General features: G+C 45.3%; 5 protein-coding genes and 1 pseudogene across 7 annotated transcripts; 3 read left to right on the top strand and 3 right to left on the bottom strand.

The window, feature by feature from the left end:
• Window positions 1-12,940: 12,940 nt before the first annotated feature.
• Window positions 12,941-16,558, bottom strand: LOC133912398 (uncharacterized). Its single transcript, XM_062355103.1, has 3 exons — window positions 16,384-16,558; window positions 14,229-15,075; window positions 12,941-13,286 (listed from the first exon to the last, which is right to left on the bottom strand). Exon 2 carries the CDS (start codon window positions 15,060-15,062, stop codon window positions 14,262-14,264), a length of 801 nt encoding a protein of 266 aa, XP_062211087.1. The 5' UTR covers window positions 15,063-15,075; window positions 16,384-16,558; the 3' UTR covers window positions 12,941-13,286; window positions 14,229-14,261.
• Window positions 16,559-28,629: 12,071 nt separating this feature from the next.
• On the top strand, window positions 28,630-33,633 carry LOC133912395 (uncharacterized). Its single transcript, XM_062355097.1, has 5 exons — window positions 28,630-28,810; window positions 29,268-29,619; window positions 30,252-32,190; window positions 32,463-32,669; window positions 32,956-33,633. The coding sequence occupies exons 2-5, from the start codon at window positions 29,288-29,290 to the stop codon at window positions 33,286-33,288; spliced, it is 2,811 nt and encodes a 936-aa protein (XP_062211081.1). The 5' UTR covers window positions 28,630-28,810; window positions 29,268-29,287; the 3' UTR covers window positions 33,289-33,633.
• Window positions 33,634-33,835: 202 nt separating this feature from the next.
• Window positions 33,836-36,635, bottom strand: LOC133912396 (tRNA-specific adenosine deaminase TAD2-like). Of its 3 annotated transcripts, none has more exons than XM_062355101.1 (8): window positions 36,435-36,635; window positions 36,314-36,351; window positions 36,017-36,083; window positions 35,753-35,912; window positions 35,561-35,660; window positions 35,210-35,313; window positions 34,168-34,297; window positions 33,836-34,068 (listed from the first exon to the last, which is right to left on the bottom strand). In XM_062355101.1, the coding sequence occupies exons 1-7, from the start codon at window positions 36,633-36,635 to the stop codon at window positions 34,257-34,259; spliced, it is 711 nt and encodes a 236-aa protein (XP_062211085.1). In that variant the 3' UTR covers window positions 33,836-34,068; window positions 34,168-34,256. The 3 variants fall into 3 exon arrangements, with proteins under 3 accessions (XP_062211085.1, XP_062211084.1, XP_062211082.1); XM_062355100.1 differs by having other exon boundaries at window positions 34,200-34,297; XM_062355098.1 differs by lacking the exon at window positions 34,168-34,297.
• A 147-nt stretch (window positions 36,636-36,782) lies between these two features.
• LOC133912397 (octanoyltransferase LIP2, mitochondrial-like) lies at window positions 36,783-37,654 on the top strand. The gene has a single exon (XM_062355102.1). The coding sequence runs from the start codon at window positions 36,783-36,785 to the stop codon at window positions 37,512-37,514; it is 732 nt and encodes a 243-aa protein (XP_062211086.1). The 3' UTR covers window positions 37,515-37,654.
• Window positions 37,655-41,186: 3,532 nt separating this feature from the next.
• On the bottom strand, window positions 41,187-43,992 carry LOC133910531 (ankyrin repeat-containing protein NPR4-like; annotated as a pseudogene).
• A 56,193-nt stretch (window positions 43,993-100,185) lies between these two features.
• LOC133912394 (WRKY DNA-binding transcription factor 70-like) lies at window positions 100,186-101,726 on the top strand. The gene is made up of 3 exons (XM_062355096.1): window positions 100,186-100,726; window positions 100,826-100,930; window positions 101,177-101,726. The coding sequence occupies exons 1-3, from the start codon at window positions 100,683-100,685 to the stop codon at window positions 101,655-101,657; spliced, it is 630 nt and encodes a 209-aa protein (XP_062211080.1). The 5' UTR covers window positions 100,186-100,682; the 3' UTR covers window positions 101,658-101,726.
• Window positions 101,727-119,744: the final 18,018 nt, after the last annotated feature.

Here is a 119,744-nt window from a genome sequence, read left to right as displayed (position 1 = left end):
AAATACGTGATCAATTACCACTGCGCTTCATACTGGTTACATTATGAGAGTTCATTTCCAATTTCCAGTGAATAAACATGGTTTCAATTTCAAAAAACATAAGAATAAGTACAGAAAACCCAAAGGAAACTTTACAGATCCATTGAGTGCTAAGTAATGGATAGAGTTTGACTAGTAATGACAAGGTAGCAAACAGAGGCGGATCCATCCACCCCACGGGTGGGTGGGGAGGGGGCTCACCTAGTCACCTAGGAGTCCTTTAAACCTTTCTTTAATTTTTTAGCATGAAAGGGAAAGAAAAAAGTGAAGAAGGAGGAAAAAGAAAAACAATACCCTGTGTCTACCACATCTGTCGAAGTGTTGGTCCTTGATTGTAAATTCTCAATATCCCTTATCAATTCCAATGTAAATAAGTACTATTCTCCCATCATTTAACACTAACAAGGTACGAGTTGTACTTGTATATTCACTGAGTTGAGCTTGTGTGTTGTGCTGCTTGACCCATAAGCCCCTTTCAAAGTCCACAAAAACCATAGGTGCATACTGGAAGAAAGAAAGCGATGGACCACAACTAGGTAGTCATTGAGAGCTCATCCGTGCCAAAATGTGGGTGATGTCCAGGATCGGCCACGAGGCTACTTAGGGTCCTCGAAGACTCGGCCTCCACTCTTCTCTCTCAAGGTCGAAGGAAACTATGCGACCCAACGAAGCATCTTGCCTCAGAACAAAATCAACTGAGAAGAAGAATATAGCCTCATTGATGACCACATTTTCCCAGCTGCCATCAAGGGTGAAGATCTCGCATAGCTGCCCTGTGTGGTCGAGCAAACGAAGCACCTTGTACTCCCCCGTTGAGGTAACCTGCCCGAATGCAGCCACAACATTGTAATGGGAGATGTCCCGCTCGTGCCCCGCATGTTCCTTTGCAATGCTTCAGGAAAGATGTAGGGTTCGGTAATGTATTAAAAGAGAGTGAATTAGGATACTTAGAACTATTTCAGTTTAAAAAAATACAAGATAAACTTATATCAATTTCTATCTAAATGTGCTCTAGGTTTATCTAGTATGTCTACTCTACCAATCAAAGCGCTTGCAACCTATCTAAGAAGGTAAATTGCAAGTAATGCGGAAACATAAATAAGGTAGAGAGAGCAAACTCAGCATAAGGATTTTTTTTTTCCTGTGGTATCGATGCCATGAATGCCACCCCTAGTCCATGTTGGAGCTCCACGCAAGATATGCTCCCGGTAAACACCCGATCACGACTTTTGAGCTACCAAGTCACAAAGACAATACCTCTACCCAAATGAGCCACCAAGCCACCAAGGTAAGATCTCACCACTAGCCTCTCTTCCAGTTCCTCGCCGTCATGATCACTTCGAAGCTTAAGCCACAAAGGCAAGGGTTTCTGCGTCCCTGCACAATCGCTTTGCCGCCGCTCCATACCAAGTCAGAGGGTCAACAAGCTTGCTGGTGAGTCACCAAGACTCTTATGTACCGACGTACCAAGAGATACACTGTTGGATCACTCCTTAATCTACTCTTTAGGCAATAATCACCTAAAAACTCACTTTCTAGGCCTATAAGCACTAATCACTTACTAATCTTATGCTTAATCATCTTGGATGATCACTTTAAGCACATTGGTAGCTTGGATGTCTTCTCAGATGTACATGAACTTCTCAGGACTCCAACACCCTAAAATGACTGAGTGGAGAGGTATTTATAACCTCAAACTCGCGCACTAGCTGTTAACCCAACGGCTCTGAGAAGTTGTTAACACCGGATGATCCGATGAGAACAATAGTACTAACATCGGATCATACGGTGAGTACACTCTCACAAACTAGCCGTTGGAACCCCACTCAAACCTCTATAAACACCGGATACTCCGGTGTATACTCCATCCTCATCACCGGACTTTCCAGTGAGTATACCTTAGCCATCCGAGCCAACATCTTCTCTGTGTAAATTGCTCCAGTGTATTATCTGGTGCTTATCACATCATCACCGGACTATACGGTGAGGTTACTGCATTCTCCCCTTTTTCAACAATGCTCTGGTGATTTCCTTCGGTATGTTCAAATCAATCACCGGACTATCCGGTGAGGCAAATACCCGTAGCACCAGAACATCCGGTGTAGTCATTTTTCCTGGGACTTTTTCCAATTCAACCAAACTTTGTCCTGGCTTCGGTAGCTTCTTCATGTATTGCATCCATGAAACCTACTAATATATATTCTTGACAAACATGTTATTCCCAATGATTATGTTGTTATTAATCACCAAAAAATCATAATCATGGCCTAATAGGGCCATTTTTGCTACAATCTCTCCTTTTTAGTGATTGATGACAACACAACCAAAGCAAGTGACAAATAACAAATGATTCTAAATATAAAGATCATAAATAAACACAAAGTCTTACCGCATTGCTTGGATGCATGTTCTTACCACTTAATTCCCCTTTGTTGTGGCTCCCCATTTCTCCATTACCACTATCTCCTTTGATTTGACCTAAGCAAGAGCTTCTCCCCCTTTCTTAACCTTCATGTACCTTGCACTTGCTACAATCTCCTCACATTGTTCATCTTGCATTTCTTGCTTTGGTCATCTAACTTCTCCCCCTTTGTCAAGAATCCCAAAAAGGATTATATGCATATGTTGAACTTAAAGGGAAAAACATTAGAGCACATAGGAGAGAGCTTCACAAATCATGATCCAATTAAAAATAATATCAATTGTAATGATACAAAATTTAATGCAATTGTAGGGATCTCACTATAAAAGAATGATATCAATTAAAAAGGATGAAAGCATATGGATCATAATTTATGAAAATCACATAATATAGTCTAACTCCCCCTATATGTGTGCATACATATGATGAGAAAGAAACATATGCACAACTAGACAATATGTCAAGATAGGAAGTTTAAGCTATATTATGCATAGAGGTAGCTTAAATGAACAAAGATTTGACAATGATACCAATTGAAGCGTTTGAGCATTGCATACCTCCGAGGAAATGTTGATTGCTGCATGAGACTAAAAAAAATGCAACTTGAAACACATGTTAGTTTCAAAATCACAACCTATAGGATATACTCCCCCTAAATATGTACATACAAATGTTGAATACTTGTGAGACATATGTACTTATTATTGATAACAATAGGGACTTATCCTATATATTGGTTCCTGACACATAAAAGATATCAATTATAAAACTAATGCCATAAAAGAAACCTACCACTAATAAACCATGTAGGTTGCTCATAGATAAGAGAGAAATACAAGCAACCTACCATATGAGACTTATACTAGACATTGCAATAAATTGAAATGAGCATATTCAATCCTAGCTGAGGTAAAAAGAGCTACGACAAATGAACGGATTTTGCATCTAACTTCATTATCTATTTTACCTTTGGATGGGAATTTGGGTATGTGATGATCATAATCTTTATTAATACGCCCATCTGAAAAGACAATGATGTTGCCTAGAGGGGGTGAATAGGCGTTGAGATGTATGCATTTCTCTTCCTCTTCGGGTGATATGAGTTTATCATTAGGAGGAGAAATACTCACATCTACAACTCGCACTATTTGAGGACCCATAGCCCTAAAGATATTAAGCATGCGAGTACTCCAATCACAATAATTAGAACCATCTAAAAGGAGTGGCTCTACGTGCACTAATCCACTAGTTGACATCTTTACTCTCTAGGCGGTAAAGTCCGAAAAGAGAGACTTGGCTCTGATACCAATTGAAATGACAGTGATGTCACCTATAGGGGGGTGAATAGGCGTTTTACAAAAATTCGTCCCTTTTTTTCATTGGCCTAAACTTGCAGCAGAATATAAATTAACGGATTTTTCACAAGTGAAAAAACTAAATATGCTAGGCTCAACTAATGCACAATCATCCTAAATAAGTGTGAAAGTTTATAATCGTAGGGTGACAAGAATTACTCAAATCTAGCGAAAGATGTGCAATAAGACTCAAATTGAAAAAGGCTGAAAATGCTGTTCATTCGCCTGAAATTACTGTTCATTTTGATACTCCGGTGAAGACCGGAGTCTCCGGGTTGTACAGGTCCGGAAACTCCGGTGAAGTTCAGATTCTCCGGTTTCTGTATAGAACAGAGTCCGAAACTGAATAAAAATGATGGGTAGAGAGTTCTAGCTCAAACCAAGTGATGTCGTGTGTTCTCGGAGATGATTCCAAGTAGATCCACGGAGAACCTACACTCAAATACACACAAACAAGTAGATTGAGTAATATGCACAAAGATTTGAGCAAGAACTTAAAAGCAAGGAAACAAGGGAGGAGATACAAAGATTTGTTTCCCGAAGTTCGGATTCACCACCGTGAATCCTACGTCTCTGTTGAGGAAGCTCCAACGAGCCGGGTCTCTTTCAACCGCTTTCCTCTCCAAGCTCGGTCATACTTGAGCTTGGCTTCCACTAACTTGATCTCTTCCCTTCCGGAGGCGAGATCGACCTTCACAAACTTTCCTACGGCTCACCACAAGCATGGGAGCTCACCGGCGACACCTAGCCGGCTAGGAGGCTTCACCTCCAAGAGTAACAAACGCTTCGAGAACTTCTTATCGAAAACTCAAGTGCTTAAGATTGAATTTTAGCTCACATGCACTCAATCTTCCAATCTCACAACCCAACTCTCTTTGCTTCTCAAATCACACACTAGATTGGAGTGGGAAGGAGTTCTTTTGGCTCTAGAGGATGTTCTTTTCGTGCCCTTGCAGCAGCCCCAAAGGATGGGGTGAGTGAGGTATAAATAGTCCACTTCAAACAACTAGCCGTTACTGTTCTGACACACCTACCCCGGAGTATCCGGTGAACACCATAGTCTCCGGCCTAAAATCCAAAACGGCGTCAGAACAGTCACAGAACTGTGTCAGAACTAGCCGTTAGGCTCTTTTCTGGACTTTACCAGAGTATCCGGCCTACACCGGAGTCTTCGGTCTGCACTTAACACAGAAAACAGCCCCAGAGACTTCCTAGAGTCTCCGGCCACTCCAGGTACCAGAGTATCCGGACTTCACCGGAGTCTCCGAGAACAGCACAGTTAACCTCTGAAAAACGGTGATAACTTTTGATCCCGGAGTTCGATTTTGACGATTTTGGACTCTATGAAAAGCTTATTCAGAGGGCTACACATCACAACTGAATTCATGACATAAAACACATAGGATAAAACTAGGAACACTTTAAAACCTATTTTAGACACTTCCACACTTTCCGCTTCGGACTCTTAACAAGAAAATCTCACTTTGGGTTTGGTTGGGAACTCTTGAGTACTGAGATGCGACAATTAGCTCACGTTGTATCCCTCTTAATAGTGCGACATACCTAGACTCAATTTAAAAATAAAACATATTTGAACCAATTTGAGCCTTTTGAATACTTTCAAGTACCGCTTCTTACTTTCAAACCTTTGAGGGTTGCCAACTTCCATAAAATCTTCACTCCATCTATTCTTGATTTCTCATGTGATTGATGCGAATCACTCATAGCTTCTCATGGCCTTGCACGGTCCATTGGCGCAAAGCTTCACTCGCTCTTCACCATCGCCTTGGTCCTTCGGCGCCAAGCTATTTGCTTGCCCTTCACCACCGGATGGTCCATCGCAGCCGAGTCTTGCTTGCCCTTCACCGTCTTGCCATAGAAAACCATTTTGTATTCGACATCTTCAGAGAATTCACCTTTTCAAATATGGAGTCCACTTTTGTTCTTCACTCTTGGCATATGTGATTTCAATTCAACTTATGCATTCTTATAGATCCTAACCTCAACTCACTCTCAAGCACAAAGCACATGGTTTAGTCCATAAAACTCTATTAATAAGTCATACCTTTAGTTACTTGATCTCCACAAGTAACTTAGCCTTCGAGCTTATTGCTAATCTTATTGAGCTTCTTCTGCTTCCCAACCATGTGTGCAACCACCTTACCATTTTCCTTCTTTTTGAGCTTGTAGTGATTGCTCTTTATCTTGTTCTTGTAGTTAGGTTTAGTGTAAAGTTTGAAGGTCTTGTTGGAGAGGTTTGCCATCTTCTTCTTCTCCTTGGTCTCATTCTTCACTTGTTTCCATAGGAATGACTTGTGGCCTCCTTGATGGCATTTAAAGCATATCACGGTTGACAAGCTCTTCACCATAAAAGTACGGTTATCTTGAGGAGGTTGGACATGTCCTTCGCACTTCAATCTCGCCAAGTCCTCCTTGAGCTTCTCTACTTCTTTCTTGAGCTCATCATTTTCTTGTGCAATGAGGTTGTTAGATGATTCTATAACAACATTCTGAATACAAATCTCATTGCAAAGGGATGAGCTAGATAAAGCAATTAAATCATTACAAGAAGTGGAAGCATCTACTTTAGGATTGAAATTAAATAGAGAGGTAGATTGCTTCAAAGGGACTTTAGTATGAGATTCAATGCACTCAAATTTAACCTTAAGCTCTTCATACTCCTTGTTTTTTAAATTGAATTTGCACAATAATTATTCATTATTAGAAATAAATGTAGTATGAATGTCATTAAGTGCATTGAATTTTTTAAGTTCTTTTGATTATTTCTTAAGATCCTTTTGTTGCTCATTGATCAAATGAAGGAGTTCATCATAGGAGGGAGAACCCTCATCGAATTCATCATCATTTACATCACTATCCATACCTTTGACCATAAGACACTTGTGAGATGGGTTGCGAGACGACTTGTGTGATGATGACTTTGAGGAAGAGTTTTTCTTGAAGGAGTGGATGGTGATGCTCTTATCACTTGGGCTTGAATTTTCATCATCACTCACCCATATTCCTATACTTGCGAATACTTTGGCTTTTCTCCTTGTCTCCCTCATGTTCTTGATCTTCTTCTTCTCATTTTTGATATGATCAATTATTTTGACCAAGTCCTTTATGGAGATTGGGTGATCAATCTTGATATTGATCTTCTTTATATTCTTCTCCACTTGTAAGATGAGCTTGGCGACTTCGAGATTCATCTCTTCATCGCTTGAGGTGCTTTGCTCATCTTCTTCATAGCTCTCTTCATTTTCATCTTCATCATCTTCACTTGAGCTTGACTCTTGCTTTTGTCTTCTCATCCTTGCCTTTAAGTGTTGACATTGAGCTTGCTTGCTTGTGAGAGCAAGATTCTTGGTGTCGGATGAAGAAAAAGCTTCTACCCACATGTTCATTGTCATCTCATGGCGGTGATCTTGCCGAGTACTTGACTTGGAGTCACCTTCTTGTGTCATTGTTGTTGTAGATGATGGAGACTATTAACTTATACTTCGGAAGAAGAGTTTGAAATATTCTTCTCACCACTTGATCATCTTCAATTGGTGTCAAACCTAACCAATTGATCTTATTAACAAGAATGTTCAAACGAGAATATATATCATTAGTACTTTCATGAGCTAGTTGCATGATGCTATTGAGCTTAGTAACAAGCACATGATATTTCTCATTGCGCACATCCTTTGCGCCTTCATGTATTTCAATGAGACTATCATGTGCATTGGTGAGAGAATAAACATGATTAAATGCATCAACACATATAGATGATAAAAGGGTACTCTTTGCCAATACATCTAATTGTCTCTCCTTATTGGTGACGTGAGGTTTTATCCCTTCCTCGGTGACTCTTCAAACATCTAAGTCTCGAGCTTGCAAATAACAAGTTATTAGAATTTTTTAACGCGGAAAATTTGTGCCATAAAAAAGTAGATCATTATGGAAATTCATCCCAACCCCGGACATCATAATCTAGGATTTTAAGCCTATCAAGAGCACAAGGCTCTGATACTAATTATAGGGATCGGTGACATCCTAAGAGGGGGGTGAATTAGGACACTTAGAACTATTTCGGCTAAAAAAATACAAGATAAATCTATATCAATTTATATCTAAATATGCTCTAGGTTTATCTAGTGTGTCTACTTTACCAATCAAAGTACTTGCAACCTATCTAAAAAGGTAAATTGCAAGTAAATACAGAAATTTAAATAAGGTAGAGAGAGCAAACTCAGTACAAATATTTTTTCTGTGGTATCGATGGTATGAATGCCACCCCTAGTCCACGTTGGAGCTCCACAAATGATATGCTCCTGGTCAGCACCCGATCACGGCCTTTGAGCCACCAAGTCACAAAGACAAGATCTCCACCCTGATGAGCTACCAAGCATCAAAGCAAGATCTCACCACTAGCCTCTCTTCCGGTTCCTCGCCGCGGTGATCACTTCAGAGCTTGAGCCACAAAGACAAGGGTCTCTGCGCCCCTGCACAATCGCCTTGCCACCGCTCCATGCCAAGTCGGAGGGTCAACAAGCTTGACGGTGAGTCACTAAGACTCCAAGGTGTGGGCGTACCAAGAGGTACACTGTTGGATCACTCCTTAATCCACTCTCTAGGCAGCAATCACCTAGCAACTCACTCTCTAGGCCTATAAGCACTAATCACTCACTAATCTTATGCTTAATCGCCTTGGATGATTACTTTAACCACTTTGGTAGCTTGGATGTCTTCTCAGGTGTACATGAACTTCTCAGGACTCCAGCACCCTCAAATGACTGAGTGGAGAGGTATTTATAGCCTCAAACTTGCGCACTAGCTGTTAACCCAACGGCTCTGAAAAGTTGTTAACACCGGATGATCCGGTGAGAACAATAGTACTAACACCGGATCATCCGGTGAGTACACTCTCACAAACTAGCCGTTGGAACCCCACTCAAGCCTTTGTGAACACCGAATACTCCGGTGTATACTCCATCTTCATCACCGGACTTTCTAGTGAGTATACCTTAGTCATTCGAGCTAACATCTTCTCTGTGTAAATTGCTCCGGTGTATTCTCTGGTGCTTATCACATCATCACCGGACTATCTGGTAAGGTCACTGCATTCTCCCATTTTCAACAATGCTCTGGTGATTTCTCTGATGTGTTCAAATCAATCACCGGACTATCCGGTGAGGCTTTCATGCCTCTATACCCCTTTGACAGAGATGCTCTGGTGAGTGCAAATACCCAGAGCACCGGACCATCCGGTGTAGTCATTTTTTCTGGGACTTATTCTAATTCAACCAAACTTTTTCCTAACTTCAGTGGCTTCTTCATGTATTGTGTCCATGAGACCTACTAACATATATTCTTGACAAACATGTTAGTCCCAATAATTATGTTGTTATTAATCAACAAAATCACAATTATGTCCTAATAGGGCCGTTTTTGCTACAAAAGGCAAATACAACTCTCGTGGCTAGGTTGAGCTATCGAATCCTGTTGGTCCCTTTCGAGGTGCAGATGAAGTCAAGGTGTATGGATGTCACCCACTCATCCCCAGTAACGCGAACACACTTAGCAACATGCTCGGAGAGGTCCATGATGTGGCAAATGATGCGGTTGTTCCGATCAGCCGTGTCCTAGCCGGTGACGATGAGTCGGAGGGGCCTAGGATGGCTGGCCGCATGGGCGGCGATCAAGTGCGGTTCGAAGATGAGGCAGTGCAACAGCTAGCAAACAGTGCGAAGGCGGCAGAGGTCCTCAGCCGAGAGGTGCAACATGATCTCGTATAGCGTGTCCAGGGTGCAGGGGTAGGACGATGCCTTCTGATCTCGGCTTGGATGTCATGACCAGCTACTAAAGATTGACGGGTGAGATACACTAATACCGCTTTGGCTCGGATCTATAGTGGAGGTCATTCTTCTCTATTTTACCACTCAGACTGCTACTTAGTGTTGGATTACTAAAGTTTTACCGTTGTAATGTCGTTTAGCTTCTGGTAATTCACTGCAACTCGTCTGGAGGTGACTTAACCAACTCGAGCGGTGGGGAAAAGGAATCTTGCTATTATAACAGACATATTCCAACTGGCATCTAACGAATATGGTGATGAACTCGTTCTATGGGGTTCTTAGCTAAAATCTTCCCCAAATTTTCTCTTGTTCTTGGTTGAATTCGATTAGATTGTGATAATTGGTATGAGAGCTCTACGCTCCTTGGATCATCTATTGTGGAAACCGGGTTGTTTAGCTTGGTTGCGCAGCTTGTTTGCATGTAAAATCCTGGTCGAGAGCTCGATTTCTGATCAATGGTGATGGTGGCGAGTTGGATTCAGGCGAGGGTTGCACAACACATCTGTGTGTGAAATCTCGGAGCCGATCTCCAACTCCGGTGGTGGTAGACACTTCAGACCAGATCTACATGGGGAGGGGTTTACCTGAACTGATCAGCTTTGAGAGAGACGATATGACCCGTAACACCAAGGCAGCATGGTTGCGGCGGCGATGGAAACATCCGTTACAGGTATCACTAGCCCTGATGAACTTGATGGATCTAGCCAAGGCTTCGTAGAGACCTTGCAAGACGAGATGCTTGATCTGAAGGCGCGAGTGGGAGGGGTCGAGGTTAATCTGTCACTTGTGTGGGAACAACTCAACACCATGTAGTCCTCAATGCTGGAATTGGCCAGATCTATCAAGGGGTGCGATGATCAGGTAAAGAGCTCTAACCCTAATGCAATCACTATCAAATTGCAAAAGATAAATCATTCATACAAACTTTAATTTTTATCCATATAAATATCCTCTCATAAATAATCTATTTTGTCATGGTATACAAAGCATTAGCAAGGCTATCACGGAAGACATTCATATATCCCTCTTCATCTCCTAATTCACTATTGCCACCATTCCCTTAAGAGGGTATTGGCATGTAGTTTTCATCTTGATCACACATGTCAAAATCTTCATCACTCATAGCACTATCTCGAATGAAGTTATGAAGAGACATACATGCATGTATTATTCTTGTTTGCTTTAGCATAAGATAACTTGGTAAGTCCAATAAAATTCTCCACTTCATCTTCAAAACACCAAATGAGCGCTCAATCATATTGTGAAGAGAAGAATGCAAATAGTTGAATACCTCCTTCTTGCCACTAGGATGTGTGCCTTGTCTAAACTCCGATAAATGGTGCTTTGTCCCTTTGTATGGAGCTAGAAAACCCTTAGAACAATAAGCAAGATTAGCAGGCTCTAAACATGCAACAGAACAGTAGAACCAAACCAAACATGCTCCACAAGAATTTCAGAACATGTGCTGAATCAAAGATGAAAAACAAATATATATTTGTAATTGTTCCAACATCTAATTACACATCTGTAATTTTTTTCATTGTTACTGCAATTTAACTCAAATTTGTAACTGTTCAAAGATCATGTTTTGTTCAATCATGAACAAATCATCAACTAACAAAGCATCATGTATTGTTCAATCAATGAGAATTATTATTCTCTATTATCTAAGCAAATGCGATGTATTATGGTTCAGGAATCAACTATCACAATATGAATTGTGTCCATAATAGAGCAAACCACTTGCAGTATCAAACAATTGCACTTTGCTAGTACATCACTCAAATGGAATCAATCGGCACATCACTCGAATCACAGGAGCAATCCGCATCACTATATCTTCACTCAAACGGAAGCAATCGAATCATAGAATCAAACCTTAATGCACTTGAAGCTATAGGAGGGGGGGCAGTACCACCGGCCACGACGCCTGGGAGGGAACCACCTTCCACCGGCCACGACGCCTGGGAGGGAACCACCTTCCACCGGCGATCGGGAAGGCGTGTCGTGCCAAGGACGACAGGCCGCATGGCCACACTGTAGCCAATCAACAAGGTCGTCACGCCGTGTACCTCAACCAAGCCGTAGTCGGGAAAGGAGGCAATCGTTGCGCCAACAGAAGTGTCGACGTTGTTGCTGAGGAAGGTGGACGACGCCGCTCCCCAAAGCGACGCCGTCGGTCTACCAAGGATCGCTGCTATGCCACCAAATCGCGCCGCCCCGCGAGAGGATCTAGGAGAGGGAGACACGCCCTGCATCTCAACCTCATCGTAGCCGAGGAAGGAGGTGGGCGAGGGAGAGGCACTGACGAGGGCATCCTTGTAGGCGAGGGTGTTGTCTAGCGGGGGAATCTCGCCAGCGTCGTCATCCATCGCGGTGGCGCTAGGGTTTCGTGCAGAGAGCAGAGAGCATCACTCAAGCTTTGAGGGGTGGAGGCAGGGTTCAGGTGCAGGGGTGGGTAGGTTGAGGGTAATTCAATGGCAATGGCGGGTAATAACACCCGAACCCCAATGGGTATTTTGGTCTTTTCACGAATCAAAAGCTACAGTAAGCTCCCCGAACCGGATTGTATGATTTTAACAATCTGGAGGATTAGATTTTGGAAGCTGGAGTTAAAAGCTAGTTGCTTGTTTCCACTTTAAATTATAGAAGTTATTTTTCACAATCTAAAGTAGAAATAAGCAGGTCCTGAGATTAGTGGACTTCCCATCTTCAGTCGACTGAGCACGAGACATTCCTTCAATATTACTGCATGACGAGTTAGCACTTAGCAATGCCGATGCAAGAACCAAACTTCAATGTCTGCCTGATTCTTTTTTTTTAGGACAATTCTGTCTGGTTCAAGATTGCTCGCACTTTACATCACGCAGAAAAGGAAGCTCAGGCTCAGACTATAGTGTCCCCTCATGGAAAGGTGTAATGCAAGTAAAATCAGAAGTCGTGTTCAAAGGCAGTCAGGGCCCAAGAAATTTGAATGATACTCCTTCCAATAAAAAACACTTATCGTTTTGAACATCACACAGTCTTTAATGCGTAAATTTGACTATTATTTTCAACTAAAATGTATTTATAAAATCCAATAAGTTTACAATATTATAAAAGTATTTTTCAATACAAACTACACATATAATTTTCATGTTACGAAACTAAATATTTCAAAAGTCATTGATAGTCAAAGTTTTAAAAGTTTAACCGTACATTGTCTAAAATATCATGTATTTATGATCGGATGACGTACTACATAACTACAATGCCAATACTACATCATTACCCCAGCCAAAAAAATTGTAAGCAAGGTCTAGGTGGAAACTAGAACATACAATCCCAGGAACCATTTGTGAGGAGTCAGATTCTTCCATCTCACTTCTTGATGCCTTTATTACAGAAGTGTCTGTCAACAACAAGCATCCTAGATCCACAAGGGGAATTAACAGTCTAGCTACAACTACGCGCAAGCATTCGCGTCGCATAAAAAATCTGACAAAAGAAACAGATCAGAGAGTCTGATACAAGGCTGCTCTTCAATTCGGGGTTCCCGACTAGAACACCAAGTTTGACAATTGTAGCTTATGCAAAGATACAGTCTGTGAAGGCTGCTCTTCTATATTACCTTGCATATTCTTTCACCTACAAAGTATAATGAGAAAAATAGAATTGAGTTAGAAAACAAGGAGAATAACATAATACAAATTAGCTGGTGAAGAATACAAGCAAATGAATTACCAGATGTTGGACTGCTATTTATAGTGACAACTGACAAAAGATGTCAACTAAACAAGGCCATTTACAGTGTACATAAAAAAGTGGAGGGTAGCAGATCTGAAGATAGTGGTGCTGGACATTCAAGTGCAGGAGATTTACTGAATGCAAAAGACAGTTATCTAGAAAATGGAAACATATAGTTTTGCTTAGATTGAATTATGTCTCAGATATACAGTTCAGGCTTCAGCTCAGTGAATAGCTCAGACCAATTTTCATTCCTTTAAAACTATCATGTGGTTAAGAGTTCCCAGCTCGTATTCTTATTTCACAAAGGAGCTATACAAAATTGTCAACCTATATTCTGTTACTACTACTAAGTATAAACTAGCATTTATGACTATTGCTCTACGTGCACTCACCTGGAACTGGAACAAAACTTGATACTAGTTTTATCTTCCTAGACACATCACTAGACGTAAACACTAAGTCCAGGATTTGGATGCAAACCGCTAAGGTGCTAACTAAATTTCATTCTTTCAAAAGCTAAGAAAACAACAGAAAGCATGACCTGGAATAAAAAGGCTGGACAAGGCATTTTCCAGCCTATCATGCTATAATACTATCAGTTTTGAGGATCACAGATTCACAGGAAAGCAACAAATTTTCCTGCTCTTAATAACACAAAACGAGTTGATATGAAGATGCACCATTATATCGCAAAGTTCACTCAGAAATTCTGGATGTGGAAAATGTGATAAATTATTAAGAAAATCTGATTGTCACGGGTTCCTTTGTTATGAATGAAAACAACAGTTAACCGAAATACACTGGCAATGAATGAAGACAAATTGCCTAAATTCTCCTCACCTCATGTGGAGACACTTTCGTCCCTTGAATTTCTCAGCGAAGTTTCTCCTTCACAGAGTACTTCTTGGCAGCATCCCGCACCTTCTCAATATATCCTTCAATTGGTGGTGTGAGTGTTGCCATGTACCGATTTGCAGGGAAAGGTGTCATGTCAGGTACCATAGCAGCAGCTTGCAGCTTCTCAGGGAGTGCAGCAATTGCCTCCTTTTTGAGCCTCAGAAGCATTGACTCTGCTGTTTGCCGTGCACGGTGCCGCCTCATTAGCACACGACTGTACTCTTTGGCAAGTTGCCGACCATCCTCAACTGTGAGCTCATATTTGGGGATTGCCTCCTCATCAACTAGCCCAAGACTGATATAGTCTAGGCCCGGTGGACCCATCAGCACACGACCCCCATCATCTCCACCAGTACCTTTGGACTTGACTTTAGCTTTAGCCTTGGCCATATCAAGCTCACGTTGCCTCTCCTTCGAGATGAGTCCAAGCTCCTCACGTTTGGCCTCACGAAGACGCTCCTTGGGGGACAAGTGCCGCAGGGGAGTAGGGGCATTGAGACAAGACTCTGAAATCTGAGTGATGCGCTCAATGGCCTCACGACGACCACGGCCACTGCCACCACCCCCGCCAGTGGAAGGTGTACCTTTCTTTGCTATGGAGGAACGCTTCAAAGGCTGGCCTGATTTGAGCTTAGCCTTGCCCTTGGCTGTGCCACTCACTGTTGCACGCTGTTGAAGCTGGTGATGCTGGCTGGTCACACCGGATGTCAATGCGGAGCTTACAGTTAGTGTCTTGAAGAGACGCCGAAACACAATATTTGGTGCACTTGAAGCCATTCAAACACCTCGTCTGCAAGAATCAAAAATATGTAACTAGGTCGATTTTTGTGCATATCCTAGTGAAATATAGAATTTTCATGCAGGCAGTTAATTGAAAAGATCATGTAGGATCCAATAAAACGATTAAGCGGCAATGAATGAATGTTGAATATAAAATAAGATGTTCTTGAACCACATCAAAGGAGCATGTAATAGAAAAACTAAGTACTGATTATATAGAATAGAAAACATGTGAATAAATCCACACAGGAAATATCAAGCAGAATCTCTGGCTATAAATTCAAAAGTCTAGCTAACAATGACAAAATGTAATCTACATATATGAATATATGACAAGGCAGAATATCAAGAATCATAAATCCAAATATCCAATTTACATTGTTCATAGTTATATTACAAGTTCAATAGCAGCCGGATGAGGCATCAGTGTGCGGCTGCGGCTGGAAGAGGCAACGTGCTGCTGCTGCACTGCTGGAGAAGGGTGGTGGAAGCAGCGTAGTGCGAGTAGAGGGCTGTGGCAGGGGGCCAAGCCAGATCACCAGAGTAGGTTTGCAGTGAAGGTTCAGAAGGTGCAGGAGGATGCGGGGCAAGGTGCAGGTGTGCGGCTCTACATCCGGAGGCATTTGTGCTGCACACGAGGGCAGGAGTCTGTTGGAGGCGGCTATGTAGTGGTAGGATGGCGTCGGTGGTTGCAGTGTGGGAACCAAGATTCCACCGTGCCCCGGGCAAAATCCTAATTGTCTAAAACTTACGACAAATGCTACCCAAGTCAAGACATAACAAAAGTACAGCACAAATACATAATCGATATGAAACTTAAGCCACATGCTTGCCATACAACAACATAGGACGAACACAGGGGAAAGGTATCACAAAAGAGAAATACAGAGTAAGTATAGAATTAACAAAAAGCTAGTTCATCCTCCCTATCATGTGCTAAACAGCAGTAGGACAAAAGCTTTTGTACCAGTTATGCATTTCCGTTGTAAAATAAGGCAAGAGATAAATCACAGGTTCAAATAAGCACCTCTCGGAAGCTCAACCATCAATTGCACACCGAAAAGTTTAAGGAAAAGATCCCATTTGCAATGTACAGGCTCAGAACCTAGCGCCGAGGATGGAGATCTCATCCAACACTGAAACGCCGCCGCCACGCAAATATCCCAAAACTAGCATCCTCTACCAATTAAAATCTACGACATCACTTCACCGGACCCAGCAACAAGAACCATCCTACAGTCACCCACGGGCGTTTACGAGATGAAATGAAACCGCGAGATAGAGAGGAGATCGAAGGGGGTGATCAGCGTGCCGTTACCTGTAACGGAGAGGAATACGGCCACCGGAGCGGAAGGAGAGATTCCCGAATGGGCGGGCGGCGTCGGCGCGCGTGAGGGCGGGGCCGGCGGCGAGTTCGTGAGCCGGAGTGGCGCGGCGGCCGTGAGTGGAGTGCCTCCGTGCGCGACCGAGTCAACAGAGCTAGGTTTTCCGCTTCGCTTCACCTGTTTTGGGGCTACTGGGCTACACAGTGGGCTGGCAATACTCGGCTTGCGCAGTTGCGCCCTTAGCCGGCCCACTGTCCAGCTGATTCCAGGGACAAATTTTAGGTTTTGCCTCATTTTAGGTGGGCCGGTATGCTGCCTTGCACTAGGCTCCTCTACGCTTCGCAGCGAACTCCGTGGCCTGTGCCGCCTTCACGTGTAGCTGCGTCAGCCTTGGTACAGATCTGGAGGGGTTTAGGGTTTGGAGAGAGGATAGGGAAGCTTACCTTGGTGAAGCGTGGGGGAAATGTGCGGAGGTAAGGTGGGCGGAGATCGAGAGGGGCAGAAGGAGGACGGTGGGTGAGATGAGGGAAAACGGTGAGTGGATCGAGACCTCAATGGTAGTATGTTAGTTTTGGTGTTAGAGATTAGAGATGTGTTTATTAAGTATTGTAAATTAGAGACTACGAGTAAGGAGCAGCTTAGGCTTCTTTTCAATGACAAATGCTGGAAATGTGTTTTTCTATTAATAGTTTACTAAATTTACTGAAGTTAGAGTTTGCTCAGCTATACATTCATATTCCGTTTCATTTGAGTATTTAATTTGATTTTCATGTGAGAACGTATAGACCTTATGTACCAACAAATATTGCAAACATCCATTTAACTTAACTGCATTTACATTAGTCAAAAACCATAGCTGCACACACATTTTTCCCAGTCTCTAGTGGGCATGTCCCGTACCATTTTCACATGCAACACAAAGCAGCAAAGATTATGTGCACATGAAGGTGACCATCACCTTACCGAGACAAATGAGCTCAACGACTGACGCTCGATAGAGACAAGGCTAGGTAGCTTGTTCCTGGTGATCTCTCGCCATGTCATGCTTGCTCTAGAGGTGCAAGAACCACCGCCAATTCATCTCGAGTCCTTTCTCCATTCTTGGCATCCTTGGTAATGCACTGATATGATTCTATACCCCCCTCAACGGTTCATATGTGTTAAAATTGTTAATGAGCTCCTACTACCGGGCATGAAAGTAAGTGAGTTGGATCTATGCTTGCTTATAGTTATGGATGTGTAGATTGAAGAGAGGGTATGTGATTAACAATTTGGTCCATAGGACTTATAGGAGGTACTTCAATTTGGTGCATTTACTTAGAAAACCTTTATGGTGCCCTCAAATGATTGTGAGCCGTTCATTTTCTTCGATCCAATGGTTAAGATGTATTCTATATTTGTGAAAGCTCTCACCAGTAGTATATTAGTATTTGTGACTAGTATTAGCAGTTTGAGGATGTTATTGATAGAAAAAATAATAGCGTGTAAGTATAATAGGAACTCTTGATAATTCTGTATGTTACATTGTCGAAGAGTGTATCATGGCAGTCAACACGGATTCTGGCTAAGCCAAATAAAGATATAGATGTCATGGGGAGAAGCACCAAGAACATTATGTACATTAATGTATTGAAATGGTGTTCCTCGGTTTCATGATCGGTATCTTGCTTCTAATCTCACTATAATTGATTCGTTTGTGAAGTGCAAATGTAACAATTGATTATTCTGTAGGAACGCTTCTAGTTTCTTCGTTATCGAATGTGAGAGCACATAGAATAGAGAAATGCTAGAACCAACAATTCATAGAGTTAGTCGTCTCTAACGCAAAATGATGCACAATTCGCACGGATCCTTGTTATTGACATGAAATGCACATGCAGGATGGTAAAGGCAGTTGTCGGTGTATCAGGAACCAGGGGTGCCTGAATCCCGAGGCTAGGCCAGCCATCCGCCACATGGCGCCATCCCGCGAGGTCTCTCTTATGGGATGAGGAAAGGCTAAGTCCCGGGAGAAGGTGCTCGGGGCCACGGTCGGTGGCCCCCGAGTACCCCAGTGCCCCGATGATCCACGGAATCCGAGTACCGGAAAGAAAGTGCTCGGGGAGGTGCCCGGTCACCCCCGAGCACCTTAGTCCCCCGACGATCAGAAGAGCTAAGTTCCGGGAGAGAGTGCTCGGGGCTGCGTGCGGCAGCTCCTAAGCACTCGGTTCCCCGAAGGTCCATATAAGAGTGCTCGGGAGAGAGTGCTCGGGGCTACACGTGGTAGCCCCTGAGCACTCGGTTCCCCGAGGGTTCGTGCAAGAGTGCTCGGGAGAGAGTGCTCAGGGAGATGAACAGTATCTCCGAGCACCCGGCACCGCGAGGACAAGGATGGGCATTCTCGGGAGAGAGTGCTCGGGGATGTGAACAGTACCCCCGAGCACTCGGTACCCCGACGACCCAGAAAGGCCCCCGAGGGGCCTGCCGATGGGGTGTCAGCCAGCCAGAGGTCTGAGGTCGCATTTAATGAGCGTGCGTGGCCTGACACCTCCAACTGCTCCCGCCGCGCTTAGCGTCAGTTCCTGCCACATTTTGGCAGAGAGGCGTGGGGTCCTTAATTGCACAGGTCCCGTCCCGCGCCATCCGGCTTGTCTCGGGATAACGTCGTAAGAACCAAGGCGTTCCGTCCGCCGCGCTGCTGTGGCAGGAGAACAAGACAGGGCGAGCACGCCGGGTTGCTCTGCGGCTTCCCGGTGGGCCCTCTCCACGGCGCCCGTTGCCAGGGCATTTATGGTGACGGGCGACCGGGCGTGCGACGCATTTTCCACCCCCGGTCACTTCACCCAGAAGAAATGATGACGCCCTTTCCATTTATGGCGTCTCGGAACTCGAGCCCCCTCCTTTCCGTTCGGGGCATGTCGTGGCCGGCGAGTATTTAAAATAGCTGGTAACATAGAAGAGAGACAACATCAACAAAGACGAACGAGACCAAGAACAACAGAACAACACCAACAACAAGGAAGAACACAGCACAAGAGAGACACTGTGAGCAAAGTTGAGCACAGTTCCAGCCGAAGAACAAGGAGCCTCAAGCTCTTAGTTAGGCCAACATCCTTGTAACCAGCAACATCCTTGAGGGACTTCCTCAGGACAGTTATAGCATCCATACAGGAGTAGGGTATTACGCCCCCGTGCGGCCCGAACCTGTCTAAATTTCGGTGCATTTACTTCTTCTTGCACTAGGTCGACACCCCCACCACCAGCCGTTGCATTCATTCCCATTTATTTCTCCAACGAACTTATTCAGGATCATCCCCCGGCCGAATCTCTAAAAAGGGGTCTCTCGGGATCCCTGCGATAGGAGTTAATCCTCCAACAGCAGTCAACTAAGAAAATAATTTTTGGTAGATCTACTGAAGTATAACAGGAACGAATGTGAAGACAACATCCCCTCCCGTATACGGAAAATCATCAAGAAGCAACAGGTTTATGTTAAGTCAAAATTCTATTTGACGATTTTGGATGTGGAAAAGGCAACCATCTTGGCTGACTCAATGGAGATATTGTGCCGGTAGGTGTTCAATACATGTTTATATGGTCATGTTCGGGATAAGGAACAAAATCGCATGTTTATATGGTCATGTTCAGGATAAGGAACAAAATCGCATCATCGGGGAGCAAAATTCGACTATAAAATAATGCATTGGCATCAAATAACCATATATTTGCACGTGACTATCTATTTAACCATATATTATTTATTGTATCATTTATTTTTATTCTTGATGCCCTAAAATCATATCAAAAATTGTAGATATACAAAAATTGTGCATGTGTGTCGCATGTGCATAGTTACTATTTAGAAACCATAATTGTACAATTACTTGTGTGTGTCACACGTACACCCCAATAAGTGTCCACAGAATAACTTGACTACTTATATCTGAATCCAAGGACTGAGATTGCGTTGTCCCTCCACCCTCTCCTCACTTGATTTCGAATTCATTGATTTTCTTCCTAAAATTTGCTCCCTAAATTGCGCCCTCTGTCAAACTATGGCCCCACTTTAATTGGAATTGAGATCCCCTGACTTCAGTGGTTGAAGTCACAGGATGACTTCAGGGACCAATCCACTGTGCTGAGAGTCCTTTCACCTGGCTTTAGGGGTCCAGTGAAGCCCACCTTGGAGATGGCTCCTGGTCCGGCAGTAGCAGGCCCCTTCTCGCCAACAATCGAATCAACAGCTTGATGATGCCCTGGATGTTATCGTGTATCATCCTGTAATTGTTGTGCTTCTTCATCTAGGAAACACGAGTGTTCACGTAATATTTTTTTTTCTTTCATGTCAACGTCTCTGAACGATTCCATATGAAATAGCACCAAGAATATTGTGTATAGAGATGTATTGTAGTGGTGAGACATATTGGAGTTATACAAGATGTATTTTTCTTTGTAGTAGTTACAGGCTTGCAGCATGATTAAATTAAACTAGCCTTTATTATGTTTGCAGTGTTTCGTCAAAAATCTATGGAGGATGGCTTAAGCATTATCATATTCAATTACTTGATTTATATTAACTCAGAACATAAAAGATGCCTGCATAATTTAGAAATCGTAGTCATATAATTGCTCGTGTGTGTAACCTCTCTGTAAGGGCAATATACTCAATTAGTATCTAATGCACAACTACACAGCTATGTCTTCACCAATTATTCTTGGTTAGGGTTTTTTTTTGCAAATTCAATTTTTATTTGCTTTAAGTCTAAAATGGAAAGCTTACCACCTTACCTACGAAAGTATTATTAGGACGGCGATACACTTCATGAAAAGGCATAAGATGCTTCGGATAGAGCGAAAATTGAATAGGCATGATATACGGCTCAACCCTAGTGCGGTCGTTGTCACACCCAGTTTTAATAGCCAAAACCAGATACGGCTTATGTGTGCCTAGGATGTTCAACACACATAAGGACATCACAAGTGAAGTAACAAAAGCAACACTTTTATTAAATAATGTTAAACTCTTACAGCAATTGATATATATTATCTTCTATGAAGATATCTGCAGCGAAACAGAAGCACTGGTGCCCAACAACACTGTAGATGCTCTGAGTATGGCACTTTGCAAACTAACTGCCTTAGATGGTGCAGGTGTCTCCGGGCCTATCACATGGGTAAAATTCCCTACTGCCGGATGCAAATAATTCAGATAAATATATGGTCAGGTCAGTACAAAACAAATATAAAGTTACTTATGTCTCATATTTAACAAGAGGAAAATGCACATCTGATCTTGCCAATCTGATTTTTACCTGTTTCTTTTCTCGGTTGTTAAAATGACAAGATGCCACAAAATTCAATGCATATTTAGCTAGTCTTCTGAACCATTTATCGTTTTTAGGCCTTAAGAGTATGAAGCACTCAGAAAATTAAGTGAAAAACTATGAATCAATAAGAAAATTAAGTTATTGCTATCATTCAGATGTACTTTATGGAGGTATCTGATCTAGTGTGCTTCATGGCAAAAGTATTGTTTTCCAATATCGGAACCACTAGTATGTATTATGCCCAGTTTCAGCTTTCTTCATTTGTTACTTGTTCAAAATCTGCACAATTATACTAACGATGATGATTCTACGACTACTCCTCATGTTTGATTAACTACTTGAACTATACAACCTACTCAAAGTTGGCTAATAAAATGTCAGATTGCTTTTAGTTTTCTTCCTATCCTCTTGTACGTATTTCTACAAGTGTTGGAATAATGCATTCAATATCACTACTCCATCTAAATGCATCAATTGTCACTTGATTTACCTGCACAAATAGCAACACAACAACAACCCTCCTTGGCTGATGGCCGTGACGCTCTACCGACGAAATATGCCAACGGCCACCATCATCTGGTGATAGAGCCAGGTTGGACGGTGGCACAGGTTCACAATGGGTCCTGCTTCTGCACCACAGCGTGTTGCCGAGGGAGGCCTCGCTTCCACGCTACGGTGATGTGCGCATGTTCATAGCTGAGTACCTAGCGACGCCACCTCCTGACTTTGCGCCGGTGCGGATTGCCGACGGAGGCATCAAACGTGGGTGACGAAGACAGGATCCACATCGAAGGTGGGTGATAAAGAAGGGATTGGCATCAGCATGGGTTGCAGGGACACCAAGGCAGCATCAGCATAGGCTACGAGGTGGCGGCTGCTGATATGGATGCCAATGTTGCGTAAGTCGTGATCCACACAAAGTGTTATACATGCCACCTCGTGAAGGCAACCAATGTGGCGCCGGAATGGCTTGTGTGTCGGCTACGCCTGCCGGCCAGATGTGCACATCGATGGTGCGTTGACAGGTTAGATCCAAACAACCATGCTGGGGAGGGCCGTTGCATACGCAACCACCATAACAACCACTTTGTTTGCTCGTTGCGCTGCCGCCCTAGGTGCAGATGGCGTCAAGCAAACTTCAAGGCTGGTGATTCGGTTGTCGGCGGTAATTTGGGGGTCCGACGACGATGATTTGGGGAAATCAGATGCGGCTTCATGGGGGTGGATGGTGTGCATCAAGCATCTGTGACTTCGTTAGGGTCCTTGCATGCATCGGGTTGTCGAACCCTAGCCGCCAGCATGGAGGGAGGTGACATGTTGGCCCCATGGGGAGGGAGTGCACGACATCGATAGGGTGACTCGGTTGCCGACAGCAGCTGAAGCCCGATTGGAACAAAAGGCTCATTTTGTTAGATTAGAACAAAGACACACCTGCCCCTTGGTGGCAGAACCCATAAATTTTAAGATAAATTGGGTAATTATAAACCTAACCTCCCCAATCAACGGTGTGATTTCATCCATACTACTGTTCTCTTCCTAGTAGTATAATGCACTGCAATGGTTCTCTTTACTTACTCTTAGAATTTTTGCAATCTGTATGGAGAAACCTGAAAGTTGTATCGCTCCTTTTAAGTAGATCCAAGCATTTTTGTGATCCTCAACTATTGTGTTGGTTACTTAGCAAAATAATCACTCTTAGTTCGAGTCTTGATTGTCAGATGGTATTGTAACACTAAAATATTGAAGTGGATTTTTTTTATTAATTTGGTTGTTATATTATTTGGTACCTTCGGGGCAACATGTGAAAAATGAATCGGATACACTGCAATAATAACACGTAGAAAAATCCAGTGGCTTGAATGGGACAAAGAGCAGCAGTCGATGCTCCGTCCTTTTTCCCTTGTCTTCTATCTCATCGGTGTCGTCACTGGGCTTGTTGAAACCATCAACTGCTAGGAGATCAAGGTGAGTATCAGTAAAATAAATCCCTCTTCTTTCTTGTTTGGGCTCGAACTTGAGCGTCATCACCGCCGCGATGCAGCCCCTTCTCTTGTCACCAATCTCCACACTACCCATCCTAGTCCACCATTCCACATCGCCTCCACCCACCACATCCTTCGCGCTGGTGTGCCTACCCATAACCCATCGACACACTTTGGCGAGAAATTGGAGAAGGTGGTCCAGATTGGGTGTTTCGGGCTCGTCATGAATCGAGGTTGGGGGAGCAACAAAATGGAACCAGGAGAGTGTGTTGGTCATGGTGGTGTGCTCAGATCGAGCAATGAAGCTTCGAGGAGTGGTGGCGACTGTTGTGGGAGCTCGAGAAGAAAGGGGGAGTGGCTGCGGAGGGAGCAAGGGTGGGCGCGTGGTCGGGAGCGTGCCATATGACTAGAATGTCTACGTGTACAATAACTCATGTCACGTGTTATCTGTCATGTGGGTCCCACTACCACGTCAGCACCACGTAGGATGGAATCACCATCAAAACTAGTTAAGGAGGTAAATTACACTGGTTTGAATAGTTGGAATAGGATGGATATTTGGTTTTGCAGTTCGAGGGGGGTGGACAGATTTGAGCAATAATTGAGAGAGGCAATATGATTTTTTTTCCTTTTAGGTTTAGCACAAAATCTAGCATCCATTTGCCACATTTTAGGTGGGCTGGTATGCTGCCTTGAGGTAGGCTCCCCCGTGCTTCGCAGTGAACTCTACGGCCTGTGTTGCCTTCACGCACAGTTGTGCCAGCCTCACTGCGGATCTGGAGAGGTTTAGGATTTAGGATGGAGGATGGGGAAGCTTACCTTGGTGAAGCACCGGTGAGAGGTGCGGAGGCGAGGTGGGTGGAGATCGAGAGGGGGGGAGGAAGGAGGATGTCGGGTGAGATGGGGAGGGGAAAATGGTAGGTGGGTCGAGGCCTCGAGGGTAGTACCGTCAGTTTTGGGGTTGGAGATTAGGATGTGTTTCTCAAGTATTGCAGGTTAGAGACTAGAGGTAAAGAGCAGCTTATGCTCCTTTTCAATGGCAAATGCTGGATATTTTTTTATTAACAGTCTACTAAATTTACTGATGTTAGAGTTTACTCAGCTATACGTTCATATTCCGTTTCATTTGAGTATTTAATTTGATTTTCATGTACGTGAGAATGTATAGAGTATAGACCTTATGTACCACGAAATCTCGCAAAGATCCATTTAACTTAATTGCATTTACATTAGTCAAAAACCCTAGCTGCACACACATTTTTTTAGTCTTCTAGTGGGCATGTCCCGTACCATTTTTGCATGCGACACAAATCAGCAGCGATTTTGTGCACATGAAGGTGATGATCACCTCACTGAGACAAATGAGCTCAACGGTTGATGGGATAGAGACAAGGCTAAATAGCTTGTTCCTGGTGATCTCTCGCCATTCCATGCTTGCTCTAGAGGTGCAAGCACTACCGTCAATTCATCTCGGATCCTTTCTCCATTCTTGGCATCCTTGGTAATGCACTGATATGATGCTATACCCCCTCAAAGCTTCATGTGTGTTAAAATTGTTAATGAGCTCCTACTACCGGGCATGAAAGTAAGTGAGTTGGATCCATGCTTGCATATAGTTATGGATATGTAAATTGAAGAGATGGTCTGTGATTAACAATTTGGGCCATAGGACTTATAGGAGGTACGAACGGGTTCAAGTAACTTGAATTTGGTGCATTTACTTACTCTTGGAATTTTTGCAATCTGTATGGAGAAATCTGAAAGTTGTATCACTCCTTTCAAGTAGATCCAAGCATTGTTGTGATCCTCAACTATTATGTTAGTTACTTAGCAAGACAATATCTCTTAATTCGAGTCTTGATTGTCAGACAGTATTGTAACACTAAAATATTGAAGCGGAAAATACTTATTAATTTGATTGTTATATTATTTGGTAACTTCGGGGCAACATGTGAAAAATGAATTAGATACACTGAAATAATAATGCGTAGAAAAATTAAAGGATTAGTAGAAAATGTATAGTTTCATAGTTAAGTAATACATAGATTAGTAAACAACTCTTAACTAACGGATCAAAGTGTAAAACACCAACCACAAACATCCCCTTAATTGCATCCTTGTGTTCTCATGCAATAGATAATGGTACCGTGGGTTCGTTCACTGAGATACACTAGATTCTTGACATTTAAAACCTCGTTCATGTGCTTTTCACATATAAACAAGCTGATGATATGCCAAAGCAAACAATTTTTTTTTCTCTTGCCCGTTCAGGTTCACACCTCTTTATCTATCATTTGATGTCATGCCAGCTTTTCTGTACTAGTCCTAATTGCCCCCCAAACGGGGCATTAACTTATCAAACATGAATTAAGTGAATAAATTACTGCGTACCAGATAGCAGAACCATGACTCAGAGGAAGAGCAGCAGCAATGCAGGTGCTGCACAGTTGAACGGTTGGTGTGTTGCATAGTTGTTGTGAGCATTGGTTAACCATCAGTCAATAATAAATGGCAGCTTGATTGCTTGTCAATTGTAATGGTGCCTTCTCTTCTAGAACCGCCAAGCAACTTAGAGCCCGAAACGGATGACCCAAAATCTCAAGTCAAGGTATACTCATAATTTCAAGTTAAGGTATACCCAAAATTACCACCTCCTCTCCAGAGCTTGTCCAGATTTAGATCGGCTCCCTCCTTTCCTGTCCCCGGCAACGTCGCCGATGGTGAGAGGGAGAGGAGATGCCCCACTAGTACTATAGCATAGTAGATATATAGTATATCTAGCGAATCCAGCGGCTTGAATGGGACGAATAGCAGGAGTCGATGCTTCATCTTTTCTCCCTTGTCTTCTGTCTCGTCGGTGCCATTGCTGGGCTTGCCGATACCATCGACTGTTGGGAGATCGAGTGCGTATCAATAAAATAAATCCCTCTTCTTCCTTGTTCGGGCTCAGACTTGAGCGTCGTCGCCATCGCTATGCAACCCCTTCTCTTGTCACCAATCTCCACACCACCCATCCTAGTGCACCATTCCAAGTCGTCACCACCCACCACATCCTTCACGTCGGTGCACCTACCCACAACCCATCAACACACTTTGGGAGATCCCCATATCCAAGCCACCAAACTTTGGCCTGTGGCACATTTGCTTTAGTGGAGGGCATGTCTCCTCGAGGCGGCCTTCGATGGTGTTCTCGATGTCATTGCCATGCGCTCCACGGAACTGAGACTAGCAGCACCAGTGCTTTATCTTCGATGTCACATAGACGGCTACAACCTTCTTTGTCAATGACGACTACTTCAACATTTGGATGCAGGCTCAACGCCACCCCCTGATGAAGTTGATGTAACCTAACTTTTGTGCCCCAATACTCTTCATATCAATTCAACATCACCGTCGGTGGGTATCAACAGAGGTGTGTCACTCCTCATGCAAACCTCTACTAGTGCAATGACCAACCTCACCGGCGTTTCAGTCGACCGCCAAATGGTCTCCAAGCTATCAATGCCATCAACAAACACATACAAAGCATGCATCTGAGTCTTCATACATGTGTCCACTATTGGAATAATGCGAGAAATTTTAAGTCCAGATTTTATTATGAGAAAAACTACATAGGATAAGCTAGATGCACACACTAGAACCAACATGTCTATAATGTATGTCAGATCAAAAAGCATATTTCCTATGAGTAAAAGTTGTGCACACAACTTACTCGTTGGGTTGATGAAGACAAGTTTTCGTGAGGAAGATTTGGTCGATGTCGTGGAAGCAGCTCCTCAGACGTAGTCGAAGCTATCGACATCGAAGAAGTAGTCGTAGTAGCGATGTGTACCAACACGTAGACATAGTCGACGGAGATCACAATGAGCGGTAGCGTGAAAGCGCTGCCCAAAAACCTAATTGTCGCCTCGTGCAAGACTCGTGCGGCACTGGTTTTGGAGATCCTGCTCTCCCTTCTCCTCGATGCACGCCGATCGAAAAGGATGACAAGGCTAGACAGCAGAACAGAACAATGCAACACGAGTGAGAAGAAGACTTGAGAAATGAGGAGACCAAGAACAAGAAGACCAACCAGGACGTCTCCTGGTTCTTAAATATAAATAGCCATAAAAGGCAGCAGTAATAGGCCATCAAAGAATGGTAATTGATGTGTTTATGGCAGGTTGAAAATGATAGTTTTAATATAATTAAAATGTCATTAACCCAAATAATAATTTCCATATTACTGCATGATTCAAACATCTGTTTAATCACATTCAAAAGGATAAAAAAGAAAAAAATAAAATGAAAAGATAATTGCCATATTGGCTACCATTTCAAATGCCTGATTCAAACTTGGTTATGAAATGAATCATTAGAAATTAGCATATCCAAGATATGCTCTTGTCACTTTGAATTGAAAATGACGAGATTTTGTAAAACTATGTGCATATGTTCACTCCGGAACACACTTTCATGGAAAACACTTTCCAGCTTCCATAGGACCCTATATAAAAAAAGTATATGTTTTTTTTCATGACAGTACACCAGTTCATTGAGTGCAAACCTTCGATAGCACCCTTTCAAAACATAAATAGAGTATTTGTGTTGATACAACTATCCTTAAAATATTGTGAAGCAAAACGCCGACTATAATCTCATGCACTAGTTTTAATCCGAATCCTGATGCACATTGGAGGAATGATTTACTGCTTTTTTACCTTTAGCCTTTTCCGTTCTTCTATCTCTTTCAGAATTTCCTCGTTTTTCTGGTATCCTGTGTATATATTTTTTGAATATTTTTGTATACGTACTCCTGTGTATATTGCATTAGAGAAATTAAAAACATTTTCTCTAGAAAATACTGAAAATGCCAATGCTACGGGGATTTGGGCCTAACTATGTCGGCCCAGTATAGAGCCTAAATGAGGCCCGGTACAGCCCGGCACCAAAACTCAAAGCATCTTCTTCGGCAGCGACCGCCCGCGCCCTCGCCGCCGAATCCGCCTCCAGCCTCCTTCCGCCCACCTTCGCCGCCGTCCTATCCTCCTCATCCTTACCTCCCACCTGCCCTCTACAGCTCTACTGATACTAGATCGAAGTGGAACGGAGTTCGAGCCGGAGTTGGGAATTGGGATTCATTTGTTTTATCGGTAAGGAGCCCTAACTTTCTTGGATCGATTGTTCTGGGGGGGGGGGGTTGTACTGGAAGATTATTTAACTGCTCTGAGCAATGAAATGCAATTCTTTCCTTCTCTCCAAGAGTCTCGATTGGTTAGTACTGGATTTCTTTGCTGCGCAGTGGAATAGTAATCTCATTCGTTCATCCACCGGTCTGGTCGGGTTCGTTGAGGCTCTAGTTCTTCTTCATCGCGCGCGAGATCGATCTAAGTTAACGCCATATGACTTGGGATCCAAGGTGCGGGCGCAGGTTATTTTCAAAATTTTAGGGGTTACCGCACGCCAAGTCAGGTCCGCCTCCAGACTCCAGTAGCCAATTCAAACAGCTGCGGATCCAAGATTTGGCCGAATCTTTTTTTTTTTATCAAATTTGTGCTGCGTTCGGTATATGTTTTTTTTCCTGAACCTGAGATTTTCTCCATGCAACAGAGTGTTAAACATTTTGGAAGATGAGAAGATTCTTCCCATTCCGCTCATTCACAAGCAATGCCGGGAACAGCAAAGCAGCACCGGCAAATGATGCCAGAAATGAGAACAGAGTGGATGAAGGTGGCAGCAGCGGTGCTTCCCGATCTCCTGGTGCACGGTCATTCAGATCAAGAAGCCGGCACGGTGAATCAAGTTGTGAGGAACCATCCCAGCAGCAGCTCAGGAGGTCCTTTTCATTCACATCGTCCGCCATTGATCGTTCCTTGGATGAACGGATGATGAGTTTCTCACACGATATTCCGTGTTCTATGTCCAATGATTCTGATGCGCCTGGTCATGTCGGCCAAGTCGAGTAAGTAAATAGATTACATCTTTACCTATTCCTAGCAGTCCAGATGGTTAGAACTTCATTATTATGGTATTGAATACTAGTATTAAACATCACTTTGCCACTCCTTCTCTGGCAGCAAAAAAAAGGGAGAGAAAACACCATCAACTATTTTTGTAGAGTTACATTTACGTGTGGTGAAGGATGCTATTTTAAACGGTAATGAAGCATTCGATGAATCCAAAGCGGCAAAACCAAGCAGACATTTGGTTGCAACTGATCTTTAATATATATATGCTAAATTTGGCGACATGTCATGAGTTGTATTGTAGCAAAACTATCGATTTCTAGTGCATGTTCAGCTTGTACATCTACAATGATTGCTAACGTGAGCTACTAACAGACCCTTCACGAGAATTTATACACTTTTCAGTTCACAATTAGCTCTCTACATCTTGTTTTCTTTCCTTCGTTGCAGATGTAATCTGCAGCAACATTCAGTTTGTGCTTGTAATTTAATTCCTGTGTACCAGAACGTTGTTGTTAGAAAATCTCCTTGTGGACTCCCTGCTATGATGATAGTGTGTGAATCTTAAATGCATGATATCTTTTTTAGCATGTCTAAAATTATTGCTAACAAAGGTTATTATATGCAGGTGCTACACATGGTCACCAGAAAGACACCCCAATGGAAGAGAATACACATTAAAGGTCCCAAAATCACATGGATTCCAGGAAACGGATTCACCTCGTTCAAGATGCTACTCATGCTCAACAGGACACTCTCCTGTTAGTTCTCATGTAGCTTTAAAATGTAGGCCCTCTAGGTTGACCAATTTATTGAGCAAGAATGAGGTCCTAGATCTGTACATTGATGGTGAGCAAGAAGTTGCCAGATTAAATGAGAAACATAAGCAGAAACTCCCCATCAGATCTACAGCTCCTTATTTGGGACGGGGACGGCCACCGCGGCCACATTCTACAGCGCCATCTTCACCAAAATCCTGCAAAGAGATCACTGAGAACTCCTCTAACATTGACTTTGATGATGTCTGGCACTCCCAACTTGCTCAAGAGGGGACAAAGGTCACCTGCAAAGTTGTATCTATATGTCATGAAGGTGGCAATGATGCAAGACTAATTGAAGGGTCTTCTGAGAATCTTTCACATTTTGAAGAGTGCAAATCACAAAGCATGACTACAGTGGAAGATATCTATGAGGACTTGCAAGATGTACGACCTCCACGCTTCTACAGAACTTCAATGGATCCTATTTCTGGTGCTACCTCAAGATACTCTGCCGCTGACGTTTGTCATCATGGTGTTGGTGATAACAACTTGGAACAAGACACTGATGAAAAATTGCTTCAAAGAGCTAAAGAAGTGGATGCATGCCTTATGGTTCCTCCAGCAGAAAACAGTGAGCTTAATGCACTCAGGAATAAGAGGTCGAGCTCAACTGAAATGCTGCAACTGATTCAGGTTCTAATTGAAGATAGAAAGCAATTGGCATCTGAATTGTCTTCACAGATTAAGGCACGTCTTACAGAAAGGTTTGCAGCCAAACAACAATATAAGCTATCCAAGGTAGAATTAGACACCAGAACTAGAAAACTGGAGAAGGAGAAGACTGAAGTACAAAGTACCTTGGAAAGGGAGCTGGATAGAAGGTCAAATGGTTGGTCGGTCAAGCTGGAGAGATTTCAATCTGAAGAACAAAGACTAAGGGAAAGAGTAAGAGAGCTTGCAGAGCAGAATGTGTCATTTCAGAGAGAAATTACTTTGTTTGAATCATGCAAAGTTGATGCTTCTAATAGGATTGCAAGTCTAGAACTACAAAACAAGAAGCTGAACGATGAGTTACAAAATGTAAAAAACGATCACCATATTCTTCACAACTCCTCAGTAGAGTTGCATGATAATTTGACTAAAGCTGGAAAGGAAAGGGACCAAATCCGAGAATGCTTAAAAGGCAAGGAGGAAGACAATAAGGCGTTACACAAGGTGATCGCAAGATTACAAAGGGTATCTAATGAACATGAAAAAACAATAAGTGGCCTGAGACAAGGGTTCAGTGATGAATTAGAGATGAGAGTTGCTGGAAGTAGTGATAACATAAACACGATGCAAATGGAACTTATCAGGCTTACCGGAGTTGAGCAAAAGCTGAGAAGAGAAATTCAATCCTGTACCCTTGAGGTGGAGTCTATTAGGCAAGAGAACATAGCAATTTTCAATCGCCTACAATGGAGTGAGGACAGATCGAGTTATTCCTCAATTCGTCTTGACCTGGAGCTTCAAGCTAGAGTGGACAATTTGCAGACACAAGGTTTATCATTACTTGATGATACTAGTCAGCTTTGTGCCAAATTGTTGGAATTGATCAAATCGAAGAGGAGTGAGAATAGCGGCAGTGTTGATGCATTAGCAGCAATTGAATACACTATTAAGTACCAGAGCATGAAAGAAGGAATTGAGAATGTAAAACAAAGTCTTCGTACAATCAAATCTGTGTTGACTGAGAAGCAAAATGAAGAAGAAGAAATTGGAAAGGGTGCTGGAGGTAGTCTTTTGAGACAAGAAAAGTTATATAGGGTATGACATTACTAAAACTTACATTGTAAATATGTCCTATCATGGAAGTTGTTTATTAGAACCTGAAAGACATTTTCTTAAAATACATGTAGTACAATATACTAGCGTGGAGCTAAGTTGCTGCCATGACAGACATTTTCTTAAAATACATATAGTACAATATACTAGCATGGATCTAAGTTGCTGCCACAAAATCATAGCCTAGGCAACTGGAGTTAGTGTCAGAAGCTAAATCAAACCATGTTTTCATTTTTTTTTTCTTTTTGATGCAGGATGACTTCGAAATTAAGCTGAGGGAAGAAGCTATAATCAGTAGATTACTCAAGGAGGAGGTATTGTCTAAGGAATTAGACATTGAAAAATTGCAGTCAGATCTAGCAGCTTCACTTAGGATCCAAGATGTTATGCAAAATGAGATCCAGAGAGTTCAAGATGAACTACGTTGCCTCACACACAAGTCCAAGCATTTGGAAGTTCAGGTGACCTAAAAACCCTGTTTCCTGATAAAGAATTTTTCCAGTATTTCTCCATTGTCAAAGTAGTTTTAAGTTGTGTCACTGTGTGCACTTTATGGCATTTTGGCTAGGACTAGAACTTATCTCATCTCAGAAATTTGTAAGCTTTGTTGTTTGCATCTTCTTGTATTACCTTCTTAAGGTGAACGGTCAAATGTTGCTAGCTAATTTTTCAACATTGGTTCTGCTAATATCATAAGCTTGTGTATGTATCCAGTTTTATCTTTGGTGTCAACTTTGCGCATTGCAGGTTTCGAAGAAAGACGAGATAATTAACCAGATCCAACAGGATTATCAAGAATCAGCTAAGGAGTTGTCTGCTCTTCGGTGCACACTTAAAACAGTAAGGGATGAAAAGGATGTCCTGTGGCAGGAATCGAAGCAACTGAGAAGAACTGTCAGAGCCTTGCAAAATGATGTTGTTTCGTTAAAGCAGAAGATCAAATCGCTTGATGAAGATATACAGCTTAAGGAGAGCGAGATACTGCTACGGGAGGGTGAAATTTCAATATTGCGGGATAGTATTGACAAGCCATTCAACATCGTCAGCAGCCCTCGGTCATTGAAGCAATTTGACATGTAAATTTGCATAGAAGAAATTCAAGAACTTAGCTTCTGAAAGTCTTTTTTTTTTTTCCTTTAGTACAAAGATAATAGTTTCCATCAGTCTTCATACAGAGTTCACGTGCTTGTGAATAATAGGCGGGCCGTTGACTTGCTTCTAGCTTTCCTGATCATCCAATGTGATATATTCCGTACAACTTCTACACACATTTGGATTCGGGGAGTATTGCCATATTGCTGATCTTACTATCCTTCTATTCTTGTAAAAGAGGGCTCAAATGGTTTTCCTGTGCAGCTAAGGAGCATTAGCAGCTTCACTAAGACAAATTCAGTATATGTTATTGCTTTGCTTGGCTTTATTTAACCATTGTTTCCCTGCAAATTGGACTGAATTCTTGCAAACCAACCGCTAAACTCATTACAATTTTATTTCCCAATGGCTACCCAGAGGATACATTGTGTTTCGATGCTTCTCCCTCTCAATAGATGTTGCACAAATCTTGAAGCATTTGAAGGGTTAAGTAGCTGCAACCGACCCTTAACTTGCCCATTCAATACGTGCAAAATCCTCAAAGTGTGCAGTATAAAAGTACCTCTCAAAACCATTTCGTACAGAGAAAAACATTTCATATATAGACAGAGTTCCAATGTATCTTGTACATGATCGTAACCAAATGTTGCTTTTAGGATTACAAACGATGAGAAACGTTGCTGCAATTGAACGAGGCTGAATTTCAGGGAGACCAACAAGCTCTTTTGCCACGAAAGAACTTGTTGAATTGCCAAACTCGACGGGTATCTGCAAAGAATAATAGCGACCCAATGAAAAAAAAGTGGCAGCCCCCTAGAACTACATAAGACACTGTTCAATAACAGCAATGCTAATCATGTGACAAACCTTAAACTAAGAATTCAGTCCAGTTTCTATACCTTCATTCTTGATATCTTCCTCACCACGCTTGTGGTTCAACTAAATAAACAAACCGGTCACTGTTGAGCTATTCGGACTGGTCTGTGGGGCTTTGGAGCTGAAATGTGTAAGAGAGCATTTCAATCATGTTTGGAAAAAAAGCTTCTTTATCCACTTTTGTTTATGACGAGTACTGTATACGGATACTACTAGAAATTCGGTAGAAATCCAAGCATGATACATATACTTGACACGTGTCATGATAATTCGGTAGGTTAACCAAACCGCCATAAATTAGGTTACCTTCTAGAAATAATATCTTTATATATGGAAGATATGTATTACTGAATAAGGAAGATTTACCCTAAATATCACGGGAAGGACAAGTCGTAGTTGGTTGTCCTCAGGACTTTAGGTAGGACACAACTCCTCCTCTCCTTGACTATATAAACCAGGGTGGGGGCACAACCAAAACAACTCAATTCAACCCAAGTGAAGCTTACGCAACTCGGGAGAAGACAGGTTAACACAAGCCAAGGCTCGAAGGTCTTGCTGAATAGCTTAGGGTTTAGATCTAGACACCATAGATTGTGATCCTCTTCTTGGGTTAATACAAGAATCAAGGCAACTTACAGGACGTAGAGTTATTATCCTCCGAGAGACCCGAACTTGTCTACATCACGCATCTCTCTCTTTTTGATCTAACAGTTGATAGTGCCAGCCAGGTGATCCCTACCCCATACAAATATCGCATTATCGTTTTTACTAATCCTTGACAATTTATTAATGCAATAACATGAATAGATGGTTCTCAATTCGCAGTACTATGTGGTCATGTGCTTAAGAAAATAAACATCATATTGAGCGTGTAATAGTGCCAGCAAAAATCATGATCCTGACTAAATACTAAGCAAAATCAATATAGCACAGTGTCACTAACACATTTTAAAATAGAACCTGCACGGGAATTCTATACAGAAGCAATAATTCTAGAAATCATGGAATAATATCTGCATGCAAGAACACATACCGTTTGGATTTCCTTGCTCATAGAAACACCTAAAAAGAGCTACTGCCTCTTCTGCCATGATCCCTCCAGTGCATTTGAATCCTTTAGGTTTAGGGGTTTGGTTCCTAGCAAAACAAACACACAAGAATATTTTCACCATACAATTTGTGAGTGCCATAAAACTATGTACAACAAACATTAAAATAGAAACGTTAAACAAGTTCAACTTTGCTAAAATCATGAAACTGCATGCAGCATATTGGAATACTGGCACGAATGAGCAAGCATTTTAAGTACAAAATTAACATGTTATCATGTTCCAATGAATATATCATTTTTCCAACATGTTGCTGCTTGTTTCCTTTCGCTTACCCTGACAAATCATCTGATGAAGAACCCTTGTGCAACGACATGATCGATCCACATCCTCCAAATTTATCATTGGCACAACCATAGTACACTTCTCTTATTCCTACTCAGAGAAAATGAAACACATTAAAATCGGAAATTCATATACCGTAAAACAGTTTAACAGCAGAAATAGACAATCAAAACATTCCGTACCAAGTATCGACAACGCTGTTGCACACATTATACAGGGCTCACATGTGACATAAAGGTCGCATATCGCAAATTTTTCTGCAACCTGTGGCTGATCAAGACCCATGCCTTGCCACTCCCGAAGCAGGACATCGATTGCTTCCATCTCAGCATGCCTGGTAGCCTTAAATTTGAAAACCACAAGGTAATGGCATATATTAGCCAAAATAACACAGAAACATCTTAGAGCAGACATCAAATCTCCAGCAAAGATGATAAAGAGCACACATTCCGGGTGGCATTCGTCTTGTTGCTACCAGACGAAATAGCCTTTCCATCCTCCACAATCACACATCTACCAACAGAGGGGAATAATAAGGACACAAAGCAATGCAATTAGCACACTAGGAATTAAGAATAGACTGTGGACGTGCACGAAGCACGTCCATGAGTCGAGACGGCGGGGGCTCGAGGCCCCGTCCCGCGTCCCGCACCTTGGTCTCCTGAAGACCGTGCAGTTTGGGGAGGCACAGTAAAAAAAAAAAGAATCGACTTCTATCGGGTTGAAGTGAAATTGGACCGTACCCTACAGGGACCTCAAGGTTGTCCAGCGCGAACTTCGCCTACACAAACCAGCCAAAATTAAGCACCAGAGGTAGAAAAATAAGTGTTGCGCTTGTAAGGCGAGCCGGATTATCAGCCATACCTGCTCGAGCGCAAGCTCCATAAACGCCGTCGCCTCCATCCTGCGGGCCGGGAAGGAGTCCACGAAAGTAGGAGACCAGAGTCCGGCGTAGGAGAGGAGGGTTGCGGCGGCGCCGGCGAGCACGGGGCAAACAGGCGAGCAGCGAGCGAACGGTGTCACGGCGAGTAACGACTCGTGTCGGGGCCGGCTAGGTTTTCCCATAGTTTTCGCAGTCCTTTCAGCCCGTGGGCTGTGGGCTGTGGGCTGTGGATTGTCTCTTTAGACTCAGGTCAGCCCATCTACTTCGTCTCCCTCCTCGCCCCTATCCGCACAACTTCTCACCGTCTCCTCCCACCGACCGAGAGGGAGATGAGCGGTGGCGCGAGGAGGGTCCTGGAGGCGTGGAGGCTCGGGGTGGTCAGGTACGGAGACGCGCTCCAGCTCCAGGAGCGACTGGTCGCGGACCGCAAGGCCGGCCGCGTCGGCGACCTCGTGTTGTCGCTGCAACACCCGCCGACGTACACCCTCGGCAAGCGGAGCGAGAAGGCCGAGCGCAATCTACTGGCGCCGGAGCACGAGCTGCGCACCCTCGGAGCCGAGCTCCACCGCACGGAAAGGGGCGGCGACGTCACCTTCCACGGGCCGCGGCAGGCCGTGCTGTATCCGATCCTCTCGCTCCGCGCCCTCGGGCTCGGCGCGCGGAGGTACGTCGAGGGGCTTGAGTCCACGATGATCGAGGTGGCTGCGCTCCACGGCGTCTCCGCGCGGCCGGGGGATCCGGGGGAGACCGGCGTGTGGGTCGGGGACCGGAAGATCGGCGCTATCGGGGTCAGGATCTCGTCCGGGTTCACGTGGCACGGGCTCGCCTTCAACATCGACCCCGATCTGGGGTACTTCGAGCACATCGTGCCCTGCGGCATCGCAGGCAAGGAGGTCACCTCGCTGCAGAGGGAGGTGGGGGACTGGGTGGAGCTCCCGGCCGACGAGGTAATCCATGACCAGCTCGTGCGGTGCTTGGCGAGGGCATTGGGGTTCACCGACGTTGAATTCAAGGATGATTCCGGAGACATGATTCGTTCGGCTGCAATTGTACAATCCTGATTCGTGGTTCAATCTGTACACTTGGCGTTCTTCAGAATGTCCTCTCATCAAATTTTGGAAGTACGATCTGGAATTTACCCGGCTCTCGTTTAAATCCAAATTTTTACTACCTCCGCTTGTTTTTACATGTCACCACTTTTTACTATAGCAAATTTGATCGTTTTTTCTTAAAAAGATATATATATATATATATTTGAAAATATATAATACTAATAAAGTTTGTTTCATGATGAATCTAATAATATAATTTTTTTAAATATTTATAAATCTTTTAAAAAAGATAATCAAATTTACTATAGTAAAAAATGGTGACAAGTCCTTCCGTTTACTTTTACTTGTCATTATTTTGCCTATAGCAAATTTGTAAAAACAGAGTGACAAGTAAAAGTAAACAGAGGGAGTACCAAAATATTCTTTTTGTTACATAAGACCATTATCAACATTAACAATACTCCCCATAGATTTGAACAGCATTGTTCAGCACAATCTATCCTTTCAATCCAATAACCCAACAAACTATGATGATGGAAAATTAGGAATTTCTAGGATAGATCTAAATTTAGGATTTTCTATACTTCATAACAAACAAAAATAGCAATGCATGTTTAAAAATAAAATCATTTAAAAACTAGGTACAATATGTTCAAGGATAACTTGCCTTCCTGCTGCTCAGTTGCTTTCCCAGAGTCTTAGTCTTGAAGTCTCACGAACTCTTTCAAAAATTGGTGTCTACTCACGAGATAAACAAATACGAATAAACACAAAAATTCAAATAAAATCCAAAATTAACAAATTCAATATAATTGGATATATTGTGATTTTATATGAATTATGGCCAAACAACAACTCAGTTAAAATAGAGGAGAACGGGTTTCTGAATATTAAATAAGGATAAAAGGAAAAGGGAATGCTAGTTTATAAGGTAAGCATACTGACTAGGAATAAAAGGAATTGCGAACATGGCTTATGCTGACTATAGGATTGCGTTATGCTGACTATGTTTAAATCAAAGGGGTATCTTCCAATCTAATCTGGACCATTGGTTTTGGATTAGATGGCTGAGAACCCTTGGTTGGTGTATGGTTATTGGTGCCGGCGCGGGACACAGAGGCACACAGCTGGAGCTTGGCCAGGATCGCGGTACGGTGCTTGGAACGAAATGGCGAGCGACAGAAAAGAGACTGAAGGGCACTACAAACTCACCGACGGTGTGTGCGTGTGTGAAGAAGGGGTTTACGGGCTTGACGATGACAAGAAGCAACAGAGGTGGTCAGAACTCAGCGGAGAGGTGCTTCTGGTGGAGGTTTGGCGATGGGAACCTGTGGGGAAGATCCCTCATGAGTTCACGAAGCCGAAAAGCTAGCTGGGGACAACGGAGAGGGCTCAACGATGGAGTAAGAGCATGGCGGCGCTCTTCATCAAAGATAGAGATGAGGGCTGCTCCCGAGAGGTGTTTAGCTAAAGATGGAGTGGAGGAGATTGGGCCGGGTGGGGTGTAGAGCTAGGGGTCTAGGGGTTGTCTTTTATTGGAGGGAGGAGGCATGGGCAAAGGGTTTGAAACTTCACGACGGCGGCAGTGATATGATCAAATCCGCTTCAGCCTTGTCATTTAAACAGAAACGACATGGAGATAGACTCCAATAACACATGGAGGGAGTTGGAGAGGTCCCAATGAACTCGTTGGTGCATTTAGATTTGGCAAAAAACCTCCGCAAAGGCATTAGGGTTTGGAAGCCAACGACTAAGGCTGAGATGCAGCGGAGGGGATCGATGAAGGTTGAAGATGACATGTGGGGTGAGGTTGTCGATGATAAAGAGCGGGTAGGAGGCGGGCGCACATGAGAGGCTAGCCGGGCTTGGCCCAAGCGAGAGGAGAAGGAGTGAAGCGAATTATATATATATATATATATATGAAGCATGTTTGGTACTCCCAGTTGTATGCACTCCTATATACGTATATCATAATATAGGGAATATCTCATGTGATAAATAGTATGTATATGGAGTATGTGAGTATATAAGATCATTCAAATAGTATGTATACTTTTTTAGTGGTTTGCACATATTTTTTTGAGTATATTACATTTTATGTACAAATATAAAGGTATTATCAAAATGTATTAAAATTGATGAACTTCTTTTCAATTTTTTCATGTAGTTTACATTGGAGTATCTTAGAATGAGTATATAAATATACTCATAGTGATAAAAGAGTATATTTAGATCATTTATGTGGTATATCATAATAGGAAGTATGTACTCTCTTCCTATATATATATATATATATATATATATATATATATATATATATATATATATATATAAAATTCGGGCCGCGGAGGAGGTGGGCTCAACCCAATGCTGAAAAGGTAGGAGATGGAGGTACTCAAACCAGTCATAGGTGGAACAGGAGAGGAGAGAGGCTTGGGAAAGAGAGAAATGAGAGAGGGAGAAATGGGCTGGGTCGACGAAAAATATGGGTTTCAGCCTCAATAGTTTTCTCGGGTTTTCTTTGTTTTAGAATTTCAGAAAAAAGAGGAAAGCAATAAAAATCAAATAAATGACAAAACGCCTAACTAAATCTAAGAAAAATCCTAGCATGCACTAGAGATTATTGTGATTATTATAAACTTATATTTAGTTTATGAAAATCATTTGATATTTCATAATTAATCATAGGTCATAGTTAATTGTTGTAAAAAGTTTTTTAAAATTTAAGAAATTATTTTTTTAATATTAACTATTGACATTTCAAAATATGAAATTATGGAATGTTACATGGGGTGAGCAATAGATTGGGAAGAATGTAGAGGAGAATTGGGGAAGAGGGGAGCCGAGGCCGCAGCGTTCTGTTCAGTTGTTCATCGATGGCCTGACCACTGCTGTAGGTGTTTGCCTCTTCCACCGAGTGGGCTTGGAGCTAGACCATCGACCCAGCCTGGAAGCCCAACCCCTTGGGCCCATGTCTGTGACACCATATATACTGAAGTGTGCAGAGCAAAAGCCTAATATAACTCCGTACATGAAGATTATATATTCATGTGACTAGCGACAATGGAGTATATTCATGAGCATAACGCAATGCAAGCAAATGAAAGAAATTAAAACCCACGCCATCTGGAATATTTGGGTTCGCACCAGCTTCTAGCAAGCATTTTATGATGTCAGTGAAGCCGTAATTCGCTGCCATCGTCACAAAAGTCACACGACGAGATCACATCAGCAGCAGCCTGGACAATGAAGTATTGGGTTAGTTCGATTAGTGTTTCAGACATAATCCATAAAAAATACATGCTCCGCTTATATGTCAGCGAAAACAGAGGCATCGAACCTTGATGAAGAGCTTCACACATTCCAATGATTTGGCCCATACGGACATAATCGACGGGGTATTGTCAGCGCTAAAAACCTTACTAATTGGGCTGTGCAAAGAAGAAATTAATCCGTCCACTTGGGTCTAGTTAGCAATAACATAGCAAAGCAGTTTCTGCATTGGGAACGACGTGAGGCACACCACCAAATTGATCCACCATGACCAGCGGATGGCCAACGCACCAAAGGCGGTCAGTCCGCAGCCAAGAATACCAGCACCGAAACTTTTGCAAAACATTATTTTCAGCTTTACAAACTTTCGAACCAAGATTTCAATGGTTTATCCCCGATACATGAAAGTCCAAGCCTTCATCTTTCAGTTTATTCAATTGAAAGATAAAACACCGATACAATTGTGGCTGCTTATAGGAGTACGCAGCTAGACAATGGAACACAACAAGAAAATAACAATGCTCGGTGAGATACAGTAACTGGTACTGAAAAGTAACGTAAACAGCGCAAACTGAATGAGCAAGAGCTTTCTGAAATCTGAGAGGTACATTTCCATCTGAGCGTCCATCTTTTTGCTGTCTGTACCCTCTTATATATCTTATTCCGGACCTGTTCCCTTCGAAACCTGACCGTTGGCCTCATTACGAAAGAAAGATATCGTTAATACATCGAAGATTGGTCCAATAATATTGGGTATCCGGGAAAGACGGAAAGCTAGAAGCCATGCCCTGAAACCCAACCTTTTGAGCAGCATTACTTCCCCTATGGCTACCATGAAGATAAACCAATAAATATCGAGCAGCAGGAAAGGAACTGCGATAGCGCATGAAATATAGGCAGTTAAGGGAGCAACCGGCGCCAGCATCACATACAGTCCGAAAAGAAATGTGGCTGCTAAAAACTTGGATGCACCATAGAGGAAGGCAATGGAGCTCAAGAAGGCACCCATGCGTGTGCGGATGTCCACCGTGGACACCCCAGCGAACATGACATTCAGAGTAGCTAGACCAGAACAAACCAACGCCAATGTGTTGGAGATGATGAAGGCATTGAAAAATGTTTGTCCACCGAGTACAGCTGTGCCCGCCGGGTATTTTTTCTGTGTCCCTGGGTCAGTGTGGTCATCAGCTCGGAAGCCACCGGGTATGGTGAAAGCTGCTGCAAATGCCACCGTTACAATCAGTACTGATCCAATGCCAATAACCTGTGTGGAATCTGATATCTTCTTGGCTTCTTCTTTCGGATCCAGTCTTTTGATGTGTTGCCCGACGAATGTATCCCACCTGTATGTACCAGTTTTAGCGCCAGCATCTTTTAGCAAGAGATATATCCTATATTTTGGGTCCTGAAAGAACAAATCAATTAGCTGCATGGTTAGTTGTTCGCGAGTACACTATTTTAAGTCACTAACGGAACACGTATTTAATATCTCAATGAAACAATTAGGTTTGGTACGCACCAGTGAGTAAACAATCCCTTGGGGTTTGTTGGTCCATGCAATATCCCGTGGAGTTTTCCCCTCGTTGTTCAATAAATCCAGTTGAACGTGCGGGTTCTGAATTAGATTATAGAAACTCCACTGGTTCCCAACCTTAGCAGCAAGATGTAGTGCAGTGTTCCCGTCATCGTCCTGCATGTTCAAGATTGGTGAAAACCTTTGTTGCCAACATGCGTATCCTACCACAAAAGAGCGCTCCATCTCGACAGCAATATGAAGGAAGGTCTTGCCCTTGCCATCCCGCAGTTTGTCACAACTGGGGCACATTTTGAGCAAGATGCTGACTACAGAAAACAACATTCTCATAGCGGCGGCGTGTATTGGGAACGACCCATTTTTGTCTCTCTGAAATGCTGACGAATTGTCAGTTTCCAGCAGCAGTTTAACCACTTTCCTTTTCTCCCTTCCCCAGGACACGGCAATGTGGAGAGGCGTACTTCCAGTGGACTGGTCCCTTTGTTTGGTAAGGTCCTTCTTCCATTTCAGTATTTTTTGTGTCATCTCTGCCAATGCAATTGTTATTTTTACTTAGAAGATATCTATAAGGAAAACTACTTGAAGGTAGCAAACTTGCATGCATAAAAGGATTATTTATGAACACGAAAAGGAAGTTAATTAGATCTTATTATCGGACAAACCGCATGGATCCAATGCAGCTAGCTCTAGCAGTCGCAGGTAGGAAACACATAATTTTTACATATCCATTCAACATCGAACAAAAAGACATATTGGACATGCATCAGTATTCAAGACCGAATATATTAGAAAATATAAATATTAATTGCAACAAACTTATTAATGAGAATATGCTAGCCGAAGATACAGTGAGATATCCTCTACATTGAAATGAAGTCAATAATATAATAGTACTTCGCACCTTTGCCTCTGAGAACTGCCACATGCAAAACGTTTTGCCCATCTGGTCCAGAGTAGGACAAGTGCTTGCCATTTCGATGCAGATCTTCCGCAATGCCGTTATGTCCTAACATGACAGCTAGGTACAATGGCGACGTGCCGTCGGATGCCGGAAAACTAGCCAATTCCGCATCTGCAGACAGTAGCACCTTGACCATCTCCTTGACCATTTTCTTGTCGGCCAAACGGAGGGCCTCATGCAGGACCGTCTCGCCTCGCTTGTTCTGCGTCCTCAGCATCTCTTCCACCCTTGCCTGGCCACCATCCTCGGCTCTTGCCAGAACGATGAGGTGACAGACCATCTTAATCATCCCAGCTCTGGCGGCGCAATGCAAGGGCGTGTCGCCCCTTGCCGTTGCTTCTGTCAATTAGGAGGTGATTGGCGTTGTCATAGATCACATCCGCGCTCTTCAAGAACGCGTCGCTGTCTCCACTGGAGGCAACCACATGGAGGATTGACTCCTCCTCAAAGCCAGAGGCTTCAGTGGAGTGTGCAGGCTTGTCGATGCCGCCAGTGGTGATGTTGGGTCCTTCAAAATCGACAACGACTTCAGGTGCGGTGATGTTAGGTCCTTCAAAATCGATAACGACTTCACGTGCGGTGGCATCTTCGCTTGCCAGAAGATGTTTCAGTTTGTTCCAGTCGCCTTCCAAAGCAGCCATCAGCAGCCGCATTGGCGGTGCCGGACTTGCCTCCTTGAACGACTGGGAAGCAGGTTGGGTTTCCTTTCCCGACTCCATTGGCTGGCAGGCACCGGATATGTATGTATTGATTCTATTCTATTATCGATCGATTGGTTTCATGGCACCAGTTGTCCGGGGGACGTGTGTATTTATAAAGATACAGTGAGCGAGCTGCAGGCAATCGCGAAGTTTAAAGTTCACGTGCACTTACTGTCACAAACACACGCACCGACAGTTTTAAATAGTTACTACATCCGTTCTTTTTTTCCGAGCATCGGTACTAGAAATAAAATCGAAATATGTCATATTTCATTTAGGATGAGTGATTGATAAAATTATTATTTTTTTACGATTTATCGGATTGTATGAGCGTGCCTGTGAACTGCAATGATGATCAAAACTAATTAAAGTTACAAAAGAAATAGAGTCGGTGTGTCTGTTTTTGAATCTAAGGAAATTATATACGCTGGATGGTCCGATGCCTGAAATTTTGAACACGTCGAATGATCCAGCGCTCAGACGGAATACATGTAAGAACATTTCAACAAAGAAGCAAAAATTGAAGTACATATCGGATGGTCCGGTATTAGACATCAGTGAACGTCGGAGCTTTTCTTGCAGAGAGGATGCAAATCAGCTCTAGTGGACTTACATGTGCCGGATGGTCCGGTAATGGAAGATATATATGCCAGAGAGAACATCAGATCTGTTGTTGTAGAGAGGATGCAAATGCTGGTTCGGAGAGGAAGTACACATCGGATGGTCTGGCGCTCAAGGGATGAACGTCGGATGCTTCGCCGAACCAATTCTTGCAGAGAGATTGCAAAATGAGTGGTTCAGTGGAATTGCACATGCCGGATGGTCCGGCGATTGAGGATGAACACGCCGGATGCTTCACTGGACTATTACTTGCAGAGATGATTCTAGACAGAGGGGTCTACTGAGTTGTGCACGTTGGATGGTTTGGCGCTCAGAAGGAGTGTACGCCAGATCAACCGGCGTTCATGATTTTTCTTATATGTGTTTTGAACTGGGGATTTCGATTTGGACTAATTGCGGGTGGAGTTATATGTTGTTGGAGATGCATGTTTGATTGTCTCGTGATGTGTAGGTGATAGATGCAACTTGACGATCGACGGTAGGATGATCGGGGCCAAGCGGGGTGCTTGGGGCTGGACGATTGATGAGGTTGAGCGGATTCAAGGGTGGTTCTAGATATGCACATAGAGATCAAACAAAGCATGAGAAGATGTATGAAGATGATGTGTTGATAAAGTCAAGCGAAGGAGGTGACGGTGCAAGTGACAAGGTAGCACAAAGGATCGGAAGCTGGAGAGACTTATCGGCGGTTAAGATCGCAAGACGGAGTACATGTGTTAAAATTGGGATGCTTGCATAAGGTGTATCCAAGTGGCAGCGAGTCACGCTTTAAGAAGCGTGCGAGACGGTTTCGCTGTTTGGCCATAAAATCGTGGAATGATGAAGTGCATATGACATCATCGTGAAGCTTGCGTCGAGACGAAGCCAAGTCGTGAAGGCCCCACGATCGTTCGATGGACGGAGCAAAAAAATAGACCAAATGCTCCAGTGGTAGGTAGGAGACAATTAAAAGTAAAGGGTACTTTAGGAATAAGGAAACTTAAGGATCAAACTACCTTCCTATGCCTATAAATAGAGGGGTAGGACTATATGGGTGACTTGAGCCAACCATTTGAGATTGAGAGCTAAGGTTTTAGAGGAGAGAGATGGCAGTTTAGCCTATGTATTAGGTATGAGCTTTCTGTGAAGAAACTATCTTATAATCTGCTAAAAAGAGGACTGTCCTTTGTAAGAAATGAAGAGATTGTTTCTGCCAATGCTTGTGTTCAGCTTCTTCTAGTCTTCCTCTATTGGCTCTGTTGCTCTGATGCGAGTTTTTTCTTTTTGGATAAGATTTTCGTTTTGATTTCTGGGCTGAAAATTTTCCACCGTGAGAAATTGTTCTTCTTGTTACTAGAGGCATAAAATTCGCATACCAAATTATACAAGTGGGTACTGAATTTTCTTGTCTCTAGATCATTAACTTGGAGAATTTCTTTTGGTGATCTTCCTTAGTTCTTATAGTTGCAATCTTTTTTAATCAATGACTCATGGATCGAGTTTCAATGGAACATAGAGTTCATTTACACCCATGAAAGCCATGATTTTCTTTGTGTTTTGATTGCAACTTGTTTCTCTCTGTTTTGCTTTCACTTGAGTTTTAAGGTGCGTTGGGTGAGCTAAATAGGAGAAGGCCATCCAATTCGAAAGAATTTGGTGATGTACATAGTTACCCCCCTCTAGTCATCATTCTTAGTCCAACAAGTAGTATCAGAGCAGATTTTGATTACCAGTTGATATTAACCAGTTTTGTGATCCGTTGGCGATAATGGAGAGACATGAGAAGATCTTTCTCTCTTTAAAGGTTGAGACTTTTCGTACTGGAAGGTGCACATGGAGGCTTATCTTTTGAGCCAAGTAAGTACAATATAGGAGATTGTGGACTCCAACTATGAGACACCTGTTGCTTGTGCTACTCAGGTTCAAATCGAACAATATGAATCCAACAACAAGGCTAGAAATATATTGTTCACAAGCCTAAGTCGTAATGAGTTTGATAGAGTACAACACATCCGTACTGCTCGAGAGATTTGTATTACCCTTAGTGTATTTCATGAGGACACTAACCAAGTCAAGTCTCTACACCAAAGCACTTACAATCAAGAATATAAGATGGTTGTGCAAGGCCCCAAAGAGTCTTTAAATGCTATGTTTGCTAGATTTGATAGAATTGTTAGCAACCTTATCTCCACTAGTGTTTTGCCTTACTCTGACCATGAGAGAGCAATCAAGCTTCTCTATATTCTCTATCGTAGCATATGAGAAGTGAAGATATCGAGCATTAAGGAGTCATCCAATGATGACACATTGACTTGTGATGAACCCTTCAGCAAACTCAAATCCATCGAGATAGCCAATGCGACAAGATAACCCTTCATCTTCTAAGCTTGAGTTTCTTAGTTCTAAGGCAAAATATGAGGATTGTGATAGTTGCCTTATGGTCATGAGCAAGCTTGCTGAGCTTCAGACTTTGCATGCTCAATTCGTCAGTCAGTTTGAGAGTGCTGAGGAGAAGCTCCTTCAAGAGGAGTCTAGACTTACTCTCTTGGGCACTTGTAAGAATTGCCCTTTGCTTGCAAAGGATATTGAGATGAAAGACATGTGTATCAAGGAGCTAGAGTCTAGATTGGAAAGTGCTGAATGTTCTAAGAATGTGAAGCCAAACTGTTCTACTTGCATCATTCTTAAGTACAAGCTTAGTTGGGTTAGAGGGCAAGTTGAGAAGCTCGTGGTTGACAATGAGTACCCCATTTCTCTTGTGGAGAAGTGCTCAGGAGGCAAAGGAAAAATTGATTTGATCTTGGTCAAGACTAAGATGTGTGCCGATAAGGCTGGGTTGGCTTTGGATTTAAGCTTTGAGAGAGTTGCTTACTCCAGTTCCGGCAAAACTGTTTTCACTACACCCACTACCCTAGAATATATGAAAGCCAAGATCAATACTGCACAACCCACGATAGAAAAGAAGAAACTCACATCACAACCCGCAAAGAAGAAATCCATACCACAACTCAAGAGAGCTCCACAGCCAAAGATAAAAACTCATGTGAGAGAACCTAGAGTGACCGACAGTCTAGCTCTTGAGAGACACTACCATTGCACCTACTTCCAAAGAGAGGGTTACCTAGTTAGGTTTTACTTTCACCATAGGCGGGATGAGCGGTGTGAGTGAGAGTTGAGTATTTAGGACATGTACCACCCCTCTTTTGGTGTACATAAGCCTTTCTCTCCTACTCATGAGGCTTCGATGCTCTTTAGTTTCCTCGTAGGGTTATTGCCTGACGTGGACTTTATCATAATTCATATGTTTTTGGTTTACATATAAGAGGTTTTGAATCATAGAATTTTGGTGGACCGCATTATTCTCATCGTTGTACTCGCCCTCAGCGTGCTAGTATTGATTTGTATGCACCTATTTTTACTGCTTCATGGTGGATGACCTAGTACTGGATTCCAAGAGGTTTCTATCTAACCTCAGTACTGAGCCATCCACCTATTATTTCTCTTATATATAGGTGGCAGGTGGAGGTCTAGAGAACAAGTGGCTCATCGACTCCGGTTGTTCACACCATATGACTGGAGATGCATCATGGTTCTCCAGGCTCACCTCGACAAAGCGACACGAGTACATCACTCTCAGGGATGATAGGAAAGATAGAGTGAAGGCCAAATGTATGGTAAAGATGAATGAGAGTTTCACACTCAATGATATGCCTTTAGTGGAGCATCTATGATACAATTTGCTTTCTATATCTTAGTTGTTGGATGAGTACTTAGATGTGCATTTTAAATGCGATACTTCTTGAGTTCTTGATTACTCAAGTGCTTTGATTTGTCGGATTTCTCGAGTTGGGAGAGTTTTTAGAGTCAATTTTTTTGATTCTCATGGTTCTTCTCGGTGTTTAATTGCTCAACCTTCTTCCGAGCTTTGGATGCGGCGTAGGAGGCTAGGGCACATGAGCTTTGATTTGCTTTCTCGTTTGAGTGCCCTAGGCTTGATCCGAGGATTGCCCAAATTTGAGAAGAACCTTGTTTGCGCTCATTGTCAGCATGGCAAGATAGTTGTCGCCTCTCAGCCACCAGTTAATCTGGTGATGACTGAACGACTGGGAGAACTTCTCCATATGGACACTATTGGTCCATCCTGAGTTCGTTCAGCGGGTGGGAAGTGATATGTACTTATCATTATTAATTATTATTCTTGCTAGTCTTGGGTTGTAACATCCTGAGTTCAAGCATGTTTATTTAGTTGCAAATTTAGCTCCAAATTAAAACTTTTTAGGGTTTGTTAAGCTAACTAAGGTTAAGAAGATAAGTATGTGGATGTATATATATACACATTCATGTACATTAGATGTGCTAGGTTGAATAAGTGTTCCAAATAGCACTAGAGTCGATTTCAAAGTTATCTCTGCATTAGGTTGGTTCATATGCTTTGGTTTGAGATTCTTATGGTTCTTTGTGTGGTGGTTTGAAATTGAATATCTCTCAATTTCAAAACCTACTATTAGATTGTGTTCAGCTTAAATCCAATTCAAATTCAAATTCTTGGATTCAAATCATCTTCCAAAAAGTCTCGAGATCCAAAGATCAGATATTCTAAATGGTGTTGATATAAATTCAAAATAAAATCCAAATTCAAATACCTCAATTTGAATTTGAACTTTATTCTTATCCTAATTATTCTTTTTCCACTTCTCGGGCCGAATTCATCTCTCTTTTCTCTTTTGGCCCAGCTAGCTCAGCCCAGCTCCATCTCTTTTTTTCCTCCCGCACGCAGCCCAGCTAGGTGGCCCGCCTAGTCGTCCCCTTTCTTCCTCCCGCGCACATCGCGCCCGACCCGCAGCAACGCCGAGTGGCCCAGCTCGCTCGCTCGCCCCGCGCACCACCCAACCGTCCGTGAACCACGCGTCATCAATCCACGCGTCGTGCCTTTCTCCTTTCTCTTCCCTCCAGCGCACACTCATCACCAGCCACCGTCTCCCCTCTCTGGGAAATATCCCGCCGCGCCCGACCGGCCTCCGCTTCTCCGCCTCTCTCTTCTCTCTCACACGCACCCTCTCTCCTTCCATGCCCTACACGCGCGACTTCCGCAACCCCCACCCATGCTTGGTTGGCGCAGGCAGCCCATGCCCTGGAGGAAAAGGTGGGCGTCGGCTGCCACCTCACCGCCGATGTCCTCGTGACGCCAGCCCACGCGCACCGCCTCTCTCCGCCTCTCCCTTCCCTCTATAAATAGCATGCCCGATCTCTCTCTCGTCCCTTCCCCGTTTCGCCATCCACGCCACTGCCGTCGTCGCCATTACCGCTGCCGCGACCTCACCGTCATCAATCCGCTGACCACATGCTGCCGAGGAGCTTCAGGACCTTGCCACCAACCTTGTGCCGCCGTCCAATCGCCGGAAGCCCGACGGGAGCCCACCCGAGCCAGTAGTCGAGCGGCGCCGCCACCGCCCCTTCGACAAATCGCCGGCCACCGCCCCGCCCGTCACCATTCCTGTGCTCGGTAAGCCTCCCAGTTCCCTCTTGCGTCTGCGTAGGTAGCGTGTAGGTGTCCTCGGGGCTCCCTCGTAGCTTATCGCCGTGCGCCACCATTTTTTGAATTCCACCGCCATAGTTGTGCTCACTACCGGCGTATTTCTTCCCTATGCTGTGGCCCGGCCATTGTGCCGTGATGATAAGAGGCGCTAGGCCTCTCTTCTGTGTAGGTTGGCCCCTCCTCGTGTAAGGGAGGTGCTGCCCAGTTCTGGTCACGCCGTTGCTTCTCTTCGGCCGCCGTCTGGTAGCGCTTTCGCCGCCGGCCGCCATCGACGAGCGCCCAACCGAGTCCGCAGTATCATGTAGTAGATCGGCGTGCATTCGTCTTCGTGGAACCCCGGCTGAAATGCTTCTCCGACGAGCCTACCAGTGCGCACCACCATCGATTTCTCATCGTCGGCCGATTCTTCCCTCCCCTCCACCGCTCGCCCAGCACCAGCGCGCACGCACTTGAATTGGCCTCGGGCCGTGGCTCGGCCTGGCCGATTGGGTATGATTCGCTCCTCCGCTTGAAATGGTTGGAGGCTGAGAATATCGTGTGGGTAAAGTTGTACAATCTCTGCAAAGTATAAATCTATTCGAATAGCTGTGTCCATGGTCATGGACATGCGAAGGCAGAACCTTTTTTACTAGACTTCGGGAGCGTGTGTCTTGATGAGTGAGTGTGTGGACTAGATGTCCGTGTGATGATGTTCCTGGCTCGATCTGCTAGAAGCTGTGTGGTACTAGAGGTACACCATATGTGATTAAAAGGGACTGCGGAGTGAGGTGTAGCCCCTTCGAGGACCGACAACTCGTCACTGGTTTTTGAACTACTTAAAATGTTTTGAAGTCGATCATAGCTCATACAATTGGATATCTGCATAAACTGCTTTATGCTTAAATCTAAACCGTAAAGCTTATCCTTGAATGAACCCTTTATGCATTTATCAACACCTTGAAGTAGTATAGGGCTTGCTGAGTAGTTTTCGTACTCACTCTTGCTGTCATTCAGATGAAGAACCCAATGCCGACTTCGCCGGAGGTGAAGCCGGGGATGAAGAATAGTCTCTAAAGTCGCATTCGCACCCTCGCTGCTTGTGGCTTGGGCTTTTGCTTCCGTTGTGTGTTTTGATGGCCGCTAGGCCAGGCTTGTAATATTCGGTATGGATTGTAAGCCTTTTGTACCCATAATGTTACTATTTACATACGAAGTTTGACTGTGATACTACAACTGTTATACTGTGCGTATCAGCTACGTAATCCAAAGACTGATACAGGAGGCACATGAGATCCCGGTAATGGGGGTCTTACATGGGTCTACTTTCCTGTGAGAAAGAACGAAGTGTTCTCAACACTTTCGGAGCTTAGTTTTGAGACTGTTCAAGGAGCTCCCTGGTGCATTAAAAGCAGTTCGCAATCATAATAGCACAAAGTTCAAGAATATCTCTTTGATGCTTTTTGTCTTGAACATGACATTGAGCTTCAATTTTTTGCCCCACGCGTTCCTTAGCAGAATGGCATGGTTGAGAGAAAGAATCGGACTTTGGTGGAGATGGCTACGACGATGCTCGATGAGCATAGGACTCCTAGAAAATTTTGGGCTAGGGCTATTAGCACTGCTTGCAACATCTCCAATCAGATTTTCTTGCGCTCAATCTTGAATGTGACTTCTTATGAGTTGCGCTTTGGGAGGAAGCCGAAGGTTTCTCATTTGAGAGTTTTTAGATGTCGTTGCTTCATCCTAAAGTGTGGCAATCTTGACAAGTTTGAGTTGCGCTCTTTTGATGAGATTTTCTTAAGCTATTCTCTACATGGTCATTTTTATAGAGTTTACAATCTTGAGACTAACACCATCATGAAATCCTGTGATGTGACTTTTGATGAATTAACCCCTTCTGTTAGCCGTATTCTTGAGTGTGTAGGTGATCAGGAGATGAGCGAAAACATTTTTGTAGATGCCGACCCTCCACCTCTCGGTGGTGATAAGGATGATCCACTACTTCTTACTTCACATGCACCCGAGCTGGTTCCTACTTCTTTGATACCAGTAGAGGGTCCTACAACCTCTACTTTCACTTCAGCTGCTTTTGAGCCTAGACCAGTAGCGGTTGAGGGGGAGATCGTCTCACAGCGTGAGGCCCCTCAACACATTTAGCGGAGATATGCCTCATAGCTGATGATCATCGACATTGGTGAGAGGATAACGAGGTCCAAATCTGTTCAATACACTTATTTCACTGATTCTGTATTTTTTGCTTCCTTTGAGCCCTATGATGTTGGACACGCTCTTTATGATTCAAATTGGGTCAATGCTATGCATGAAGAACTAGAAAACTTTGAGAGAAATCAAGTTTATATCGTTATAGAACCACCTCCTAATATCCATACCATAGGCACCAAATGAGTTTTTAAAAACAAACAGGAGGATGATGGATTAGTGGTTAGAAATAAGGCTAGACTTGTAGCTCAGGGTTTCACTCAAATAGATGGGATAGATTTTGGAGAGACATTTTCACCGGTAGTTAGACTAGAAACCATTAGGATTCTCCTTGCATTCGCGGCATCCCGAGGTTTCAAGTTATACCAAATGGATGTCAAAAGTGTTTTTCTTAATGGTTTCATAGAGAAAGAGGTCTTTGTTAAGCAACCCTCTGGTTTTTAGCATCCTAAATACCCTCATAGAGCTTTAGAAGGCTTTGTATGGGCTTCAGCAGGCACCTATGGCTTAGTATGGTAGGCTTAAGTCCTTCTTGCTAGAGCTTGGGTATGAGATGAGGTCGGTGGATAAAACTTTATTTACCTTTAGGCATGGTAATGATTTCCTACTTGTTCATATATACGTGAATGATATTATTTTTTTGGCTCTTCTCATACACTTGTGGTCAAGTTTGTAGAAACTATGAGCAGGAAATTCGAGATATCGATGTCGAGCGAGCTCAACTTCTTCCTTATACTTCAAATCAAGCAATACAAGTAAGGTACATTCATTCACCAGACGAAGTACACCAAAGACTTGCTGAAGAAGTTCGACATGTGCGACATGAAGCTCCTGGCGACACCAATGGCTACCTCGACCGTGCTTGATCTGGATGAAGATGGCGAGGAGGTGGATTAGCGGGAGTATATGAGCATGATTAGTTCCCTCTTATACTTGATGGCAATAAGACCCGACATCCACTTTTTCATATGCTTGTGTGCTCGCTTCCAAGCATCACCAAGGACATCTCATCGCCAAGCGGTGAAGCGCATACCGAGGTATCTCAAACACACCCTTGAGTATGGTCTTTGGTTTTCTGCTTCCTCTTTGCTCACTCTTCGAGGTTTTTCGGATGCCGATTTTGCTAGTTGTAGAATTGACATGAAGAGTATCTTTGTTACTTGTTATTTCTTATGTTCCTCTCTTGTGTGTTGGTTCTCTCGCAAACAGTTTAGTGTTATGTAGTCAACTGTTGAAGCTAAATATGTTGCGGTCGCTAGCTGTTGTTCTCATATTTTGTGGATAGTTACTAATTTGAGAGATTTTGGGTTAGATTTTAAGAGTGTGTCACTTTTATGTGACAACACCAGTGCCATAAGCTTAGCCAATAACTCAGACCAACACGTTAGAACCAAATACATAGATGTGAGATTCCACTTCTTGAGAGATCAAATGAAAAGGTAGACATTGACTTGAAATACATTGATACCCAACACCAGTTTGCCGATATCTTCACCAAGTCTCTTGATGCAACAAGATTTGCTTATTTGAGGGGAGAGCTTGAAGTGTGCCATCCCTATGGCATTCTATGAGGGGGAGCTATCTTTGTACATACTCTATCTTACTTTGTTACATTTGCATTGCATCTCATCTTGTACGATAATTAAGATAGTTGAGCTTTGACTTGTATGTCTTGAAAATTTCTTTTGCAAGCCTTGAATTTGGACTAAGTTGAGTAGTTGTGCGGAAAAAACTCTTAATCTTAGGCTCCTCTTGATGTTTTGACATAAAACAATTCAAGCAAGCTAGCTTTCCTAAAGACAAAATTTGGTAATTTTATGAATCATGTAGACTATGAAATGTTCAATTTTTTATCACTATGTTCGTAATTGCTTTGGCTTAGTTAATGCTTGTGTTAAGGCTAGTTTGATAAATATCTTGCTCTAAGCTTCTTGGTTCAAGATAGTGGATTGGAGAACATTGTACTATATTTTCTGTCTTTGTCTAATGTTTAGCACATGATAGAACTTTAGGGGAACATGTGTTCCTTGTATCGCAAAGATACTACTTGACTTGATCTCATCAAAACTTGATAAATTGTGCAAATTGAATAATCTTGAACAACCAAGTTTCTTGTGCTAAAAATGTGATCCAATATGGTTGTCTTAAAGCCCTGAGGTATTTATCGTACCTAGTCGCGTGGTACTTCACTTAGATAAGAGGCAACTTGAGGATAAAAAGAATCACAAAGAAATGTGCCCAAATAACTAATTTTTTTTTTAATCACTTGATCTAACTAAGTCTTTGATTCATATATGAGCATTTGCAAAGCCTATTATCGTGAAGCTTGTTTGCCTAGTTTGAGATTGAAGTTGGCTAGCTCTTAATGCTTGTATTGCCTCGACACAAGTGGATGCTTATGTGGTGGTCACTTTTAATATGATTTGACTATACGAACTTAAATGTGCCAATAATTCTTCAGGATTAGCTTATACAGATTTGTTCTCTTATGTCACTGCCTCTTTTTGAGTCTTTGTACGGTTACAGGTTCCACATTCTTCTCTCCATAGCCCTTTGATGCTTTTAGCTTTTGCAAATGCTTTGTGGTATATTTATGAAAGCTTATTAGGATTGCATATTCATGCATTTCATGGAGTTTTTGTCCTTGATGTTTGCATTGCAAAATGGGAGAAAATATGCATTAAGCCACAAAGAAGAATCTTGCATGATGGAAGGCGGAGAAAATATGTGAAAAATGTGCATTCATCAAGGGGAATTTTCTGCATTTTTGGCTTGTTTTTACTTCTCTTTGGGCTTTTGCAATCTTCTTATGCCAAGTGACATTTTCTGCTCCTTCTCGAGTATTTGGTCACTTGGATGAGCTTCTCTCGTTGAATTTCTTTAAAGAAAAATGTTTGTGCTTTAAGTGTTGTCAATGCACTCATCAAAGGGGTATTGAGAAAATAAGTTGAAATATGTCTTGATTTATTTATGATGAGTTATTGACAAGGTTGTGTTTTGGTTTGATGATTTGTCAGATTGTATGAGCATGCCTATGTACAGCAATGATGATCATGACTAACCAAAGTTACAAAAGAAATAGAGTTAGTGTGTCTATCTCTGAGTCCAGGGAAATTGTATAAGCCGAATGGTCTGACGCCAGGGATTTTGAATGCACCGAATGGTCTGGTGTTCAGACGGAATACACGTCAGAGTGTTTCATTGAAAAACAAAAAATTGAAGTACACGCCGGATGGTTCGGCGTCGGGCATCAATGAATGCCGAAGCTTTTCTTGCAGAGAGGGTGCAAATCAGTTCTGGTGGACTTACATGTGCCAGATGGTCCGGCGATGGAAGTTGTATATGTTGGAGCGAACGCCGGATATTTTGTTACAGAGAGGATGCAAATGTTGGTCTAGAGAGGAAGTACACGTCGGATGATTCGGCACTCAAGGGATGAACGTCGGATGCTTCGTCGGGCCAATTTTTGGAGAGAGGTTGCAAAATGTGTGGTTCTGTGGAATTGCACACGGATGGTCTGGTGATTGAGGACGAACACGTCAGATGCTTTGCCGGACTATTTCTTGCAGAGAGGATTCCACAAAGAGGGGTCTGCTGAGTTGCACACGCCAGGTGGTCCGGCGCTCAGAAGGAGTGCACGCCGAATCATCTAGCATTCACAATTGTTCTGAGATATATTTTAAACTAAGTATTTCAATTTGGACTAACTGCAGGTGGAGTTATATATTGTTGGAGATGCATGTTTGCTTGTCTCATGATGTGTAGGTGATGGATGCAACTTGGCGATCGATGGTAGGATGATCGGAGCCAAGTAGGGTGCTTGGGGCCAGACGATCGAGGAGGCCGGGTGTGAGGAACTCTCAAAATAGTATTCGAGCTAATCATTAAGACAATCATTTTCTATAATCACACCCACAATGATTAACCAGAATATCATTCTGGTAGTCCCGATATGTGTTTACTTCAAGGATCGAAACACACGTCTTTACAACAAGCACATCATCACAAGACATGATAAAGAGTGAGTAATTAAATTGAGTTACAAGTCTTTAAATAGATTAAACTTTACATCAAAATACATAACTCGAACAATTCCTAGAGTAGCTATGCAACGAAATAAGTTACATGACGATAAAATATGGGTAGCGTCATTTGCCCTAAGACACCACCCCAACATAATAACACACGACTAGAATGTCACTACTCATACCCGTTGCCAACATCAGCGGACGTAAAGTAGCCAAAAACTAAATCTTCCTCACCTAAAAAGAAAACAAAGCACATGGGTATGAAAGTACTCGAAAGACTTAATCCATAATGGTAATTTATAAATAGCCCGACTTTAAGGAGAATGCATATGTGTAATTAGCAAGGACTCAGCCACAAAGATTAAGTAACTTCGTATGCAAAAGCGATTTGGCTCAAGTGTAAGCATCTACACCTAACCAACACACCATTGTATCCTGAGATCATCAACATAACAAGCTGTAACTTGTACCATATCAACTCCTTATCAACACCACCAACCACTTCCCAACATACCATCACAACATCCCGATATCGAAGACTCTACAATTGATGTAAATGGACAGAAGTATGCACATAACCGAGAGCATGGTAATTAAAATTTTTTTTACACCCTACAGGGGGTACGTCTTTACCCACACGACATGAAGACCATTCAGCTTGTATCACCCACTAAAGTGCACACAAAGGGGTACCCGTATCAACCTTTTCCAATTGAACCCCGACTGTTTGAACATGAACCTATAGATGCGGAGGTCCAGTAAGGCTACTCCCGGAGCACCCTAGTTACGCCTAAAGGTGTTGAGGTAGCTAGAACTACTCCCCGAGCAAACTAGATACATCTATAAGCCTATTATGCCCACAACACCTTTACAACGTTACCTCTACAAGCCTATTATGCCCACGACACCATAGGCTAACAAGCCAAAAGGTCACATCTATAAAATATATTTGACTTATCTTACCATTATATCGACATATGGTAAGTACGAAAAGTGCTAAAGCCAACTACAATAATGGACGGTGCTTAATCGATTCAAACAGGCCTATAGCATCCGAGACTCCCTTCTCGAGCTATCCCTATTGCACGCCCGAACCTCGCCTCATCCTTACTAATTTACACATCTCCCATCATCATTGTCTTTGTGAATAAAATAAGCCCTAAGCTCGCGAACGATGGTAGAACCACCGCTCAAATTTCTACCGATGACCTAAGCCTTGCTAAGCATAACATATTCGTTTTAAATTAGACTATTAAGTGCTATTCCCTGGGGTTACAATGGATCAAAGGATAACAATACTAAGGAAGGATAATACAACAATTAGGATCTACTCCTAAAAACCTGACATCGACTAACTATCATGCATGACATACATATAGCATACTTTATCAAATTAAAGACAACATATGATCCAAAGTAATAGGTGCAACATGCTTAGAAGCTTGCCTTGCTCAAGTTCTTCACACATAATATCACAATTAGGTTCCACCTCAATAATACCCTCATCGCTCTTCAGTTCGTCGATAGCTAAAAGAAAGAACGGTGCTTACAATTAATGTGATGAAATGCTATGATACATGCACTAAATGCCATAACAATTGAATAGGATATGAGGTGTAGAGTAAAGAATATGATGCAATAATAATTATATGAATTAAAGTATGAAAGCTCATGGTATAAAAGATTTATTTAAGGTATGTTAAAAAATGATCATAATTAAGCTAGCTATCGAGATTAAATGAGCTTCACAATTGACACAGAACTTTCATACCAAAGTATATTTTCCTAGTTAGCACTGAAAATAATATGAATTTTTCAAGTGGTTTCATAATTTTAGGACATTGTATTAATTAACTGTGATTTAATTAAGCCAAAAATATATTTAAATAATTAATTAATTATCAAAAATTATTTTTGGAGTTACAACATTTTTAACATGTAATTCATACTCATATAAATCTAACACAACTAGTCTCATGATTTTTGGATTTTGTATGAATTAACTATAAAATTTACAAGCTATCAACAAAGTTAACGAAAAAGAAAAACGTCTGATAAACAGTAGAATCTAGAGGGCCTGTGTTGAACTCCGAACCTTCGAGTGAACCTCTGGATAGGGGTCCTCTGTTAAAAATTACTTGGATTAACCCGAAACCTCCGGGTTGTAACCCACAACTTTTGGGTTGTAGCAGAACACGAGTTTTTCGATAATTCTTCGGCCAATTCAACTTGCATGTCTCTCTAAATTGATGATAAACATATTTGGAACTAATACAAGGACTCTAGACCTCAATTACCCACTCTACAAGCATGAATCACTAGCTCTATCGCATCCAAACTCATCATATTTGCTCCATTTCAACACGAACAAACGATGCTTCACAACCACATGATCGCAGCTCAAAAACCTACCCAAAACCGAACTAAAAAATGCACATTATCCCCATGGGTACCTAGGAGACTTACCCAAGGTCCTTGCTAAGGTTTGAGACCATCGATTGAGGAAAGAATTCGGAGGAAAAATCCCGAAGAAGAGGAACTAAGCTGCTAAAATTTTTAGAGGAGGGAGGTGACAAAATTGGTTGCAAATCTTTCAAAACTTTATGCATGCAAGAACGAATTGGATGGATAGAGAGCTAAGGAGGTGAGGAATGTGATGGTATAACATGCATACCTCAATTTCTTGTGATTGAAGGGGAGATTTGAGCGAGAATGAGAGTTTGAGGGAGAGGGAGAGCAACATCTCTTGCTGCCCCTTGCTGTTCAGTTGGGAGTGAGAGAGTGAGAGAGAGTGAGCGGGGAGACAGGGGTGGGGCTGCTGCCTTGTAGCCGAGTAAGAGAGAGGATGAGGTGTGGGGCCGATCAAGGTGGGTCCCACTCGCAAGAGAGAGAACTATTTCATTATGTAGAAATTCTATTTCTTCTCTCCCCTTTCTAATACCCTAAAAGAGAAATTCTAACATCGGGTATTTTAAAATATGCATAGCAAATATCAAACACTAATTGAAATGACAAACAATCAACAAAGCATAACAATTAAAGATGATGCTAATGATGCATAAATGACATAATTATGCTTCATGACATGATTAAGGAAATAGGATGTGACACCAGGCGGAGTCAAGGGTGATCCTAGCTGTGCACATGGAGATCAAGCAAATCATGAGAAGATAGATGAAGATGACATATTAACAAAGTCAAGGGAAGAGAATACCAGTGCAAGTGAGATCGTAAGATGGAGTACACGTGTCGACATCGGGATGCTTGCATAAGGTGTATGCAAGTGGCAACGAGTGATGCTTTGATAAGCGTGCAAGGCATTCACGGTTTGGCCTCAAAACCGTGGAAGGATGAAGTGCACGTGATATCATCATGAAGTTTGCATCGAGGCAAAACTAAATTGTGAAGGCGCCACAGTCATTTGGTAAATGGAGCAAAAAATAGATCAAAATGTCTCAATGGTAGATAGCAAACCATTGGAAGTGAGAGGTATTTTAGGAACAAGGAAACTTGAGGACCAAACTACCTCTCTAGACCTATAAATAGAGGGGTAGAGCTGTGTGGTGGCTTGAGCTAGCCATTTGAGATTGAGAGCTAAGGTTTTAGAAGAGAGGAAGAGGGTAACTTAACCTATGTACTAGGTGAGAGCTTTCTATGAAGAAACTATCTTGTAATCTGTCGAAAAGATGGTTGTCCTTCACAAGAAATAAAGAGATTGTTTCTTCCATTGCTTGTGTTCATCTACTTTCTACTTCTATTGGCTCCGTTACTCCGTTGTGAGTTTTTTCTTTTTGGATGAGATTTTCGTTTTGGTTTTTAGGCTGAAATTTTTCTAACGTGAGAAGTTGTTCTTCTAGTTACTGAAGGCATAAAATTCGCATACCGAGGTATATAAGTGGATCTTGAATTCTCTTACCTCTAGATCATCAACTTGGATAACTTCTTCCGATGATCTTTAGTTCTTAAAGTTGCAATCTATTTTAGCAATGACTCATAGATCGAGTTTTAATGGAACCTAGAATTCACTTACAACCATGAGAGACATGATTTCTTTTGTGCTTTGATTGCAACTTGTTTCTTTTCGTTTTGCTTCCGTTTGAGTTTTGAGGTGTGTTAGGTGATCTAAATATGAGAAGATCATCCAATTCAAAAGAATTTGGTGAGACACCTATTCACCTCCTCTAGTCATTATTTTCTGTCCAACAAGATCTCAGTACACATGTTTTAATATTTCTTTTATAATCAGTCCTTAATAAAATTTGCTAAATATATAATCATGTGAAAGTATTGTTCATAGCAAATGAACATATATCATATGCATAATACAGATAATTTTGTGTGTAGTAGTAGTTAAAGTTTTTAAAATTTAGGTGCATGTATTTTAAATATCGAATTTAGAATGGAAGTAGTACATACATTGGGGGAAAAGGCATTTACTACGCAAATCCCCCGTGGCTGGTTGTCTTGGAGGGAGGTAGCTAGTGCTTCACCTAGGTTACTGAAAAGCCAGCATCTACAGTGCATGGTAGCTTCCAATGAGTCACGGATAATAGTTATTTTTCAGCCCATTTGTTTTCTGTTGTACTTTATTTTTTATACTCTGTGTAATTCATTATTTACTCCGTAGATTTACATAGAACCAGAAAAGGCTATTACATCTACACATCCCTACCCTGCTGCCTCATCCTAAAAAGCATCTGTCCCTCTGCCAGCCCCCTCCTAGTACTGCATGTTTCCATAAGCATGTGTATATATCATTGCAGCTTCACATCTTTTGTTGTTCCGATTCTTTTTTTGCGATTGTTTCCTTCATGGGACGAGCCATTTTTTTCGTTTTGAAAGAGTACTGACAGGTACCTAAAGTAATATACTCCTAGTTTTGTTTCTCTGTTCTGCTTTTCTTAAATCTGGTCGAATCTCCTTTACGTTCAATTGAAGTTTAAACTTTCAGGAGTAACATGAGTTGATACGAACCGCTGTAAAGAAAGCATCAGTGAGAAGAAAAAATAAAGGAAAGTTAATAGGCTTAACATCCTCCATCTTTTGTCTTTAGGAACAAAGCCTGGTGCGCAGAGAGCGAGAGAGACAGAGAGATCTTATGTCAGTCCTTTATGTAAGAGTGTTCTTTGCAAATGACAATAAGCACAAAAATTCCTTGCGAACACAATAATCAGGTCATCTCTTAACCTTCAGGTATATACAAAGACGACTTAAAAGATGATCCCACAAGATCTTATAGTTATATCACAATTAATCTCTATGGTTATACAGCAAGTTGTCTTTTAGGTTTTTCTATATGGTCCCTCAAGATCTTATAGTTATATCACTACTAATCTCTCTTCGAACCACAAATATCTAACAGATGATCTCTTAGCGTGCAACAACCAAATGTTCTCTCTCCTCTAATAGTGTTTTTTTTGGGTGATGTGACTTTTATATGAGACAGTATAGATGATACCGTTGTACATGTGCCCTAGGGTCTTTTTTTAATCATTCTGTGGAAAAGAAAGCATATGCTAAGGTATTTCTTGAATTCTTTTGTGAACTGGAACGCCGAACGCACCTGCTAACGTCTTTCTTTAATTATTTTGCAAAGAGGATGGCACACTGTAACGTTACTTCTGTGAAGAGGAAGGCACGTGCTAAGGTCTTCCTTTAATGATTTTGTGCACACGAAGGCACCTGCTGAGATCGTTCTTTAACGAGTTCGCGATGATTGTCGGGAATCAAATGAACTCATGATTTTGTGAAGATGAAGGAACTTTGTAACGTCATTCTTAAATTATTTTGTGAGAACGCCAAGGTAACCTAGTGGACGGGTTGCAGTGCTGGATGAATATCTCAAGTCTCACTATAACGAGAAATTTTACGGTATCAGATGGGAGTGGGAGTAGAAATCAGATCTGACCCTCGGTTCTGCATGTGTCTTACAAGCTTTTCAGACTACTCCACACGACGTAGCAGCAGACAAAAACTCACAAAAAAAAATTGAACATTGAATTATTTTGAACTCGTATGAAATTTCACTGGATTTTTCTTTTTTATTATTTCCCAAATTATTTATTTTGAGCTTCAATAACAGTTTTTGTAAGTTCAAATTACTTCATTAGGATCTACACAAGAAATATATAATTAATAATTTAGAATATAACTAGAAGCCGCCCCTTGGTAAGTACAACACGATTTTGTTCTGCTAGTCCAAGATCTATTTGTACATAGAAATAATCTCCAGATAAGCAAGCAAATACCCCGGAAGATACAACTTAAGTTGATTACGCTTTTCTAAAAAAAGTTGATTACGCTCGGGAGTCTGAGTAGGACACGAGCCCTCTTTGTCTGAATATATAGACTAGGGTAGGGGATACACCAAGACGAACCAAGTTAGACTCATGACAAGCTGATAGAGGTTGTTCTCAGCCTTCAAGCCTAGGAGAAGAACTCATAAGTTCGAAGAACTCGCCGAATAATTTAGGATTTAGATTAGACACTTTATATTGTAATTCTCTTCTCAAGTTAATACAAGGCTTAAAGTAAAACACATGACGTAAACCTATTATCCTCAAGTAGATCTGAATCTATCTACATTGTGTGTCTTTTATTCCGATCTACAGATGATAGTTGCTGGCTAGGTGATCTCTACCCCATAGAGCTATTGCATTATAGTTTTCCTAATCCTTAACAGCTGGCGTTGACCGTGGGGGTCGACAAGGCATTTTTGTCGACTACGCATGTCATGTCTTCAAAGGCTGGGTTTTTAGATGATGGGCTCTGTGATAATTTTGACCCCAATATCTATGTACAACCTGACAAGATGAATACAGGTCTGCAAGATCAGATATCACCTTCTTGCGATCGAGTTCCTCAACTCATGAACCATTTTCTTTTTACCTAGGTCTATAGCTTGTAGATTTTCATGTACAGCTTCCGGTGAAGGAAGTTTGCACTACTAAAAAACTGCTTATTTGAATCAACAAGTTCTAGAGGGAGAGACTCGTATTGATGCTATGAATTTCTATGACAAGGAAGAATACTCTAACACCTCAAGGGAATACAACACCAACATGGTTGACATAGTTGGTCCACAACATCATCCAAAAGCCATAGAAAACAATAATGATGAAATTGCACCTAGGACAAAGGCCCTCGCCATGAAATAGGTTGATCTGATGCAGACGCCAAGGAAGTTGAAGCAACCAAAAATGTGGAACTCGTCCAATCAAAGGTTGATGATGGAGTGATTGTCGGAGGCCCTCCTATGACCGCTATATCTACAATGGAACATAGAAACTGTACAAACCTAACAAAAAGGATGTTGTTGGTCCATCTACCCGAAGATTATTCAACTTAGGGGATCCCCATGAGCAAAGATCCGAATTCTTGTCACCTACCACTCAATGGCTACAGGGGGTAAAGATTCTACTAATCGTGTCTCCCGCTGACTTGGTAATGACTCCACAAGTCGAACGATGGCTCGATAATGTTAATACTTATGTTGGTGATGCATAGAAGCAACTTGATGCTATCCAAGCTACCAGAGCTCCTTCTCAGGTGTACAGCTCCAATGAATCAGCTCAAGATCACCGATGAGACAAAGGACATAGTCATGACCTGCATCGCCAAATCGTCTGATTGTGTTTATGGCAATGGAAGGTTGGTTATTCCCATGTTACAGGTCAGCAGGCACCATTGCAAACTGATTTTTTTTATTTTTTTGCTACCGTTAAGAGATGGCTTCGCTTATTTGCCACTGTAACCAACAGCCATTGACTCATATGGTCACACATTTTATTAAGTGATATTATAATCAAATGATCAATCTTTTTAGTGGTAAAACATCAATTTATTCGCAAGCATACGGCAGCCAGCCACAGCTTCATGGAATTAGGCACAATTCTTGGAGATAGAATAGGGGGTTAACGATCAGCCAGCCACATATGCTTCGACTATTGTTTTGGAATTTGGATAGTTGTATCTGAATAACGGATTCATCTGTAGAGATAGAGTGGAGTTAGCAATTGTTGACGCTGTGATCTTCTTCAACTTCTGAACATGTAAACTTTGTTTTTCACTTGATATCTTATCCAATCTCAACATAAGTTCGTAATGGGGGCTGTTTGAAAGAAAATAAACCTTGGCTGCGTTGGAATGTTTGAAAGAACTACTTCAGGGATGTACTAATTCATTCATATGTACATTTGCAGCTGTGAAATTTCTAACTCACTCGAGAACAGCTTTGGATTCGATGGGCCTTCCATGTGATCATGTTCCAATTAGTTGCGCATTTCTTTAATCTAATGCTACATATCAGTCTTTTGGGTTACCCTAAGCCTGGACTAACCAATACTTTATGACCATTGACCGGCCAAAATGCAACTCTAGGTATCCGCAGCACTCGGCGTGTTTTCTTCACAGACTAATTTCGATCGTATCTGTAACACCCTAGATCCAAATCGGTTTAGGTCCACTCACACACCAGGTGAACTCTACACTCCTACTAATCCGCTTATGTTTTGTCCTCACTTCGTGTAAATTGGTTAATCTGAGGTTAGTAGTATTGAAACACCACTACTACAAAAACATGTCAACAGTGTCGGTTCCAAAACTTCATCAGTACCGATTTTGGAATCGGCACTCCATAAGTGGCACTGATAGTGGAGACTATCAGTGTCGGTTTTGGAACCGGCACTGATGAGGTTTTCCAAAAACAAAAAAGGGAAAAGGCCAGGCAAATGAGTCGGCTCGATGCATTGAGCCAAGCTCGCTGCTGGCCCCACACGACAGAGCTCATCGTCGCCGAGGACGCTGTTACCACGGATCCTTGCTCCATCCTGCACAAAACATAGGGCACGAAGGCCACCGCCGCAGAAACCGACCATCTTCACCAGCGCCACAAACACTCGGTGGTCCAGCTGCTACTTCCCGCTCGACCAAACGGCGGCAAGCACCTCCCCCAACTGCTCCCGCTTCGTGTCCCACTCCTCCTCGCACTCGCCCATGTTGATGAACGTGAATAGGTAGTTGCACGAGGCAATCTTGTCGATGAGGCTATCGACCTCAGGCTCCGGTGATGGCGGAGGCAGCTTGGCCGTGCTGGGCAGCGAGCCATCCGGCTTCTTGAGCTCGAACAGGAATCGCAACATGGTCAACCTCCTCTTGGCCGATGGCACCCTCGGTGCCACCTCCGCCGCAGCAGCCCCCATAGCCTCCTCCTCCCTACGCGCCCCTTGTTATTCTCTCTCCCCACAAATCATTGTAAAGAGGTCATGACAGAACACCTCAGCGCTGAAGTCCTTATCATCAGTGTCATCTCCCCCATCCGGCCCGTCGTTTGCTGCCTTCACGCTAGATCCTGCCACCTCTGCGCCAGATCCTGCCGCCCCCGCGGCGGATCTGCGAGGAGGCTGACGAGGAGGGCAAGGAGGGTGGTGAGGGGGAGGAGAGGAGGGGTCGAGGGGGAGGAGATAGGGAGGTCGATGAGCTCGAGGCTGAGAGCGTGAGAGAGAGAGGGGGGAGATGAGTGAGTGAGAGAGAGAGGGGTGCGCGTGAGGATAAGATTGAGAGAGAGAGACAGCTGGACGTCGGGACAAGCCAAAACTATATTTCATCAAAAATTCAGTTTCGGAGATACTATCAGTGCCGGTTTTTTATACTAACCTACACTGATACTCCCTTCGTTTCACAATGTTTGTCCATGGCCTCGGGAGTATCTGTCTCAAATTGTTTGTCCATTACAGTAACCAATGATGTTTTATGGTCCATTTTCCTATTATGCCCTTGAGTGCATGCATGCATTTACTCCAACACTGGTGAGTTACTTGCTCTCATCCTTGCTTTAATTAGGGGTAGCATGGTCATCTCACTATATTTTTTCACTCGATTTTAGTATTCCTTGGTTTGTACGTAATGGTGGGCGTGGACAAACACTGCGAAACGGAGGGAGTATTACTTATCAGTGCCGGTTTTTATCTGAATGGATGAGTGGATGTCTGATTTTGGTATGAACTGACAGTGATACCCTATCAGTGTCGGTTTTGACCGAACTAACACTGATGAGCCGACACTTACGACTAGTTCTGTAGTAGTGCACCTAGACTCTATATGTTGATCAATATCAAACTATCCAAGCAAGGTGGGACTAAGGGTATGTTTGGTTTCCTTACCCACTAGTTTTGCTTGATAAGGTTATGCAAGGCAAACCTTACTAGGGAAGGAGAATCAATTTGACTCTCTCTCAAAAACAAGAAAATTCTTACCCACCTTACCCAAATTCAAAGCAAGTAAAGAAACCAAATATATTTGGTTGTCCTCTAACCTTGTTAGACAAGGCTAGGCAAGTGTGGGTAAAGAAACTAAACATACCCTAAACTTCCACACCCTCATGCATGGGCTACACTTGGACATAATTCTTTCTGGGATAGGATGTCACATATACCCCTCCCCTCACAAAGACCTTGATGTCCTCGTCGGCCCAACATACCCACACATAAGCAAATGACCAGGAATGATCCCTCTTAGAACACGTTCATGCGTCCAGTGCCAGCACATGTGCCATATCATGTGCTCCGTAGGACCCACATGCCTCACATATTTGCAACTGTATAACTGCGAGGGTCGGCTTTGATACCATGTGTAACACCATAGGGTCCAAATTGACTTAGTTGACTCTACACCTATCAACCCGCTTACGCTTAGGTTAATTCGAGGTTAGTGATATTGGTACAACTAAGCTTGTATATTAGTCAAACTCAAGCTAGCCAAGCAATATGCAACTAAACTTTCAGTCCTCCTGCATGGGCTACACCTAAGCCTATTTTTTTTCTTGGGCCGCCATCAAAGTCCGATCTCCAGTAGAGGAATCTCTTCCCCATCCCTGGAACAGGTGGACAATCTATCATAGTCGGCTCACCCATGAACCGAGGATTGTAGTCCAGATCCGGTCCATGAGCCATGGACTTAGTCCAGTATAGACCGTGAGCCATTTCTAAGAACCTAGACCATGAACAGGCCCAGTGATCAGCCTATAGGAAAATCAGGAAAAACTTGAGTAAATTCCAGAAAATGATGAACCTAGTTTTAAATCCTATAAAATTCATGTCTTTTTATCCGTAGATCTGATTTAGGCTATTACTACACAGTTAGTTTTTCTAAAATTGTTATCTACATGTTTGAATCATGTTTAGGATAATTTGAAGTTATTTTAGTTCATGAATTCGAATTCAAACTCTTTTCACAGTAACTGCTTATACGCTCGCAATCTTCGTATTTGATGTTGACTTGAAGACGAGCATGAGGACTTGGGTTATTAGGAAGATTTCGAGAAGATGAAGACAATCAAGGCATGCCCTATTGGTGTATAGAATAAGGAGGTCTCCTACTAGAGGAGTCTGTACAAGAAAGTATCAGCTAGTGAAAGATATTTTTTTAAAGAGTATGGCCCTATCGCACGACCAGGCAAGGCTCTCGTGACCATTCTCTGGTCATGGAGGTAAGCCCTACGACCAGCCTCACTAGTCGCATGGTAGATATTTTATTTTAACCTATCAAGTCATATTAAATGCTATCTACTCAAGTGTTTTTCTTCATCAGGCACCCCCTCTAGCGAACGAAGTTCTGGCTAGTACAGATGGGTAGTGCCCCGTCCCATAGCATTAACTGTTATGGGATGGCGTTACAGACAGGCGTGGCACCGCACGGCAGATGGGACGGCGTCGCAGGCCTGAACCTAGATAACCCTGATGTTCTTGAGCTCATACCTACACACATTGAATACGTCGATCACGCACCCATCGTTCGGTATTACCCTGGAGGAATTATCAGGGATTAACTCTTGATAGTTGGCACGCTAGGTAGGAGGGCGTATTTTCACATTTTGATAAGTGTTGATAACTTGATTGGACTACCCATGGCCGGATCCACGACAATCGCTGAGTCCCACTTCGAGGACTCCGGTCCCGTGAGGTGTTCATCATGGGGTATGACCCAAATGAGCACGGTGTGCTCCTAGCATGGGACACCAAATTGGAGTCTGAGGGCTCCAAAACTCAACGTGAAGTTTGCATGGCTGATCATGCAGCAGGGGGCAGTGGAATCCCTCGTGCTCCGAGTACTGTCGATGAGCTCTAGGCCATACGCCCAAAGGGAAATCGGCTCGACACCGAACAAGAAGGAACCCCGATACAACCCCAGCTACTACAGCGTTGTCCAGAGGAACTCCCGCATAGTGCACAGTCTGTGGCGACGTCGTCACCTAGTCCGTCACACCATGTGTGCGCTGGGGGCTCCCCTCCTGGCGATATGTCGCCGCTTCGCGCTCGGCAGCTTAACTACGAGGCCATGACACTCGTTAGAATCTGCAGACCATACGAATGCTTCTTAGCCACCTGCCGGTAGCAGTACCGGAGGGTTCGTCTGTAGCAGTACCGGAGGATAGCCCCTGGCTGTGTGACCTCGCCCTCCTGGTTGAGACCACACGATGTCAAATCGTGGCGGTGAATGCCACGTCTATCGCAAGGGCTGGTGAATGTCTCAATCACCAAGACTCGCAGTAGGCCCCGCTGCAGGAAAGATCTTGTGCTCCCTCCACGGTAGGAAATGCTTGGAGACCCTATCACGTTGGGACTGCCAACCCATTGACCTGTGCGACTTGATCGAGGGTTAGAGGGCTGACCGAGAGTACGGAGATAACGCTCGGTGTGAGTTGGAAAAGGGCAAGCAACCCTACCACTTACCTTCCCCTAGCAGAGAGACATTGGATTCCACTAACCCGTCACCCGGACCATGAGACCATCGTCTCTATCCCCGAGCACGTACCACCGCCTTGACTAGCTCAGCCCGATCCTGGCATATGAACCTTGCCTGTGGGTCGGTTCACTCCTGGGAAGACTTGTGCAACCAGTTTGTTGCCAACTTCCAAGGGACCTATGCCCGGCCAAGTGTTGAGGATGACCTGTATCAGGTCAGGTAGCGATAGGGCGAATCGATGCGAGACTTCATCTGGTGTTACACCGAACATCGAAATACCATTCCAAGGATAAAGGGTGAGTCAGTGGTCATAGCCTTCCGAAGGGGGGTCAGAGACTAGAAGATGGTCAAAAGGCTAGCCACCAAAGAAGTCTGAAGCATTACCGAGCTCTTTGAGCTCGCTGACAATTGCGTGTAGGCCGCTGAGGCCCAAGAGCGTTAAATCGATGTAAAGTCATGGCCACCCTCCGACCAGCCCACCTCTTCCAAGGGGGTCAACTGGAAGGAGAAAAAGAAGAACAAACACAAGGCAGGACCGCCCAACGTCATGGCGGTCGAGCAGACCGGCCAACCACATCGGTGGTTCAAGAAAAAGGAGGGAAAAAAGGGCCGAGTCTACTGCCTGATACACCATACTGACGCCCATGACCTGACCAAATGCAAGGTCGTATGGGGCATCATCGACAAGGAGCTTAAAAAGCGTAGGCCCAGGCGCAGCGATGATAGTGAGGACGGGGCCAACCTCGACCAGTCGGCGCTAGGTTTCTAGCAGGCCGATCACATGGTCCACCATATCTTCAGGGGTGCCATAACGTATTCCTCGAACAGGGAGTACAAGTCGGTGGTTCATGAGGTGTGGGCGACCACTCCAGGCCCAAGCCTGCACCTGAAGGGGTCAGAGGTACCCTTCACTTTCGACCAGGCCAACCACCCGCGCAGGTCAAACACCTTGCTCGCTACCCCATCGTGGTCGAACCAACGGCGCAGAACATTCTCTGGGTTGCGTACTGGTTGGTGGAGGGAGCTCCACCAACCTCCTCTTCTCCGACACGCTAGACGCCCTGCAAATTACAAGGAGCACATTGAAACCCTCTCCTCCCTTCTTCAGAATCACCCCGGCTCCTTAGTAAAACAATTGGGGCAAATCAAGATGCCCATCATCTTTGGCTCACCGAAGAACTTCAGGACCAAAAATGCCCTATTCGGTGTGGCACTTTAGGACTGCTTACAATGTGATCCTAGGGTGGCTAGTGATAGCCCGGTTCATGGCTATTGCACACTACGCTTACCAAGTCATTAAGATTCCTGGTTCGACGGAAGCCATCACTATCATCGGCAATGTAAAGGTGGCCCTGCACTGTGACTAAAGGAATCTCAACATGGTTGAGCTAACTCTCGGGTCGCAGCCCAAGAACGCCAGGCCTAATGGTTGCTCGGTGAAGGTATACATCGTCGCCAATCCAAACAATCGGCTCAAGGCCGTTTGCCTCGATGACTCTGACCCTTCTAGGATGGTCCAGATTGGGGCTGGCCTAGACCCTAAATAGGAATTCGGGCTCATCACTTTCCTCTAGGCAAAGATGGATGTCTTTTCCTGGAATCCATCTGATCAAGCACAAATTGTCGGTACGACCTGACACGCGACTAGTAAAACAAAAGGTGCGTCAGTTTGTACCCGACCAAAAAGAAGCACTTCATGAGGAGATCAACAAGCTTCTGGAAGCAAGCTTCATCTGAGATGTGCAGTATCTAGACTGGCTGGCTAACCCAGTCATGGTCTGAAAACATAATGGTAAGTGAAGGATGTGCGTCGATTTTACCGACCTCAACAAGGTGTGCCCAAAGGATCTCTTCCCTCTACCCCGGATCGACAAACTTGTTGATTCAACTACCAGTAATGATCTTCTAAGCTTCTTAGATGTCTGTTTAGGATACCACTAGATTAGCATGTACAGACAAGATGAGGAGAAGATTGCTTTTGTAACACCCTTCGGGGTCTTTTGATATGTAAAAATATCTTTTGGTTTAAAAAATGTTAATGCCACTTACCAGCGTTGTATTCAGCTCATTCTTCAACCACAGCTCGGTAGAAACGTCGAGATGTGGTTGTCAAGAGTAGGACCACGGATGACCAGGTCTTGGACCTCTAAGAAACGTTCAAGAACCTTCAGAAGTACTACATCAAGCTAAACCCGGAGAAGTGCACATTTAGAGTCCCATCGGGAAAATTGCTCGGGTTCCTCATATCGAGTCGAGGAATAGAGGCAAACACCGACAAGATCAAAGCCATCGACCAGATGAGATCCCCGACCAGATTAAAGGAAATCTAGAAACTAACAGTATGTATGGTGGCTTTGAGCAAGTTCATCTCGAGGCTAGGGCAGAAGGGGATGCTGCTCTTCAAGCTCCTTAAGAAAAGCGACCACTTCTTGTGGACGCCTGAAGCAGAAACGGCCTTCCATGATCTCAAAAGGTACCTCTCGTCCCCTCCTATACTAACCACTCTTCAATCAGATGAGGAGCTCTTGCTCTATGTTGCAACCACCCTACAGGTCGCGAGTGCAGCCCTGGTCGTCGAATGAGAAGGTCTTCATTGACTAGTGTATTTTGTTAGTGAAATCCTACACGACGCAAAAGCTCGGTATCCAAAGGCTCAGAAGCTACTATACATCATGCTGATGGCCTCTTACAAGTTCAGACATTACTTCAAGGTGCATAAACTCAAAGTAATATCCTCGCTCCTGATTAGAGAAATTCTCTATAATAGGGATGCAGCAAGAAGAATAACAAAGTGGGAAGTAGAGCTCAGGGAGTTCGGTATTCAGTTCGTCCCCCGAACAGCTATCAAATCCCAAGCGCCAATCTATTTTGTGGCTGAGTGGTCATCCTTTGAGCCCGAGCAGGAACAACGACCAAAGGTAAATAGCACTGGACCATGCACTTTGATGGGTCATTTACACTGAAGGGAGTGGGGGCCGGTGTGGTTCTGACCTCACCGATCGGCAACATCATCAGGTATCTAGTTCAATTATATTTTTCAGCCACTAACAATTTACAGAATATGAGGGCCTCTTGTCTAGAATGTGAGTTGCTTCCACGCTTGGGATAAAACATGTTAGCGATAGGGGACTCGCTACTAGTCGTGAACCAAGTGCAAAAGGAATTTCAGTGCTCTGATCCGATAATGACAGCATACCTCTCTGAAGTGAGAAAGCTGGAGCGATGCTTTATCGGCTTTGAGATTAGACATGTCCCTCGCAAGGATAACTTCCTAGCCGATGAGCTGGCCCGTCTAGCTTCTTCTCACGAAACTGTCCCGGTCAGAGTCTTTGAAGAAAGACTCTCATAACCATCCACCGTGGTCTCGAGGCAAGGTGAAGGAGATGCTCCACTTGGAAACATAGCACCAGAGGCAACACCATTTGAGGCAATGCCTCCTTTAGCGCTATCAACCTCTGGTGGCCATCATGTGATCACCCTGCTTGATTTGGCTATGACCTGGATGGATCGGATCTTAGACTACCTTCAGAATCGAGCAATCCCTAACAATGATACATAAGCAGAAAAGGTCACACGGTGAGCCCACAGATCCTCCCTGGTAAAGGGAAGCCTTTACTGCAAAGGGAGCAACACTCTTTTACTGAAATGCATCACTAAGGAAGAGGGGAGCACAGTGCTCTCTGATATCCACAGAGGAAAATGTGATTAGCCACGCTTCGTATAGTACTCTGGTCAGAAAAGCGTTTCCTGTAAAGATTTTATTGGCCTACGGCCCTCCAGGATGCTTGCGAGCTGGTGAAACTATGTGAGTCATGTTAGTACCATGGTTGACATACCAATCTACCAACCTAAACACTGCAAACCATATCACTCTCTTGGCCTTTTGCTGTCTAGGGTCTTGATATTGTGGAACCGTTCCCTAAAGCCCCTAGCGGTTTTGAACTCCTATTCATGGCGGTTAATAAATTCACTAAGTGGATCAAAGCCGAGCCCGTCACGAAGATCACTGCCGCAGCAGCGATCAAATTCATACGTGGGTTGGTAGTGCAATTCGACAGTTCGAACCGCATAATTACAGATAATGGGTCTCAATTCGCCAATAGCGCTTTTCGAGACTACTGCGAAGAGATCGGGACCAAAGTATGTTTCGTGTCGGTGGCACACCCCCAGAGTAACGGACAGGTTGAAAGGGCAAATAGGGTGATACTGCAAGGGGTCAAAAGTCGAGTCTTTTTATCTGCTTCAGAGCTATTCAAGATGTTAGGTGGACGAACTCCCCATAGTACTCTGGTCGCTACGAAGGACCCCCAGAAGAGCCACTGCCGAGACTCTGTTCTTTCTAGTCTATGGTGCTGAAGCAGTGCTCCCCTGCGAGATCACCCTTTAGTCTCCTCGAGTGTCCAACTACTAGGATGGTGAGCAGGTGGCTCGATAGGAGGATGACATAAACATGATCGAAGAGTTTCACGATCATGCTCTAATTCGAGCAGCCCGATACCAACAGAGCCTTAGGCGCTACCATGACCGCTGGGTGTGGGAGCGGACCCTGGTCGTAAGCGAACTAGTCCTAAGAAAAGTTCATATTAATGCAGGTCAGAATAAGCTCTCCCCCCAAGTGAGAGGGGCCCTACACAGTGGTCAAGGTTACCCGTCCTAATGCAGTCAAGCTAGCTATGAAGGACGGACGTGAAATGCACAATTCCTAGAACATCGACCAGTTGCGCAAGTTCTATGTATAAGGCTACTAAAGCATGAGTACGCATTTTTTATTTTTGCAGGATCTTCCAGGACGAGCGTCGAATAGGCTTGTAAGTTTTTCCAATTCAATATCCAGACTCTTTGTTTTGCAGGATTTCCCCTGATCGGAAGCTTTCCTTCCGACCAGGCGGTCTAGGGCTAGAGCAGTTTAGATATAGTCCTTCTTCCCTACTATCCAGTATTGCTAGTTTCATTGCCTGTTAATTTTTATGGTGAGTATCAAACCGTTGAGAAGGATTCAAGTTGCCACTCGCACAGTTTCAAGGATACGGGCGACCGGGGGTAGCGATCTCGAAGCCACAAGTCCAAACTCGTGTCGAGCGCTGGTCGCCACCAAGGGGCTTGTCATGCCAAGGGTTTTCCTATGCGCCATGAACCTAACTAGCGAGCGGTACAGAAGCCTTGGTTCCCCTAATCATAACAGGCACTCAGAACCTACTAGTCACTTAAACACATGGAAAGTTTACGTAAAAGCAGGTCCTTGCATTACAAAATAACTACTTGGGTATTGCACGGGGGCTATTTCTAACATTTTCATTTAGTATCCCTAGTATCCAAATATGCCCCTCAGCGGGTCAAATTGAACAATCCAAAGGAGGGAGGGAGCTGCATACAGAAATGAGTCTGCGAGCGCTGAGCTCCTCCGTGGTGCTCTGAATCTTGCCAAAGCCACCAGTAACTACCGAAGCTAGGTCCAATTTAGGGATATGGTCACGGACGCAGACAAGGGCAAGACAAGCGTTGGTGACTCCAACCTCGAAAAGGTGGCCGCCAACAGTTCCGTGAAGCCTCCGCTCAAGATCGTCGATCTCCTCGGAGGCTGCTAAAAACAAGTCGACATGATCAGTCATAGTGTCTCTAGGAGATGGGCGAGCCTGAATGCCGGCATACCGTAGCAATGAGTCGAAGGGTGTAAAAGCCCAGCTAAGGCGGTCAAAGAAGTATTCTCGTTGCTGGTCACTTTCTCTAGTCATTCGCTCCATGTCTCTCTGCGTTGTGAGCAGCTCCTTCAGATAAGCTGACTAAGCAAACAGGTCGCAAACCTCACAGAGGTCAGCTGGTTGAGCCTCGCTTAGTAGACCTAGGACTACACATGACTAAGTGGTGATAGTATCAACACACCTCGAAAGTCACTCTATAGGATCTCTCGCTCGACCATGAACCCATGCTCGCACTCGACCACCGCTTCTCGACTGCACTGGTCGCCAAAGTGGTGAGCAAACATGGTTAGGGGCTCAGCACAAGCAAGTTGCCCGGACGTCTCTGACCACACTCTATCTACATGCGTTGTTTGGGACTCATAGTGGGCAGGTGGTTCAATCAATTCAGGGATCCTACGGCCACAACAGCGACACAGACTCATGAGAGAAGTTGAAAGCCTCATTAATACAAGATACAAGCCCAAATTAATATTCGAGGTTTACTCCTCTTCATCGGCTTTCTCGATGGTCTCCACCTAAAAGATGGACCCCACGTAATCCGCTGGCCCTTGGCACTGCTCTTTCAGCCTCTCTGCTCCTATAGGACCTGCTATCATGATCTCCTCCCAGACGGTCTCGAGGTTGAAGTTGGGGTCACGGTTACGGTAGCACTTGAGAACGTATGCCATCGCGGCCTTCTCCTCATTCGCCATGTCCTCCGACAACCTCTCCACCAGAATGCCTTGGAGCTGGCAAAACCTCTCCATCAGGACACGGATAGAAAAGGCCTAGCCCTCAGCAGTCCTTTCATCCTTCGGGTCGGGAGCGTCAAGCCCAACACTCCTCAGGGGCTTTCGAATATCCTTAAAGGCTTCCTCAAGAATACTATGGGTCCTTCGTTCCTTCTCCTTAAGCTCAACATGTTCAGCAGTGAGCACGTCTTTTTCCCATTGGAGCTTGGTGTTTCCGTTTTAAAGTAGGAGTCACGCTTTCTTCTCATCGTCCACCCGCTTCTCTAGCTCGATGCATCGGCCGTCAGCCGCCTTCTTCTCGGCAATCAGCTTGCGAATGGAAGCGGGAAAGCGATCGACCATGGAGAGCAGGTCGGAGGCCAAAACGGGCTCCGCGACCAGCTCTGCGAGCCTAGAAGCCACAACCAATGCTCCCGGTGTCGAAGCTGCACCTGGCTGAGGGCCAAGAATAAATGCTACAACACTGGTAGATTTGGCATGATCAGGGCTGAAGCCAGGGTTAAGGACATGCAGGAACCATGGGTATCCTAACCGAAGAACTTACAGCGTTAGCAGAGGAGTGAGCACAAGTCTCTTCCTCATAAAGCCGTTGGGCGGGGAAGCCAAGGCCGCCGATGAGCCGCTAGGGATCAGTGTCTCACTAACGCGTTTAGATGTTCCCACGGAACCTAGGTCTTCCACTGGTCTTTTCCCCCTATGCGCAAACACTTGGTCGATGGAAGCCCAATCGCCCCCAGTCCGGTCAAAGCGAGGCTGTTCTGGTCAAGGCTGCTTAGAGCTAGGCCAGTCAGGGTAATGTTAGTCAACCCTCTGCAGATCGGTGCTGCTCCTAGAACAACTGCCCATAGTCAACACCGGCTCCGAGCAATCTGGTTGCCTCTGTGGCCAACTGAGTCGGCTTCACGACCAGGTTGACAGTTGGCTGGAGCAGCGAAGAGGACATGCGGGCAGCTAGATCAACTTCTCGGGCGATCGTCATGACCTCATCTATGATTAGGCGTAAGAAATTGACCTCGGGAAGACCCTGCGGTGATGCAAACTGTGAAACTCTGACCCTAAAGAAGGCTTGGAGGTGGAAATTTTGGGAAAAGGCCCAACATACCAATCTAACTCGAGCCCTCTCTGATGAAGGAAGAGGTCACACAACGGTGGATTGTCTCACGTAGGGCAATTCTTCCTCGGGGCAGCTGCCATTAGGATTTTGACCCGCGAATCAACAGCCTCATCAAGGAGATCTAAATAAAAGAAATACCTAAGATACTTCACTATTAGCAACAAGAGCCATGAAAATGGTTGTGGCGTTATGTGAGGAGCTCTCCTAGGTGTCATCCTCACTCATGGAGTATACGTAGGTCAAGTGTGCTCTCCTCCGCAAGGGGCACAGCCGGAGCTTGATGAAGTCACAGACGACGTCTATCCTGACAGCTCGGCATCCGTGAGCTGCTTGACACGAGAAGCAAGGCTCAGTAGCTCATCAGCTCTGGAGTTGTCGTAGGGGTGCTCCACCAATTCTCGGTGACTTGTGTCGACTTGGCTGGTAAGCACTTGTTGTCTAAAGAATCTTCTGTATGGAGGTAGAACCATACCTTTAGCCTGACCACGATGTCTTGAGGCCCATCTTGAGGTAGGAGCTCGCGATGCTATCACAGATTCAAAACCCACAGCTCCCGATGGCTGGCCCGATCTGTAACCTAGCCATGTAGAAGAATCTGAAAAGATTGAGGCACGACTCGACCCCTATTAGGGTTGAGGTGGAGGTGAAAGATTTCATAGAAGGTGACAACGGTGGTGAAGAATTCAGAGAAGGACGGCTCGAGGCCGGCTAGGAAGAAGGAGGCGAATATAACGATCTCCCCCTGACGGGGAGCAGCGCATCTTCCCCAGGGTGGTAACCCGAAGACAGGCGATGGGGGAACAGATGGTTCTCACGAATCTGCATCATCTTTTCCACAGTGCACTTGGACTTGGGAAAGTCAGGTTCTTTACCGGAGCGCGGCACCATCGGAATGTGGCAAAGGCTGTGGCGAGAGCATGGGTGATGTGCGGAGAAGAGGGGCTCTAGGCACAAGGGCTAGGGGGCTTGAAGAATGACAAAAGGATCTATAGAGAGCCATCGACGCCCCCATTTATAGGACGGTTGCGGTATCTCAGCTGCCTTATGGCCCGACCAGTTCAAAATTCGAAAAGGTAGGCATGAGAAGTAGAAACTCCCTTGGGTCCAGCGGCCATCATTATTTCTCTCTCCCACGATCTCTCTCTCTGCTTTTAACCTCCCCTCGGGATGCGGTTTCCTGGGACCACCACGAGGGAAGACTATATCGATGACCACTTCTAGGGTAAACTCTTGTTCACCTGGGGCCTAAGTGGTATGACCAGGTCCGACCACGGCCACGTGGCGAACTGCACAACCGACCACATCCTTGGGGGATCTTAGAGGCTACTATCAGTACATAGAATAAGGGAGTCCCCTTCTAGGGGGAGTCGGCACAAGGGAGTGTTAGTTGACAGTAGATGTTTTTTTAAAGACCTTGGCCCTATCACGCGACCAGGAAAGGCTCTCATGACCAGCCCCTAGTCACGAAGGTAAGCCATGTGACTAGCCTCACTGGTCGAAGGGTAGATGTTTCATCTTAATCTATCAAGTTGCATTAAATATTATATGCTCAAGTATTTTCCTTCCCTAGGCACCCCCTCCAGCGAACGAAGTCCTAGCCGACGTAGATGGGCAATGCCCCGTCCCATAGCATTAACTACTATAGGATGGCGTTACAGATAGGTGTGGCGCCGCATGACATATGGGACGACGTCACAGGCAGGCATGCGATGTGGGGCGACGGGAATGGTAAGCCAGTCGATTAGTGTAGGGTCTGCACGCCTACCCTAGATAGGGGTAGTTGGTTTCATCAGGGTTAGACCAGTCACATTATTGGTATGGTTTATTTGTATGTACACCACTCCCGCTATATAAATAGGGGAGGACCGGGCTTGTAAGAAATGGAGACATCGGTAAACAATTTTATACTGTCCATAAAAGAATACATAGGACGTAGGGTTGTTATCCCACGAGAGGCCTGAACCTGGATAACTCTAGTATTCTTGAGTTCATACCTACACACACCGAACATGTCGATCACGCACCCATCGTCCGGTATACCCCGAAGTTATTATCAGGGATTAACTCTCGACACCTATTTTTCCCTTGACCATATTTGTCCTATGTTTTCTGTAGTTGCTTAGTACTGTTTTAGCACATGCTTTTACTTTGTTTAATTGAGTTATTAAACCTTTGCTTGCATAACCTATTTGAGTGGTGTATACCTTGTTAACCAGTTGATCCTAGTGTCATGCATAGGATTACCCTTCTTGCTCAAAGAAATACTTAGTCATGCTTCCATACTTTGATATTTGTACTTATTTACCACTAGTTAGTTATTCATACCATGCTTTGAGTTGGATTACATATTTGTGTGTGATTTGAGAATAGGGGGGTGTTGGATTTTCTAGCAGGGGTTGAGTAGTGACTTTTGAGTATCATACTGGGGAACAATTTGGGAGTTCCCGTGTGGTGAATGTGGTGGATACAGTTGAGGGATTGGGTCCCTGAATTGTACTTGAGGGTAAATGTGTAGAGTTGGATGAAGTGTTTGCTTGCTTCAGAGTCATATCTCAACTAGAAGTCTCTCTCGATAGTGAACACTAAAGGACATGAAGATTAGAAGATGATGGGTTACGTTTGCACTCAAGTTTGCCTGCCGAGTTATGTGTCAACATTAGATGTCTTATGTTGTTTCTTTATCCCTGAGTATTTGGCTGGTTGGCCTATGTACTTGGCTTTAAGCCTCTTTGATGTAATAATCAATTATTGTACTCGTTTTGTATGGAAATGAAACTAGCTAGGAACTATGTGGTGTACATTGTTAGCCTATTCCTAGGACTAACATTTATGTACATGACTTTGATTTTTTATAACAAAATTTGAGTCATTACAAGATCAGACATCAAGAGCAGCTACTTGAGAAGTGAAAGTACAAAGAACAAGTATTATAGCACATCACGCAGATAAAGTGCACCCTGAAAATTAAGGAAGATGCTAATTTACAATCCCCTAAAAAACGACATGGATTACAGTCAACGAATCTCATCCGTCTGATAGCAATATGATGACCTTTGTTCTTTCTTCAACCTCCCTATCTCCAACGAACTTCTGACGCCATTGAACCTCGCTTCCCATACCTCACTCTCTTCCTCCCATCTCCGGCGGCACTTTTGCCACCAGTTCCATGACCGACACCCAGCAATGAACCCGCTACCTCGCCTTCCTGCCAACCGCTTGTTGCCACCGTTGGGCTGATCTGCCTGCATTAGCATCCATAAATGCTTGGGGCACCTCCCGAACCAAAAACCCTCTATTTGAACCCTAAGAGATGGTGACCAAAGACAAGGAATAAAGCTGGTGAGACAACAACTGTACTTTTTCAGTTGATTGATCAATAGGGAAAGCAACAATTTAAAGTGCTTAAATTGAACTAGTGTTTATGAAAAATCAAGATGATGATAACTTTATTGTTATAGCTCAATTGTCGCTTTAGCATGCCCATGAAATGGGCACATGAAGCGACAAAAGCCTTTTTATTGATTGACTAGCAACATCACATGGATGTGTTAAGACAACAGAATGTCTCTTCCATAGTTGACTTAAAATGGCTTAAATCATAGTCAATGACCTCATCCATTGGATTGTCATATGATGACGGCAATGTTTCTTCTCCATGGTGTAGTGCTCTCTCTCTCTCTCTCTCTCTCTCTCTCTCTCTCTCTCTCTCTCTCTCTCTCTCTCTCTCTCTCTCTCTCTCGACGACGACAGATAAGACTCCAAGTGCCTTCTGTAGGGTCAAGGAGACCGACTAGAGAGGAGTGAATAGTTAGTTCTAAAAATTATATCGAGACTTAACCAATAAAGATGCGAAATTGAAAACAATCAATTACAACACGACTAAAGGAGAGACTTGTTCATTTGTTAAGAGAGGAAGAGATTAGATGGTACCAAAGATCTAAGACAATACAATTGCTTCAAGGAGATGATAACACAAAGTATTTTCAGCTTGTAGCGAATGGTAAAAATAGAAAAGCACGCATTTTCCAGCTAGAACATGGGGAGCAAATCATCCAGGGAGAGGAAACATTAAAAGAATATATCACCCAGTATTACAAAGGTCTATTTGGACCTCCAGAGGAAGGGGAGTTTTCTTTAGATGAAACTCAGAAGGATGATATTCCGCAAGTGTCGGAGGTAGATAACGAGATGTTAGTTGCACCATTCACTGAAATTGAGGTAAAAGAGGCAATTTTCCAAATAAAACACAACAAAGCACCAGGTCCAGACGGGTTCCCGGCTGAGTTCTATCAAGTCTTTTGGAACATCATAAAAGATGACCTTATGGCTTTGTTTAAGGAGTTTCACAAAGGAACATTGCCACTTTACAGGTTAAACTTTGGTGTTATCACTCTGCTTCCTAAACAAAAAGAGGCCATAAATATTAAGCAATTCCGTCCTATATGCTTACTCAATGTTAGCTTCAAGATCTTTACTAAAGTTGGGCTAAACAGAATAATAGGAGTTGCGGAAGAGGTGATAAGGCCAACACAAACGGCATTCATGCCAGGAAGAAACATTATGGAAGGAGTGGTTATTCTGCATGAAACATTACACGAGATGCATAGGAAGAATCTAAGTGGAGTAGTACTCAAATTAGACTTTGAAAAGGCATATGATAAGGTAAAATGGTCTTTTCTTCAACAAGCTTTACGTATGAAAGGGTTCTCAACAAAGTGGTGCAATTGGATAGAACAGTTTGTTTCACGGGGTAGTGTTGGAATTAAGGTCAATGATGATGTGGGAAGATTCTTCCAAACTAAGAAAGGGCTCAGGCAAGGAGACCCACTTTCACCGATCCTTTTCAATTTAGTTGTTGATATGTTAGCCATACTTATAGCACGAGCCAAGGAAGATGGCCAGGTTGAAGGTGTCGTTCCGCATTTGGTAGATGGTGGTCTCTCTATATTACAATATGCAGATGATACTATTCTATTTATGGATCAAAATATCGAAAAGGCTATGAATATGAAGTTGGTGCTTTGTGCATTTGAGCAACTATCTGGTCTTAAGATTAATTTCCATAAAAGTGAGTTATTCTGCTACGGAGAGGCGAAGGAATGCGAAGAACAATTTGCTCAAATTTTTGGATGTGGGATTGGAGAGTTCCCTTTCAGGTATTTGGGAATACCAATGAGTCATAGGAAATTAAGTAATAAAGACTGGAATAAAGTAGAGGAACATTTTGAAAAGAAATTAAACAGCTGGAAAGGAAAACACTTGTCATACGGTGGCCGACTAATCTTAATCAATTCCGTTTTGAGTAGTCTGTCGATGTTTATGTTTTCATTCTTTGAGGTCCCAAGAGGAATCTTAAAAAAATTGGATTATTACCGATCCAGATTCTTCTGGCAGGGTGATGGATATAGGACAAAATACAGACTCGCAAAATGGAATATGCTATGTAGACCTAAAGAACAAGGGGGTTTAGGCATACAAGACCTTGATGTTCAAAATAAATGTCTACTGAGCAAATGGTTATTCAAACTCATTAATGAAGATGGGGTATGGCAACGGCTTTTGAGAAACAAGTATTTAGGTACCAAGACAATTGCTCAGGTAGAAAAGAAGCCAGGCGATTCACATTTCTGGTCAGGTCTAATGAAAATCAAAACACTTTTTCTTTCCTTTGGGAATTTTGAAGTACAAAGTGGATCACAGATTAGATTCTGGGAAGATAAATGGCTCGGCTCAACTACACTAAGTGAGCAATTCCCGGTATTATATAACATAGTTCACAGAAAACATGCCATGGTTTCGGAAGTGTTAAACTCAGATCCTCTAAATATCTCTTTTAGACGAGCTCTAGTGGGAAACAATTTGACAGCCTGGCATAGTCTAGTCGCAAAAATAGCATATGTTCATCTTAATGAAAACTCTGACATTTTCAAGTGGTCATTAAAGGAGAATGGGCAATTCTCAGTCCATTCGATGTATATGGCTGTTATAAATGAAAACATCTTAGATGACAACCGATATGTGTGGAAATTGAAAATCCCTCTAAAAGTAAAGATTTTTTTGTGGTTTCTACAGAAAGGAGTTGTCCTTACCAAAGATAACCTAATTAAAAGAAACTGGCATGGTAATGAAAAATGCTGCTTTTGCAACAAGAATGAAACGATTCAACATTTATTCTTTGATTGCAATCTAGCCAAGTTTTTATGGAGAACTTTAGTGGTCGCTTTTGGTTTACATCCTCCTCGTAGCATTCCAAATATGTTTGGAACGTGGCTTAGGGGAATAGGAGCAAAATTGAAAAGACAAATTCTGGTGGGGGCTAGTGCCATTTGTTGGGCTATTTGGCTGAGCCGGAATGATGTGATTTTTGATTAAAAAAAAAACAAATTCACTCCTCTATGCAGGTTATCTTCAGGGCAGCATATTGGACAAGATTCTGGACTCTGTTGCAGCATGAGGAAGACAGGACAACAATGCGTATGGCTTGTCGTGTGTTGGAGACATCTATAATGGAGATCTTCGCCACGCATGGATGGAGATTTAATAATAGAATATGTCATTGATGATGAATGCTTGTCGTTTTTTTTAAACTTCTTTTGTAAGAGGGTGTGTTTTGGTTTTAATTGTAGGTCGCATACATCGTAAGGTGTAGAGACCGGAATACTTTCATTTGCTTGATGAAATAGAACTTCCTCTTTTAAAAAAACAACACGACTAAACCCCCAAAATTCTATGTCTCAACTATGTGCACCAATACCCTTAGTCTATGTCAAAGGTTTGCAATTCTATGGTCACAAAATAAACAAAATAATTATAGGAATGTAAATAGCAAGAATATAAATTGTGCGTATGAACTTGAGCTATAGAGATACTACACAAGTAAACAAATAACTTGAGCTCTATGAATATGGAATTTCAAGAAGGTAATTTGCACAAAGTAAATGAATTCAAGTAGACAAACCATAAAGGAGGTACCAAATTTTTTACCATGGTCTCGAAGTGTTGATGATCTCCCTTAATCCACGTCAAGGTAAGCTCAAGCCTCAAACCGCTTCGCTATCAATCCTTACAAACTCACCTAGAGATTGGCTCTTCACCGAAAACGCTTGATCTTTAAGCCAGCTAATCAAGTGAGCTTTCCATACCTCAATTACAATAGAGTTGACAATTTACCACTCCAATGAAGCATGCACAAAGCATCTCACAAGCACATCGGGTCGTCTCATAAGCTTCTTGAGAAGATCACCGGATCGATCACAATGCCACCACACAGTCTAGGTGTTGGCAAACACCAAGAGTAACAGGTCAAGACACACTTAACTCTCACCATATGCCTAAAGCTCAATCTCTAATACAAATACACTTGAATCTTGCCTCTCAACCCTCTCTATGTGCAATACATGCACAAATGTATGGGGAGGACTTGCTCTAGCTCAAGAATGCTCAATGGAGTGCCTTATAACTTTCTAAGCCACGTGATATGAGGTATATAAAGTCCAAGACTTCAAAAGTAGCCATTGCATCCAAACACCCAGAGAAACTCTGTATCATTGGTCAGACCAACACTCAACCCAACGGCTATAAAAACTAGTTGTTACAGCCTTTTCGAACCTCCAATGAGTTATGGTGATGGTCAAACCGCCAAGCACCAAAGAAACAAAATCTTCTCTAGATGTCCAATGGTCATACTGCCCATACCACTATGATTAGACAACAGTGGTCAGACCGCTAATTTTCACGATCGGACCGTCACTATCAAGACAGCATGACATACACTCCAAAAAATGGTGATAATTTTTTAATATAGTGTCCAAATTTTGTGATCTTGGACTCTATGAAAGCTTTTTCAGATGACTACACATCCTAATTATTTGCTTGATCTCAAAAATATTTTATCAAGCAAATAACCACAGTCAAAAGATCCACCACAAGGAAGATGCATGAACCTCAACCATTTACAAAATAAATTTGCAAACTAATGGTTTCATGTAACCAAGGGCTTAAGCATTCATTATGATAACTTGCAAAACACATTTGCAAACTTAGTGACATGCCACAAGGAGTATGAACATGGACTAAAACTATTTGCAAAATAGATTTGCAAACTATAGTCACATGCTACAAAGAAAAACACATGAGCCTCAGATATTTGCAAAACACATTAGCGAACATCAGGACCATGTCAAGAAGAGAATATACATGCAAGATTGAGCTTATCAACACATGGTAAAACTCAAGCAATCGCCTAGACCCCTCTTAATAGTACATCATTCTATTCTAGCAATCTGGTCTTTTCTCCACTAATCATCCAAGACCGGCAAAATGAAAATGCCCTATATTTATACCTTTGTCTTACGCAAATATCCATGTTGGGTCTAGCTTGATTTCTATCAACACATGAAGTTAATCATTTTGCTTTTCATCAAATCACTTGACATCGATCAACACATGATATTCATTTTCTAGCTTTTCACTGCATCATTCGAAGTCCATCAGCACATGATGTTCTTTCAAAAGGTAGCTTGATGCTCATCAACACATGATGACACCTTGCCATCAATTCAAAATCTCGGCTTGTTGACCCTCAACCTATGAGCTATCAACCTTTCTCTTGATAACAGAACTCAACCTAACACATCAACTAATGGAAATAGTCAGTCCCGCACATCTGGTTGTCATTAATCATCAAAACTCACTATAACACAACATTAGGGGCCTAGATCATCCTCCTTCCCCTGTACCGTCCTCAACTCTAGCAACATCTCTCACCGTTGCACCACCCATTAGGGTTAGGATTGGAGGGTGTTAGGGCTCGGGGTTACAAATCGAGGTTAGGGTTTTGGAGGCAAGCTTAGAGGGAGTCCTTGGGTGGTTGGTCGGATCGGCGGTGGTGGCGAGCGGTGGAGGGGTGCCGAGGCATGACGTCTTTGGCCACGGTGGTGGAGGACCAGTGGTGCGACGACAAAGGTAGTGGGGAGAGAAATTGATGGCCTGTTAGCGTGGCGGTAGCCGGCAACACTAGATCCGGTGGTGGTAGATGGCACCAAAGACGGGGAGGTTGAGGGCGGGCCGGCAAAGCCAGGCCTTGCCACGTCACGGAGTGAAGTCGCACCAGTGAAGATGAAGCATTGGGAAGAATAAGCACTTTGAGCCATCTAGAGGCAATGTATGGTGCACATCTATTGACTGATATTCCCTTCATTTTCAGGCCCTTGATCGGGAGTTGTCCCCATGAGACAAGGAAATCAAGTCCTAACTCTTGAGAACTCAGATGCCCATCTCTGGCGTGCCGCTACGTGCATGAATTGCCAGACAGCGTGGACCACCTCATGCTTGGCCTCTCTGCGGACCTTGCGGCCCTGCCCGTGAGCTCAACACGCATCCCTGTCGCCTATGCCCTCATGACGTAGTCCTTGATCCGGTCGATCAGCATGTCGCAGTCGCCGACCATGACAAACACCGCCGTGAGCTCGACAGAGTCAAGGGCAAGGTTGTCTAGCCCGAACGGGTTCGCTGCCAGGTAGTCCCGTGTTGCCCCAACCAGAAGTGCCAGACGTCAGACCTGGTCTTACAGAGCAAGCGTCAGGAACACTTCGGCCGGGCAGGTCACCTTGGATGTCGTCCTCTACTCGCCAACGAAGCACGGAAAGAGCAGGGTGTACCTGACAATGCCCATCGAGTCAGAAGCCAGTTTCCCGGAGCCGATGCGGACAGACAGGTGGTGCGACGTGCTCGCACCAGACGGTTCGCCAGAGACGAACGCGTGACCCAAGTTCACCAACTCGGCAAGTCACTGATCGGTAGCTTTAGGAGAAGAGGATGCCGGCGCATAGCTAGGGAACCTTAGTGGCGAGGTGGAGGCAGGCATCATGGGTTATCTATGGTATCCAGACTTGTGGGTTCATTCCCCATAAGTTTTGTACTCGATGAGTGCAGGTTTGGATTCAAAATTTCGTCCACGGGTCTTACGAGTCGGATATCCGATCAGTAACTGGTGCGGACGTGGGTTTTGTATTTTTCCATGGGTAACCTATGAGCACCCAAGACATGCGCCAAGCCCACTCGCCGAATGCACAAAGCACGCAGGCCTAGTTCAGATTTGCCGCTCACAGCCCACGCCCTTGCCGAACACACTCGCTAACCCTAGACCTTATCCGTTCCCCCAAATTCACCGGAACGAAGCTGCTCGGCCCGGCCGGTGACAGATCTTCCTGCATGCTCGTCTACTTTTCCTGCTTCCTCTCCTCTCCATTCTACTTTACTGATATGGTGCTTGGATTCGAAGCAAGGTAAAAGAGAAAGAGTCTGCACGTACGTGCAATGTTAATTGCATCCTCAGATTGAAGGTGATGGCTAGGCCTTTGGAGCATTTGGGCTGTGGATTGATGGGTAATCGGTTGTGAATAATAAGAGGGCGTGTTGGTTTGAGAGGGACAGAGGAGGATTTGGGAGAGGATTGTAGGTGCAGGGACATATGTTGGTGTATAGAGAATTTCAGTTCAGTTCAGTTAAGTTCAGTCAGACATAAGTTTGTAACAACAAATTTGAGTGCTATTTGTTCCTTTTGTATCACAGCTATTGTTGATTATTCTCTGAAACTCTTATTTTACTTCTCATCTTCTGGGTTCTGTTTATTCTCTGCCAGTATATGTTAGTATATTTTAGTCATGCTATCATCTGTGCTCTTTATTTCCTCCCTTTCGCTGTGTGCTGAACTACTATCCTAGTCCTACTGAACATTCTGATTTCTGAGAAGATATCGCCTGAGCTAGTGAGCTACTCTGTTGTATTTCAAATAGCGGTATTTGTAATGTTGTTTCAGTGTATCTGTTGCTATTGCACCATGCCAGCTGAAATACAACATGTTACAGGTACTCTTGTATCCAGTGTTACAGGTACAACAAAATGAGCTATTCTGATCAGCTGGTTGCTTTAATGAGCTACTGAAGTATTGTTATTATGTTGTATCCAGTGTTGCTTTAATGAGCTACTGAAGTATTGTTATTACGTTGTATCCAGTGTTTCTATTTGCAGACTCAATGGGTCCCTGGAGGGTTTCGGGTCTTCATCTAGTTCGGGTGTAGGGGCACATTTTAATCCGATTAGAGGCCCTCAAGGTCGAGCTGTTTTTGCTTTTGATTGTTGGTCTGTGATTCGAAAAAAATAGAAAGATTCTTTGCTTGGTGCACTCTGTTAGTGCGGTACTTATTATAGGCTGCTCTTGTTTTCGACCCGATACCTCTCGAATACCTAGACCGGCGGACTATACAGGCAGAGGAATAACCCAGAGGTCCTATGGTTCGGTGGCGCCCAGGTATGACAGACCAGACCGAGCACCGACAGCCCGCCCCTGGGGCCTAAGCTCCGGACTACTCTTTGCTCGAGCGATAGGATTACCCGAGAACCCCAGGGACTCGGTGATGCCCGGGGTACTGCCACGACACCAAACACCAAAGCCTACCACGACAGACGTAAGTTAGTGGCAACTGCCCGCGCGTATACCGATCGGGATTCTTTTATCAACGGGAAAAATGAGAGAGCAAATTTTTTCTCGCACAATCGAGCATCTCACCAGACAGATTAAACATATGGTTTCCAGAAAAAATAAAATTTGACATAAGAACTGGACATTGATAACATATATATTGTATTGACAATTTTTACAAGACTGGGTGACTTACCCGGTTAGTGGTAGCCCCCGGTCAACTTGGGCGGGGGGAAGCCCCCGGCCTGGTTAACCTGAGCACGCATACATGCCATCTACAGGAAGAATTTGCGCAGATACTCGATGTTTCACGCGTTGGGGAGCGGCTGCCCATCCTCTGCAGCCAGCCGAAAGGAGCCTTCTCGCGGGACACTGATCACGGTAAAGGGGTCTTCCCACATAGGGGACAGTTTATTCCTTCCTTCGCGCGATTGGACGCGTCGGAGAACTAGATCCCCCACCTCGAGAGACCAGGCCCGGATGTGACGCTGATGATAGCGCCGCAGGCTTTGCTGGTAGCGGGCTGCTCGGACGGCGGCACGCCGCCGGCGCTCTTCCAAGTAGTCGACGTCGTCGCGCCTTCGCTGTTTCTGTTCGCCTTCAGAGTAGGCATACACCCGAGGGGAGCCTAGAGTGAGCTCGGAGGGGAGGACCGCATCAACGCTGTACATAAGGAAGAAAGGAGTCTCCCCGGGAGCGTGACTTGGCGTGGTCCGATTGGCCCATAGCACGGCAGGCAGCTCGTCGATCCACCCTTTCTCGTGCTTTGCGAGCACGTTGTAGGTCCGGGTTTTGAGCCCCTTCAGTATCTCCGCGTTGGCGCGCTCGACCTGCCCATTGCTCCGAGGATGAGCGACAGAGGCGAAGCAGAGCTTGATGCCAAGGTTATCGCAGTAGTCCCCAAACAGGGCACTTGTGAACTGAGTGCCATTGTCGGTGATGATCCGGTTCGGGACACCAAAGCGACTAGTGATACCGTGGATGAACTGGAGCGTCGTGTTCTTGGTCACCTTGACGGCTGGAACCGCCTTTGGCCACTTGGTAAACTTGTCGATGGCGACGTAGAGGTACTCATAGCCCCCGATTGCTCGGGGGAATGGACCTAGAACGTCCAGCCCCAGACCGCGAAAGGCCATGATAGGGGGATGTTTTGAAGAGCCTAAGCTGGCTGGTGAATCTGCTTTGCGTGGAACTGGCACGCCCTGCAACGCCGAACCAGCTCGGAAGCATCCTGGAGGGCTGTAGGCCTGTAGAAACCTTGTCGGAAGGCCTTCCCGACCAACGTGCGAAACGATGCATGGCCACCGCACTCGCCCTCGTGGACCTCAGCGAGAAGCTCGCCGCCTTCTGTCCGGGTGATGCATTTCAGGAGGACGCCGCCTACGCCACGCCAGTAGAGATCCCCATCGTTTGGACTGCCGAGCAACTCTTTCAGCAGAGGCATCATCTCCGGGGAGGAACTTTTCTTTCAAGTACCCTCGGATCTCGTCCATCCACGAGGCATCTTGAGAACAGCCTGCAAGCGCAGCACACTCGCTGGGCGGCGGCACCCTGTCGGGGCTTCCCACTGAGGGCGCCGCCGGGGTCCTCTGAACTGGGCTCGAGGTTTCCCCTTCGCCCTGTTCAGCAGGCAGGACGGAAGACCGTGTGAGTCTTTCTTCAAAGACTCCGGCAGGGACGCGTGCACGGGAAGAGGCCAGGCAAGAGAGGTCATCGACCAGAGCGTTGTCGTGGCGAGAGATGTACCGCAGCTCCAGGCCGTCGAAGTGCCTCTCCAGCTTCCTGACTGCCACCACGTACGTCGCCATTTGAGGATCCGTGCACTAGTATTCTTTCGATACCTGGTTGACCACCAGCTAGGAGTCTCCCTTGACCAGGAGGCGACGAATCCCGAGGCCCACCGTGGCTTGGAGGCCAGCGATGAGGCCCACATATTCCGCCATGTTGTTGGTTGCTCGGAACTGCAGCTGCACGACGTACCGGAGTTCTTCACCCGTTGGGGAGATGAGAACCACTCCGGCCCCCGCGCCTTTCAGCGTGAGGGAACTGTTGAAGTGCATAATCCAGTACCCGGGCACATCGTGCCCGGGATATGCGGAAATCTCTTCTTGGTCGACCTCAGGGACGGACGTCCACTCTGCCACGAAGTCAGAGAGTGCTTGGCTTTTGATCGCCTTCTCGGTTCCGGAGAATGGGCCCCAGTGGGTACGTGGTAACCACTGAGACCTTGTGCGCCTGGAAGTAGTGGCGTAGCTTCCAGAAAGCAACGAGCACGGCGTAGAGCAGCTTCTGGGCTTGGGGGTATCTTGTCTTAGCATCCCGGAGGACTTCACTGATGAAGTACACCAGTCGCTATACACGGCGGGCCCGGACTGCGTCTTCACCCGAGGGCCTGCCGCAGCCCCTGAGCTCGGCGACGTGGTCGGGGCTGGCCGGGTGCTCGGGCTCGACTCCCTGGTCGGGAGGAGCCAAGTGCTCGGGCTCGACCCCATGCTCGGGGGGAGCCGAGAGTACCGGGGAGTGCTCGGGGGCGGCCGGGAGCTGGGACCCAGCATCTTACCCCGAGCACTCATCGCGCTCCACCACCAGTACCATGCTCACGACCTGAGGAGTGGCCGATACGTAGAGCAGTAGTGGCTCGCCCTTGGAGGGGGCCACCAGTACGGGCGGCGAGGTCAGATACTTCTTTAGATCGCGGAAGGTCTGCTCGTCCTCCGGCGTCCAGTCGAAATGATCGGTCTTCTTCAGAAGCTTGAAGAGGGGGAGTCCTCGCTCCCCAAGTTTGGAGATGAAGCGCCCGAGGGCCGCCATGCAGCCGGCAAGACGCTGAACCTCATTGAGTCGAGCCGGGGGTCGCATCTGCTTGATGGCCCAGATCTTCTTTGGGTTGGCCTCGATCCCTCGGCTGGAGACCAAGAAACCGAGGAGCTTGCCCGCAGGCACCCCGAAGACGCACTTCTCGGGGTTGAGCTTCAGGCGGGTAGTGCGGAGACTGTTGAAAGTCTCGGCAAGATCTTCGAGCAAGGTGGCGCGGTCTCGGGACTTGACCATGAGATCGTCGATGTAGGCCTCGACATTGTGGCCAACCTGCGAGTCAAGGGTGATGCGGATAGCGCGCTGGAAAGAAGACATAGCGTTGCGCAAACCAAAAGGCATCGATACATAGCAATAAGTCCCCACCGGAGTGATAAAAGAAGTTTTTTTCTTCATCCTCTATAGCCATGCGAATCTGGTGATAACTAGAGTTTACATCTAAAAAACACAAAAGATCACATCCCGCGGTTGCATCTACAATCTGATCTATGCGGGGTAAAGGAAAAGAATCTTTTGGGCAAGCTTTGTTTAGATCAGTGTAGTTCACGCACATGCGGAGCTTACCGTTGGCCTTTGGGATGATGACTGGGTTCGCCAGCCACTCGGGGTGGAGGACTTCTCGGATGAATCCGGCGTCAAGGAGCTTACTGACTTGCTCCCGGATGAACTCCTGGCGCTCGGGTGCCTACCGCCGGACTTTCTGCTTCATCAGGCGTGCGTCCGGGCGCACAGCCAGGTGGTGCTCGATCACCTCCCTAGGGATCCTGGGTATATCGGACGGCTGACATGCAAACACATCTACATTAGCCCGGAGGAAGGCGACGAGCGCGCTTTCCTATTTTCCGCCCAGGTCACCGCCGATTCGGACGACCTGGGAGACGTCTTCGCCCACCACGACCTCCTTCGTAGAAACGAAGGCGTCGGCAGCGAGTCGAGGTTTGGATGAAGAGGGTCCCTGGCCCCCTGGACGACCTTCGACCTCGGCCCGAGTTGAGACCAAGGCCGAGTATAACTGCTCGGCGCAGGAGACGACGCTGCTGGTCTCGACAGACACGGAGAATGGGCCCGCCGGGCCCAGCATCTTAACTGTGAGGTACGCGTAGTGCGTGGCCACCATGAACCGAGTGAGCGCCTGGCGCCCGAGGATGGCATTGTAGGGGAGGGGGAGCTCCACAGCGTCGAAGATGACATTCTCCGTTCGGAAGTTGTCCCGGCTCCCGAATGTCTCGGGCAGCTCGACCTGCCCGAGGGGCAGGGAGTGCCCGGGTGTCACCCCGTAAAAGAGGAGCGACGGCTTTAGGCGCCTGGAGGGCACCTTCAGCTTCTCGATTCCTCCTTGGAGAGGAGGTTAAGGCCTGCACCCCCGTCGATCAGCACTCTGTTGACCTTCACATTGCAGATGGTGGGGGATACTACCAGGGGTAGTCGCCCCACGCCCGCAGTACTGGCGGGGTGGTCGGCCAAGCTGAACGTGATCGGGGCATCCGACCACTTCAGGGGCCTTGCGGCCTCTTCGCTCGGGGTCCCCGAGCACACCTCGCGCCGCATGGTCTTGACACTGCGGCGGGAGGGGGGCGTGTACGCGCCTCCGTCGATGAAGGCGACGGTGTGCTCGGGTTCCTGGAAGCCGAGCTCTTGGTTGTTGGGGGCGGCTGCGTCATCGCCGCCCCTGCGGGGCTTCTCGCGGTCCCTCCGGCGCTGCTCGATGAGGCCCTTGACCATGCGGCACTCCGTGAGGTCATGCCACCTGGTCTGGTGGATCGAGCACCACTTCCCCAGTTTCGGGCCCCGCAGGAGGGGGGGCCCTTGCCGGAGCTGGAGCCCTTGCGGGAGCCGGAGCCCTAGGAGGGGCTCGTGCCGGAGCCCTTGCGGGCGCAGGCCGTCTGTCGGCGGTCGCCCGGCGTGCTTGCCGGCGGTCGGGTTCCTGGGATAGCCCACGGGTTGGGCCTAGGCTAGCTCGACGGGGACAGCCTCACGTCTCCTTCTCTTCTTCTTTTCCCGCTTGTCGGAGCGGGAAGGACCTGGGTGATCGACGGCGGGGTGCTCAGGGCGAGGAACATGCCATGCCCGAGCTTCCGCCGCCTTGGCGCACTTGTCGGCCAGCGCGAAAAGCTCCGCGGTGGTTTCGACCTTGTGCGTGCCTAGCTTCTCGAGCATTCGCTCGTCGCGGACACCCTGCCGGAACGTGACATTGATAGCGTGGGGGTTATCCGCGGGATGGTGTTGCGGACCTGGCTGAAGCGCTGTATGAAGCACTGCAACGTCTCCCCCTCCTGCTGCTTGACGGCGTGGAGGTCGCACTCCAGGTCGGGGCGCGTAAATGTGCTCTGAAAGTTAGCCACAAACTGGTGCTAAAGATCATCTCAGGAGCTGATAGATCCTGGGGGTAAGTTCATAAGCTAAGAGCGGGCAGAGCCCCTCAAGGTGACATGAAAGTAGTTGGCCATCACCTTTTCACTGCCGCCAGCCGCTTGGACAACAGTGGTGTATATCTGGAGGAACTCGACAGGGTCGATGGACCCGTCGTACTTCTCCAGCAGTTCTGGCAGGAACTTGGTGGGCCATTTGACCCAGCGGAGCTCACTGGTGAAGGCTCGACAACCGGTGCCGTACCCTGCTTCCCAGGTAGCGCCCTTGGACGGTGAACGCCGGCGAGCCGAGGAGTCCCGACGATCATGGGCCGGCAAGGAGGAGGCCTGGTCCTCGACTTAAGCCTCATGCTGGGTCTCCCACCAGCGCTCGAGGGTGACACGCGCATCTTCGATGCCCCTCCGCTCGTTGAGGTGCAAGCGGAGGTCCTGGGCTCTGGTAGTGGCCATGGGGGTAGCGCTCCGCTTGGAGGCCCCCGGCCAGTGCGACCGCCACCTGATGATGGGCCGGTCTTAACTGCGCCGTGGTGTGAGGTAGCGCGGGAACTTTTGGGCAGCACCTGACGGTGGGCCGTGCCGACTAAGGCGGCTACTTCCTGGAGCCAGCGGCCTTCCGAGGTTTCCCCCGCCACCTGGACTAGCGGGTGCCTGAGGAGAGCTTGCTCCGCAAGCAGCGCGCTCCCAGGACTGGCCTCGCCGAAGGCGAGCCTACGCCGCAGCGGCGCCCGGCGCTGTCCAGACGTGGATCTGGCGGCGGGAGTTTCGGCCACCTGCTGGGGGTTGGATGGTGCACCGGCGACGGCGGCGGTGGCCCTGCTGGGCCCAGCGTCATGGTCCCCCTGAGAGGGGAACGCCGTGCGTGCAGATCGTGGCTGCTGCTGGGAAGCAGCAGCGACTGGGGCCTCCTGTGCGAGGGGCTCCATTTGCTCACTGGAGCTGGAGCCAGAGTGCCGGAGACGATGACCGCCAGCCATTTTTTTCTGCAGGAGAAAACAAACAAACAAATTCAGGGATGCTTCCCCCCTACCTGGCGCGCTAGCTGTCGGAGGGTTAACTCCTGTCGCAGGGATCCTGAGGGACCCCTTTTTAGAGATTCGGCCGGGGGGTGATTCTGAATAAGTTTGCCGGAGAAATAAATGGATATGAATGCGATGGCTGGTGGGGTGGAATGATCTGGTGCGGAATGAAGTAAATGCACTGGGGGTTTAGACAGGTTCGGGCCGCACAGAGGCGTAACACCCTACTCCTGTATGGATGCTATAAATGTCCTGAGAATATCTCTCAGGAATGTGCTAGTTACAAGAATGTCTGTCTATCCTAGAGCTTGGGGCTCCTTGTTCTTCGGTTTCTATGCTCGTACGAATGTGTTCTTCGATCTGTGTGTATCTGTTGGCTTTGAGTGCTCTTGGACTTCTCGATCTTCTCTACTTCCTTAACTTCTTCAACCGTGCAGAGCTTGCCGAGCCTTTTTTAGCCTGTAAGACCTGTCTTTGTCCGTGCTGCCGGCCGCTTTAAATACCCACCGGCAGTAGCGTGCCCCGAATGGGAGGGCACGAGTTCCAAGGCACCATAAATGGAAAGGGTGTCATCATAGCCTCTGTGCGAAGTGACGTGGGTTGAAAACGCGCCCCGCGCCCGGTCATCAGTCGTCATGATGGCGCTGGCAACGGGCGCCGTGGAGGGGGCCCACCGGGCAGCCACAGAGCGACCTGGCGTGCCCGCCCTGTCTTGTTCGCCTGCCACAGTAGCGCGGCAGACGGAACGCCTCGGGCCTTGCGACGTTACCCCGAGGCATGCCGGATGGCACGGGATGGGACCCGTGCATTTAATGTCCCACGCCCTTCTGCCAGAATATGGCAGGAACTGACACCGAGCGTGATGGGAGCAGTTGGAGGTGACAGGCCACGCGCGCTCTTAAATGCGGCCTCGGGCCTTTCACCTACTGACACCTCATCGCTGGACCCCTGTGGGGGCCACTGATGAAGGGGCTTCCTGGGTCGTTGGGGAACCGAGTGCTCAGGAGTCACTGTTCACCTCCCCGAGCACTCTCTCCCGGGCACGCTTGTACGGATCCTCGGGGAACCGAGTGTTCGGGGGGCCGCGGCTCGCAGCCCCGAGCACTCTCTCTTGGAACTTCCTTCAGTGGGTCCTCGGGGTACTCGGGTGCCCGGGAGCCTACTGCTGCAGCCCCGAGCACACCCCTCCCAGTACTTGGTTCTCCTAGTCGTCGGGGGACTTGGGTGCTCGGGGGTCACTGTTTACCTCCCCGAGCACTTTCTTCTCAATCACTTAGTCTTCGTAGATCATCGGAAAACCCAGGTACTCGGGGACCACTGACTGTAGCCCCGAGCGCCCTCTCTCGAGACTTAGTCTTTTTTACCTAGCAGAGGTGACCCCGCGGGATGACACCACGTGACGGATTGCTGACCTGGCCTCGAGATTCGGGGACCCTCAGTCCCTGATTCACCAACAATCCCCCACAACAAAAATCCAAATCACCTCCTGCAGTCCTTGCCTATTGTCCTTCTAACAGGTGATATGAGTCTAGATCAACTATTTTTCTAAACGAACATATATTTGCATTTTTTGTTTCAAATAATAAAGAAATAAAACAAATCGCTAACCGGTTAGGTTTTGGACCGTGTAAGTTAAAACTTCTCAAATTCGTTCCGAAGTTTGTTTTTTACTAAATTTCATGCAGATGATGGTTCATGGTTGTGCGTATGAAGTGTATCGATTCTTTTTTTTTTTCTTTTCTTTTGAAACGATATGTATTAGCATTCCCAGTACGTTTGTCAATCCTAAGGAAGAACTTTTTATTTGAACTGCATTCCCAAGGAACAATCTAAACGTGGTGACGATTGTGACACGTACTACAGCAGTACAGCTGCTAACGCCGATCGCTGGTCAGGTGATGCAAAGCCCGGGATATCTAGCGGTCCGGCACTTTCCGGCTACGTGTGCATCTATGGGCGCCAACAGGAATATCATAGCGGTCTCTCCATGCTCCCAGTTCCAGGAACCATTCAATTCAAGCCTGCTGCCTGCCCATTTTACTCTGACTTTGCATGATGGTCCTCTTTAAAAAAGATGTTAATTCGTTTCTCGCTTTCACAGAAACCTAAATAGACTGCTGCGAATTCGGACTAGACATATGATGCAAAATTCTACTCCATCTTGTGCAAAGAAAGACGCGAGTCATAGTTATACATCTTCTGTTCCATTCTTTTTTTAAAGCCATCTCCAACATATACTTTAAAAATTCATCTCTTATAATACTATTACAGTATCAATAACATTATTATAATATCTTCTATTTTTTCATCTCCAACAGCTACTTTATTTCCTACTTTTTATTATTTTCCTTCTCTCTCCGAACCTACAAACATACACTGTAAACAGTAATACGGATCTCTATTTTCATCGTTCTATCGTCCATATAGCTGGAGTGTCTCTCCTGACTCCCAATCGGTAATTTCTAGCAGCGCATTATTTTACCGATCAAATAAAGATCCTGCTGGAGTTGGTCTAAAACGGTGGTTTTGTCCTGGCTGATGGCCGTGTTAAGCTAAGACTCTGCCTTAACTAGGTCCATATTTCTTATAGGCGGTCGACCTCACTCGCCGGCTTCCACCACCTAATAACGTCGCTTATTCTGACCGCAACAAGCCATCGAGGTCAGTTTTAACAAAGACTAATGAATGGAGAAGTCCTTTTCAGCCTTTCAGATAAGCAAAGACTGAACCAAGAAATGTGATAGTAGTATATGTTATGCGATAAAATTAAATCTGGTCATGGCTCTAGAAACCATTTTCTAATAGCTATTCTTTCTATAGGTTGGCGCTATTGCACATCCAAATTTCACCGTCCAAGCAATGGTTTGACCTTTGGCTCTGGCTCACAAAGTTCTCCACGAGTATAGTCACTGGCACGTATAGTAAGGTGGCAGGCTTATAATATATATTTCCTCTGTCAGATAATACACGACATTTTAAATTTAGATATAGATATGAAGATAAAAAAAATAAAATAACCATCTTATCATTTTTTATTAGTGTGTGAGTAATAATAATGTAGCATTTCTGAAAAATAATATTTGTATTAGGAAGGAGGAACATATTGGAGAGGTAAGACTGAAATATCCGAGATAAAATTACCTTAAAATTGTAGAACTTATGTATTTTAAACAAAATTGAAGAGCCGGAGTACTATTTTTTTTCTTTTCATACGGGAGATACACAGTGAATGGCGTGTCATTCGAAACTTTCTTTAAGGATTATAAAAATGTTAGGTTTCAGTGCCTCTCATGCCAGTGGAAAAAAAAATTAAGCCCTACTTGCACTTCTTCTTTCCCCGTTTCTCTCTACTAACCATTTCAATTAGCAGAGATATATATTTAGCGACCATTTGATTATGAGATCTGGTGATATTTGCTGTGTGATCAGGCAGCGCCGGCAGCAGCTGTATGATATATTTTTTTATCCCTTGCTCTCTTGGCTCTCAGTTGTTAATCGTGTAATCCATTGTGGCCACACTTTTATGCTTATTTTTTCCATTCCCGTTTTATCAGGACCGTGACAGCATATTTTAGTTGACAACAAACTAGTACTAAATTAGAGCGGCATATACTAAGGCTACTCTCAATATTACACCATATCTTATTTCTTAGACATTAAATAATTATACCTTATAAAATTTTTTATGATGTGATAAAAAATTAAAGAGGAGAGAGAGCCAGTGTCTTTCCTAAGATATAAGATGGACACAATATCCAACACAAGAAACAAACTAAAAAATACATTAGAGGTGATTAATATTCATATCTACGTATTGCATGAAACAAACAAATTAATGTGAACCAATTAAAATTTAGATGTGATCATATATTTTAAAATACAAAATAAATTTTGTATTAGAGAGATAATTTTTTTATTAGTGTTTATAGAAGATAGAAAGAGATAAACATTGCTCTGACACGTTTATATTAGGAATGATACGCATGTACGCATGTCAATGAATAGGCCAAGATCTAGATTGATACGCCGCATGCATCCATACATCCTCCTTTCTCTCCCTACCGGTCAGCCAATCAGAGGATGATAACTGTCCACCTTCTAGAAAATCCCATTATAAATTTGTACTAGGTGTGGGACTGTGGCCCGGTCTTTCTAGAGTTTCAAGTAGTAGTAAAATCAGGAGAAAGAGAAGAGTATGACTAACAGCTCCTGATAAACAAATGCAGAGTGGCAGACCTGTCCAACTAATTAAAAGTCAGACCTCTGCTAATCAGGTCTTATTCAGTGATCCTTCCAATAAACTAAGTGATCTGTTGGGTGTCCCCCTCCGTTTTTCTTCTCTGACTTCGCTGGCCTCGGAATTGTGGACTTTTGTGGCTTACCCAGCCTCATGTGCCGCAAGCAGTTCAAATTGATTTCATCCATGGCTGCCAATTTCACTGCATAGACAGATGGTAAAGCATTTCTATCACCGTTTCCTTTCCTTTTAACTACTTCCTCTGCGTCTTTACCGCATGTAACCAAGCTGAAACGATTATTTCATCTATTATATTATTATATGAATATTAAAAGGAACCATCATATTAGTTCTTAAAATCATAAAATTACCATGATAATAAAAAAGAATATAAACCACTCATTGTTATGAATATTTAACGATTAAGATTAAACCAAATGGTCTATATCAAATATAATTAATAGTTCAGAATTAATAATAAAGGGTCCAAATAAAATAAAATAAATAATAATTGAAATTAGGGTTAGAATAGAAAAAGAAAGATTCATATCAAAATAGTCTTAGAAAAAATTAAATTATTATAAAAATCAAATACCTAAATTAAGAGTCCATGTAAAATACAATTAATCAACAGCTAAAATTCATAATAAAAATAAAAAATTTAAAAATCATACTAAGATAATAGATTAAGAAGCACCATATAACTCAAGTTTATCACGTTAAGCAGACAACATGCAAGATAAATCTATTTTGATTTTAGTTAGATTGTCTACACTTAACGTATGATTTTAGGAGTTGATCAAAATATATTGAATCGAATCAATACATATATACGATTCGGATACATAATCAAAGCATAAATAATTTTCTCTATCACTAACATAATTTTATCTTTTTCTTTTACTTTTATGAGTTCTGTAACTAAATAACACTAACCTTAAACTATTTTTTAATCAAATATTATCATAACAAAATATTATAATGAGCCTAATCACGTATTAACCTGAACAACCTTACTAGCTTTTGTAAAAAAAAGTTTTACCGCGTCGTGCCACTTGATGCATTTAATAAATCAACTGGGGAGGCCGCGCTTATCGTCGTGATGCGCGGCAAGGCCAAATTGGGCGGCCTCCAACTGCGCAATTACGCACATAAATTACTCTGCGTAATGGTCTAGTGGCCGGTTAGGTTTTAACTAAGACCCAGTGGGGGCGGGTACCATCAGGGATGAGCTCATTCCGGGTCATAATTAAACTACTCGACGGAACGGAAAGGGGAAAGATAAGAGAAGAGGGGAGGAGAGATTCCTTGCCGCCTCAACTTGTGATCCGGCATGTGCTGGGTCTTTTAAAAAAACACCCTCGGGACGCGGTAGGTTTCAGACTAGCAGGCAGCAGCGAGTCACCCACTCACCCTCCGCCCCAAGCAACGAGACGATTCCTTTCTTTTGTTTGTCCTTATTTATTGCTAGTGTCATCACCACCCGATCGATCGAGCTTCCATTTTGGACAAGTTTTTGAACCGGTCCGGCCTGGATCGATACTTACATATATATCTATATCTATCTATATATATATATATATATATATATATATATATATTAGTATACAACTACTACCGGTAGCCTGAGTTCCAATTGCCAGGAAAAATGTTTATTAGCCCAAGTTGCGAGATCGATGACAGTGCTTAGAGCATAAACAATGGCGCTCGACACATCATTTGAGGCCACTTGTAGGCACCTCCGGCTGTGTAACTGTGTTGAGTTGGGTAGGGCTCTGAAGAAGGTGCAGAGAAATTCCTCAGGTCGCCCCGTCGGTGCGCGGGGGCACGTGACAGCGATACGACGGGAGGCCAAGATAATCTTTGCATCGTTCCTGGTCTCGTTTCTTGGGGTTTTTATATGGCCGCGAACTCAATTATGGACTTCTCTCTCCTGTTGTGTGATGTGTCGAGCTGTTAAGCTAAAAAGAGGGGTGGTGTGCTCCGGTGTCTGGTCAAGTACGCTTCCGAATTAAAAGTGCTTTGGCTTCCTCCTCCGGCCGGCCGAGTCTCTCTCTCTCTCTCTCTCTCTCTCTCTCTCTCTCTCTCCCCTCCCCTCCCTGCATTTCTTGATTTCTTGGTGTCCTCCCCCGGAAGGAAACAATGTCTCCTGAGCCGAGCTCGCATCAGTCGCAAATGAATTCGAGGTAACTGCTAGTGGTGCTTCATATAGTGATCTTCACTTGATACTAACGCGGTTCAATTTGGAGCGGCGCGTGATTTGTTTCTGGAAAAAATCCTGGCAGGAAGGAGAAGCGCATGAAGAAGGTGGACACCTCCGCGCCGCACAACGACGGCCACCAATGGAGGAAGTACGGCGAGAAGAAGATCAACAACACCAACTTCCCCAGGTTCGGACTTCGGAGGAACATCTGTCTTTTTGGTTTCTTCCTCGTTTGTTACTGAAACCTGCATCTGCGTGTGTACTGAGAAATCAATCTTGACCAGCAAAGAATCAGAAATCTTATCCTTTTAGCCACCTTTCTTTGGCATGCATAACAGAGACAAATTCCAACAAATATTTTGGCCAAAAAACTGGATCTTTTCATGTTCATTTCACTCACAAATTCTTATATTTTCCCCTCATCTCACTGCAGGTATTACTACAGATGCACCTACAAGGACAACATGAACTGCCCGGCCACGAAGCAGGTGCAGCAGAAGGACCACAGCGACCCGCCATTGTACGCGGTCACCTACTACAACGAGCACTCGTGCAACAGCGCCTTCCTCCCGCTCTCCCCCTCCGAGTTCCAGCTGCAGACCGCGTCCGGGAAGGCCGTCTCCATCTGCTTCGACTCGTCCGCACCGCAAGAACTGAAGGCGATCACCAATGCCGGCGGTGGCTCGCCCTCTTCCAGCGCGGCGGGGCGGCGCGGCACGCTTCCGCAGAGCAATAACCCGCCTGTGCTGCAGCGTTCGGAGACGTATCCCCGGGGCGCAGGGGCCGTGGAGCAGAAGCCGGCCTCCTGCAGCACCGAGTGCTATGACGCATTTTCAGGTGGTGCCGGTGCGGTTCCTGAAGAGGTGGTAGACGCAGGCAGATTTGGTTCCATCAGGTTCTTCCATTTTTTGTAAATTTATCAGTGGAAGGAAGGCAATTGATTTTACTTTCAAGAAACTAATATGATACATATGTTTTTTTAATCCTCTCTGTCTACCTGCGAAAGAGCACTTGAAACTTGCATGCTACTATGATGTTGTTAGTGAAATCAAAATACTACTGCTAATTTAAATCCCAGTGTTCATTTCTCCATACTCTGCCATTGCTTCTGGCTGAGGTAATGTACTGTATATTCAGGCCTTATTTTGAACTCCTGAAAAATTTCTTGTTCACATAAGAATTGAATCCATTCCTGTGAAACTCCCGTGTTCCTATCAAAGGCAATGGCAGCATAGGCAACGAAAGTGTGGTTACGATTTGAACCCATACGGTGAAAAGGATGCAGAATTAGACAAAGACGCGGCATGGCAAAAAATAATAAGTTTGCTAAGATGGTGCATATTTTTGTATGCTATTAAAAGACATACACAAGGCGACGCGCAGAAAATATCAGCATGAAAGACCACAGCTTTATCTTCTTCCAAGCCATATTCTGTGTGCTCCGCGAACTGCAGAAGCCCACTGCGATCAGCCATTCGGTTCACAAGAATCCCCGTCAGCATTCCTGAAGTTTGCATGCATCTAAAGAATCTAAAGAAGACCACTTCATCAACACTCTAGAGTAATGTCTTAAACAGAATCACCAGTATGCCCATATATGAACAGTGGCGCTTTACATTTCACATTTCCGAAGGGCACCGGTGCAGAAGCACACACGAATTACATTCCTGAAGTTCGTCTTTCAAGCATTCGGGAACCGCAAAGATTTTGTCGAAGCAGTAACGGTTACAACACATGTCGAAATAGGAAAAGGTATCAAATGAAACACAAAGTTTGCATGTTCAGAATATGAAGAAGATCACTTCATCAACACTTGCTAAATCCCTCCAATATTCACAGCCCAATTAGATGCAATTATCCAAAAGACCCACATCAATCATATGAGATTTTATATATGTTACAGTTAATTTTTATAGCGATCCCAGATCTAACCCCTCCTTTTTACCATATCCCCACCACCATCTGCCCCCCTCTCTTGTTTTCACCGATGCACCCGACACCCAACCACCAACCCTCGACACTCCTGACGCCTGTCTCCTGGCGATTGACGGCGCCAACAAGGGGAGGGCCGCCGACGCTCCTCCTCCCTCCCCGGGATGCCTCCTCTTCGTTTGCCAATGCGCCACGTTCTTCTTCAATGTTGGTCATGTTCACCATTGCCTCCCCGCCCAGCTCCGGTGACGCCACCGCTGCTGCCCTTGACCACCTCCATCGCTAACCGCTAGAACATGTGACACCCCCGCCGGCCTTCACCACCAACCGGCGGTCCTCCGCCACCGCGATGGGTTACGCCCCCGTTGCCTTGCCGTCCCGCCAGTCGCCCGCCACCACCACCGGTCCGACTGGCCTCCCTCGACCATCCCTCTATGAAAGTGCACTTAGCCCTTAAGTGTTGTTTTGGTAATTAATGATAATACTTATGAACTAACAATATTGTTAAGAATTATTGGTATGTTGTTTCATAGATGATGCATGGAGGAGAGATATGCATCAAGATGAATGAGCTCTAAGTGATGCTCGGGTAAGTGATGATAATACCTATGGACTAACAATTATATTGAGAATTTTATTAGAATTATTCCATAGGAGATACATAAGAAATAAAACGTGGATTCGTTGACGAATGCCATGAGATCAAAAGAAATGCATTGTTATCATTGAGCTCTTAGTGATGCTCATGAAATGAATGAGAAGCTCAAAAAAATTGACAATAAACATAAAAGCCAAGTTACTTATGAAGATCAAGTGACTTAAGGTATTTAGTTACCAATTAGGTTTTGTAGACTAACTCATGTGCTTTGTGCTTGAGGGTGAGTTAGGATTAGGTTCCATAAGAAGACATGAGTTAAATTGAGATATTTAATATGTCATGTTAGAAGAAGCAATATCTAAGACAAGCTTAGTGGATAACTTGTGTGCTTGATGCTTACGGTTCATGCCTAAGTGGTGAACCGGATGAAGATGATGTAAAAAGAGAAGTCTTCCATACTTGGTGTATGGGAAGCAATCAAGTGAACTTCATCAAACTTTCGGAAGATCAAGTAAAGAGAAGAGAAGTTGATGACGAACCTTGAAGAGCTATGAGAAGCATCGAGACTTGGATAATGTGTTCGTTAAGTTCGACAGGATAGCTCAAGGCAAAGGTATAACTAGAATAAGATTTTCTAGTTTTGCCGCTCTCAAGAAGTTTGGTGGGAGATCGGGTTATATGATTGATAGCCGTACTATCAAGAGGGACTGCCGAAAGCGTTGTTCGATCGCTGTGTCGAGTGCTCAAATCATGTGCTTAGTGTGAGATGGGTTTGTGTTTAGAGTTCACTTTAGGAGTCCAAGGTATCTAAAAGGTGTTTTAGATATAACCCTTTGTGTTGTTGGCCTTAGTGGTGAAAAGTGATTGTGGCCAAACTTTAGTGGTGTTTGGCTTGTTACATGTGGTTCCGAGTTTAATCTTGGGGATTAAGCTTTGAAAAATTAGAGAAAATGTCTGAATTGGTCTTTGGAGTGTTTTTAGTTTTGATCCAATGTGTTTGAGATCATGAATCCAGTATGGATGTGTAGCTCTCTGAATAAGTTTTACGTTTTTAGAGGGTCAACTGTGTTGATATCGCAAGTTTCGATTCCCAAAATCGGAAGTTCTGATGTCAGTTGGAAATTCTGATGTTTTAGAAACCAGGTGCTCTCGGGTTTGGAGTTAGCTTTTAATCGAAAATTTTGATCTGGGGGATCGGAAGTTTCAATGTGTGCTGGAAATAGGATATAACAGCTAGTTTTCGCCTGTTGGGATTCATGGGATCGAAAGTTCTGATCGTGGGATTGGAAGTTCTGATATGTTCAATTTGAGTCCAACTGCTAGTTTTTCAGAGTGGGGTATTTATACCCCTTAGCCTCATTTCGTGGGACTGGTTGCTTGACTGGCTTTGTGCTGCATGTGTGAGGTGTTTGAATTTGGTGTTCCACCTTTGAGTGCTCTCATTCCCTCTCTATCAAGATTTAGTAAGAATAAAGCCTTTGTTGCTTAGTGAATAGAGGAAGAGAGGTGTGAAGGGTGTGGTGCTTTGGTAGCCAACGGTTGTGTACGATCAAGGATACCGACTAGAGGGGGGTGGTGAATAGGTGGTTTTAAAACTAATTATCACGCGATCAAGAAAACTTGCGAAATTAAATTTATGATCATTATAGCAATAAAAAGGGACAACTAAGAGCTATATCGAAGGTTTGCAATCCTAGGGTGATATGCAGCAATTTAAAGTCTAGAAATATAAATTGCTTGAAGTAAATTGCATGAAAGATAAATAGCTCAATAATAAAGTAAATTGCTCAAGGAGATACAAAGGATTTTTCCCGTGGTACCGGTGATTTGCCAATCACCCCTAATCCACATTGAGGTGAGTTCAAGCTACAATCCGCTTCTCTATCAAGTATTCAATTCTCCAAAGAGAAAGGACTCACACCGAGCAACTTGATTTTAAGCCGGAATTGATAAGAACTACTCAAACCTCGATTCCACTAGCGATGCACTTCGTCGCTCCTGCAAGGCGTGCTTAAGCCTCTCACAACCACCACCGTGGCTCCTTCACAATCTCCTCGAAGGGCTCGACGGTGCCATAACCTCCAAGCCGTCTAGGAGGCGGCAACCTCCAAGAGTAAAAAGCCGATGCCGCTTGCTTGAAGAATCACTAGTGCCTAATTGCTTAAACTCTTGAAATTATGCATTAGATGCTCTCAAACCTCTCAAAGATGCAATACTAAACCAAGAGAGGGAGATGAGGAAGTCAAGAGCTCCAAGTATGTGTATTAAATGGCTAGAGTGCAAGAGAGAGCTCGCAAAGACCAGCCAACCTCATATTTATAGCCTTCCCCTTTAAATTCGACCGTTACTGTGCCTCTGACACGCGAGCGACTCTGGCGTTCTGATCGTAGGCAACCTGCCGGTCAGACCGCCATCTTTCCAACAGCTACTGACACAAGGTTTGACTTTGGGCAGAGGAGGGCGGTCGGACCGCCGACCCTTTCGGTCGGACCGTCACAGTCCAAGAGTTTCTGCGCCAGGGCGATTGGACCGAGCTACTCGACCGGTCAGACCGCTATGCTGGAAGTGCTGTCATCGCTATACAGCGGTCAGACCGGCCTGAGGCCCAGTCAGACCGCCACCCTGAGATACAGCGGACAGACCGCCCGCAGACCCGGTCAGACCGCCAACATCCAGAGACACTCAGACAGCCTTTTCATGGGGTTCTCACAAGCTAAGAGTTTTTATCTTTATATGAATGCAAGTTTGAGCAAATTGGCACTATAGAGACCTTAAGTAAACATACACCAATCCCTCTTTATAGTACGACATTTATCCTATCAATCTTGCCATTTTCTTCTCTAGGCACCTTTGCTCGGTAAAAATAAAATACCTTACAAAAATACATTTCCCTTGAGCTAACCTTTTTATGCCTTCCACTCATGCACTCTTCTAGCTCTGCAACATCTTCGTGACTAACATTTTTACAACTCAATTAACCAAGTTAGTCCACAAAGATATATTGTCATTAATTACCAAAACACAATTTAAGGGCCTAGATGCTTTCAGGTTGTCGCATTAGTTGCATGTGTTGAGCACTCGGTGTTGATCGTGCACAAGATTGAGAGTTTGTTACTCTTGGAGAACACAGTCTCCTAGACGGCTTGGTGGTGGATTGCCGGTGATCTCCTCAAGTGAAGATTGTGAAGAGGCCCATAAGTAGTTGCAAAACTCACCATCTCCGGAGTGGATGAATAGTTGGTCATAGTGGAGGCGGGAGTGCATGTGTGCAACCTCATGAGGAAAAAGATTGAAAAAGACCGGGCTCAAGTGTGACCAAACTTTCTCAATAGAGATATAGGATATCGATGAATATTCGAACTTTGATAACAAATTATTTATCTCTGTGTTTACTTACTCTTGTGTATCAATTTAATATCCATGCTTCTATATTTATTCGTACGTGCATAGAGTTAATTTCATAATTTTAAAATATGTTATTTTGAACTAATCGGAACTTCCGATTTTGGAAATTGGAACATCCGATGAATAATATCGGAAGTTTTGATGAACAATAATTTCATATTAGAGTTATATTGCTAGATTTAGATAATCATTGTCCACTCTAAGATTATAACATTCATATTTGTTTAATGTGATTGTGCACTAGTTGAGCTTAGCATATTTATATTTTTCACTTTTGAAAAATCCGTTAGTTTCTTTTCGCTGTAAGTTTAGTCCAAACAGTAAAAAGGGCAAAGCTTTATTAAAATAACTATTCACCCTCTTCTAGACGACATCATTGTTCTTTCACTCTAAAACCAACGGATCAAGTAATCCCCACCTCAAACCCTAAAACTCTCATCTAATCCCTAAATTCCCCATCGCTAATTTCAATTTCTAGTTCAAACTGAGATAACCCAGAGATTTACAAGATCTCAGTCACCTAAGATCTAGCAAATCGGTTATCCACAGCAATAGCTGCATCATCTGTTAGCCATTGTTAATCTCCACAAATAGTCTCTAATTCCATGATATCCTGCATGTACACGTTGTGCCTTGTCCGTCGAAAGCATACGGTGATACCGAGCAACACCCAGTTAGGCTGGTTATTGATGAGTTGGCTGCTGTTGGGGTCACAAAGGAGAGATAGATTTGATGGAAGCCTTGCCTCAGTCGCTTTTCTTAATCGCTGCAACATCTATGAAGAACTACTGCAACATCTATGAGAACTACTACAACAAACAGAAATACTTATTGCAACATATAAAAAATATGTATACGTTTCTCAAATGTTGAAATAAAGACGAAGAAAAAATATAAATAACTATTACAACATACAAAAATACCTATTGCAACATACAGTAATACCTATTGCAGTAGATAAAAAAAACTATTGCATACAACAATAACTATTGTAACATAAAAAATAGCTATCGCAGCAGATATCAAAATACGAAGAATTATTGCAACATACAAAAAATTCGACTGAGAGATAAGCAACTAACAAATATGTTGGGCTAATGCTTGTTTGGGGCATGACCCAAACTAGCCGCGCCATCCCACGACTCAGCCCAACCAAGGACACAGGTAGGAGAGCCTAGTCCAGTAGCCCAAACATCTGTTGTCTTTTTTTTTTAAAAAACACATACGTGACAGTTGGCAGGCGCACACGCAAACTAGCAAAGTCTCCAGCCGAAGTACACTGCTTGCTACATTTGTGCCCATGTCTTCCACCACCTCGGCGGTGTTCGGTGTCTCCGGCGAAGAACCGCTGCACATTGTGGATGACTTCCTCGACACCATCCTAAACATGAGTTATTGCATGAGTTATTGCACGTAAAGTCTCTTACGGTGTTAACGATAAGTCTAGCACGATTTCACTGAACCGATTTAAATTTGAGGCGCGATATCTTTTTAATAAAATCTTAGTAAGATGTTCTCTCAGTGCATAGGCACTTCATTGCCCTCTGCCATGGCGCCAATACGATAGAAGGATGACAGCATTAAGAATTTAAGATCCCAGTGATCGTCTACTTCCACAGTTGCGCCTTCTGCATATGCAGCTTCACCACGTTGGACACCCACGTAGGGATGGCAACAGGTGCAGTTCAGCCAAAACCCATCCACTACGAAACCCAAAATTAAAAATCTATTCCACACCTAGTGCCCAGGTCGCTGCTCGGGCCTAGGGTCCTCGAGTGGTCCTACTGCTCAGGCATGAGTGGTCGGGATCACCTGCTCCCGGGCTCCCCATCACGCTCCCCAGTGCTCGGGCGCTCCAGCCGAAGGAACCAAGTTCCCCGGCACCCCGAGCTCAAAGCGCATACCTCTTCTGGATCGGCCGGCCGAAAAGCTGACAGCTGTCCGGTGAGTGGTTAAATTCATACGAATTTACATTCATTAATATATTGTTCCCGAGTTATCCTCGGGGCCCTCGTATTCTAATCTATTCGGCGAGATGGTCTCCTCGCGCACAAAACCCTACCACGTGTCCGCTTTTTTCGGAACGACAGAACGGAAAGTAGAAAGGTGTATCGTACGAACGGCGATGTCTGACCAAAGTCCTTCATAGTGATCGTGGTGTTCGGTCCGCTTAAAAGGCCTCGGGCACTACCGAGCCTCTAGGGTTCTCGGGTAATCTCACCGCTCGAGCAAAGAGCGGTCGGGAGCCTAGACCCTAAGGGCGGGCTGTCGGTGCTCGGTCCGGTCCGTCCTAGCCCAGGCACCACCAAACCGTGGGGACTCTTGGTCGCATTTCCGCCCGCACGTGTCTCCAGTCTACCTGTTTGAGTGGTCGCAAAATGGGAAAGTGTTAACTGGTCGTGGCGTGCTCCGTGCTAGATCGACCTATCTCCCGAGCAAGGAAGTTCGTGCCTTTGTCTCTTGACTTAGCCGCTGCGGACTCGCGATGGCTCGGGGGCTGAACGCGCAAAGAAGGCCTCACTACTCGGGCGATGAGTGGTTGGGGCATTTGGAAGAACACTGGAGTTGCGACCCCAAAGAAAGGCTTCCATTATATTCACAAGAAAGGACAGCTATTCTGAGGGATCACTCCCATATTTACATCAAGTCAAAGAAAAAGAAAATTACAAAAGCCTAATCTAAGTCGGAGTTGTTGGGCTCAGAAAGAAGCAAGGCCTCCTCGCCGCTGCTCCCCGGGTCCGGAGACGGCGGCGGCTCCGTCATGAAACAAGCCGCCACCTCGGCGGCGATGCCCCGGACAGCTTCCCGGGCGGCCTGCTCCTCGGCCTCGACAACCCCTTCCCGAGCTGGTTCCGTCGAGAAGTTCGGATCCCGGCTCCGGTAGCAGGCCAGGACGTGCTCGGCCACCGCTTGGGCCAGGCCACACCCTTCCCGGGTAGCTAGCTCCTGCACGGCCTGGGGAAGCGCCTCCAGTCACTGGCTGATTTTCTCGAAGCAAGGGGCGATGTGGCTGATGCCCGTCCTGTTCGCTCCCACGTGGACGAGCCCGAGCCCGGCCACCCTCACGGACCTCCGTGCTTGCCGAAGGATATCTTCCATCATCAGCTTCACATTGGTCCGTTCGGCCCTGGTGTAGCATCTAGGCCCCTAGGTAAGTGGTAAGTGTTTCGGTGATTAATGACAACCATATTACTGTGACTAACAATTTATTTTGAAGGGAATCAAAAATTTAGTATACAATGATATTTGTGTAATCTTGGTCCCTAAAGTGCTTATATGGACAATCAAAGGACATATGCTTTAAGATTAAGGATCTTCTAGTTCTAAGTGTCACAAAGGAGATGGAGAACACTTAGAGTAGTATATGTTTTCTTTTCTTTTAGTCTTTTGACCGTACTATAAAGGGGGGATAAAAGTAGTAGCTTGACTTAGTGAGTCTAGACATAGCTGATGCACACTTGTTAAATTCTAGCACTAGGTAGAGCATACAAGTCCATGGTGAAGTTGTCGAGGAGTTAGAGCTCAAAGAGAGTTGAATTGGACGAGCTCAGAAAAAAATAATAATATATATCACTCACCGGATTATCCTCTGATGGATGTCTAATACTCACCGGATAAACACTAATTGAGGCATCCGAATTATATGAAAAATTTCAGAAGTGTTACACCGGAACATCCGGTGATGGAAGCCCGGTGACCACCGGAGCTTTTCCAGCAGAGAAAATTTTCGGAGAAAAACAATTTTGTACTCACCGAATTCTCCGGTGACTGCATAATATGAACACCGGACTATTTCTTGCAGAGAGCATTGCTTCGGGCCACAGTGGAAAATTACGTTCACCAGACTATCCGGTGACTTAGCTGGCAGACCACCGGAGAAATGTTGTGAAGAAACTCAGACAAATTGAACTCACCGGATTATCCGGTGAGAGCAAAAATATCACCGGAGTATTTCTTGCAGAAGGTTCTGAAATTCAAAGGGTCAGGTGAGTTGTACTCACCGGATTATCCGGTGATGACTGCGTGTTCACCGGAGTTTATCACCGGACAAATGTTGCCGTGCAACGGCTAGTGACAGCTGGCTCTGGGTTTGAACCCACCGGATTATCCGATGATCTTATGGATATAGACAGCGGATTATCCGGTGATTACAGAAAAATGAGAGTGGCTAGCCAACGGCTATATTTGATCTCTAGGCTATAAATACCCACTCAGTTGGTTTCAAGAGGTGCTCTTGCGACCCTGTAGCAGCTCATACACTTGGTGTGTCATTTAGAAGCAAGAGAGAGAGCACTTGTGTCCATTCTAAGTTCTTAGTTGAGGATTAAGGACTTCTTTGAGTGCTTGAAGAGTAACAAGTGTGCATCTAGCTGTTGTCTAGGCTTGGTCTTTGTCAAGTGAAGCTTGAGGCTTGTTACTCTTGGTGGTTGGCAACACCAAGACGGTCTTGGTGATCGGAGGATTTCTCGGTGAGCTCTTGGAGGAATTGTGGGAGCCCCGGAAAAAGAGGATGTACTTGGTTTGATACCCGCCAATCCGGAGATGGAGAAGGGGTAATCAAGAGGGAGCACTTGAGCCTTGGTGACTCAAGGGGGAGCGACATCCTTGGTGGATGCTCCAACGAGGACTAGGGGGAGTGCCAACTTCTCGAAACCTCGGAAAAAAATCGGTGTTGTCTTTTCCAACTCTTTACTTTCTTGCATCTTATTTTGAGTTTTGTTATTATTGCAAGTTCTTCTTAGGAATTGTCTTTCTTAGTTGATTCTTGCTTGGTTAGCTATCTTGTGCTAGTTAAAATTCCATACTTGCGTTTCTTATAAGTTTTATTTGGTCAAGCGGTAGTTAATTAAAAAGAAAAAAAAATTAATATCCCAATTCACCCCCCCCCCCCTCTTGGGCTATTCGATCCTTTCACCTAGCGGTCTCGAGCTCATCCTTCATGCTCTGCAGCCGCTCCTCCAGGCTCAGTCCCTCGATCGTGCTGGTCGGGGCGGCGCGAGGAGCCGGGGCTTCGGCCTGCTTCTGCTTCACCTGCTCGGCGAGGGCAGAGAGGGCCTGCTCCCGGGTAGTCAGCTCTGACTCCCACATGGAGGCCTGCTCCTCCCGAGCAGCTAAGGCCGCCGACGCCTCGGCAGCCTCTGCCACCCAGCGGGTCAGTAGCTCCTCCCGGGCGTCCAGAGCCGTCGCCGTGATGCCGACGTCGGTCTCGCGGATCGCCACGTCCTCCTCCCGACGCCGCAGCTCCTCCTCCCGACGCTGGAGCTCAGCGCGGCTCTGCTCAACCTTGTCCCTCTAGCGGGCTAAGTCCGCCTGGGAGGCCTCCACCGTCCTCTCGCGAGACAGGATTGCCTCCTCCCGAGCCCGCACCAACCTATCCCTGGCGAGCACCTCGGCGGCCCGTCGCCGCGATGTCTCGGCCAAGCGGGTGGCTTCTTCTTGCTCCTGCACGGCTCCGTGCGTATTCCCTCCAGGGCCTCCCGCTCCGCCTCTATTGCGCGCCGCTCATTCTCGTTGACGGCGCGCGCCGCGGCGACGCAAGCCTTAAAAAGGCATCTACCCTCGGCCAGTCACTCCCTCTCCTCAAGAAGGGCGGCGCGGGCCACCTCAAGTTGCGTCTTCTCCCCCGCCACAGCCGCCTCCAGCCGCTCGATCACCTCCTGGGCGCTTCCTAGCACGTCCGGGAGGGGTTCTGCAGGCCGGCTGGACGATGGCCGGGCGCAGGGTCCCCTGCGAGCCCCCTTTGAGGGGCTCGGGGTCCCCGAATACTGCCACACAGGGGCACTCGACGTACTCGGGGCGGGCTCAGTCGGTGCCAGTTGCGTGGGCACAGTCTCTGCCATCGGCTCGGGGCAGGGCGACGCCTGAGGCTCTGGTTCGGCCAGCGCGCTCTGCGGCTCCGGCTCCACCGGCGCGCTCAGGGGCTCCAGCTCCACCGGCGTGCTCGGCTCAGGCGCGCTCGGCTAGGGGGCTGGAGCTGGTCTCGGCGCCTCCGACTGTCCTTGGTCTCTGGCGGTGTCCTTAGGCGGCCTGAAAAATAAAATAAGGTCAGTCTCCGAACTCACTCCGGGCAAGGCATGCTCAGGGAAAAGGGGGGAAACTTACGCAGTTTTGGGTCTTCGGTATTGCCATCTCAATTCCGGGATCTTGTATTCCGGGCCCGACGGCTTTGGCCCGGAATCCTCCCTCCTCCTCTTCCGCGGGGGGCTCTGCGGGGCCGCCGCGGGGTCCGTCTCTGGCGGCGGGCCGGCTTGGGCACTCGCTGTGCCCGTGCTCCTGTGCCGGCCTTGGTCTCCGGGTTCCAGATCAAACCCAAGCAGATCAAGGTCTGGTTCCAGAACCGCAAATGTTGCCTCTGTCGCCGGCCCCGCGCCGGACGATTGGCCGCCCCAGCCTCCCTCCTTCGCTCCGCCAGCCGGCGGCCACTGCCGCGGTGGCGACAACGACGATGAGGAAGTCGGCGTAGGAACGAAAGTCCGAGGGCGCTTCCCTTTATCCCCCGGCGCTATCGCCGCCCCACTGCCAGCGGCGCCTCCTCCACCGGCCTGACAGCTGCTGCCTTCAGCAGCCCCACGGCTGGCCTGCGGCCCGCCACCCGGGGCGCTCGAGCCACCGGTCTGCGTCGGGCCGCCTGCGGCCTCCAGGCCGCTCATCTGCGGCCTGCTTCTGGTTACGTCCCCGTCGGGGGCACTCGAAGCGCGGCCGATTGCCTCGTCTACCCCGGGAATCTGGATAGTACCGGAGTTCCGGCGCCGTGGCCGGTCGACCAGCCCCTGGGCGTCGAACTCCGACAGCATCGCTTGCAGCACCACCTGGTTTGGGTCAGCGTAGAGCGTCAGCTCCTTCCATGGAAGCTCCGCCCGGCCCAGGTCATCCACGTCGGTCACCACCCGGAGCAGGCCCCTCAGCGCCACATCGTCCAGGTCCCACTCTGCGCCGATCTGGGATAGTCCGCCACCACCATCACCGAAGTGAGCCCGGCCTGGCGCAGGAATTCGATGCGATCCAGGACCAGTTCCATCCGCTCGTCCGCCTGCGGCGGTGCCTCCCAGGTTGGCCTCTGCGGCTCCGCTGCCCTCTCCGGCAATGTAAGGCGGTCATGGGGACTGACGTCGATGTAGAACCAGTCGCGCCGCCAGTCGTCCCATTTGCTCCGCAGCACTTGGGGAATGTACTGCTCCCCCAGGCCGTCCCGCAGCTGGAAATTGCAGCAGCCAGCGACGTCCGCGGTGGAGAAGCCCCTCTTCTTCCCGGCCAGCCGCAGCACGAAGAAGTGTCAGAAGAGCAACACCGACGGCGGCACCCCTACGAACATCTCGCAGAGGTGGCCGAAGACCGCCAAGATGACGACGGAGTTCGGGCTGAGATGCACCAGCTGGATCCCGAACGTGTCGAGGATCTGGAGGAAGAAGGTCGAGAATGGCGGCACCAGCCCGGCCGCCACGAAGGAGGTGAAGAGGACGATGCGCTCTGGCCGGTCTGTCACCGGCGGGAAGCTCGCCGGCCTCACAACCGAGGCCTCCCGCTGGCCTTCGGGCACCATCAACTTCCGCACTTTGTCCGTCGCCTCCTCGTTCACGAGTCGGGACTCTGGCAGCACATTGTCGGGTGTCTTATCGCGGTGGCTTCCTCCCGCTCTCGGCATCTTATCAGGGTGGGGGATGATTTGGAACGGTGGGGGAAAAGTGGTGCTCTGATCGCCTAAGGGAGGATGAGGGCTCAGGAGCGCAAGGAAGAAGAAGGCTTGATCTCAAAGATGGCGTAAAGAGGGGGGCAGTTCGCTCCCCTCCTCCTTTTATACTCCAGGGAAATTCAAACCTCGCCTGCCGCGACGCGCTCGGCGAGACGGTTACCTCAGCCAGCGCAACCGTCAAGCAAATCTCCCTCGGACCGCGCGGTTGTCAGCGGTTGCCAGGCGCACTTTCCTCGATCTACGTGGTTGCCACGTGCGCCGCCTGCCTCGTTATCATGCGCCGCCCGCCTCATTATCATGCGCCTCGAGAGTCAGCTGGACGCGCGTCTGTTTGGCTCCCCGTTGGGCCGTACCAGAAGCCCGGACCGGAAGGGCCAGCGCCTAAGAGCGCGCCGCGTGGTGTCGGTGCTGGGTTCGGCCTCGTTGATGACGAAGAGCCCATCCGCAGCCTCTAGGCCATCGCCTGCCAATGGGCCTGGGGGCTGCTGTCGGTGAATCAAGAATCGGGGGTCCCCGAATCCTGAGGCCATGCCAGCAATCCGCCACGTGGTGTCATCCCATGGGGTCATCTACGTAAGGTAAAAAAGACTAAGTCCCGGGAGAGGGCGCTTAGGGCCACAGTTAGTGGTCCCCGAGTACCCGGGTTCCCCGATGATCTGCGAAGACTAAGTGACCGGGAAGAAATTGCTCGGGGAGGTAAACAGTGACCCCCGAGCACCCAAGTCCCCCGACAACTAGGAGAACAAAGTACCAAGAGGGGTGTGCCCGGGGCTGCGAGCAGTAGCCCCCCGGGCACCCGAGTACCCCGAGGACCCACTGAAGGAAGTTCGAAGTTTCGGGAGAGAGTGCTCGGGGCTGCGAGCCGCGGCCCCCGGGTACTTGGTTCCCCGAGGATCCGTACAAGCGTGCCCGGGAGAGAGTGCTCGGGGAGGTGAACAGTGACCCCCGAGCACTCGGTTCCCCGACGACTCAAGAAGCTCCTCCGTCAGTGGCCCCCATAGGGGTCCAGCGATGAGGTGTCAGCAGGTGAAAGGCCTGAGGCCGCATTTAAGAGCGTGCGTGGCCTGTCACCTCCAACTGCTCCCGCCACGCTCGGTGTTAGTTCCTGCCATATTCTGGCAGAAGGGCGTGGGGACATTAAATGCATGGGTCCCATCCCGTGCCATCCAGCGCGCCTCGGGATAACGTCGCAAGGCCCGAGGTGTTCCGTCTGCCGCGCTACTGTGGCAGGCGAACAAGATAGGGCGGGCACGCCGGGCCGCTCTGTGGCTGCCCGGTGGGCCCCCTCCAGGGCGCCCGTTGCCAGCACCATCATGACGACTGATGACCGGGTGCAGGGCGCGTTTTCAACCCCCGTCACTTCGCACAGAGGCTATAATGACGCCCTTTCCATTTATGGTGCCTTGGAACTTGTGCCCTCCCATTCAGGGCACGCTACTGCCGGCGGGTATTTAAAGCGGCCGGCAGCACGGACAAAGACAGGTCTTATAAGCTAAAAAAGGCTCGGCAAGCTCTGCACGGTTGAAGAAGTTAAGGAAGTAGAGAGATCGAGAAGTCCAAGAGCACCCAAAGCCAACAGATACACACAGATCGAAGAACACCTTCGTACGAGCATATAAACCGAAGAATAAGGAGCCCCAAGCTCTAGGATAGACAGACATTCTTCTAACTAGCACATTCCTGAGAGACATTCTCAGAACATTTATAGCATCCATACAGGAGTAGGGTGTTACGCCTCCGTGCGGCCCGAACCTGTCTAAACCCCCAGTGCATTTACTTCATTCCACACCAGATCATTCCACCCCACCAGCCATCGCATTCATATCCATTTATTTCTCCGACAAACTTATTCAGAATCATCCCCCGGGCCGAATCTCTAAAAAGGGGTCCCTCAGGATCCCTGCGACAGGAGTTAACCCTCCGACACGGATCGATTGGATGTTTGCCTTATATATGATTGCCATGCAGGGATTTTGAAGGCAATCATCAACCTATAGAATGGTTAAGCTGAGTGTCAATTCGAACCCATATGACAAGGTTTGCATAGCAAATGGTGCATGAGGTATTTGCGTGCTAACTTCTTCAGACATTTCAAGAACAAGAAACTGATGAATCTTTTCAAGAGATTGTGTAGTCAGAATAAACAACGGGAGTTCAACGCCATGTGGAAAACAGAAGACGAGCTTACCACGAAACATACAAAAGAGTATACACTGAGGCAAGTGAAGGGATAGAAGGACATCTCCGTTGATCCTGGTAGCCTCCCACTAGATCCTCTGGAATGAGGAGGAGGAACATATCGTCTATAAAGATATTGTTCGAGTGGATTGAGAATGAGCCAAAGGAAAAGTGAGCTCTGCTGTATGACACCAATGGGGCATGGTACGGAATTATGATGAAAAACTTAGTTGAGGTCTTCAATTAGGTCATGAAAGCTGTTAGGGGACTGTCGCTAGTCGGAATAATTCATTATACAATGGACATGCAAATATTTCATAGATTAGTTTGTATTAGCATCAGTGGAAATGAATGAAAGCCACTTGATATATGGGGTTCAAGTTGACTCAACACATGGCTGATAAGATGAATGATGCACATATACACCAAATAAAGCCCATAGAGACTACGCAGCATCGATATGAAATTATGTGTAGGGCCAAAAGTCGGAGGGGGCAACCCCTAAAGAGGTATTCAAAAGTGTGTGCTCAATACTAAAGATGCAGTTGTAGCCGCTACAAGACAAGGCTACTACAAAATCTATGCTCCCATGTTATTGCTATTTGTACTGGGATTGGCTTGAGGACTCACATGTATGTCTCCAAGTACTTCATGAAGGAAGCTCTCTTCGAGATGTGGAACCACGAGCTATATGGCTTCAAGATAGTGGATTTGTTCACAATGAACCCTGTACTGAACAAATTGTATATATCGGATCCTAACACCACAAAGCAGCAAATGAGACATCGTAAGATCACAAAGACTTTCAAAAGGTGCACCAAAGGTCCGATAAGTGGCAACGATGGCAAAGCATATCCTTTCGGCTCAGCCTCTGGTGGAATACGTACACGGCCTCATCATTCATTTGCTTCATCCACGCGTTTTGGAGTTATGTGACCAATTATTGTCATGTTGTAACTAATCTTGCTATGTGTAATTCGTGTTGTTGGACTTATTATTGCCATGTTGTAACGACGTATGATATAATAAATTATGTTGATATTATAAGATTGTGTTATTGTAAACTTGTTATTGACTTATTGTAAGTTTATATTCGGTTAAATTGTTTACTAATGTTTAAATTATGATGTTGCATCTTACTAGGGTGCTATGGATTCCTGAAAGAACCAACAATTCGGAGTGTCACATAGGCATGAGCGTCCATTGTGCTTATGTGGTGAATAAACTCGGATGTCGACGTCCTTCAATATGAAGACCTTTGGTAGGAGGTCCTTCATGTCTCCCGGGATTGACCCCGATTTTATGGTATGTTCCTCTTTCCTATTCTTTCATACCTGCAAATTTCATATTACGAACTACACTCATAATACCACCTTTAATTGGGAGTATGAGATTATGATGGAGGAAGTACAAGAGAGTTAGGAGGCGCATTATGCGCGGCAACAAGAACATCAACGGCGAGAGTAGGAACGCAAGCGACAAGCTAAGGTCCTGCAAAGGCAAGAAGAGGAACATCGCCCCTAGGAGGATATTTTAAGAAGGTATGAGGTTGAACTTCAAAGATGTGAGGAACTACTTCAGTGGTGTTAACTCTTCTATGTCGCCAGGAAAAAGAGGAACATAAAGTGACACGTGAGAGAAGAGAGAAATATCCCTAGTGCGCGCGGTATAATTCATATTCTATCCCCGACATTGTAATACTTATAACCAAGTACCACGAACTTTATATTAATTGTAGATAGTTAACTTCACAAATCAAATTGTCATATTTTACACTCCTTGTTTAATTAATCCACAATAATTCTATTTTAAAATAAGTCCTAATTTCATTGGAAAAACATGTATATGTCCGATGGGCGGCAGGTAGCCATGTCTGTTGGCACTAGCAAGCCACATCGACCTATCGCCCGTTGAACATACGATGAAAGTCTGATTTGCAATTTTTCATAATAGACACATATATTTGTATTTTTAAAAAAAAATAAAAATTCTACGCGAAGCAACCACTCGGCCCAATCACAACGCCACGCATGGCCCGGTACACCAATCACTCGAGTCCCTGTCAGTGCCGGCCTGCTAAACAAAACCAGTCACATGGGTCCAGCCAAGTATTGCCACGGAAAAAACTAGGCCACTCTCCTTCCCAAGCAGGACAGCCCAAAACGTACAGGGCGCATGGCACAGGTAGCAATCGACAGCAGCAACATCAGACTCCCGGTACGCCGGGCCGTGGTCCAGAGTCAAAACGCGCCCGGCGACCGATTTCTCCGCTCGCCGCAGCCCGCACGATCTCTGCTGCTGTAGGCCGCGGAAGCAACGCGCGAGTTGGGGCCGCTCCGTCCGGTGCCCGCGGGCGCGCAAGGCGGGCGAGCTAGTCAGTCACTCCGACGGTGAGGAGTCGTGCCCGAGCGCCGCGGAGCACCACGCCGGACACACGTCCCGCGCGAGCATTCGACCGTGGCCGGTGCCCGGCGGCGGTGGAGTATGAATTTTGCTGCGCGAAACGGCCCCATCGGCGGCGCACCCACACGGCTTGTTGCTCGCGCCCGACAAGGTCTACAGTAACGCGGTACACTGCTACAGGGCTACTTCTACCTGAGCTCCCGGTACAGTGACTCCATGGCTCTAGGCAGCACCGGCGTAGAGCAAATTCATGCTTTCGTGCAGCTCTGTTACCTCGTTCGCTTGCTAACGAGACGGTGTCGAAATCGTATTCCTTTCTGAGTTGGTACCAGGAGGGAAGCCAATCGAGGTCTTCACCATGTAGACCGAGGTCTTTATCATAGTAGAACAGTACAGAATAATAGTTTCTCATTGATTTTATTAAAAAGTTATTAGGATCAGCTGACCCGACGAAAGCCTGCTCCGCCCTGGTTCGTATACGTATATGATCCGATCCTAGAAAAAGATGCATCAGGAAAAAGAAAAGTTCCACTTAAAAAAAGATGCCAAAGCCACGAGGGAATGAGGGAAATCATTATTCTGTTTAAACACCGAATCGACCGATGCCGTCAACTTGTCGACGTCCTTGGATGCTTTTCCCATTTCGATCCGATCGGAATGAAAATAAGCAAGAAGAAAATGCCGTCTGACCTGAAGAGTTGAAGGGAGAAATTCGGAAAGCATTTCCAGCTTTTTGACGTGCGTGTTCAACCACGCACTAAGCGATCCTTCATGCACCATAAAGTGCACCAAAAT

Source organism: Phragmites australis, chromosome 3 (genome assembly GCF_958298935.1).
Source record: "Phragmites australis chromosome 3, lpPhrAust1.1, whole genome shotgun sequence".
Taxonomy (NCBI): Eukaryota; Viridiplantae; Streptophyta; class Magnoliopsida; order Poales; family Poaceae; genus Phragmites; species Phragmites australis.
This window is presented reverse-complemented; position numbering and strand designations above follow the sequence as displayed.

Bases quoted from the DNA above. Each gene is read 5' to 3' on its own strand.
- LOC133912398 (XM_062355103.1), bottom strand. From the start codon at position 15,062: ATGGCTTCAAGTGCACCAAATATTGTGTTTCGGCGTCTCTTCAAGACA.
- LOC133912395 (XM_062355097.1), top strand. From the start codon at position 29,288: ATGAGAAGATTCTTCCCATTCCGCTCATTCACAAGCAATGCCGGGAAC. The intron at 29,620-30,251 runs GTAAGTAAATAG...TATTATATGCAG, and splicing joins GGTCATGTCGGCCAAGTCGA to GTGCTACACATGGTCACCAG. The intron at 32,670-32,955 runs GTGACCTAAAAA...TGCGCATTGCAG, and splicing joins CCAAGCATTTGGAAGTTCAG to GTTTCGAAGAAAGACGAGAT.
- LOC133912396 (XM_062355098.1), bottom strand. From the start codon at position 36,635: ATGGGAAAACCTAGCCGGCCCCGACACGAGTCGTTACTCGCCGTGACA. The intron at 35,661-35,752 runs GTACGGAATGTT...TTCTCTGAGTAG, and splicing joins AACAGCGTTGTCGATACTTG to GAATAAGAGAAGTGTACTAT. The intron at 35,314-35,560 runs GTAAGCGAAAGG...TTGTTTTGCTAG, and splicing joins TCATCAGATGATTTGTCAGG to GAACCAAACCCCTAAACCTA.
- LOC133912397 (XM_062355102.1), top strand. From the start codon at position 36,783: ATGAGCGGTGGCGCGAGGAGGGTCCTGGAGGCGTGGAGGCTCGGGGTG.
- LOC133912394 (XM_062355096.1), top strand. From the start codon at position 100,683: ATGTCTCCTGAGCCGAGCTCGCATCAGTCGCAAATGAATTCGAG. The intron at 100,727-100,825 runs GTAACTGCTAGT...AAATCCTGGCAG, and splicing joins CAGTCGCAAATGAATTCGAG to GAAGGAGAAGCGCATGAAGA. The intron at 100,931-101,176 runs GTTCGGACTTCG...ATCTCACTGCAG, and splicing joins AACAACACCAACTTCCCCAG to GTATTACTACAGATGCACCT.